Raw genomic sequence first — 140532 nt, 5'->3', positions numbered from 1 at the left:
GGGAATCGGGGGCGTTCGGCCTGTGGCCCCACCCACGTGGCTCGTCTCGAATTTCCTCGTGAGACCGGCCTCATCCTGAGGTGCGCCGGGAAGGCCGGGAACCCCTTCCAGACCACGCAGGGGAATCGCCTCTCCTGTCGCGATCAGGAGGGGAGAGGGGGCTCAGAGGAAGCGGTGCCGGGACCCTCGGTGTTCCCCTCGGGGGAACCCGGCGTGTCGGGGGACTTTTGGGGGTCGCAGGAAGGCTGTCAGGGACCGTCTCGCCCTTCAGGGCGGAACAGGGGACTTCCCTTGAGACGCCGTCGCGGGCAAGGGCCTCATCTTGCCAAGCGGTGGGAACCACGTGGTTTTTCTCGAGTTGCGGCGGCATTCTCGAGTTACGACGGGGATCTCAGCCTTCCCCTTGGGTTGGCCCTGGGAAGCCCAATCTTCCCCTCGGGTTGCGAGGGAAAGCTGGGGGTGGCGCTCGAGTCACTGCAGGGCCTAAGAGACCTCACCTAAGCGTGTGTCCGGGACCTAATTTTCCTCTCCAGGGAAGGCAGGGATCTCGGGGTTGCATTCCAGGCTCCCCCGGGGAGTCAGGCCTCGTCTCGAGGGGAAGCCAAGGACTCCGCTCTCCTCTCGAGTCGCGACGCGGGTCTCTTGGAGCCCCCTGAGCGGCCTCAAGGGAGTCCAGCCTCCTCTTCCGTTTGGAGAGAGGACCCGGGATTGCTCTCCAGGCCATGCAGGAAAAGAAGGCCCTCAGCTCGCGAGGACGGGGGCGTCTCAGGGGTTTCCTCGAGCTGCGGCGCCCGTGGGGGTTTTCTCCCGAGGCACGACGAGGATCTCAGGGAGCCTCTCGTGCGGCGCCAGGGAAGTCAGGTCTCCATGCGCGTGGCGAGGGGGAGCGCGTCCTGGCTCTCGAGTCACGGGAGGGGACTAGGGCCTCGAGACGCGTTGAAGAAGGACTCTCGAGGTCTTTGTCGGGGGGCGGCGGGAAACCCTCGTTTCCCTCGCCTTCTGCCGGGGACCTTAGGGAACTTCCCGGGGTGCCTCTGAGAGGCGAGGGATCCTGTGGAGGCGGCGGGGCCCCTCGGGACTCCGCTGGGTCTGGCGCAACGGAAGAGGGCCTCACCTCGAGGGGAGGCAGGAACCTCAGGCTTCCTCTGCGTTTCGGACTCCGACCGCAGGGTCCCTGCAGAGTTGGGACAGGAGAGTCAGGCCTCGTCTTGTCTGAGGAAGGGAACCCCGCTGGCCTCTCGAGTTGCTCAGGGGCTCTCAGGCCCCTCGTCGAGCTGTGTGTGGAACCCGCGGGTCTTTGCGGACGATGCACGGGGGTGGCAGTGCCCCTTCGTGTTGTGCCTTCACCCACAGGGTTGCCTTCGAAGAGGGGTCCGGGCCTCGGGTCCTTCTCAAGAGCGGACCGGGGAATCGGGGGCGTTCGGCCTGTGGCCCCACCCACGTGGCTCGTCTCGAATTTCCTCGTGAGACCGGCCTCATCCTGAGGTGCGCCGGGAAGGCCGGGAACCCCTTCCAGACCACGCAGGGGAATCGCCTCTCCTGTCGCGATCAGGAGGGGAGAGGGGGCTCAGAGGAAGCGGTGCCGGGACCCTCGGTGTTCCCCTCGGGGGAACCCGGCGTGTCGGGGGACTTTTGGGGGTCGCAGGAAGGCTGTCAGGGACCGTCTCGCCCTTCAGGGCGGAACAGGGGACTTCCCTTGAGATGCCGTCGCGGGCAAGGGCCTCATCTTGCCAAGCGGTGGGAACCACGTGGTTTTTCTCGAGTTGCGGCGGCATTCTGGAGTTACGACGGGGATCTCAGCCTTCCCCTTGGGTTGGCCCTGGGAAGCCCAATCTTCCCCTCGGGTTGCGAGGGAAAGCTGGGGGTGGCGCTCGAGTCACTGCAGGGCCTAAGAGACCTCACCTAAGCGTGTGTCCGGGACCTAATTTTCCTCTCCAGGGAAGGCAGGGATCTCGGGGTTGCATTCCAGGCTCCCCCGGGGAGTCAGGCCTCATCTCGAGGGGAAGCCAAGGACTCCGCTCTCCTCTCGAGTCGCGACGCGGGTCTCTTGGAGCCCCCTGAGCGGCCTCAAGGGAGTCCAGCCTCCTCTTCCGTTTGGAGAGAGGACCCGGGATTGCTCTCCAGGCCATGCAGGAAAAGAAGGCCCTCAGCTCGCGAGGACGGGGGCGTCTCAGGGGTTTCCTCGAGCTGCGGCGCCCGTGGGGGTTTTCTCCCGAGGCACGACGAGGATCTCAGGGAGCCTCTCGTGCGGCGCCAGGGAAGTCAGGTCTCCATGCGCGTGGCGAGGGGGAGCGCGTCCTGGCTCTCGAGTCACGGGAGGGGACTAGGGCCTCGAGACGCGTTGAAGAAGGACTCTCGAGGTCTTTGTCGGGGGGCGGCGGGAAACCCTCGTTTCCCTCGCCTTCTGCCGGGGACCTTAGGGAACTTCCCGGGGTGCCTCTGAGAGGCGAGGGATCCTGTGGAGGCGGCGGGGCCCCTCGGGACTCCGCTGGGTCTGGCGCAACGGAAGAGGGCCTCACCTCGAGGGGAGGCAGGAACCTCAGGCTTCCTCTCCGTTTCGGACTCCGACCGCAGGGTCCCTGCAGAGTTGGGACAGGAGAGTCAGGCCTCGTCTTGTCTGAGGAAGGGAACCCCGCTGGCCTCTCGAGTTGCTCAGGGGCTCTCAGGCCCCTCGTCGAGCTGTGTGTGGAACCCGCGGGTCTTTGCGGACGATGCACGGGGGTGGCAGTGCCCCTTCGTGTTGTGCCTTCACCCACAGGGTTGCCTTCGAAGAGGGGTCCGGGCCTCGGGTCCTTCTCAAGAGCGGACCGGGGAATCGGGGGCGTTCGGCCTGTGGCCCCACCCACGTGGCTCGTCTCGAATTTCCTCGTGAGACCGGCCTCATCCTGAGGTGCGCCGGGAAGGCCGGGAACCCCTTCCAGACCACGCAGGGGAATCGCCTCTCCTGTCGCGATCAGGAGGGGAGAGGGGGCTCAGAGGAAGCGGTGCCGGGACCCTCGGTGTTCCCCTCGGGGGAACCCGGCGTGTCGGGGGACTTTTGGGGGTCGCAGGAAGGCTGTCAGGGACCGTCTCGCCCTTCAGGGCGGAACAGGGGACTTCCCTTGAGACGCCGTCGCGGGCAAGGGCCTCATCTTGCCAAGCGGTGGGAACCACGTGGTTTTTCTCGAGTTGCGGCGGCATTCTCGAGTTACGACGGGGATCTCAGCCTTCCCCTTGGGTTGGCCCTGGGAAGCCCAATCTTCCCCTCGGGTTGCGAGGGAAAGCTGGGGGTGGCGCTCGAGTCACTGCAGGGCCTAAGAGACCTCACCTAAGCGTGTGTCCGGGACCTAATTTTCCTCTCCAGGGAAGGCAGGGATCTCGGGGTTGCATTCCAGGCTCCCCCGGGGAGTCAGGCCTCGTCTCGAGGGGAAGCCAAGGACTCCGCTCTCCTCTCGAGTCGCGACGCGGGTCTCTTGGAGCCCCCTGAGCGGCCTCAAGGGAGTCCAGCCTCCTCTTCCGTTTGGAGAGAGGACCCGGGATTGCTCTCCAGGCCATGCAGGAAAAGAAGGCCCTCAGCTCGCGAGGACGGGGGCGTCTCAGGGGTTTCCTCGAGCTGCGGCGCCCGTGGGGGTTTTCTCCCGAGGCACGACGAGGATCTCAGGGAGCCTCTCGTGCGGCGCCAGGGAAGTCAGGTCTCCATGCGCGTGGCGAGGGGGAGCGCGTCCTGGCTCTCGAGTCACGGGAGGGGACTAGGGCCTCGAGACGCGTTGAAGAAGGACTCTCGAGGTCTTTGTCGGGGGGCGGCGGGAAACCCTCGTTTCCCTCGCCTTCTGCCGGGGACCTTAGGGAACTTCCCGGGGTGCCTCTGAGAGGCGAGGGATCCTGTGGAGGCGGCGGGGCCCCTCGGGACTCCGCTGGGTCTGGCGCAACGGAAGAGGGCCTCACCTCGAGGGGAGGCAGGAACCTCAGGCTTCCTCTCCGTTTCGGACTCCGACCGCAGGGTCCCTGCAGAGTTGGGACAGGAGAGTCAGGCCTCGTCTTGTCTGAGGAAGGGAACCCCGCTGGCCTCTCGAGTTGCTCAGGGGCTCTCAGGCCCCTCGTCGAGCTGTGTGTGGAACCCGCGGGTCTTTGCGGACGATGCACGGGGGTGGCAGTGCCCCTTCGTGTTGTGCCTTCACCCACAGGGTTGCCTTCGAAGAGGGGTCCGGGCCTCGGGTCCTTCTCAAGAGCGGACCGGGGAATCGGGGGCGTTCGGCCTGTGGCCCCACCCACGTGGCTCGTCTCGAATTTCCTCGTGAGACCGGCCTCATCCTGAGGTGCGCCGGGAAGGCCGGGAACCCCTTCCAGACCACGCAGGGGAATCGCCTCTCCTGTCGCGATCAGGAGGGGAGAGGGGGCTCAGAGGAAGCGGTGCCGGGACCCTCGGTGTTCCCCTCGGGGGAACCCGGCGTGTCGGGGGACTTTTGGGGGTCGCAGGAAGGCTGTCAGGGACCGTCTCGCCCTTCAGGGCGGAACAGGGGACTTCCCTTGAGACGCCGTCGCGGGCAAGGGCCTCATCTTGCCAAGCGGTGGGAACCACGTGGTTTTTCTCGAGTTGCGGCGGCATTCTCGAGTTACGACGGGGATCTCAGCCTTCCCCTTGGGTTGGCCCTGGGAAGCCCAATCTTCCCCTCGGGTTGCGAGGGAAAGCTGGGGGTGGCGCTCGAGTCACTGCAGGGCCTAAGAGACCTCACCTAAGCGTGTGTCCGGGACCTAATTTTCCTCTCCAGGGAAGGCAGGGATCTCGGGGTTGCATTCCAGGCTCCCCCGGGGAGTCAGGCCTCGTCTCGAGGGGAAGCCAAGGACTCCGCTCTCCTCTCGAGTCGCGACGCGGGTCTCTTGGAGCCCCCTGAGCGGCCTCAAGGGAGTCCAGCCTCCTCTTCCGTTTGGAGAGAGGACCCGGGATTGCTCTCCAGGCCATGCAGGAAAAGAAGGCCCTCAGCTCGCGAGGACGGGGGCGTCTCAGGGGTTTCCTCGAGCTGCGGCGCCCGTGGGGGTTTTCTCCCGAGGCACGACGAGGATCTCAGGGAGCCTCTCGTGCGGCGCCAGGGAAGTCAGGTCTCCATGCGCGTGGCGAGGGGGAGCGCGTCCTGGCTCTCGAGTCACGGGAGGGGACTAGGGCCTCGAGACGCGTTGAAGAAGGACTCTCGAGGTCTTTGTCGGGGGGCGGCGGGAAACCCTCGTTTCCCTCGCCTTCTGCCGGGGACCTTAGGGAACTTCCCGGGGTGCCTCTGAGAGGCGAGGGATCCTGTGGAGGCGGCGGGGCCCCTCGGGACTCCTCTGGGTCTGGCGCAACGGAAGAGGGCCTCACCTCGAGGGGAGGCAGGAACCTCAGGCTTCCTCTCCGTTTCGGACTCCGACCGCAGGGTCCCTGCAGAGTTGGGACAGGAGAGTCAGGCCTCGTCTTGTCTGAGGAAGGGAACCCCGCTGGCCTCTCGAGTTGCTCAGGGGCTCTCAGGCCCCTCGTCGAGCTGTGTGTGGAACCCGCGGGTCTTTGCGGACGATGCACGGGGGTGGCAGTGCCCCTTCGTGTTGTGCCTTCACCCACAGGGTTGCCTTCGAAGAGGGGTCCGGGCCTCGGGTCCTTCTCAAGAGCGGACCGGGGAATCGGGGGCGTTCGGCCTGTGGCCCCACCCACGTGGCTCGTCTCGAATTTCCTCGTGAGACCGGCCTCATCCTGAGGTGCGCCGGGAAGGCCGGGAACCCCTTCCAGACCACGCAGGGGAATCGCCTCTCCTGTCGCGATCAGGAGGGGAGAGGGGGCTCAGAGGAAGCGGTGCCGGGACCCTCGGTGTTCCCCTCGGGGGAACCCGGCGTGTCGGGGGACTTTTGGGGGTCGCAGGAAGGCTGTCAGGGACCGTCTCGCCCTTCAGGGCGGAACAGGGGACTTCCCTTGAGACGCCGTCGCGGGCAAGGGCCTCATCTTGCCAAGCGGTGGGAACCACGTGGTTTTTCTCGAGTTGCGGCGGCATTCTCGAGTTACGACGGGGATCTCAGCCTTCCCCTTGGGTTGGCCCTGGGAAGCCCAATCTTCCCCTCGGGTTGCGAGGGAAAGCTGGGGGTGGCGCTCGAGTCACTGCAGGGCCTAAGAGACCTCACCTAAGCGTGTGTCCGGGACCTAATTTTCCTCTCCAGGGAAGGCAGGGATCTCGGGGTTGCATTCCAGGCTCCCCCGGGGAGTCAGGCCTCGTCTCGAGGGGAAGCCAAGGACTCCGCTCTCCTCTCGAGTCGCGACGCGGCTCTCTTGGAGCCCCCTGAGCGGCCTCAAGGGAGTCCAGCCTCCTCTTCCGTTTGGAGAGAGGACCCGGGATTGCTCTCCAGGCCATGCAGGAAAAGAAGGCCCTCAGCTCGCGAGGACGGGGGCGTCTCAGGGGTTTCCTCGAGCTGCGGCGCCCGTGGGGGTTTTCTCCCGAGGCACGACGAGGATCTCAGGGAGCCTCTCGTGCGGCGCCAGGGAAGTCAGGTCTCCATGCGCGTGGCGAGGGGGAGCGCGTCCTGGCTCTCGAGTCACGGGAGGGGACTAGGGCCTCGAGACGCGTTGAAGAAGGACTCTCGAGGTCTTTGTCGGGGGGCGGCGGGAAACCCTCGTTTCCCTCGCCTTCTGCCGGGGACCTTAGGGAACTTCCCGGGGTGCCTCTGAGAGGCGAGGGATCCTGTGGAGGCGGCGGGGCCCCTCGGGACTCCTCTGGGTCTGGCGCAACGGAAGAGGGCCTCACCTCGAGGGGAGGCAGGAACCTCAGGCTTCCTCTCCGTTTCGGACTCCGACCGCAGGGTCCCTGCAGAGTTGGGACAGGAGAGTCAGGCCTCGTCTTGTCTGAGGAAGGGAACCCCGCTGGCCTCTCGAGTTGCTCAGGGGCTCTCAGGCCCCTCGTCGAGCTGTGTGTGGAACCCGCGGGTCTTTGCGGACGATGCACGGGGGTGGCAGTGCCCCTTCGTGTTGTGCCTTCACCCACAGGGTTGCCTTCGAAGAGGGGTCCGGGCCTCGGGTCCTTCTCAAGAGCGGACCGGGGAATCGGGGGCGTTCGGCCTGTGGCCCCACCCACGTGGCTCGTCTCGAATTTCCTCGTGAGACCGGCCTCATCCTGAGGTGCGCCGGGAAGGCCGGGAACCCCTTCCAGACCACGCAGGGGAATCGCCTCTCCTGTCGCGATCAGGAGGGGAGAGGGGGCTCAGAGGAAGCGGTGCCGGGACCCTCGGTGTTCCCCTCGGGGGAACCCGGCGTGTCGGGGGACTTTTGGGGGTCGCAGGAAGGCTGTCAGGGACCGTCTCGCCCTTCAGGGCGGAACAGGGGACTTCCCTTGAGACGCCGTCGCGGGCAAGGGCCTCATCTTGCCAAGCGGTGGGAACCACGTGGTTTTTCTCGAGTTGCGGCGGCATTCTCGAGTTACGACGGGGATCTCAGCCTTCCCCTTGGGTTGGCCCTGGGAAGCCCAATCTTCCCCTCGGGTTGCGAGGGAAAGCTGGGGGTGGCGCTCGAGTCACTGCAGGGCCTAAGAGACCTCACCTAAGCGTGTGTCCGGGACCTAATTTTCCTCTCCAGGGAAGGCAGGGATCTCGGGGTTGCATTCCAGGCTCCCCCGGGGAGTCAGGCCTCGTCTCGAGGGGAAGCCAAGGACTCCGCTCTCCTCTCGAGTCGCGACGCGGGTCTCTTGGAGCCCCCTGAGCGGCCTCAAGGGAGTCCAGCCTCCTCTTCCGTTTGGAGAGAGGACCCGGGATTGCTCTCCAGGCCATGCAGGAAAAGAAGGCCCTCAGCTCGCGAGGACGGGGGCGTCTCAGGGGTTTCCTCGAGCTGCGGCGCCCGTGGGGGTTTTCTCCCGAGGCACGACGAGGATCTCAGGGAGCCTCTCGTGCGGCGCCAGGGAAGTCAGGTCTCCATGCGCGTGGCGAGGGGGAGCGCGTCCTGGCTCTCGAGTCACGGGAGGGGACTAGGGCCTCGAGACGCGTTGAAGAAGGACTCTCGAGGTCTTTGTCGGGGGGCGGCGGGAAACCCTCGTTTCCCTCGCCTTCTGCCGGGGACCTTAGGGAACTTCCCGGGGTGCCTCTGAGAGGCGAGGGATCCTGTGGAGGCGGCGGGGCCCCTCGGGACTCCGCTGGGTCTGGCGCAACGGAAGAGGGCCTCACCTCGAGGGGAGGCAGGAACCTCAGGCTTCCTCTCCGTTTCGGACTCCGACCGCAGGGTCCCTGCAGAGTTGGGACAGGAGAGTCAGGCCTCGTCTTGTCTGAGGAAGGGAACCCCGCTGGCCTGTCGAGTTGCTCAGGGGGTCTCAGGCCCCTCGTCGAGCTGTGTGTGGAACCCGCGGGTCTTTGCGGACGATGCACGGGGGTGGCAGTGCCCCTTCGTGTTGTGCCTTCACCCACAGGGTTGCCTTCGAAGAGGGGTCCGGGCCTCGGGTCCTTCTCAAGAGCGGACCGGGGAATCGGGGGCGTTCGGCCTGTGGCCCCACCCACGTGGCTCGTCTCGAATTTCCTCGTGAGACCGGCCTCATCCTGAGGTGCGCCGGGAAGGCCGGGAACCCCTTCCAGACCACGCAGGGGAATCGCCTCTCCTGTCGCGATCAGGAGGGGAGAGGGGGCTCAGAGGAAGCGGTGCCGGGACCCTCGGTGTTCCCCTCGGGGGAACCCGGCGTGTCGGGGGACTTTTGGGGGTCGCAGGAAGGCTGTCAGGGACCGTCTCGCCCTTCAGGGCGGAACAGGGGACTTCCCTTGAGACGCCGTCGCGGGCAAGGGCCTCATCTTGCCAAGCGGTGGGAACCACGTGGTTTTTCTCGAGTTGCGGCGGCATTCTCGAGTTACGACGGGGATCTCAGCCTTCCCCTTGGGTTGGCCCTGGGAAGCCCAATCTTCCCCTCGGGTTGCGAGGGAAAGCTGGGGGTGGCGCTCGAGTCACTGCAGGGCCTAAGAGACCTCACCTAAGCGTGTGTCCGGGACCTAATTTTCCTCTCCAGGGAAGGCAGGGATCTCGGGGTTGCATTCCAGGCTCCCCCGGGGAGTCAGGCCTCGTCTCGAGGGGAAGCCAAGGACTCCGCTCTCCTCTCGAGTCGCGACGCGGCTCTCTTGGAGCCCCCTGAGCGGCCTCAAGGGAGTCCAGCCTCCTCTTCCGTTTGGAGAGAGGACCCGGGATTGCTCTCCAGGCCATGCAGGAAAAGAAGGCCCTCAGCTCGCGAGGACGGGGGCGTCTCAGGGGTTTCCTCGAGCTGCGGCGCCCGTGGGGGTTTTCTCCCGAGGCACGACGAGGATCTCAGGGAGCCTCTCGTGCGGCGCCAGGGAAGTCAGGTCTCCATGCGCGTGGCGAGGGGGAGCGCGTCCTGGCTCTCGAGTCACGGGAGGGGACTAGGGCCTCGAGACGCGTTGAAGAAGGACTCTCGAGGTCTTTGTCGGGGGGCGGCGGGAAACCCTCGTTTCCCTCGCCTTCTGCCGGGGACCTTAGGGAACTTCCCGGGGTGCCTCTGAGAGGCGAGGGATCCTGTGGAGGCGGCGGGGCCCCTCGGGACTCCGCTGGGTCTGGCGCAACGGAAGAGGGCCTCACCTCGAGGGGAGGCAGGAACCTCAGGCTTCCTCTCCGTTTCGGACTCCGACCGCAGGGTCCCTGCAGAGTTGGGACAGGAGAGTCAGGCCTCGTCTTGTCTGAGGAAGGGAACCCCGCTGGCCTGTCGAGTTGCTCAGGGGGTCTCAGGCCCCTCGTCGAGCTGTGTGTGGAACCCGCGGGTCTTTGCGGACGATGCACGGGGGTGGCAGTGCCCCTTCGTGTTGTGCCTTCACCCACAGGGTTGCCTTCGAAGAGGGGTCCGGGCCTCGGGTCCTTCTCAAGAGCGGACCGGGGAATCGGGGGCGTTCGGCCTGTGGCCCCACCCACGTGGCTCGTCTCGAATTTCCTCGTGAGACCGGCCTCATCCTGAGGTGCGCCGGGAAGGCCGGGAACCCCTTCCAGACCACGCAGGGGAATCGCCTCTCCTGTCGCGATCAGGAGGGGAGAGGGGGCTCAGAGGAAGCGGTGCCGGGACCCTCGGTGTTCCCCTCGGGGGAACCCGGCGTGTCGGGGGACTTTTGGGGGTCGCAGGAAGGCTGTCAGGGACCGTCTCGCCCTTCAGGGCGGAACAGGGGACTTCCCTTGAGACGCCGTCGCGGGCAAGGGCCTCATCTTGCCAAGCGGTGGGAACCACGTGGTTTTTCTCGAGTTGCGGCGGCATTCTCGAGTTACGACGGGGATCTCAGCCTTCCCCTTGGGTTGGCCCTGGGAAGCCCAATCTTCCCCTCGGGTTGCGAGGGAAAGCTGGGGGTGGCGCTCGAGTCACTGCAGGGCCTAAGAGACCTCACCTAAGCGTGTGTCCGGGACCTAATTTTCCTCTCCAGGGAAGGCAGGGATCTCGGGGTTGCATTCCAGGCTCCCCCGGGGAGTCAGGCCTCGTCTCGAGGGGAAGCCAAGGACTCCGCTCTCCTCTCGAGTCGCGACGCGGGTCTCTTGGAGCCCCCTGAGCGGCCTCAAGGGAGTCCAGCCTCCTCTTCCGTTTGGAGAGAGGACCCGGGATTGCTCTCCAGGCCATGCAGGAAAAGAAGGCCCTCAGCTCGCGAGGACGGGGGCGTCTCAGGGGTTTCCTCGAGCTGCGGCGCCCGTGGGGGTTTTCTCCCGAGGCACGACGAGGATCTCAGGGAGCCTCTCGTGCGGCGCCAGGGAAGTCAGGTCTCCATGCGCGTGGCGAGGGGGAGCGCGTCCTGGCTCTCGAGTCACGGGAGGGGACTAGGGCCTCGAGACGCGTTGAAGAAGGACTCTCGAGGTCTTTGTCGGGGGGCGGCGGGAAACCCTCGTGTCCCTCGCCTTCTGCCGGGGACCTTAGGGAACTTCCCGGGGTGCCTCTGAGAGGCGAGGGATCCTGTGGAGGCGGCGGGGCCCCTCGGGACTCCGCTGGGTCTGGCGCAACGGAAGAGGGCCTCACCTCGAGGGGAGGCAGGAACCTCAGGCTTCCTCTCCGTTTCGGACTCCGACCGCAGGGTCCCTGCAGAGTTGGGACAGGAGAGTCAGGCCTCGTCTTGTCTGAGGAAGGGAACCCCGCTGGCCTGTCGAGTTGCTCAGGGGCTCTCAGGCCCCTCGTCGAGCTGTGTGTGGAACCCGCGGGTCTTTGCGGACGATGCACGGGGGTGGCAGTGCCCCTTCGTGTTGTGCCTTCACCCACAGGGTTGCCTTCGAAGAGGGGTCCGGGCCTCGGGTCCTTCTCAAGAGCGGACCGGGGAATCGGGGGCGTTCGGCCTGTGGCCCCACCCACGTGGCTCGTCTCGAATTTCCTCGTGAGACCGGCCTCATCCTGAGGTGCGCCGGGAAGGCCGGGAACCCCTTCCAGACCACGCAGGGGAATCGCCTCTCCTGTCGCGATCAGGAGGGGAGAGGGGGCTCAGAGGAAGCGGTGCCGGGACCCTCGGTGTTCCCCTCGGGGGAACCCGGCGTGTCGGGGGACTTTTGGGGGTCGCAGGAAGGCTGTCAGGGACCGTCTCGCCCTTCAGGGCGGAACAGGGGACTTCCCTTGAGACGCCGTCGCGGGCAAGGGCCTCATCTTGCCAAGCGGTGGGAACCACGTGGTTTTTCTCGAGTTGCGGCGGCATTCTCGAGTTACGACGGGGATCTCAGCCTTCCCCTTGGGTTGGCCCTGGGAAGCCCAATCTTCCCCTCGGGTTGCGAGGGAAAGCTGGGGGTGGCGCTCGAGTCACTGCAGGGCCTAAGAGACCTCACCTAAGCGTGTGTCCGGGACCTAATTTTCCTCTCCAGGGAAGGCAGGGATCTCGGGGTTGCATTCCATGCTCCCCCGGGGAGTCAGGCCTCGTCTCGAGGGGAAGCCAAGGACTCCGCTCTCCTCTCGAGTCGCGACGCGGGTCTCTTGGAGCCCCCTGAGCGGCCTCAAGGGAGTCCAGCCTCCTCTTCCGTTTGGAGAGAGGACCCGGGATTGCTCTCCAGGCCATGCAGGAAAAGAAGGCCCTCAGCTCGCGAGGACGGGGGCGTCTCAGGGGTTTCCTCGAGCTGCGGCGCCCGTGGGGGTTTTCTCCCGAGGCACGACGAGGATCTCAGGGAGCCTCTCGTGCGGCGCCAGGGAAGTCAGGTCTCCATGCGCGTGGCGAGGGGGAGCGCGTCCTGGCTCTCGAGTCACGGGAGGGGACTAGGGCCTCGAGACGCGTTGAAGAAGGACTCTCGAGGTCTTTGTCGGGGGGCGGCGGGAAACCCTCGTTTCCCTCGCCTTCTGCCGGGGACCTTAGGGAACTTCCCGGGGTGCCTCTGAGAGGCGAGGGATCCTGTGGAGGCGGCGGGGCCCCTCGGGACTCCGCTGGGTCTGGCGCAACGGAAGAGGGCCTCACCTCGAGGGGAGGCAGGAACCTCAGGCTTCCTCTCCGTTTCGGACTCCGACCGCAGGGTCCCTGCAGAGTTGGGACAGGAGAGTCAGGCCTCGTCTTGTCTGAGGAAGGGAACCCCGCTGGCCTCTCGAGTTGCTCAGGGGCTCTCAGGCCCCTCGTCGAGCTGTGTGTGGAACCCGCGGGTCTTTGCGGACGATGCACGGGGGTGGCAGTGCCCCTTCGTGTTGTGCCTTCACCCACAGGGTTGCCTTCGAAGAGGGGTCCGGGCCTCGGGTCCTTCTCAAGAGCGGACCGGGGAATCGGGGGCGTTCGGCCTGTGGCCCCACCCACGTGGCTCGTCTCGAATTTCCTCGTGAGACCGGCCTCATCCTGAGGTGCGCCGGGAAGGCCGGGAACCCCTTCCAGACCACGCAGGGGAATCGCCTCTCCTGTCGCGATCAGGAGGGGAGAGGGGGCTCAGAGGAAGCGGTGCCGGGACCCTCGGTGTTCCCCTCGGGGGAACCCGGCGTGTCGGGGGACTTTTGGGGGTCGCAGGAAGGCTGTCAGGGACCGTCTCGCCCTTCAGGGCGGAACAGGGGACTTCCCTTGAGACGCCGTCGCGGGCAAGGGCCTCATCTTGCCAAGCGGTGGGAACCACGTGGTTTTTCTCGAGTTGCGGCGGCATTCTCGAGTTACGACGGGGATCTCAGCCTTCCCCTTGGGTTGGCCCTGGGAAGCCCAATCTTCCCCTCGGGTTGCGAGGGAAAGCTGGGGGTGGCGCTCGAGTCACTGCAGGGCCTAAGAGACCTCACCTAAGCGTGTGTCCGGGACCTAATTTTCCTCTCCAGGGAAGGCAGGGATCTCGGGGTTGCATTCCAGGCTCCCCCGGGGAGTCAGGCCTCGTCTCGAGGGGAAGCCAAGGACTCCGCTCTCCTCTCGAGTCGCGACGCGGGTCTCTTGGAGCCCCCTGAGCGGCCTCAAGGGAGTCCAGCCTCCTCTTCCGTTTGGAGAGAGGACCCGGGATTGCTCTCCAGGCCATGCAGGAAAAGAAGGCCCTCAGCTCGCGAGGACGGGGGCGTCTCAGGGGTTTCCTCGAGCTGCGGCGCCCGTGGGGGTTTTCTCCCGAGGCACGACGAGGATCTCAGGGAGCCTCTCGTGCGGCGCCAGGGAAGTCAGGTCTCCATGCGCGTGGCGAGGGGGAGCGCGTCCTGGCTCTCGAGTCACGGGAGGGGACTAGGGCCTCGAGACGCGTTGAAGAAGGACTCTCGAGGTCTTTGTCGGGGGGCGGCGGGAAACCCTCGTTTCCCTCGCCTTCTGCCGGGGACCTTAGGGAACTTCCCGGGGTGCCTCTGAGAGGCGAGGGATCCTGTGGAGGCGGCGGGGCCCCTCGGGACTCCGCTGGGTCTGGCGCAACGGAAGAGGGCCTCACCTCGAGGGGAGGCAGGAACCTCAGGCTTCCTCTCCGTTTCGGACTCCGACCGCAGGGTCCCTGCAGAGTTGGGACAGGAGAGTCAGGCCTCGTCTTGTCTGAGGAAGGGAACCCCGCTGGCCTGTCGAGTTGCTCAGGGGCTCTCAGGCCCCTCGTCGAGCTGTGTGTGGAACCCGCGGGTCTTTGCGGACGATGCACGGGGGTGGCAGTGCCCCTTCGTGTTGTGCCTTCACCCACAGGGTTGCCTTCGAAGAGGGGTCCGGGCCTCGGGTCCTTCTCAAGAGCGGACCGGGGAATCGGGGGCGTTCGGCCTGTGGCCCCACCCACGTGGCTCGTCTCGAATTTCCTCGTGAGACCGGCCTCATCCTGAGGTGCGCCGGGAAGGCCGGGAACCCCTTCCAGACCACGCAGGGGAATCGCCTCTCCTGTCGCGATCAGGAGGGGAGAGGGGGCTCAGAGGAAGCGGTGCCGGGACCCTCGGTGTTCCCCTCGGGGGAACCCGGCGTGTCGGGGGACTTTTGGGGGTCGCAGGAAGGCTGTCAGGGACCGTCTCGCCCTTCAGGGCGGAACAGGGGACTTCCCTTGAGACGCCGTCGCGGGCAAGGGCCTCATCTTGCCAAGCGGTGGGAACCACGTGGTTTTTCTCGAGTTGCGGCGGCATTCTCGAGTTACGACGGGGATCTCAGCCTTCCCCTTGGGTTGGCCCTGGGAAGCCCAATCTTCCCCTCGGGTTGCGAGGGAAAGCTGGGGGTGGCGCTCGAGTCACTGCAGGGCCTAAGAGACCTCACCTAAGCGTGTGTCCGGGACCTAATTTTCCTCTCCAGGGAAGGCAGGGATCTCGGGGTTGCATTCCAGGCTCCCCCGGGGAGTCAGGCCCCATCTCGAGGGGAAGCCAAGGACTCCGCTCTCCTCTCGAGTCGCGACGCGGGTCTCTTGGAGCCCCCTGAGCGGCCTCAAGGGAGTCCAGCCTCCTCTTCCGTTTGGAGAGAGGACCCGGGATTGCTCTCCAGGCCATGCAGGAAAAGAAGGCCCTCAGCTCGCGAGGACGGGGGCGTCTCAGGGGTTTCCTCGAGCTGCGGCGCCCGTGGGGGTTTTCTCCCGAGGCACGACGAGGATCTCAGGGAGCCTCTCGTGCGGCGCCAGGGAAGTCAGGTCTCCATGCGCGTGGCGAGGGGGAGCGCGTCCTGGCTCTCGAGTCACGGGAGGGGACTAGGGCCTCGAGACGCGTTGAAGAAGGACTCTCGAGGTCTTTGTCGGGGGGCGGCGGGAAACCCTCGTTTCCCTCGCCTTCTGCCGGGGACCTTAGGGAACTTCCCGGGGTGCCTCTGAGAGGCGAGGGATCCTGTGGAGGCGGCGGGGCCCCTCGGGACTCCGCTGGGTCTGGCGCAACGGAAGAGGGCCTCACCTCGAGGGGAGGCAGGAACCTCAGGCTTCCTCTCCGTTTCGGACTCCGACCGCAGGGTCCCTGCAGAGTTGGGACAGGAGAGTCAGGCCTCGTCTTGTCTGAGGAAGGGAACCCCGCTGGCCTCTCGAGTTGCTCAGGGGCTCTCAGGCCCCTCGTCGAGCTGTGTGTGGAACCCGCGGGTCTTTGCGGACGATGCACGGGGGTGGCAGTGCCCCTTCGTGTTGTGCCTTCACCCACAGGGTTGCCTTCGAAGAGGGGTCCGGGCCTCGGGTCCTTCTCAAGAGCGGACCGGGGAATCGGGGGCGTTCGGCCTGTGGCCCCACCCACGTGGCTCGTCTCGAATTTCCTCGTGAGACCGGCCTCATCCTGAGGTGCGCCGGGAAGGCCGGGAACCCCTTCCAGACCACGCAGGGGAATCGCCTCTCCTGTCGCGATCAGGAGGGGAGAGGGGGCTCAGAGGAAGCGGTGCCGGGACCCTCGGTGTTCCCCTCGGGGGAACCCGGCGTGTCGGGGGACTTTTGGGGGTCGCAGGAAGGCTGTCAGGGACCGTCTCGCCCTTCAGGGCGGAACAGGGGACTTCCCTTGAGACGCCGTCGCGGGCAAGGGCCTCATCTTGCCAAGCGGTGGGAACCACGTGGTTTTTCTCGAGTTGCGGCGGCATTCTCGAGTTACGACGGGGATCTCAGCCTTCCCCTTGGGTTGGCCCTGGGAAGCCCAATCTTCCCCTCGGGTTGCGAGGGAAAGCTGGGGGTGGCGCTCGAGTCACTGCAGGGCCTAAGAGACCTCACCTAAGCGTGTGTCCGGGACCTAATTTTCCTCTCCAGGGAAGGCAGGGATCTCGGGGTTGCATTCCAGGCTCCCCCGGGGAGTCAGGCCTCGTCTCGAGGGGAAGCCAAGGACTCCGCTCTCCTCTCGAGTCGCGACGCGGGTCTCTTGGAGCCCCCTGAGCGGCCTCAAGGGAGTCCAGCCTCCTCTTCCGTTTGGAGAGAGGACCCGGGATTGCTCTCCAGGCCATGCAGGAAAAGAAGGCCCTCAGCTCGCGAGGACGGGGGCGTCTCAGGGGTTTCCTCGAGCTGCGGCGCCCGTGGGGGTTTTCTCCCGAGGCACGACGAGGATCTCAGGGAGCCTCTCGTGCGGCGCCAGGGAAGTCAGGTCTCCATGCGCGTGGCGAGGGGGAGCGCGTCCTGGCTCTCGAGTCACGGGAGGGGACTAGGGCCTCGAGACGCGTTGAAGAAGGACTCTCGAGGTCTTTGTCGGGGGGCGGCGGGAAACCCTCGTTTCCCTCGCCTTCTGCCGGGGACCTTAGGGAACTTCCCGGGGTGCCTCTGAGAGGCGAGGGATCCTGTGGAGGCGGCGGGGCCCCTCGGGACTCCGCTGGGTCTGGCGCAACGGAAGAGGGCCTCACCTCGAGGGGAGGCAGGAACCTCAGGCTTCCTCTCCGTTTCGGACTCCGACCGCAGGGTCCCTGCAGAGTTGGGACAGGAGAGTCAGGCCTCGTCTTGTCTGAGGAAGGGAACCCCGCTGGCCTGTCGAGTTGCTCAGGGGCTCTCAGGCCCCTCGTCGAGCTGTGTGTGGAACCCGCGGGTCTTTGCGGACGATGCACGGGGGTGGCAGTGCCCCTTCGTGTTGTGCCTTCACCCACAGGGTTGCCTTCGAAGAGGGGTCCGGGCCTCGGGTCCTTCTCAAGAGCGGACCGGGGAATCGGGGGCGTTCGGCCTGTGGCCCCACCCACGTGGCTCGTCTCGAATTTCCTCGTGAGACCGGCCTCATCCTGAGGTGCGCCGGGAAGGCCGGGAACCCCTTCCAGACCACGCAGGGGAATCGCCTCTCCTGTCGCGATCAGGAGGGGAGAGGGGGCTCAGAGGAAGCGGTGCCGGGACCCTCGGTGTTCCCCTCGGGGGAACCCGGCGTGTCGGGGGACTTTTGGGGGTCGCAGGAAGGCTGTCAGGGACCGTCTCGCCCTTCAGGGCGGAACAGGGGACTTCCCTTGAGACGCCGTCGCGGGCAAGGGCCTCATCTTGCCAAGCGGTGGGAACCACGTGGTTTTTCTCGAGTTGCGGCGGCATTCTCGAGTTACGACGGGGATCTCAGCCTTCCCCTTGGGTTGGCCCTGGGAAGCCCAATCTTCCCCTCGGGTTGCGAGGGAAAGCTGGGGGTGGCGCTCGAGTCACTGCAGGGCCTAAGAGACCTCACCTAAGCGTGTGTCCGGGACCTAATTTTCCTCTCCAGGGAAGGCAGGGATCTCGGGGTTGCATTCCAGGCTCCCCCGGGGAGTCAGGCCCCATCTCGAGGGGAAGCCAAGGACTCCGCTCTCCTCTCGAGTCGCGACGCGGGTCTCTTGGAGCCCCCTGAGCGGCCTCAAGGGAGTCCAGCCTCCTCTTCCGTTTGGAGAGAGGACCCGGGATTGCTCTCCAGGCCATGCAGGAAAAGAAGGCCCTCAGCTCGCGAGGACGGGGGCGTCTCAGGGGTTTCCTCGAGCTGCGGCGCCCGTGGGGGTTTTCTCCCGAGGCACGACGAGGATCTCAGGGAGCCTCTCGTGCGGCGCCAGGGAAGTCAGGTCTCCATGCGCGTGGCGAGGGGGAGCGCGTCCTGGCTCTCGAGTCACGGGAGGGGACTAGGGCCTCGAGACGCGTTGAAGAAGGACTCTCGAGGTCTTTGTCGGGGGGCGGCGGGAAACCCTCGTTTCCCTCGCCTTCTGCCGGGGACCTTAGGGAACTTCCCGGGGTGCCTCTGAGAGGCGAGGGATCCTGTGGAGGCGGCGGGGCCCCTCGGGACTCCGCTGGGTCTGGCGCAACGGAAGAGGGCCTCACCTCGAGGGGAGGCAGGAACCTCAGGCTTCCTCTCCGTTTCGGACTCCGACCGCAGGGTCCCTGCAGAGTTGGGACAGGAGAGTCAGGCCTCGTCTTGTCTGAGGAAGGGAACCCCGCTGGCCTCTCGAGTTGCTCAGGGGCTCTCAGGCCCCTCGTCGAGCTGTGTGTGGAACCCGCGGGTCTTTGCGGACGATGCACGGGGGTGGCAGTGCCCCTTCGTGTTGTGCCTTCACCCACAGGGTTGCCTTCGAAGAGGGGTCCGGGCCTCGGGTCCTTCTCAAGAGCGGACCGGGGAATCGGGGGCGTTCGGCCTGTGGCCCCACCCACGTGGCTCGTCTCGAATTTCCTCGTGAGACCGGCCTCATCCTGAGGTGCGCCGGGAAGGCCGGGAACCCCTTCCAGACCACGCAGGGGAATCGCCTCTCCTGTCGCGATCAGGAGGGGAGAGGGGGCTCAGAGGAAGCGGTGCCGGGACCCTCGGTGTTCCCCTCGGGGGAACCCGGCGTGTCGGGGGACTTTTGGGGGTCGCAGGAAGGCTGTCAGGGACCGTCTCGCCCTTCAGGGCGGAACAGGGGACTTCCCTTGAGACGCCGTCGCGGGCAAGGGCCTCATCTTGCCAAGCGGTGGGAACCACGTGGTTTTTCTCGAGTTGCGGCGGCATTCTCGAGTTACGACGGGGATCTCAGCCTTCCCCTTGGGTTGGCCCTGGGAAGCCCAATCTTCCCCTCGGGTTGCGAGGGAAAGCTGGGGGTGGCGCTCGAGTCACTGCAGGGCCTAAGAGACCTCACCTAAGCGTGTGTCCGGGACCTAATTTTCCTCTCCAGGGAAGGCAGGGATCTCGGGGTTGCATTCCAGGCTCCCCCGGGGAGTCAGGCCTCGTCTCGAGGGGAAGCCAAGGACTCCGCTCTCCTCTCGAGTCGCGACGCGGCTCTCTTGGAGCCCCCTGAGCGGCCTCAAGGGAGTCCAGCCTCCTCTTCCGTTTGGAGAGAGGACCCGGGATTGCTCTCCAGGCCATGCAGGAAAAGAAGGCCCTCAGCTCGCGAGGACGGGGGCGTCTCAGGGGTTTCCTCGAGCTGCGGCGCCCGTGGGGGTTTTCTCCCGAGGCACGACGAGGATCTCAGGGAGCCTCTCGTGCGGCGCCAGGGAAGTCAGGTCTCCATGCGCGTGGCGAGGGGGAGCGCGTCCTGGCTCTCGAGTCACGGGAGGGGACTAGGGCCTCGAGACGCGTTGAAGAAGGACTCTCGAGGTCTTTGTCGGGGGGCGGCGGGAAACCCTCGTTTCCCTCGCCTTCTGCCGGGGACCTTAGGGAACTTCCCGGGGTGCCTCTGAGAGGCGAGGGATCCTGTGGAGGCGGCGGGGCCCCTCGGGACTCCGCTGGGTCTGGCGCAACGGAAGAGGGCCTCACCTCGAGGGGAGGCAGGAACCTCAGGCTTCCTCTGCGTTTCGGACTCCGACCGCAGGGTCCCTGCAGAGTTGGGACAGGAGAGTCAGGCCTCGTCCTGTCTGAGGAAGGGAACCCCGCTGGCCTCTCGAGTTGCTCAGGGGCTCTCAGGCCCCTCGTCGAGCTGTGTGTGGAACCCGCGGGTCTTTGCGGACGATGCACGGGGGTGGCAGTGCCCCTTCGTGTTGTGCCTTCACCCACAGGGTTGCCTTCGAAGAGGGGTCCGGGCCTCGGGTCCTTCTCAAGAGCGGACCGGGGAATCGGGGGCGTTCGGCATGTGGCCCCACCCACGTGGCTCGTCTCGAATTTCCTCGTGAGACCGGCCTCATCCTGAGGTGCGCCGGGAAGGCCGGGAACCCCTTCCAGACCACGCAGGGGAATCGCCTCTCCTGTCGCGATCAGGAGGGGAGAGGGGGCTCAGAGGAAGCGGTGCCGGGACCCTCGGTGTTCCCCTCGGGGGAACCCGGCGTGTCGGGGGACTTTTGGGGGTCGCAGGAAGGCTGTCAGGGACCGTCTCGCCCTTCAGGGTGGAACAGGGGACTTCCCTTGAGACGCCGTCGCGGGCAAGGGCCTCATCTTGCCAAGCGGTGGGAACCACGTGGTTTTTCTCGAGTTGCGGCGGCATTCTCGAGTTACGACGGGGATCTCAGCCTTCCCCTTGGGTTGGCCCTGGGAAGCCCAATCTTCCCCTCGGGTTGCGAGGGAAAGCTGGGGGTGGCGCTCGAGTCACTGCAGGGCCTAAGAGACCTCACCTAAGCGTGTGTCCGGGACCTAATTTTCCTCTCCAGGGAAGGCAGGGATCTCGGGGTTGCATTCCAGGCTCCCCCGGGGAGTCAGGCCTCGTCTCGAGGGGAAGCCAAGGACTCCGCTCTCCTCTCGAGTCGCGACGCGGCTCTCTTGGAGCCCCCTGAGCGGCCTCAAGGGAGTCCAGCCTCCTCTTCCGTTTGGAGAGAGGACCCGGGATTGCTCTCCAGGCCATGCAGGAAAAGAAGGCCCTCAGCTCGCGAGGACGGGGGCGTCTCAGGGGTTTCCTCGAGCTGCGGCGCCCGTGGGGGTTTTCTCCCGAGGCACGACGAGGATCTCAGGGAGCCTCTCGTGCGGCGCCAGGGAAGTCAGGTCTCCATGCGCGTGGCGAGGGGGAGCGCGTCCTGGCTCTCGAGTCACGGGAGGGGACTAGGGCCTCGAGACGCGTTGAAGAAGGACTCTCGAGGTCTTTGTCGGGGGGCGGCGGGAAACCCTCGTTTCCCTCGCCTTCTGCCGGGGACCTTAGGGAACTTCCCGGGGTGCCTCTGAGAGGCGAGGGATCCTGTGGAGGCGGCGGGGCCCCTCGGGACTCCGCTGGGTCTGGCGCAACGGAAGAGGGCCTCACCTCGAGGGGAGGCAGGAACCTCAGGCTTCCTCTGCGTTTCGGACTCCGACCGCAGGGTCCCTGCAGAGTTGGGACAGGAGAGTCAGGCCTCGTCCTGTCTGAGGAAGGGAACCCCGCTGGCCTCTCGAGTTGCTCAGGGGCTCTCAGGCCCCTCGTCGAGCTGTGTGTGGAACCCGCGGGTCTTTGCGGACGATGCACGGGGGTGGCAGTGCCCCTTCGTGTTGTGCCTTCACCCACAGGGTTGCCTTCGAAGAGGGGTCCGGGCCTCGGGTCCTTCTCAAGAGCGGACCGGGGAATCGGGGGCGTTCGGCCTGTGGCCCCACCCACGTGGCTCGTCTCGAATTTCCTCGTGAGACCGGCCTCATCCTGAGGTGCGCCGGGAAGGCTGGGAACCCCTTCCAGACCACGCAGGGGAATCGCCTCTCCTGTCGCGATCAGGAGGGGAGAGGGGGCTCAGAGGAAGCGGTGCCGGGACCCTCGGTGTTCCCCTCGGGGGAACCCGGCGTGTCGGGGGACTTTTGGGGGTCGCAGGAAGGCTGTCAGGGACCGTCTCGCCCTTCAGGGCGGAACAGGGGACTTCCCTTGAGACGCCGTCGCGGGCAAGGGCCTCATCTTGCCAAGCGGTGGGAACCACGTGGTTTTTCTCGAGTTGCGGCGGCATTCTCGAGTTACGACGGGGATCTCAGCCTTCCCCTTGGGTTGGCCCTGGGAAGCCCAATCTTCCCCTCGGGTTGCGAGGGAAAGCTGGGGGTGGCGCTCGAGTCACTGCAGGGCCTAAGAGACCTCACCTAAGCGTGTGTCCGGGACCTAATTTTCCTCTCCAGGGAAGGCAGGGATCTCGGGGTTGCATTCCAGGCTCCCCCGGGGAGTCAGGCCTCGTCTCGAGGGGAAGCCAAGGACTCCGCTCTCCTCTCGAGTCGCGACGCGGGTCTCTTGGAGCCCCCTGAGCGGCCTCAAGGGAGTCCAGCCTCCTCTTCCGTTTGGAGAGAGGACCCGGGATTGCTCTCCAGGCCATGCAGGAAAAGAAGGCCCTCAGCTCGCGAGGACGGGGGCGTCTCAGGGGTTTCCTCGAGCTGCGGCGCCCGTGGGGGTTTTCTCCCGAGGCACGACGAGGATCTCAGGGAGCCTCTCGTGCGGCGCCAGGGAAGTCAGGTCTCCATGCGCGTGGCGAGGGGGAGCGCGTCCTGGCTCTCAAGTCACGGGAGGGGACTAGGGCCTCGAGACGCGTTGAAGAAGGACTCTCGAGGTCTTTGTCGGGGGGCGGCGGGAAACCCTCGTTTCCCTCGCCTTCTGCCGGGGACCTTAGGGAACTTCCCGGGGTGCCTCTGAGAGGCGAGGGATCCTGTGGAGGCGGCGGGGCCCCTCGGGACTCCGCTGGGTCTGGCGCAACGGAAGAGGGCCTCACCTCGAGGGGAGGCAGGCACCTCAGGCTTCCTCTGCGTTTCGGACTCCGACCGCAGGGTCCCTGCAGAGTTGGGACAGGAGAGTCAGGCCTCGTCTTGTCTGAGGAAGGGAACCCCGCTGGCCTCTCGAGTTGCTCAGGGGGTCTCAGGCCCCTCGTCGAGCTGTGTGTGGAACCCGCGGGTCTTTGCGGACGATGCACGGGGGTGGCAGTGCCCCTTCGTGTTGTGCCTTCACCCACAGGGTTGCCTTCGAAGAGGGGTCCGGGCCTCGGGTCCTTCTCAAGAGCGGACCGGGGAATCGGGGGCGTTCGGCCTGTGGCCCCACCCACGTGGCTCGTCTCGAATTTCCTCGTGAGACCGGCCTCATCCTGAGGTGCGCCGGGAAGGCCGGGAACCCCTTCCAGACCACGCAGGGGAATCGCCTCTCCTGTCGCGATCAGGAGGGGAGAGGGGGCTCAGAGGAAGCGGTGCCGGGACCCTCGGTATTCCCCTCGGGGGAACCCGGCGTGTCGGGGGACTTTTGGGGGTCGCAGGAAGGCTGTCAGGGACCGTCTCGCCCTTCAGGGCGGAACAGGGGACTTCCCTTGAGACGCCGTCGCGGGCAAGGGCCTCATCTTGCCAAGCGGTGGGAACCACGTGGTTTTTCTCGAGTTGCGGCGGCATTCTCGAGTTACGACGGGGATCTCAGCCTTCCCCTTGGGTTGGCCCTGGGAAGCCCAATCTTCCCCTCGGGTTGCGAGGGAAAGCTGGGGGTGGCGCTCGAGTCACTGCAGGGCCTAAGAGACCTCACCTAAGCGTGTGTCCGGGACCTAATTTTCCTCTCCAGGGAAGGCAGGGATCTCGGGGTTGCATTCCAGGCTCCCCCGGGGAGTCAGGCCTCATCTCGAGGGGAAGCCAAGGACTCCGCTCTCCTCTCGAGTCGCGACGCGGGTCTCTTGGAGCCCCTGAGCGGCCTCAAGGGAGTCCAGCCTCCTCTTCCGTTTGGAGAGAGGACCCGGGATTGCTCTCCAGGCCATGCAGGAAAAGAAGGCCCTCAGCTCGCGAGGACGGGGGCGTCTCAGGGGTTTCCTCGAGCTGCGGCGCCCGTGGGGGTTTTCTCCCGAGGCACGACGAGGATCTCAGGGAGCCTCTCGTGCGGCGCCAGGGAAGTCAGGTCTCCATGCGCGTGGCGAGGGGGAGCGCGTCCTGGCTCTCGAGTCACGGGAGGGGACTAGGGCCTCGAGACGCGTTGAAGAAGGACTCTCGAGGTCTTTGTCGGGGGGCGGCGGGAAACCCTCGTTTCCCTCGCCTTCTGCCGGGGACCTTAGGGAACTTCCCGGGGTGCCTCTGAGAGGCGAGGGATCCTGTGGAGGCGGCGGGGCCCCTCGGGACTCCGCTGGGTCTGGCGCAACGGAAGAGGGCCTCACCTCGAGGGGAGGCAGGCACCTCAGGCTTCCTCTGCGTTTCGGACTCCGACCGCAGGGTCCCTGCAGAGTTGGGACAGGAGAGTCAGGCCTCGTCTTGTCTGAGGAAGGGAACCCCGCTGGCCTCTCGAGTTGCTCAGGGGCTCTCAGGCCCCTCGTCGAGCTGTGTGTGGAACCCGCGGGTCTTTGCGGACGATGCACGGGGGTGGCAGTGCCCCTTCGTGTTGTGCCTTCACCCACAGGGTTGCCTTCGAAGAGGGGTCCGGGCCTCGGGTCCTTCTCAAGAGCGGACCGGGGAATCGGGGGCGTTCGGCCTGTGGCCCCACCCACGTGGCTCGTCTCGAATTTCCTCGTGAGACCGGCCTCATCCTGAGGTGCGCCGGGAAGGCCGGGAACCCCTTCCAGACCACGCAGGGGAATCGCCTCTCCTGTCGCGATCAGGAGGGGAGAGGGGGCTCAGAGGAAGCGGTGCCGGGACCCTCGGTGTTCCCCTCGGGGGAACCCGGCATGTCGGGGGACTTTTGGGGGTCGCAGGAAGGCTGTCAGGGACCGTCTCGCACTTCAGGGCGGAACAGGGGACTTCCCTTGAGACGCCGTCGCGGGCAAGGGCCTCATCTTGCCAAGCGGTGGGAACCACGTGGTTTTTCTCGAGTTGCGGCGGCATTCTCGAGTTACGACGGGGATCTCAGCCTTCCCCTTGGGTTGGCCCTGGGAAGCCCAATCTTCCCCTCGGGTTGCGAGGGAAAGCTGGGGGTGGCGCTCGAGTCACTGCAGGGCCTAAGAGACCTCACCTAAGCGTGTGTCCGGGACCTAATTTTCCTCTCCAGGGAAGGCAGGGATCTCGGGGTTGCATTCCAGGCTCCCCCGGGGAGTCAGGCCTCGTCTCGAGGGGAAGCCAAGGACTCCGCTCTCCTCTCGAGTCGCGACGCGGGTCTCTTGGAGCCCCCTGAGCGGCCTCAAGGGAGTCCAGCCTCCTCTTCCGTTTGGAGAGAGGACCCGGGATTGCTCTCCAGGCCATGCAGGAAAAGAAGGCCCTCAGCTCGCGAGGACGGGGGCGTCTCAGGGGTTTCCTCGAGCTGCGGCGCCCGTGGGGGTTTTCTCCCGAGGCACGACGAGGATCTCAGGGAGCCTCTCGTGCGGCGCCAGGGAAGTCAGGTCTCCATGCGCGTGGCGAGGGGGAGCGCGTCCTGGCTCTCGAGTCACGGGAGGGGACTAGGGCCTCGAGACGCGTTGAGGAAGGACTCTCGAGGTCTTTGTCGGGGGGCGGCGGGAACCCTCGTTTCCCTCGCCTTCTGCCGGGGACCTTAGGGAACTTCCCGGGGTGCCTCTGAGAGGCGAGGGATCCTGTGGAGGCGGCGGGGCCCCTCGGGACTCCGCTGGGTCTGGCGCAACGGAAGAGGGCCTCACCTCGAGGGGAGGCAGGAACCTCAGGCTTCCTCTGCGTTTCGGACTCCGACCGCAGGGTCCCTGCAGAGTTGGGACAGGAGAGTCAGGCCTCGTCTTGTCTGAGGAAGGGAACCCCGCTGGCCTCTCGAGTTGCTCAGGGGGTCTCAGGCCCCTCGTCGAGCTGTGTGTGGAACCCGCGGGTCTTTGCGGACGATGCACGGGGGTGGCAGTGCCCCTTCGTGTTGTGCCTTCACCCACAGGGTTGCCTTCGAAGAGGGGTCCGGGCCTCGGGTCCTTCTCAAGAGCGGACCGGGGAATCGGGGGCGTTCGGCCTGTGGCCCCACCCACGTGGCTCGTCTCGAATTTCCTCGTGAGACCGGCCTCATCCTGAGGTGCGCCGGGAAGGCCGGGAACCCCTTCCAGACCACGCAGGGGAATCGCCTCTCCTGTCGCGATCAGGAGGGGAGAGGGGGCTCAGAGGAAGCGGTGCCGGGACCCTCGGTGTTCCCCTCGGGGGAACCCGGCGTGTCGGGGGACTTTTGGGGGTCGCAGGAAGGCTGTCAGGGACCGTCTCGCCCTTCAGGGCGGAACAGGGGACTTCCCTTGAGACGCCGTCGCGGGCAAGGGCCTCATCTTGCCAAGCGGTGGGAACCACGTGGTTTTTCTCGAGTTGCGGCAGCATTCTCGAGTTACGACGGGGATCTCAGCCTTCCCCTTGGGTTGGCCCTGGGAAGCCCAATCTTCCCCTCGGGTTGCGAGGGAAAGCTGGGGGTGGCGCTCGAGTCACTGCAGGGCCTAAGAGACCTCACCTAAGCGTGTGTCCGGGACCTAATTTTCCTCTCCAGGGAAGGCAGGGATCTCGGGGTTGCATTCCAGGCTCCCCCGGGGAGTCAGGCCTCGTCTCGAGGGGAAGCCAAGGACTCCGCTCTCCTCTCGAGTCGCGACGCGGGTCTCTTGGAGCCCCCTGAGCGGCCTCAAGGGAGTCCAGCCTCCTCTTCCGTTTGGAGAGAGGACCCGGGATTGCTCTCCAGGCCATGCAGGAAAAGAAGGCCCTCAGCTCGCGAGGACGGGGGCGTCTCAGGGGTTTCCTCGAGCTGCGGCGCCCGTGGGGGTTTTCTCCCGAGGCACGACGAGGATCTCAGGGAGCCTCTCGTGCGGCGCCAGGGAAGTCAGGTCTCCATGCGCGTGGCGAGGGGGAGCGCGTCCTGGCTCTCGAGTCACGGGAGGGGACTAGGGCCTCGAGACGCGTTGAAGAAGGACTCTCGAGGTCTTTGTCGGGGGGCGGCGGGAAACCCTCGTTTCCCTCGCCTTCTGCCGGGGACCTTAGGGAACTTCCCGGGGTGCCTCTGAGAGGCGAGGGATCCTGTGGAGGCGGCGGGGCCCCTCGGGACTCCGCTGGGTCTGGCGCAACGGAAGAGGGCCTCACCTCGAGGGGAGGCAGGAACCTCAGGCTTCCTCTCCGTTTCGGACTCCGACCGCAGGGTCCCTGCAGAGTTGGGACAGGAGAGTCAGGCCTCGTCTTGTCTGAGGAAGGGAACCCCGCTGGCCTCTCGAGTTGCTCAGGGGGTCTCAGGCCCCTCGTCGAGCTGTGTGTGGAACCCGCGGGTCTTTGCGGACGATGCACGGGGGTGGCAGTGCCCCTTCGTGTTGTGCCTTCACCCACAGGGTTGCCTTCGAAGAGGGGTCCGGGCCTCGGGTCCTTCTCAAGAGCGGACCGGGGAATCGGGGGCGTTCGGCCTGTGGCCCCACCCACGTGGCTCGTCTCGAATTTCCTCGTGAGACCGGCCTCATCCTGAGGTGCGCCGGGAAGGCCGGGAACCCCTTCCAGACCACGCAGGGGAATCGCCTCTCCTGTCGCGATCAGGAGGGGAGAGGGGGCTCAGAGGAAGCGGTGCCGGGACCCTCGGTGTTCCCCTCGGGGGAACCCGGCGTGTCGGGGGACTTTTGGGGGTCGCAGGAAGGCTGTCAGGGACCGTCTCGCCCTTCAGGGCGGAACAGGGGACTTCCCTTGAGACGCCGTCGCGGGCAAGGGCCTCATCTTGCCAAGCGGTGGGAACCACGTGGTTTTTCTCGAGTTGCGGCGGCATTCTCGAGTTACGACGGGGATCTCAGCCTTCCCCTTGGGTTGGCCCTGGGAAGCCCAATCTTCCCCTCGGGTTGCGAGGGAAAGCTGGGGGTGGCGCTCGAGTCACTGCAGGGCCTAAGAGACCTCACCTAAGCGTGTGTCCGGGACCTAATTTTCCTCTCCAGGGAAGGCAGGGATCTCGGGGTTGCATTCCAGGCTCCCCCGGGGAGTCAGGCCTCGTCTCGAGGGGAAGCCAAGGACTCCGCTCTCCTCTCGAGTCGCGACGCGGGTCTCTTGGAGCCCCCTGAGCGGCCTCAAGGGAGTCCAGCCTCCTCTTCCGTTTGGAGAGAGGACCCGGGATTGCTCTCCAGGCCATGCAGGAAAAGAAGGCCCTCAGCTCGCGAGGACGGGGGCGTCTCAGGGGTTTCCTCGAGCTGCGGCGCCCGTGGGGGTTTTCTCCCGAGGCACGACGAGGATCTCAGGGAGCCTCTCGTGCGGCGCCAGGGAAGTCAGGTCTCCATGCGCGTGGCGAGGGGGAGCGCGTCCTGGCTCTCGAGTCACGGGAGGGGACTAGGGCCTCGAGACGCGTTGAAGAAGGACTCTCGAGGTCTTTGTCGGGGGGCGGCGGGAAACCCTCGTTTCCCTCGCCTTCTGCCGGGGACCTTAGGGAACTTCCCGGGGTGCCTCTGAGAGGCGAGGGATCCTGTGGAGGCGGCGGGGCCCCTCGGGACTCCGCTGGGTCTGGCGCAACGGAAGAGGGCCTCACCTCGAGGGGAGGCAGGAACCTCAGGCTTCCTCTCCGTTTCGGACTCCGACCGCAGGGTCCCTGCAGAGTTGGGACAGGAGAGTCAGGCCTCGTCTTGTCTGAGGAAGGGAACCCCGCTGGCCTCTCGAGGTGCTCAGGGGGTCTCAGGCCCCTCGTCGAGCTGTGTGTGGAACCCGCGGGTCTTTGCGGACGATGCACGGGGGTGGCAGTGCCCCTTCGTGTTGTGCCTTCACCCACAGGGTTGCCTTCGAAGAGGGGTCCGGGCCTCGGGTCCTTCTCAAGAGCGGACCGGGGAATCGGGGGCGTTCGGCCTGTGGCCCCACCCACGTGGCTCGTCTCGAATTTCCTCGCGAGACCGGCCTCATCCTGAGGTGCGCCGGGAAGGCCGGGAACCCCTTCCAGACCACGCAGGGGAATCGCCTCTCCTGTCGCGATCAGGAGGGGAGAGGGGGCTCAGAGGAAGCGGTGCCGGGACCCTCGGTGTTCCCCTCGGGGGAACCCGGCGTGTCGGGGGACTTTTGGGGGTCGCAGGAAGGCTGTCAGGGACCGTCTCGCCCTTCAGGGCGGAACAGGGGACTTCCCTTGAGACGCCGTCGCGGGCAAGGGCCTCATCTTGCCAAGCGGTGGGAACCACGTGGTTTTTCTCGAGTTGCGGCGGCATTCTCGAGTTACGACGGGGATCTCAGCCTTCCCCTTGGGTTGGCCCTGGGAAGCCCAATCTTCCCCTCGGGTTGCGAGGGAAAGCTGGGGGTGGCGCTCGAGTCACTGCAGGGCCTAAGAGACCTCACCTAAGCGTGTGTCCGGGACCTAATTTTCCTCTCCAGGGAAGGCAGGGATCTCGGGGTTGCATTCCAGGCTCCCCCGGGGAGTCAGGCCTCGTCTCGAGGGGAAGCCAAGGACTCCGCTCTCCTCTCGAGTCGCGACGCGGGTCTCTTGGAGCCCCCTGAGCGGCCTCAAGGGAGTCCAGCCTCCTCTTCCGTTTGGAGAGAGGACCCGGGATTGCTCTCCAGGCCATGCAGGAAAAGAAGGCCCTCAGCTCGCGAGGACGGGGGCGTCTCAGGGGTTTCCTCGAGCTGCGGCGCCCGTGGGGGTTTTCTCCCGAGGCACGACGAGGATCTCAGGGAGCCTCTCGTGCGGCGCCAGGGAAGTCAGGTCTCCATGCGCGTGGCGAGGGGGAGCGCGTCCTGGCTCTCGAGTCACGGGAGGGGACTAGGGCCTCGAGACGCGTTGAAGAAGGACTCTCGAGGTCTTTGTCGGGGGGCGGCGGGAAACCCTCGTTTCCCTCGCCTTCTGCCGGGGACCTTAGGGAACTTCCCGGGGTGCCTCTGAGAGGCGAGGGATCCTGTGGAGGCGGCGGGGCCCCTCGGGACTCCGCTGGGTCTGGCGCAACGGAAGAGGGCCTCACCTCGAGGGGAGGCAGGAACCTCAGGCTTCCTCTCCGTTTCGGACTCCGACCGCAGGGTCCCTGCAGAGTTGGGACAGGAGAGTCAGGCCTCGTCTTGTCTGAGGAAGGGAACCCCGCTGGCCTCTCGAGTTGCTCAGGGGGTCTCAGGCCCCTCGTCGAGCTGTGTGTGGAACCCGCGGGTCTTTGCGGACGATGCACGGGGGTGGCAGTGCCCCTTCGTGTTGTGCCTTCACCCACAGGGTTGCCTTCGAAGAGGGGTCCGGGCCTCGGGTCCTTCTCAAGAGCGGACCGGGGAATCGGGGGCGTTCGGCCTGTGGCCCCACCCACGTGGCTCGTCTCGAATTTCCTCGTGAGACCGGCCTCATCCTGAGGTGCGCCGGGAAGGCCGGGAACCCCTTCCAGACCACGCAGGGGAATCGCCTCTCCTGTCGCGATCAGGAGGGGAGAGGGGGCTCAGAGGAAGCGGTGCCGGGACCCTCGGTGTTCCCCTCGGGGGAACCCGGCGTGTCGGGGGACTTTTGGGGGTCGCAGGAAGGCTGTCAGGGACCGTCTCGCCCTTCAGGGCGGAACAGGGGACTTCCCTTGAGACGCCGTCGCGGGCAAGGGCCTCATCTTGCCAAGCGGTGGGAACCACGTGGTTTTTCTCGAGTTGCGGCGGCATTCTCGAGTTACGACGGGGATCTCAGCCTTCCCCTTGGGTTGGCCCTGGGAAGCCCAATCTTCCCCTCGGGTTGCGAGGGAAAGCTGGGGGTGGCGCTCGAGTCACTGCAGGGCCTAAGAGACCTCACCTAAGCGTGTGTCCGGGACCTAATTTTCCTCTCCAGGGAAGGCAGGGATCTCGGGGTTGCATTCCAGGCTCCCCCGGGGAGTCAGGCCTCGTCTCGAGGGGAAGCCAAGGACTCCGCTCTCCTCTCGAGTCGCGACGCGGGTCTCTTGGAGCCCCCTGAGCGGCCTCAAGGGAGTCCAGCCTCCTCTTCCGTTTGGAGAGAGGACCCGGGATTGCTCTCCAGGCCATGCAGGAAAAGAAGGCCCTCAGCTCGCGAGGACGGGGGCGTCTCAGGGGTTTCCTCGAGCTGCGGCGCCCGTGGGGGTTTTCTCCCGAGGCACGACGAGGATCTCAGGGAGCCTCTCGTGCGGCGCCAGGGAAGTCAGGTCTCCATGCGCGTGGCGAGGGGGAGCGCGTCCTGGCTCTCGAGTCACGGGAGGGGACTAGGGCCTCGAGACGCGTTGAAGAAGGACTCTCGAGGTCTTTGTCGGGGGGCGGCGGGAAACCCTCGTTTCCCTCGCCTTCTGCCGGGGACCTTAGGGAACTTCCCGGGGTGCCTCTGAGAGGCGAGGGATCCTGTGGAGGCGGCGGGGCCCCTCGGGACTCCGCTGGGTCTGGCGCAACGGAAGAGGGCCTCACCTCGAGGGGAGGCAGGAACCTCAGGCTTCCTCTCCGTTTCGGACTCCGACCGCAGGGTCCCTGCAGAGTTGGGACAGGAGAGTCAGGCCTCGTCTTGTCTGAGGAAGGGAACCCCGCTGGCCTGTCGAGTTGCTCAGGGGGTCTCAGGCCCCTCGTCGAGCTGTGTGTGGAACCCGCGGGTCTTTGCGGACGATGCACGGGGGTGGCAGTGCCCCTTCGTGTTGTGCCTTCACCCACAGGGTTGCCTTCGAAGAGGGGTCCGGGCCTCGGGTCCTTCTCAAGAGCGGACCGGGGAATCGGGGGCGTTCGGCCTGTGGCCCCACCCACGTGGCTCGTCTCGAATTTCCTCGTGAGACCGGCCTCATCCTGAGGTGCGCCGGGAAGGCCGGGAACCCCTTCCAGACCACGCAGGGGAATCGCCTCTCCTGTCGCGATCAGGAGGGGAGAGGGGGCTCAGAGGAAGCGGTGCCGGGACCCTCGGTGTTCCCCTCGGGGGAACCCGGCGTGTCGGGGGACTTTTGGGGGTCGCAGGAAGGCTGTCAGGGACCGTCTCGCCCTTCAGGGCGGAACAGGGGACTTCCCTTGAGACGCCGTCGCGGGCAAGGGCCTCATCTTGCCAAGCGGTGGGAACCACGTGGTTTTTCTCGAGTTGCGGCGGCATTCTCGAGTTACGACGGGGATCTCAGCCTTCCCCTTGGGTTGGCCCTGGGAAGCCCAATCTTCCCCTCGGGTTGCGAGGGAAAGCTGGGGGTGGCGCTCGAGTCACTGCAGGGCCTAAGAGACCTCACCTAAGCGTGTGTCCGGGACCTAATTTTCCTCTCCAGGGAAGGCAGGGATCTCGGGGTTGCATTCCAGGCTCCCCCGGGGAGTCAGGCCTCGTCTCGAGGGGAAGCCAAGGACTCCGCTCTCCTCTCGAGTCGCGACGCGGGTCTCTTGGAGCCCCCTGAGCGGCCTCAAGGGAGTCCAGCCTCCTCTTCCGTTTGGAGAGAGGACCCGGGATTGCTCTCCAGGCCATGCAGGAAAAGAAGGCCCTCAGCTCGCGAGGACGGGGGCGTCTCAGGGGTTTCCTCGAGCTGCGGCGCCCGTGGGGGTTTTCTCCCGAGGCACGACGAGGATCTCAGGGAGCCTCTCGTGCGGCGCCAGGGAAGTCAGGTCTCCATGCGCGTGGCGAGGGGGAGCGCGTCCTGGCTCTCGAGTCACGGGAGGGGACTAGGGCCTCGAGACGCGTTGAAGAAGGACTCTCGAGGTCTTTGTCGGGGGGCGGCGGGAAACCCTCGTTTCCCTCGCCTTCTGCCGGGGACCTTAGGGAACTTCCCGGGGTGCCTCTGAGAGGCGAGGGATCCTGTGGAGGCGGCGGGGCCCCTCGGGACTCCGCTGGGTCTGGCGCAACGGAAGAGGGCCTCACCTCGAGGGGAGGCAGGAACCTCAGGCTTCCTCTCCGTTTCGGACTCCGACCGCAGGGTCCCTGCAGAGTTGGGACAGGAGAGTCAGGCCTCGTCTTGTCTGAGGAAGGGAACCCCGCTGGCCTCTCGAGGTGCTCAGGGGGTCTCAGGCCCCTCGTCGAGCTGTGTGTGGAACCCGCGGGTCTTTGCGGACGATGCACGGGGGTGGCAGTGCCCCTTCGTGTTGTGCCTTCACCCACAGGGTTGCCTTCGAAGAGGGGTCCGGGCCTCGGGTCCTTCTCAAGAGCGGACCGGGGAATCGGGGGCGTTCGGCCTGTGGCCCCACCCACGTGGCTCGTCTCGAATTTCCTCGCGAGACCGGCCTCATCCTGAGGTGCGCCGGGAAGGCCGGGAACCCCTTCCAGACCACGCAGGGGAATCGCCTCTCCTGTCGCGATCAGGAGGGGAGAGGGGGCTCAGAGGAAGCGGTGCCGGGACCCTCGGTGTTCCCCTCGGGGGAACCCGGCGTGTCGGGGGACTTTTGGGGGTCGCAGGAAGGCTGTCAGGGACCGTCTCGCCCTTCAGGGCGGAACAGGGGACTTCCCTTGAGACGCCGTCGCGGGCAAGGGCCTCATCTTGCCAAGCGGTGGGAACCACGTGGTTTTTCTCGAGTTGCGGCGGCATTCTCGAGTTACGACGGGGATCTCAGCCTTCCCCTTGGGTTGGCCCTGGGAAGCCCAATCTTCCCCTCGGGTTGCGAGGGAAAGCTGGGGGTGGCGCTCGAGTCACTGCAGGGCCCAAGAGACCTCACCTAAGCGTGTGTCCGGGACCTAATTTTCCTCTCCAGGGAAGGCAGGGATCTCGGGGTTGCATTCCAGGCTCCCCCGGGGAGTCAGGCCTCGTCTCGAGGGGAAGCCAAGGACTCCGCTCTCCTCTCGAGTCGCGACGCGGGTCTCTTGGAGCCCCCTGAGCGGCCTCAAGGGAGTCCAGCCTCCTCTTCCGTTTGGAGAGAGGACCCGGGATTGCTCTCCAGGCCATGCAGGAAAAGAAGGCCCTCAGCTCGCGAGGACGGGGGCGTCTCAGGGGTTTCCTCGAGCTGCGGCGCCCGTGGGGGTTTTCTCCCGAGGCACGACGAGGATCTCAGGGAGCCTCTCGTGCGGCGCCAGGGAAGTCAGGTCTCCATGCGCGTGGCGAGGGGGAGCGCGTCCTGGCTCTCGAGTCACGGGAGGGGACTAGGGCCTCGAGACGCGTTGAAGAAGGACTCTCGAGGTCTTTGTCGGGGGGCGGCGGGAAACCCTCGTGTCCCTCGCCTTCTGCCGGGGACCTTAGGGAACTTCCCAGGGTGCCTCTGAGAGGCGAGGGATCCTGTGGAGGTGGCGGGGCCCCTCGGGACTCCGCTGGGTCTGGCGCAACGGAAGAGGGCCTCACCTCGAGGGGAGGCAGGAACCTCAGGCTTCCTCTGCGTTTCGGACTCCGACCGCAGGGTCCCTGCAGAGTTGGGACAGGAGAGTCAGGCCTCGTCTTGTCTGAGGAAGGGAACCCCGCTGGCCTCTCGAGTTGCTCAGGGGGTCTCAGGACCCTCGTCGAGCTGTGTGTGGAACCCGCGGGTCTTTGCGGACGATGCACGGGGGCGGCAGTGCCCCTTTGTGTTGTGCCTTCACCCACAGGGTTGCCTTCGAAGAGGGGTCCGGGCCTCGGGTCCTTCTCAAGAGCGGACCGGGGAATCGGGCGCGTTCGGCCTGTGGCCCCACCCACGTGGCTCGTCTCGAATTTCCTCGTGAGACCGGCCTCATCCTGAGGTGCGCCGGGAAGGCCGGGAACCCCTTCCAGACCACGCAGGGGAATCGCCTCTCCTGTCGCGATCAGGAGGGGAGAAGGGGCTCAGAGGAAGCGGTGCCGGGACCCTCGGTGTTCCCCTCGGGGGAACCCGGCGTGTCGGGGGACTTTTGGGGGTCGCAGGAAGGCTGTCAGGGACCGTCTCGCCCTTCAGGGTGGAACAGGGGACTTCCCTTGAGACGCCGTCGCGGGCAAGGGCCTCATCTTGCCAAGCGGTGGGAACCACGTGGTTTTTCTCGAGTTGCGGCGGCATTCTCGAGTTACGACGGGGATCTCAGCCTTCCCCTTGGATTGGCCATGGGAAGCCCAATCTTCCCCTCGGGTTGCGAGCGAAAGCTGGGGGTGGCCCTCGAGTCACTGCAGGGCCTAAGAGACCTCACCTAAGCGTGTGTCCGGGACCTAATTTTCCTCTCCATGGAAGGCAGGGATCTCGGGGTTGCATTCCAGCCTCCCCCGGGGAGTCAGGCCTCGTCTCGAGGGGAAGCCAAGGACTCCGCTCTCCTCTCGAGTCGCGACGCGGGTCTCTTGGAGCCCCCTGAGCGGCCTCAAGGGAGTCCAGCCTCCTCTTCCGTTTGGAGAGAGGACCCGGGATTGCTCTCCAGGCCATGCAGGAAAAGAAGGCCCTCAGCTCGCGAGGACGGGGGCGTCTCAGGGGTTTCCTCGAGCTGCGGCGCCCGTGGGGGTTTTCTCCCGAGGCACGACGAGGATCTCAGGGAGCCTCTCGTGCGGCGCCAGGGAAGTCAGGTCTCCATGCGCGTGGCGAGGGGGAGCGCGTCCTGGCTCTCGAGTCACGGGAGGGGACTAGGGCCTCGAGACGCGTTGAAGAAGGACTCTCGAGGTCTTTGTCGGGGGGCGGCGGGAAACCCTCGTGTCCCTCGCCTTCTGCCGTGGACCTTTGGGAACTTCCCAGGGTGCCTCTGAGAGGCGAGGGATCCTGTGGAGGTGGCGGGGCCCCTCGGGACTCCGCTGGGTCTGGCGCAACGGAAGAGGGCCTCACCTCGAGGAGAGGCAGGAACCTCAGGCTTCCTCTCCGTTTCGGACTCCGACCGCAGGGTCCCTGCAGAGTTGGGACAGGAGAGTCAGGCCTCGTCTTGTCTGAGGAAGGGAACCCCGCTGGCCTCTCGAGGTGCTCAGGGGGTCTCAGGCCCCTCGTCGAGCTGTGTGTGGAACCCGCGGGTCTTTGCGGACGATGCACGGGGGTGGCAGTGCCCCTTCGTGTTGTGCCTTCACCCACAGGGTTGCCTTCGAAGAGGGGTCCGGGCCTCGGGTCCTTCTCAAGGGCGGACCGGGGAATCGGGGGCGTTCGGCCTGTGGCCCCACCCACGTGGCTCGTCTCGAATTTCCTCGTGAGACCGGCCTCATCCTGAGGTGCGTCGGGAAGGCCGGGATCCCCTTCCAGACCACGCAGGGGAATCGCCTCTCCTGTCGCGATCAGGAGGGGAGAAGGGGCTCAGAGGAAGCGGTGCCGGGACCCTCGGTGTTCCCCTCGGGGGAACCCGGCGTGTCGGGGGGCTTTTGGGGGTCGCAGGAAGGCTGTCAGGGACCGTCTCGCCCTTCAGGGCGGAACAGGGTACTTCCCTTGAGACGCCGTGGCGGGCAAGGGCCTCACCTTGCCAAGAGGTGGGAACCACGTGGTTTTTCTCGAGTTGCGGCGGGATTCTCGAGTTACGACGGGGATCTCAGCCTTCCCCTTGGGTTGGCCCTGGGAAGCCCAATCTTCCCCTCGGGTTGCGAGGGAAAGCTGGGGGTTGCGCTCGAGTCACTGCAGGGCCGAAGAGACCTCACCTAGGCGTGTGTCCGGGACCTAATTTTCCTCTCCAGGGAAGGCAGGGATCTCGGGGTTGCATTCCAGGCGCCCCCGGGGAGTCAGGCCTCGTCTCGAGGGGAAGCCAAGGACTCCGCTCTCCTCTCGAGTCGCGACGCGGGTCTCTTGGAGCCCCCTGAGCGGCCTCAAGGGAGTCCAGCCTCCTCTTCCGTTTGGAGAGAGGACCCGCGATTGCTCTCCAGGCCATGCAGGAAAAGAAGGCCCTCAGCTCGCGAGGACGGGGGCGTCTCAGGGGTTTCCTCGAGCTGCGGCGCCCGTGGGGGTTTTCTCCCGAGGCACGACGAGGATCTCAGGGAGCCTCTCGTGCGGCGCCAGGGAAGTCAGGTCTCCATGCGCGTGGCGAGGGGGAGCGCGTCCTGGCTCTCGAGTCACGGGAGGGGACTAGGGCCTCGCGACGCGTTGAAGAAGGGCTCTCGAGGTCTTTCTCGGGGGGCGGCGGGAAACCCTCGTGTCCCTCGCCTTCTGCCGGGGACCTTAGGGAACTTCCCAGGGTGCCTCTGAGAGGTGAGGGATACTGTGAAGTTGCCGGAGCCTTAGGGACTCCACTGGGTTTGGACCAATGGAAGAGGGCTTCATCTCGAATGGAGGCAGGAACCTCAGGTTTCCTGTCCATTTCTGAGTCCGATCGCAGGGTCTCTGCAGAGTAGGGACAAGAGAGTCACGCCTCGTCTTCTTTGGAGGAATGGATCTCCGCTTGCCTTTCGAGTTTTTCACTAGGTGACAGGCCAGTTGTAGAGCTGTCTGTGGAACCTGCGGGTTTTTCCGGATGATGCACCAGGGTGTCATTGCCCCTTCGTGTTGTGCCTTAATCCACATGGTTTCCTTCAAAGAGGTGTCCGTCCTCGGGCTCTTTTCAAGAGTGGACCGAGAAATCGTGGTCTTTCGGCATGTGGCACCACCCACGTGGCTAGTCTCGAATTTCCCGGTGAGACCGGGCTCATCCTGAGGTGCGCCGGGAAGATCGGGAACCCCTTCCAGACAAAGCAGGGGAATCGACTATCCTGTCACGATCAGGAGCGGAGAAGGTGCTCACGTGAAGTGGTGCAGGGAACTTCGGTGTTCCCCTCGAGTGACACCGGTATGTAGGGGAACTTTTGGGGTCGCATCAAGGGTGCCAAGTACCGTTTTGCACGTCAAGATGGAACGTGGGACTTCTCTTGAGACCCTGTACCGGGTAAGGGCCTCATCTTGCGATGACGAGGGAACCACGTGTTTTTTCTCGAGCTTCAGTGGGATTTCGAGTTACGACGGGGAATTCAGGCTTCCTCTTGTGTTGGCCCAGGAAGTCCAATCTTCCATTCAACTTGTGAAGGAGAGCTGGGGGTTGCTCTCGAGGTACTGCAGGGCAAAGAGACCTCATCTAGGCTTGTGTCCAGGAACTTATGTTCCCCTCCAGGGGCCACAGGGATATCGGGGTCGCATTCCAGTCGAACTCCGTGCATCAGGCCTTGTCTCGAGGAGAAGCAAAGGACTCCGCTGTCCTCATGAGTCACCACATGGACATTTTGGAGCCCACTGAGTGGCCTAAAGGCAGTCAAGCCTCCTTTGTAGCTTGGAGAAAAGACTCGCGCTTGTTGTGCATGCCATGCAGTTAAAGATGGCCCTTAACTCACGATGATGGGGCGACTTCTGGGTTTTCTTGAGCTGTGGCGCCAGTGTGGGGTTTCTCACGAGGTACGACGAGGAGCTCAGGGAGCCTCTTGTGTGGCGCCAGGGAAGTCAGGCCTCCTTGCGCGTGGCGAGGGGGAGCGCGTCATTGCTCTCGAGTCATGGGAGGGGACTAGGGCCTCAAGACATGTTGAAGAAGAACTCTCGAGGTCTTTCTCGGGTTGTGGCGGGAAACCCTCCTTTCCCTCGACTTCTGCCTGTGACCTTAGGGAACTTCCCAGGGTGCCTTTGAGAGGGCAGGGATACTGTGAAGTTGGCGGGGCCTCTCGGGACTCCACTGGGTTTTCCACAATGGAAGAGGGCCTCATCTCGAGGGGAGGCAGGAACCTCAGGCTTCCTCTCCGTTTCTGACTCTGATCGCAGTGTGCCTGCACAGTTGGAACAAGAGAGTCAGGCCTCGTCTTGTCTGAGGAATGGAACTCCGCATGCCTCTTGAGTTGTTCAGGGGGTTTCGGGCCCCTTGTCGAGCTGTGTATGGAACGTTCGGGTTTTCTGGACAATGCTCGGGGGTGTCACCGACCCTTCGTATTGTGCCTTCATCCACAGGGTTGCCTTCGAAGAGGTGTCCGGGCATCGAGTTCTTAACGAGAGTGGACCGGGAAATCGGGGTCGTTTGGTATGTGGAACCACCCACGTGACTGGTCTCGAATTTCCTCGTGAGACCGGCCTCATCCTGAGGTGCGCCGGGAAGATCGGGAACCCCTTCCAGACAAAGCAGGGGCATCGACCCTCCTGTCGCGATCAGGAGGGGAGAAGGAGCTCAGATGAAGTGGTGCCAGGAACCTCGGTGTTCCCCTCGAGTGAGACCAGCGTGTTGGGGAACTTCTGGGCCGCATCAAGGGTGCCAAGTACCGTTTCACACTTCAAGATGGAACGTGGGACTTATCTTCAGACGCTGTAGCGGGCAAGGGCCTCATCTTGCGATGACGAGGGAACTACGTGGTTTTTCTCGAGTTGCAGGGGGATTCTCAAGTTACGACGGGGAATTCAGGCTTCCTCTTGTGTTGGCCCAGGAAGCCCAATCTTCCATTCGACTTGCGAGGGAGAGCTGGGGGTTGCTCTCGAGTCACTGCAGGGCAAAGAGACCTCATGTAGGCTTCTGTCCAGGATGTAATGTTCCTCTCCAGGGGCCACAGGGATATCGGGGTCGCATTCCAGTCTCACCCGGTGGATCAGGCCTTGTCTCGAAGAGAAGCAAAGGACTCTGCTCTCCTCTTGAGTGATGACGCGGATCGCTTGGAGCCCTCTGAGTGGCCTGAAGTGAGTCAAGCCTCCTCTTCAGTTTGGAGAGAGGACTCGGGATTGCTCTCCAGGCCATGCAGGAAAAGAAGGCCCTCATTTCGCGATGACGGGGGCGTCTTCTGTGTTTTCCCGAGCTGCGGCGCCAGTGTGGGTTTCCTCATGAGGTACGACGAGGATCTCAGGGAGCCTCTCGTGTGAAGCCAGGGAAGTCAGGTCTCCATGCACGTGGCGAGGGGGAGCGCATCATTGCTCTCGAGTCATGGTAGGGGAATCGGGCCTCAAGACATGTTTAAGAGGGACTCTCGAGGTCTTTCTCGAGTCGCGGCAGGAAACCCAGGGTTCCCTTGACTTGTGCCTGTGACCTCAGGAAACTTCTCAGGGTGCCTATGAGAAGTGAGGGATACTGTGGAGTTGGGTGAGGCCTCTCGGGACTCCACTGGGTTTTGTGCAATGGAAGAGGGCCTCATCTCTACTGGAGGAGGAACCTCAGGGCTCCTCTCCATTTCTGATTTGCATCGCAGGGTCCGTGCAGAATAGGGACAATAGAGTCACGCCTCGTCTTCTGTGCAGGAATGGATTACGCTTGCCTTTCGAGTTGTTCTCAGGGTGACAGGCCCCTTGTCGAGCTGTACGTTGAACCTGCGGGTTTTTGCAGACGATGCACCGTGGTTTCAGTGCCCCTTCGTGTTGTGCCTTCATACACAGAGTTGTCTTCGAAGAGGTGTCCGGGCATCGGGTTCTATCAAGAAAGGACCGGGAAATCGGGGTCTTTCCTCATGTGGCACCATCCACGAGGCTATGTCTCGAATTTCCTCGTGAGACCGGGCTCATCCTCAGGTGCTCCGGGAAAGTCGGGAAAGCCTTCCTGACAAAGCAGGGGAATCGACCCTCCTGTCAATATCAGGAGGGGAGAAGGGCTCAGATGAAGGGGTGGCGGGAATTTCGGTGTTCCACTCGAGTGAGACCAGTATGTCGGGGAACTTTTGGGGTCGCATCATGGGTGCAAAGTACCGTTTTGCACTTCAAGATGGAAGGTGGGACTTCTCTTGAGATTCTGTAGCAGGCAAGGGCCTCATCTTGCGATGACGAGGGAACGTGTGGTTTTTCTCGAGTTGCGGCGGGATTCTCGAGTTAGGACAGGGAATTCAGGCTTCCTCTTGTGTTGGCCCAGGAAGTCCAATCTTCCATTCGAGTTACGAGGGAGAGCTGGGGGTTGCTCTCGAGTCACTGCAGGGCAAAGAGACCTCACCTAGGCTTGTGTCCAGGAAGTAATGTTCCCCTCCAGGGGCGACAAGGATATCAGGGTCGCATTCCAGTCTCACCCGGTGGGTCAGGCCTTGTCTCGAGGAGAAGCAAAGTTCTCCGCTGTCCTCTCGAGTCACGACAGGGACATCTTCGAGCCCACTGATTGTCCTAAAGGGAGTCAAGCCTCCTGTGTAGCTTTGAGAGAAGACTCGTGCTTGTTGTGCATGCCATGCAGTTAAAGACGGCCCTCATCTCGCGATGATGGGGGCGTCTTCTGGGTTTTCTCGAGCTGCGGCGCCCGTGGGGGTTCTCTCACGAGGCACGACGAGGATCTCAGGGAGCCTCTCGTGCAGCGCCAGGGAAGTCAGGCCTCCTTGGGCGTGGCGAGGGGGAGCGCGTCATTGCTCTCGAGTCCTGGGAGGGGACTAGGGCCTCAAGACATGTTGAAGAAGGGCTCTCGAGGTCTTTCTCGTGTTGCAGCAGGAAACCGTCATTTCCCTCGACTTCTGCCAGTGACTTTAGGGAACTTCCCAGGGTGCCTCTGAGAGGGCAGGGATACTGTGAACTTGGCGGGGCCTCTCGGGACTCCACTGGGTTTGGTGCAACGGAAGAGGGCCTCATCTCGAGGGGAGGCAGGAACCTCAGGCTTCCTCTCCATTTCTGACTCCGATCGCAGGGTCCGTGCAGAGTTGGGACAGGAGAGTCAGGCCTCGTCTTGTCTGAGGAATGGAACTCCTCTTGCCTCTCGAGTTGTTCAGGGAATCTCAGGCCCCTTGTTGAGCTGTGTATGGAACCTGTGGGTTTTCTGGACGATGCACGGGGGTGTCCGTGACCATTCGTGTTGTGCCTTCATCCACAGGGTTGCCTTCAAAGAGGTGTCGGGGCATCGGGTTCTTATGGAGAGCAGACCGGGAAATCGGGGTCGTTTGGCAAGTGGCACCACCCACGTGGCTAGTCTCGAATTTCCTCGTGAGACTGGCCTCACCCTGAGGTGCGCCGGGAAGGCTGTGAACCCCTTCCAGACAAAGCAGGGGCATCGACACTCCTGTCGCGATCAGGAGGGGAGATGGGGCTCAGATGAAGTGGTGCCGGGAACCTCAGTGTTCCCCTCGAGTGAGACTGGTATGTCGCAGAACTTTTGGGGTCGCATCAAGGGTGCCAAGTACCGTTTCGCACTTCAAGATGGAACGTGGGACTTATCTTCAGATGCTGTAGTGGACAAAGGGCCTCATCTTGCGATGACGGGGGAACCACGTGGTTTTTCTCGAGTTGCGGCGTGATTCTCAAGTTACGTCGGGGAATTCAGGCTTCCTCTTGTGTTGGCCCAGGAAGTCCAATCTTCCATTCGAGTTGCCAGGGAGAGTTAGGGATTGGGCTCCATTCACTGAAGGGCAAACTAGACCTCATCTAGGCTTGTGTCCAGGACTGAATGTTCCTCTCCATGGGCGACAGGGATCTCGGGGTTGCATTCCAGACTCACCTGGGGAGTCAGGCCCCATCTCGAGGGGAAGCAAAGGACTCCACTCTCTTCTCGAGTTGCGACAGGTATCTTTTGGAGCCCACTGAGTGGCCTAAAAAGAGTCAAGCCTCCTGTGGATTTGGAGAGAAGTTTCGGGATTGCTCTCTAGGCCATGCAGTTAAAGATGGCCCTCATCTCGAAATGACGGGGGCATCTCTTGGGTTTTCTCGAGCTGCGGCGCCAGTGTGTGTTTTCTTACGAGGTACGACGGGGAGCTCAGGGAGCCTCTCGTGTGGCGCCAAGGAAGTCAAGTCTCCATGCCCATGGTGAGGTGTATCGTGTCATTGCTATTGAGTCATGGTAGGGGAATCGGGCCTCAAGACGCGTTGAAGAAGGACTCTCGAGGTCTTTCTCTGGTTGCGGCAGGAAACCCGTGATTCCCTCGACTAGTGCCGGTGACCTCAGAGAGCTTCTCAGGGTGCCTCTGAGAATTCAGGCGTCCTGTGGAGTGGGGTGGGCCCTCTCCAGAGTCCCTGGGTTTGGTGCAATGGAAGTGGGCCGCATCTCGAGTTGAGGCATTAAATTCAGGATTCCTTTCCATTTCTGACTTCGATCACAGGGTCCCTGCAGAGTTGGGGCAGGAGAGTCGGGCCTTGTCTTGTGTTGAGGAATGGAACTCTGCTTGACTCTCGAGATTTTCACGGGATGACAGGCCACTTGTCGAGTTTTATTATGGACCTGCGGGTTTTTCCGGTCAATGCAATTAGGATGTCAGTGCCCCTTCGTGTTGTGACTTCATCCACTGTGTTACATTCGAAGAAGTGTCCGGGCATCGGGTTCTTATCAAGAGTGGACATGGAAATCGGTGTCTTTTGGAATGTGGCACGACACACGAGACTTCCTCTCGAGTTTCAGTGTTAGACCGGCCTCCCCCTGAGTGTGACAGGAAGGTCGGGATCCCTTTCCAGACAAAGCAGGGGAATCGACCCTCATGTCTAAATCAGGAGGGGAGAAGGGGCTCAGATGAAGTGGTCCCGGGAACCTCGGTGTTCCTCTCAAGTGACACCGGTATGTCGGGGAACTTTGTGTGTTGCATCAAGGGCATCAAGTACCGTTTCGAATTTCAAGAGGGAACGTGGGATTTTTCTTGAGACGCCTCAGTGGGAAGGGGCCTCATCTCAAGATGACTGGGGAACCTCGTGGTTTTTCTAAAGTTGTGGCGGGATTCTCGAGTGATGATGGGAACTCAGGGAGCCTCTCGTATTGCCCCAGGGAACTCCAATCTCCATTCGAGTTGTGAGGGGGAACTGGGAATTGCTCTTGTGTCGCTGCAGGTAAATAGACGTCATCTAGGCCTGTGTCCAGAAAATCCGTGTTCCTCTCCAATGGCAACAGGGATCTTGGTGTTACATTCAGGGTTCACCCGGGGAGTCAGGCCTCGTCTTGAGTGGAAGCAAAGAATTCCGCTCTCCTCTCCAGTTGCGACGGGTATCTCTTGAAGCCCACTGAGTGGCCTAAAGGGAGTCAAGCCTCCTGTGGAGTTTTGAGAGAGGACTCTGGTTTGCTCTCTAGGCCCTGCAGGAAAAGAAGAGCCTCATCTCACAATGATGGGCGAATCTCGTGGTTTTTCTCGAGCTGCAGCGCAACATGAGGGGTTTTCCTCCGGTTACGATGGGGAACTAAGGAAGCCTCTCTTTTGGCCCCAGGGAAGTCCAGTCTCCATTTGAGTTGTGAGGGTGGAGTGCGGCATTGCTCTCGAGTCACTGCAGGGGAATCCGGCCTCAAGATGCGCTGAAGGGGGAATTTTGAGGTCTTTCTCGAGTTCTGGCAGGAAACCCTGTGTTTGCTCGACTTGTGACGGTGACCTCAGGGAGCTTCTCCTTGTGCCTATTGGAAGTTAGGAATACTGTGGACTTGGGAGGGGCCTCTAGGAATCCACTTGTTTTAGTGCAATGGAAGAGCGCCTCACCTCGAGTTGAGGCGGGAACCTCAGGTTTCCTTTCCTGTTTTGATGTGGGTCTCGGGCTGTGTATGCCGTTTCAAACAGGGAGGTAGGTCTCGACATGTGTGAAGGCATGGAACTCTGCTTTCCTCTCGAGTTGTCAAAGGTGTTTCAGGCCTCCAGCCGAGTTGAATTTGGGACCTGGGGCTCTTTTCGGATTAACAACCAGGGCATCAGAACTCCTTCGTGTTGTGAGTGGATTCTTGGCTGACATTCGAATCGGTTGCAAGGAAATCAGGCCTGATCTCGAGTGGATGGGGAAATCAGTGGCTTTCAAATTGTGACAAAGTCCCCGGGCTCCCCTCCAGTGTCAAGTAGATACCAGCCTCCTCTCGAGGTGCGACAGGGACGTTGGCATTCCTTTCCAGGTGAAGCAGGGCAATCGACCCTCATCTCGACTTGAGGTGAGGAAAATGGGGTTCTTCTTGACTTGTGGTGGGAATTTCAGCATTCCTCTCGAGTGGGGACGGGTATCTTGGGAAACTTCTGGAGCTTTGTAAAGCATGTCGAGGACCCTTTCAAGCTCCAAGGGAAATGTGGGCTTTCTTTGGAAACGCTGCAGCATAAAAGGGTCTCCTCAAGCATGCAGGTGAGAATTTCGTCATTTGCGTGGAGTTGTGGCGGGAAGCTTAGGGTTCCTCTCGAGTTGCCTGTCGACCTGGGGGACTGCTCGTGTTTCTTCAGGGAAGTCAGATCTCCTTTGGCGTTGCAAGGGCCACCTTAGGATTCCTCGCGCATTGCTACAGGGATGAATAGGGCCTCACCTCGAGATGAGGAGGGAACCTCAGTGTTCCTCTCCATTTCTGACTTCGATCACAAGGTCTCTGAAGAGTTGGAACAGGAGAGTTAGGCCTCATCTTGTGATGAGGTTGGAACTTCCCTTGCCTCTCCAGTTGTTCACGGGGTGACAGGCCACTTGTCGTGTTGTATTTGAAACCTGCGGCTGTTTTCGGACGATGCAACTGGGTTGTGAGTTCCCCTTCATGATGTGACTTAATCCTCAGGGTTACATTCGACGAGGTGCCAGAGCATCGGACCTTTCTTGAGTGGACGGGGAAATCGGTGTCTTTTGGAATGTGGCACGACACACAAGGCTTCCTCTCAAGTTTCAGTGTGAGACTGGCCTCCTCCTGAAGTGGGACATGAAGGTTGATATCCCCTTCCAGACAAAGCAGGGGAATAGACCCTCATGTTGAGATCAGGAGGGAAGGGGCTCAGATTAAGTTGTGCCAGGAAACTTGGTGTTCCTCTCGAGTCAGACCGGTATGCTGGGGAAATTTTTGGGTTGCATCAAGGGTGTCAAGTACCATTTCGAATTTCAAGAGGGAACGTGGGATTTCTCTTGATATGCTGCAGTGGGAAGAGGCCTCATCTCACGATGATGGGGGAACCTCGTGGTTTTTCTCGAGTTGCGGTGAGATTTTCGAGTTATGACGGGCAACTCAGAGAACCTGTCATGTTTCCCCAGGGAAGTCCAATCTCCATTCGAGTTGCGAGAGGGAGTTAGGGATTCCTCTCGAGTCGCTGCAGGGCAAATAGACCTCATCTAGGCTTGTGTCCAGAAACTACGTGTTCCTTTCCAGTGGCGACAGGGATCTAGGGGTTGCATTCAGGATTCACCTAGGGAGTCAGGCCTCGTCTCGAGTGGAAGCAAATAACTCCACTCTCCTCTTGAGTTGCGATGGGTATCTTTTGGAGCCCATTGAGTGGCCTAAAGGGAGTCAAGCCTCCTGTGGAGTTTTCAGAGAGGACTCGGGATTGCTCTCTAGGCCCTGCAGGAAAAGAAGGGCCTCATCTCGCGATGACGGTGGAATCTCGTGGTTTTTTTCGAGCTGCGGCGGGAGTGTGGTGTTTCTCACGAGTTCACGGGGAACTCAGGGAGAGCCTCTCATGTGGCGCCAGGGAAGTCCAGTCTCCATTCGAGTTTAGAGGAGGAGAGTGGCATTGCTCTCGAGTCACGGTAGGGGAATCGGGCCTCAAGATGCATTGAAGAAGGACTCTCGAGGTCTTTCTCGAGTTGCTGCAGGAAACCCTGGGTTCCCTCGACTTGTGCCAGTGATCTCAGGGAGCTTCTCTGGGTTCCTATGAAAAGTCAGGGATACTGTGGAGTTGGGAGGGGCCTCTCAGGACTCCCCTGGGTTTGGTTCAATGTAAGAGGGCCTCATCTCGAGTTAAGGCGGGAACCTCAGGGTTCCTCTCCATTTCTGACTTCGATTGCAGGGTCTCTGCAGAGTTGGAACAGGAGAGTCAGGCCTCGTCTGTGTTGAGGAATGGAACTCCACTTGCCTCTTGAGTTGTTCAGGGGGTGACAGGCCACTTATCACGGGACTGAGCAGGCTCTGGTCACACCGCTCACCAGGCACTGATCACGTGACTGAGCAGGGTCTGATCACATGACTCAGCAGGCACTGATCATGGGGAGAGAATCCACTCATCACGGGTCTGAGCAGTCTCTGATCACACGGCTGAGCAGGCGCTGATCACGCGACTCAGCAGGCGCTGATCATGCAGCTGAGCTGGCACTTATCACGAGGCTGAGAATCCACTGATCACGGGACTGAACAGGCTCTGATCACGCGGCTGACCAGGCTCTGATGACGTGGCTGACCAGGCGCTGATCAAGTGGCTGAGCAGACACGGATCACGCGGCTGACAGGCACGGATCACGTGGCTGAGCAGGCAATGATCAAGCGGCTGACAGGCACTGATTACGCCGCTGAGAAGGCAATGATCACGCCGCTGAGCAGGCAATGATCACGTGACTGACCAGGCGCTGATATGTGACTTAGAAGGCACATATCGTATGCCTCAGCGGGCACTGATCACAGGCCTCAGGAGGCACTGATCTCACGACTGAGCAGGCACTCATCACGCAGCTGAGCAGGCACTGATCCCAGGGCTCAGCAGGCACAGATCTGGCGGCTGAGCAGGCACTGATCACGCGACAGACCAGGCACTGATCACGTGACTCAGAAGGCACATATCACATTGCTCAGCAGGCACTTATCACAGGGCTGAGCAGGCGCTGATCACGTGGCTGACAGGCACTGATCAGGCGGCTGAGCAGGCACTGATCACATGACTGAGAAGGCACATATCACATTGCTCAGCAGGCACTGATCAGGAGACTGAGCAGGCACTGATCACTGGGCTGAGAAGGCACTGATCACACAGATGAGCAGGCAATGATCACGCAGCTGAGTAGGCACTGATCACAGGGCAAAGCAGGCACTGATCACGTGGCTGAGCAGGCACTGGTCATGCAGCTGAGCATGCACTGATCATGCGACTGAGCAGGCTCTGATCACGCAGCTGAGGAGGCGCTGATCACTGGGCAGAGCAGGCACTGATCACATGGCTGAGCAGGTACAGATCACGTGGCTGAGCAGGCACTGATCACACGGCTGACAGGCACTGATCAAGCAACTGATCAGTACCTGGTCAGTCTCGTGATAAGTTCCTGCTCAGCCGCCTGATCAGCGCCTGTCAACCACGAGATCAGTGCCTGCTCAGCCACCTCCTGATCAGTACCTGCTCTGCCCAGTGATCAGTGCCTGTTCAGCCGTGTGATCAGTGCGTGCTTTGCCCAGTAAGCCAACTTTTTCACTCTCCACTTTTACTTTAATAAAGAGGATTTTAGGTTCCTCTTCACTTTCTGCAATAAGGGTGGTGTCATCTGCATACCTGAGGTGATTGATATTTCTCCTGGCAATCTTGATTCCTGCTTGTGTTTCTTCCAGTCCGGCGTTTCTCATGATGTACTCTGCATATAAGTTAAATAAGCAGGGTGATGATACACAGCCTGGATGTACTCCTTTTCCTATTTGGAACCAGTCTGTTGTTCCATGTCCAGTTCTAACTGTTACTTCCTGACCTGCATAAAGATTTCTCAAGAGGCAGGTCAGGTGGTCTGGTATTCCCATCTCTTTCAGAATTTCCCACAGTTTACTGTGATCCACACAGTCAAAGGCTTTGGCATAGTCAATGAAGCAGAAGTAGATGCTTTTCTGGAACTCTCTTGCTTTTTCCCTGATCCAGTGGATGTTGGCAATTTGATCTCGGGTTCCTCTGCCTTTTCTAAAACCAGCTTGAACATCAGGAAGTTCATGGTTCACGTATTGCTGAAGCCTGGCTTGGAGAATTTTGAGCATGACATTACTAGCATGTGAGATGAGTGCAATTGTGCAGTCGTTTGAGCATTCTTTGGCATTGCCTTCCTTTGGGATTGGAATGAAAACTGCCCTTTTCCAGTCCTGTGGCCACTGCTGACTTTTCCAAATTTGCTGGCATATTGAGTATAGCACTTTCACAGCATTATCTTTCAGGATTTGAAATAGCTCAACTGGAATTCATCACCTCCACTAGCTTTGTTCATAGTGATGCTTTCTAAGGCCCACTTGACTTCACGTTCCAGGATGTCTGGCTCTAGGTCAGTGATCACACCGTCGTGATTATCTGGGTCGTGAAGACTCTTAGACATGTCTAGACTAGAGTAGCGAAAACAACAATACTAGATATTTAATATTGACTATTTTCCAGTTCACAGGACTCTGACATTCATTTGGGTCAATGTTTTATAGTATTTCCAACAGTTTGATATGTAAGGGCTACTCTTTCTGGAGACCATTTAAATAAGAACTCAGAACTTGAGCAATATTATCAAAACCCACAAGGCTCACACTGAGACATACATAAATCCAGACAGACAGCCAAGACATCTTGCAGTTTTCTGCCTGAGATTTAAAATATTTCTTTGAGCCATTTTCCTGGGGGGTGGGGGGTGGCGGCGAGGCAGGCTTTGGTAACAAGCTGATTGTGTGTAATTGCATATGAAAAGAACCAGCTTTCCGGGGTCCACGAAAAAAAGGTTCCTTGGCAACCAATTTTGTCTGGATCTATAGAATATCATGGCCCTCCTAGGTTAGGTCATCTTTCTTTTCTGTAGTCATCGTTTTATCCCTAAATCACAGACAGCTTGGATTGTCTCTGTGGGGTGGATTTACTTGTCCTTGGGTTTCATCTGGCGGCAGTAGGTGAAAGAGGTCCGAGAGCCTCTCCTGGAACCGGGCTTTGGGGTGGGGCTCACTGCGCGCCTATGGTGAAGGAGGGGACGGCACTGGGAGAGCGCCAGGGGCGGGGAAACCCCCGGCGGCAAAGGGCGAGGGTCGTGTCGTGTCGGGGCAGGGATGGGGGTCCCAGTTATACTCTTGGGGGTTACCACTGTGGCTGGTAATGCACCGTGAGCATGACAAGGGCGGGGCAAAAACAGGAGGGGCTGGTCGGGGTTCCAATCGGGGTGGGCTGGGGTTCCCTGTTGTGCTCTAGGTGGTCGCCATTGTGGCTGGGAGCTCACAGAGAGCAAGCCAGGGGCAGGGATCGTGTCATGTCGGGGCTGGTGTGGGGGTCCCAGTTGTGCTCTCGGGGGTTGCCATTGTAGCTGGGAAAGCCCATTTCGTGTGCTCCTGGGTCCCCCTGGATCGGCATCCAGTGGGCGAAGCGGAGGGGTGCGGACCACAGGTAAGGGAACTGGGACTGCGTGGAGCAGGGAACCACGTATTCCATTCTCGGAGCTCCCCAACCTGGCAGTCGCAGAAAGGCCTTGCCTTTGGGGTCAAGGCCTTTACCGTTTCACCCCTTTGTGGAAAGCTCAGAGCTGCGTGATTTTTCCAACAGTGTAGTGTCCGCTGGAAGTCCAAGGGACAGAACCCTGAACTCTGGCCAGCTGGCCCAGCCCTGCTTCTGGCTCTTTGTAGGCCAGGGGACCCTTGACCACCTGCTGGGATGGGAAAGGGAAGGGTCCACGAATTGCACCCTAGAAACTTAGTAGGGTGCATGGACTTAAAAACCCGGTGGCTGCCCAGGCAGAAAAGGGAGGAGGGCACCTTGCTGCACTTTCATGACAGAATCTGTGGTTGTCCTGCTGAGGGGGCCTTTCCATGGGGACCCTGTGCAATAAAAGTTTGGTGTTTTGGAACTGAATAATTACAACGTGTAAAAATTTTAAATTATGTGGTGGTTTAATTAAAAAAAAAACAACCAAGCTCCAAATTTTTTGGAAATTGAAGTCAAAAGGTTCAAGGCCTGTTTTCCTTCCACTGTGGCATTCTATGAAGAAATGTGCGTGTGTTTTTTTTGTTTTTTTTTTTTCTTTTTTCTTTTTTTTTAAGAAAAGTGTCTGAAAAATGAGGGAAACAGGAAACCCAGAGGTGCCCCTGTAGTTTGGCAAAGGCCTTAGGAGGTCACTTGGAAATGCTGCTGGCTGTGGGGAGGCAGATGGGCACAGAGATGTGCAGGCTTGTCCTTTGAATGCATGTTCTTGTGTGTGGAATCCAGCTCAGAGCCATCTCCTGACGTGTAAGAATTTCACAGACAAACCTTGAGCTAAGCAGTGCATTTTTTTTCTAAGGAAATCTTTGTCTTAAGCGATGTTAATATCCTATGTATTTCTGCTAGACTCTGGCTTCAGGTCGGTTCCCCCAAAAGGCTCAGAAGCGACTTGAACAAAACAGTATGTTTTCCTCCTACCTTGTTCTCCTAATCCATGTTAAGGAAACGATGTATTTGCCTGGAAATCTCCCTTTCTTCAAGATCCATGTCAATCAATTTTTGGCCCGGGATGACTCACCTGCTGCCCATGTTATCTCAATGCATGTCGTGGGGGAGGGGCCTGGTGCCATTCTCTGAGACACTGCCTTTCTTTCCTTAGCAGACTGCTAGTGGCTGTATAACATCTGGCTAAAGACCAGCAGGGGGTACTCTTACTCCCCGCCCCACCCCCACCCCGCCGCAAGTCTATGTCAGCAGCTTTCTCTGTGTCTTTCATCCTTTAATAACACTTGATGACACAAAAGCTCTGAGTGATCAAGTCATATCGAATCTTCATTTCAGATTGAAGATGCATTCCATGGTATTGCCATCTTAAGTCTTTCCATTGCTATGGAGTATCTGTCCATGTATTCAGGATATTTTTCAGCCATGGTGTAGAATTTCCAGTGTGCCAGTCTTGTTATCCTCGTTACATCCATGGCAAAGCATTTTATTCATGTTGACATTATTGAAAGGGAATTTTTTTTAATTCCTTTTCAGATTATTATCTGCTAGTGTATACAGATAAAACTGTGTAATCATTCATTTTCATCACTTTGGACAGCTTGATATTTGTCTTTACTTTCTTTCTTTCTCGTACTTTAAGATTATCCTGGCACATATATGTACTCCCTCACCCCTAATCTCAGTCATGTATTCAAAGAACTTCTGTCCTTTTATTTATTTATTTTTTGTAACACTGAATTCGTTTTGACTATGCTGGGTCTTTGTTGCTAGGTGGAAGTTGCTAGGACCTCTGGACTGCAGTCTCCCATCTCTTGTTGACCTCTTGCTGACCTCTCCAGAATCCTGGTTTGTGGGAGCTTGTTAGTTCCTTGTTCCTTACCAGGACCTCCTGTTGTAAGATGACTCCTGCAGGTGTTTTCTCTTCTCTGTTGCCTGGCAAGGGTGGGTGGTCACTGGTCCATTTAACAGAGTGTCTTTTGGTTCTCTGGAAAAAGGTCCTTCTCAGAGTAAATGTATAAAATTGTAAAAGTCAATGTTTGAAATAATGTATATTCCTAATTGGGTAAGTTGGCTTTTTTTGTTGTGTGTTAGAACTCATCACCAGACCAAAGGCCATGTAGATCTTTTGTTGTTTTCTAAAATTGTATAGTTTTTTGCATGGAATTCCGGTGTTAGCTGCAAAGTTTGTGATTCTGTTCATGTCTTTTTTTTTTTAATAAAAGTTATTTATTTCTAGTTGATTGATCACTGCTTTACAATATCGGTTTGATTTGTCATACATCCACACGAATGAACCATAGATGTACGTGTGTCCCCAGCTCTGGAATCTCCCTCCCACATCCCATGCATCCCCACCTCTCTAGGTTATTACAGTGCCCGAGTTTGAGTTCCCTGAGTCCTAACAGCAAATTCCCACTGGTTGTCTATTTACAAATGTTGGTGTACATGCCTCCATGCTGCTCTCTCCATTCATGTCACCCTCTCCCTCTTGTTCCCCACCCTGGTCCGTAAGTCTGTCCACTATGTCTGCGTCTCCAGTGCTGATATGTGAACAGATTCGTCAGACCCATCCTTCTCGATTCCATGTTTTTCTCTTTCTGACTGACTTGCCTGTTTAATATGCTCTCGGTTCATCCCCTTCCTTAGAATGGACTCAAATGTGTTCCATCCAGGCTCTGACTGTTCCTTAGCCGTGTTTGAGGAGGATCATGGAGCCATTGTGCTCCATTTCAGTTTGGGCTTCCAGCCTTAGTGCTCACAGCAGAGCTGCTTGTGGGTGAGCCCTCTGAGGTCTGCGAGCGCGGGGCTGCCCGCTCTTCTCTGGCGGGAGCTCTGTCTCCTCAGGCCCCTCAGGACTCGGGCTCCAGGGTCACGGGGCTGCGTCCCAGTTGAGAGGAGTGGGGTTGCCTCAGTGCCCGCCAGCAGGGAGGCACTGCAAGAGGGGAAAATGAGGACGAAGTAGACGTTTCCTGTGTCCAGCTGAGCGCTGACTGGAGGTCCATCTCCGAGTACTCGGGGGTTGGGTCTGGGGGGGAGAGCTCCATGTGCAAATGGCGGGTTTTCAGTTCGATTTCTTTTCGATGGCCTAGAGGATGACCTTCACGGATGTTCTTCCCAGTAGGTGGCCAGTTTTCCTGTCCCTGTTTCTTCAGAAGACTGTCCTTTCCTCTTGGCTCATTCCTGGTTTGATTTTCATGAACTGACCACATCCATGTGGGTTCATTCCTGGGCTCTCTCTTCTCTCCTGGAGTCCATGTGTCTGTGTTCCTGCCAGTTCCTCACTGTGGTGGTTACTACAGGGCCGTGCTGCAGTTTGAAGTCAGAGAGGAGGATGCCTCCAGCTGTGTTCTTCTTTTTCAGTCTTCTTGGCCCTTTAAGGTCCTGTTCAATATTAGCAGCCTACTAGTAGGAGTATTTCTGTTTCTGTGAAAAAGGGCATTGCATATCATTTTGTGATTTCAGTCAGTGGGACTTATCACCCCCTGCCCAACTACAAATGCCATCTCGCTCTCCTCCTTTTCTGCCTCGGCCCCAACTATACCTTCCAGTAACATCCAGCGTATAATATAACTTGGGGGAGATTCATCCTTCTTTCTGGCAGCACTTCCCATGTAGTTTCACATGCCAAATGAACTCAGGTTGTTTCATATCTCTCTTTGGGAAGTCTCAGGGGCCCTCTGAAGCATCCCGAAGTTCGCTAGAAGGCAATTATTTAGGCAGGCTTATGCATAGATATCCAAAGCATTTCCAACAGTCAGGTAGGATCACATAAATCACCGTGACACAATACTTCTCCACTTAGCCAAAGCTAACAAAAGATTTCAAAGGTCAACCTAGAACAGATTACTTAAGAGGTAAAGACACTTAAAATCCATTAGCAAAGGCAGTTCAACATCTCAAGAAAACTTGTGCTAGGCACAGAACTCTTTTCTGGGCGTCCACTTTCCCTACAACCTCCTTATCTCATTCTGTACCCATTCCTGTGCTTCTCCCATCCTGAAACTGCCGCCTGTAAGAGAGAACTACTTCGGTTTCCTTCATAAAATGCGATTTCATTCCACATACCTTCTTTTCAGAACAAGTCAGACATCTCCCTTCAGCAACCCAGAACTGACTTTTATATTGGCATTCTATAGATTGGTGAACATTCGTATCAATGATAATACCCCGCCCTCGCCCCCCACCCTCCACCCACAAGAACAAAAGAAAACAACACAAAGAAATTGCTTTCTTACACTGAACATGTCAGGATGGTGCCGGACACTATTCATGAACAGTCAAAAATCTCTTGTTTCTGCGTCCTTTCAGGTCTTGAATGTTTCAGAACTTTAATTTATTTGGAAATGACCTAGCTATTCAATACACTGTCGTCACTTAGTTTAGCACAAGGATAGAAACTCAGGTACCCAAAACACCTGGAGAAACGATTGTCAGTTCAGTTCAGTTCAGTTGCTCAGTCGTGTCTGACTCTTTGGGACCCCGTGGCCTGCAGGACGCCAGGCTTCCTTGTCCATCACCAACTCCAGGGGCTTGCTCAAACTCATGTCCATCGAGTCAGTGATGCCATCCAACCATCCTATCCTCTGTCGTCCCCTTCTCCTCTGCCTTCAATCAAGACTATGAGAGGCAGATATTTTAGAGTATAATTATTGTGAATGGTTTCTCTAAAAGCTCATATCACAGTTACATTTTTTAGCTTTGTTGTTGTTTAGAGGTACTTTGTTGTTGACAAGCTTGTGACAGATATAACAATATAGCAGTTTTTAACGTAGAATAAACCTAGGCACTATGAACATTTTGTGCTTAATGTTGATGACTCTTCAGTTCAGTTCAGTTCAGTTCATTTCTATCGCTCAGTCGTGTCCGACTCTTCAGGGCTCCATAAATCGCAGCATGCAAGGCCTCCCTGTCCAGCACCAACTCCCGGAGTTCACTCAGACTCACGTCCATCGAGTCAGTGATGCCATCCAGCCATCTCATCCTCTGTCGTCCCCTTCTCCTTCTGCCCCCAATCCCTCCCAGCATCAGAGTCTTTTCCAATGAGTCAACCCTTGGCATGAGGTGGCCAAAGTGCTGGAGTTTCAGCTTCAGCATCATTCCCTCCAAAGAAATCCCAGGGCTGATCTCCTTCAGAAAGGACTGGTTGGATCTCCTTGCAGTCCAAGGGACTCACAAGAGTCTTCTCCAACACCACAGTTCCAAAGCATCAATTCTTCGGCGCCCAGCCTTCTTCACGGTTCAACTCTCACAGCCATCCATGACCATAGGAAAAACCATAGCCTTGACTAGACAGACCTTTGTTGGCAAAGCAATATCTCTGCTTTTGAATATGCTATCTAGGTTGGTCATAACTTTCCTTCCAAGGAGTAAGCGTCTTTGAACTTCATGGCTGCAGTCACCATCTGCAGTGATTTGGGAGCCCCCCCCCAAATAAAGTCTGACACTGTTTCCACTGTTCCCTCATCTATTACCCATGAAGTAATGGCACCGGATGCCATGATCTTTGTTTTCTGAATGTTGAGCTTTAAGCCAACTTTTTCACTCTACACTGTCACTTTAATCAAGAGGCTTTTAGGTTCCTCTTCATTTTCTGCAATAAGGGTGGTGTCATCTGCATATGTGAGGTGATTGATATTTCTCCCGGCAATCTTGATTCCTGCTTGTGTTTCTTCCAGTCCGGCGTTTCTCATGATGTACTCTGCATATAAGTTAAATAAGCAGGGTGATGATACACAGCCTGGATGTACTCCTTTTCCTATTTGGAACCAGTCTGTTGTTCCATGTCCAGTTCTAACTGTTGCTTCCTGACCTGCATACAGATTTCTCAAGAGGCAGGTCAGGTGGTCTGGTATTCCCATCTCTTTCAGAATTTCCCACAGTTTACTGTGATCCACACAGTCAAAGGCTTTGGCATAGTCAATGAAGCAGAAGTAGATGCTTTTCTGGAACTCTCTTGCTTTTTCCCTGATCCAGTGGATGTTGGCAATTTGATCTCGGGTTCCTCTGCCTTTTCTAAAACCAGCTTGAACATCAGGAAGTTCACGGTTCACGTATTGCTGAAGCCTGGCTTGGAGAATTTTGAGCATGACTTTACTAGCATGTGAGATGAGTGCAATTGTGCGGTCGTTTGAGCATTCTTTGGCATTGCCTTTCTTTGGGATTGGAATGAAAACTGCCCTTTTCCAGTCCTGTGGCCACTGCTGACTTTTCCAAATTTGCTGGCATATTGAGTATAGCACTTTCACAGCATTATCTTTCAGGATTTGAAATAGCTCAACTGGAATTCCATCACCTCCACTAACTTTGTTTATAGTGATGCTTTCTAAGGCCCACTGGACTTCACATTCCAGGATGTCTGGCTCTAGGTCAGTGATCACACCATCATGATTATCTGGGTCATGAAGACTCTTAGATATGTCTAGAGTAGAGTAGCGAAAACAAAAATACTACATATTTAATATTGACTATTTCCCAGTTCACGGGACTCTGACATTCATTTGGGTCAAAGTTTTCTTGTATTTCCAACAGTTTGATATGTAAGGGCTACCCTTTCTGGAGACCATTTAAATAAGAACTCAGAACTTGAGCAATATTATCAAAAACCACAAGGCTCACACTGAGACATACATAAATCCAGACAGACAGCCAAGAGATCTTCCAGGTTTCCACCTGAGATTTAAAATATTTCTTTGAGCCGTTTTCCTGGGGGGTGGGGGGTGGCGGCAAAGCAGGCTTTGGTAACAAGCTCATTGTGTGTAATTGCATATGAAAAGAACCAGCTTTCTGGGTTCCAAGAAAAAAAGGTTCCTTGGTAACCAATTTTGTCTGGATCTGTAGAATATCATGGCCCTCCTAGGTCAGGTCATCTATCCTTTCTGTAGTCATCGTTTTATCCCTAAATCACAGACAGCTTGGATTGTCTCTGTGGGGTGGATTTACTTGTCCTTGGGTTTCATCTGGCGGCAGTAGGTGAAATAGGTCCGAAAGCCTCTCCTGGAACTGGGCGTGGGGGCGGGGCGAACCCCGGGCGGTGAGGGGCGGGGGTCGTGTCGTGTCGGGGCGCGGGTGGGGGTCCCAGTTGTGCTCTCGGTTGTCGCCACTGTGGCTGGGAACGCACCAAGAGCGCGCCAGGGGCGGACAAACCCGGCCGGCGCGAGACTGGGAGGCAGGTCGTGGCAGCAGTGGGTGGGGGTATTCCCCAGTTGTGCTCTCGGGGGTAGCCATTGCGGCAGGGAATGCCCATTTAGTGCATTTTGTATGCCAGTGGGCCCTTCACCACCTGCTGGGATGGGAAAGGGAAGGGTCCACGAATTGCACCCTAGAAACTTAGTAGGTTGCATGGATTTAAAAACGCGGTGGCCGCCCAGGCAGAAAAGAAGGGAGGAGGGCACCTTGCTGCCCTTTCATGGCAGAATCTGTGGCTGTCCAGCTGCGTGGGACTTTTCATGGGGACCCTGTGCAATAAAAGTTTGGTGTTTTGGAACTGAATAATTAGAACTTGTAAAAATTTTAAATTATGTGGTGGTGTAATTAAAAAAAAATAAAGCAAATTGAGGTCTAAATATTGAAGGCCTGTTTTCCTTCCACTGTGGCATTATATGAAGAAATGTGTGTGCTTTTTTATTTGTTTTTTGTTTTTCTTTTTTTTTTTTTTTTTTAAGAAAAGAGTCTGAAAAATGAGGGAAACAGGAAACCCAGAGGTGCCCCTGTAGTTTGGAGAAGGCCTAAGGAGGTCACTTGGAAATGCTGCTGGCTGTGGGGTGGGGCAGATGGGCTGTGCAGGCTTGTCCTTTGCATGGATGTTCTTGTGTGTGGAAATCCAGCTTGGAGCCATTTCCTGATGTTTAACAATTTCCCAGACAAACCTTGAGCTAAGCAATGCATTTTCTCCTAAGGAAATGTTTGTCTTAAGCGATGTTAATATCCTATGTATTTCTGCTAGACTCTGGCTTCAGGTTGGTTTCCCCAAAAGGCTCAGAAGCGACTTGAACAAAACAGTATGTTTTCCTCCTACCTTGTTCTCCTAATCTATGTCAAGGAAATGATATATTTGCCTGGAAATCTGCCTTTCTTCAAGATTCATATCAATCATTTTTTTGCCTGGGATGACTCACCTGCTGCCCATGTTATCTCAATGCATGTAGTGGGTGAGGGGGCCTGGTGCCATGCTCTGAGACATTGCCTTTCTTTCCTTAGCAGAATGCTAGTGGCTGTATAACATCTGGCTAAAGACCAGCAGGGGGTACGCTTACTGCCCCCCCACCCCCACCCCGCTGCAAGTCTATGTCAGCAGCTTTCTCTATGTCTTTCATCCTTTAATAACACTTGATGACACAAAAGCTCTGAACGATCAAGTCATATCGAATCTTCATTTCAGATTGAAGATGCATTCCATGGTATTGCCATCTTAAGTCTTTCCATCATTATGGAATATCAGTCCATGTATTCAGGATATTTTTCAGCCATGGTGTAGAATTTCCAGTGTGCCAGTCTTGTCATCCTCGTTACATCCATGGCAAAGCAATTTATTCATGTTGACATTATTGAAAGGGAATTTTTTAAATCCTTTTCAGATTATTATCTGCTAGTGTATACAGATAAAACTGTGTAATCATTCATTTTCATCACTTTGGACAGCTTGATAGTTGTCTTTACTTTCTTTCCTTTCTCATACTTTAAGATTATCCTGGCACATACATGTACTGCCTCACCCCTAATCTCAGTCATGTGTTCAAAGAGCTTCTGTCCTTTTATTTATTTATTTTTTGTAACATTGAATTCGTTTTGACTATGCTGGGTCTTTGTTGCTAGGTGGAAGTTGCTAGGACCTCTGGACTGCAGTCTCCCATCTCTTGTTGACCTCTTGCTGACCTCTCCAGAATCCTGGTTTGTGGGAGCTTGTTAGTTCCTTGTTCCTTACCAGGACCTCCTGTTGTAAGATGACTCCTGCAGGTGTTTTCTCTTCTCTGTTGCCTGGCAAGGGTGGGTGGTCACTGGTTCATTTAACAGACTGTCCTTTGGTTCTCTGGAAAAAGGTCCTTCTCAGAGTAAATGTATAAAATTGTAAAAGTCAATGTTTGAAATAATGTATATTCCTAATTTGGTAGGTTGGCTTTTTTGTTGTGTGTTAGAACTCATCACCAGACCAAAGGCCATGTAGATCTTTTGTTGTTTTCTAAAATTGTATAGTTTTTTAAATGGAACTCCGTTGTTAGTTGCAATGTTTGTGCTTCTGTTCATTTCATCTCTCTCTCTTTTTAAAACAGTTATTTATTTCTAGTTGATTGATCACTGCTTTACAATATCAGTTTAATTTGTCATACATCCACACGAAAGTCCCCTCTTTCTGGAATCTCCCTCCCACATCCCTTCCATCCCCACCTCTCCAGGTTATTTCAGAGCCCCAGTTTGAGTTCCCTGAGTCCTAACAGCAAATTCCCGCTGGTTGTCTATTTACAAATGTTGGCGTCCATGCTGCTCTCTCCATTCATCTCACCCTCTCCCTCTTTTTCACCACTCTTGTCCCTAAGTCTGTCCTCTATGTCTGCATCTCCGGTGCTGCTATGTGAACAGATTCGTCAGACCCATCCTTCTCAATTCCATGTTTTTCTCGTTCTGACTGACTTGCCTGTTTAATATGCTCTCGGTTCATCCCCTTCCTTAGAATGGACTCAAATGTGTTCCTTTTTATGGCTGCATTCCATCCAGGCTCTGACTCTTCCTTAGCCATGTTTTGAGGAGGGTCATGGAGCCATTGTGCTCCATTTCAGTTTGGGCTTCCAGCCTTAGTGCTCACAGCAGAACTGCTTGTTGGTGAGCCCTCTGAGGTCTGTGAGCACGGGGCTGCCCGCTCTTCTCTGGCGGGAGCTCTGTCTCCTCAGGCCCCTCAGGACTCGGGCTCCAGGGTCACGGGGCTGCGTCCCAGCTGAGAGGAGCGGGGTTGCCTCAGTGCCCGCCAGCAGGGAGGCGCTGCAAGAGGGGAAAATGAGGACGAAGTAGACGTTTCCTGGGTCCAGCTGAGCGCTGACTGGAGGTCCATCTCTGAGACTCGGGGGTTGGGGCTGGGGGGGAGAGCTCCATGTGCAAATGGCGGGTTTTCAGTTCGATTTCTTTTCGATGGCCTAGAGGATGACCTTCACGGATGTTCTTCCGAGTAGGTGGCCAGTTTTCCTGTCCCTGTTTCTTCAGAAGACTGTCCTTTCCTCTTGGCTCATTCGTGGTTTGATTTTCATGAACTTACCACGTCCATATGTGTTCATTCCTGGGCTCTCTCTTCTCTCCTGGAGTCCCTGTGTCTGTGTTCCTGCCAGTTCCTCACTGTGGCGGTTACTACAGGGCCGTGCTGTAGTTTGAAGTCTGAGAGGAGGATGCCTCCAGCTGTGTTCTTCTTTCTCAGTCTTCTTGGCCCTTTAAGGTCCTGTTCAATATTAGCAGCCTACTAGTAGGAGTATTTATGTTTCTGTGAAAAAGGGAATTCAATAACATTTTCTGATTTCAGTCAGTGTATTTGTTGATGGCTTTGTTTGCAATGGACATTTTAATTCCTCATTGTTCCAGTGCCTGAGCGTGGAATAGTTTTCTGGTTATTTGTCTTTTCTTTGGTTTCTTTATCAGTGCTTTCTAGTTTTCTGACTGCTGGTCTTTTATGTCCTTGATTAAGTTTGTTGATAAATGTTTTATTCTTTTGGATGCAATTATAAGTGGGATTTTCTTATTTTTTTTCTGATTGGTATTAGTGTACACAAATGCAAGTGAATTTTGTATATTGATTGGGATTGTAAGTTGTAGTACTTTATATGATTGTCAATTGATCAGAAATTTTTAAACTTTACTGAATGTAGTCTAACAACTTTTTGTGAAGTTATGGGGAAATTTTTATTTATAAAATCTGTTTCTCCCGCAGACCCAAGGCATGGTGGTTACTAATAGACTTCCCACAGTACTTCTTCATTCCATTTGGACTCCTTCAAGGGCAGTGGAGCATCACAGCTTTCCTTGAACTTTGCCTGGGTAAGTCTGAACTCTATAGAAAATTTTCATGCCTGTCTCATCTGACTTGTTTGTTTTGAAACATAATTTCCTTTCCGGGTAAAATGTACAGAAAACTTCTAACAAAGGGAAAAAGTGCTCACATTTGCCACATCATCTAAAACAGTCTATGTGTTTTATCTAAAATGGGTGCATTCTCCTGCAGAACCTGCACATAGTCTCCAAAATCAGGACATCATATGGTTTCTACAGTATAATGTAATCCACAGCCCCACTTCCCTTTCAGTAATTGTTCAATTGTATGAATATAACTTTTCTTCCCATCTTTTTTTTTTTAAGAATGTTACTGAGATTTTCAGTGATTTGGACAAATTTGATAAATTCAAAGCAGACGGTGAATATGGGATCTGTGTGGCCTTTTCTATATGGATATTTTTCACTAAAGATGATTTTAATGTTTATTCATGTTGTAAAATGTGTGAATCCTGCATTCTTTTTTTTTTCTGCACAGTAATTAAAAATAAATAACATGCCATTTACCATTTAGATATTTGTAAGCATACAGTGTTGTAGTATGAACTACCTTTCCTTGTTTTGCAAACCGGTTTAATAATGTGTACCTTGTGCGTGCTTTGAAGAAACTCAAGAAACTGAGTCAGTGACTGAAATGGCCCAAGATATCACCTTAGATACCATCGTCATCTTAAACCAAATCAGGGGCTTCCTGGTGGTCCAGTAGCTAAGATTGGACACTCCCAAAGAAGGAGGCCCAGATTCAATCCCTGATCCGAGAACTAGATTTCCCATGCCACAACGATATCTGGCTGGCCTCAGCGAAGGTCGATCTGGTGCAGCCAAATACAAAAAAAAAAAAAAAAACTATGTTTAATAAAAATAAAACCAAAGAAAATGCAGGGTATGGTTGTTGTACAGATTTACATCTTAGCTTTCCCTATTGATTAAAAAAAAAAAAAGAGAGTTTCACAAGACTGTCATCCTTCTATCTGGTATATACCGAGGATTCCTTTGAAATGAGATTTCTCTTGTAAATGTGACTCACAGAAGAGCCGTCTTGAACTTGGGTGTCAGAGATGAGCATGTGTCCTCTTAAAGAAAAGAAAGTTAATTAGGTACAACTAATTCTCATGCTGAAGTGGTATATTTTGGGGTGGCATTTGCTCCCCTTCACTTTGGATGTATCCCAATTTGCTTACACAGTCATCGCCCGAAGACATCCTGATATTTGAAAGTTTTTAACTGTTAGAAGTAGAGCTGCTGTGTATAATTGTGTGATATTTTTTGCCTGGACACTTTTTCAAAGCTGTTTAGTAAGTGCTAGGCGTGTAGTGTTCAGGTCACAGGTGAGCCTTGTTTAGCTGTGGAAAAATCCAGCTAAATTTCTCTGGCAGGTGGGATCTTCCTGGGTAAGGGATCGAACCTGAGTGTCCTTCACGCAGATTCTTTACCACTGACCCACCAGAGAAGCCCCGTGCCCCCTTCCCCTTTTTGAGCTTACTGGATCTAATAGGTGTGCAGTGCTACTTCACTGCTGTTTTAGATTGTAATTTCCTAATGATATATGATTTTGAGTATTTTTGATATGCTGATTTACTATCTGTATCTTTTCTTTGGCCAGGCATTCAGATTTATACACTTTTAATGAGGTTGTTTGTTCCAGATATTTTGGTATATTTGGAGTACGATCCTTTATCATATATGTATTTTGTCAATACATTTTTCTGTGGCTTGTGTTTAAGTTGTGTGAATGAGGTTTTTCACAGTTTAAATTTATAATTTTTTAAAGTTCATGTTATAATTTTTATGTCCGTTTTTGGATAGACTTTAGTGTTTTGTTTTGTTTTGGTTAAATTTCATAAGCAAAACTAAGGTAGTGTAGATACAGTTTTAAACAAAGCTGAGTTACCATAGATACAATTTTGCCTTTTGTCTGTTGAGACGTTTGAGTGAGGTTGGTGTACATTATAAAATTATGTCTACATTCATTTGACTGGATATGGCTTCCAATTATTTTTGGAGATGTCATGAGAAGTCAGTTTCCCCAAGGGAAACTGGGCGGGTTCTGTGAAACATGAACTGTCTTAGATCCCTGGGAATCACTTTCTGCTTCTTCTGGCTTTGGACTTGACTTGTTTGGATATGTCATACTAGTGGAATCACAGAACGTTTCTCCTATTTTGGTCTGGTTTATTTCACTTAATATAATGACCATAAGGTTCGTCCACATTGTGGCATTGTCAGAATTACCGACTTTGAAGGGCCGAATCAGATTCCATTGTGTGTCTACCACAGTTTGTTTATGGAACTGGCTGTCCATGGACACTTAGATTGCCTCTGTTTGTTGGCCAGTGTGAATCATGCTGTTGTGACTATGACTGGAGCAATATGCATTTTTTCAGCCCCTTTTCCAAACCTTTTGGGTACATAGCATGAATTAGAATTGAAATATCTGTTTGTTCCATGTGTTAGTTTTGGAGTAATTTCTGTAGTGTCTTGTGCAGTGGCAGAACCATTTCAGTTTATCTTTTTGTATGGTAGAATACTGTTCAAGCTTTTGAATATACCCTGTGATGCATATTCATTCACCCACCGATGGACACTTGAATAGGTTCTACCTTTGGGCTATTGTGAATAAGGTCGCTATGAATACTTGTGTACCAGTTTTTGTTTGAAGTATTAACAACTACATAGTACTACGTATGAAAGAAACCACAAGGACCTACTCTATAGTTTCAGAAACTGTATTGAATGTCTTATGATAGCGTATAATGGAACAGAATCTCCAAAGGAATATATGAAAAAGACACAATACCCTGATAATTATTGTGCCAACACTGTGTATTTCTACACACCACTAAAATATTCACATTCGTAAGTATATTTCACTGCTTGGTTGTATAAAAATAGAGAAGTCGAACAGAGAAGAAATAAACTTCCTGTCATTGCTCATCATCATTTATGCACTACTACTACCTGTAACACGCGTTGTATAAATAAGTGCTGGACTAGGAACTTACATTCGTGTAAACCAAGAGATGGTGAAGGGGTAAGGAAGTACAACTTACTGAATTCCTTAACGAAGGATTATGGAACTCTATGCACATGAAGTGAATGAAAGTCAAACGGTTTAGTTTAGCCACATTCTTCCTAGAGTGATGAGCTTCCACCCCACCCAATGTTAGCTCACAATTAAATCCTGCAGTCATCTGGCCTCAGTGTGTGCTTCTTGCCATCCAGAACACAAAAGCGAGGAAGTCCTGACAAAATCGTTGCTATTTTTCTTTTTTGGATTCGTATTTTATCGCAGGGCTTGGGGAAAAGAGGGCCTAGCCTGTTTTCAGAGTTGCATCCCAAGGCTTGCTCTGGCGTGTTACCTATGTTGACAAACTGCTGATCCTGTTCAACAAAGGACAGTGATCTGCACGTCAGTATCTGTTGCTTGAGCTGGAATAGTAGGCATCCCTTCAAGTGCAGTCCTTCATGCTGAAGTAGGTCTACCTGAAGCAGTAGCATAAGATGAACACATTGATCATAGAGACATCGCATCCCATGAATTTGTAAGAATTTTTCAGGTATACCCATCATCATTGGAGGAACTGACTTGTCCCAGTAATAACTGGAGTATCCAGCATAACAACAGTTCCTTGACTAAATAATATGCTTATGGGTACTTCTTCCAGCGTTCTTTCTCCTACTTCGGTCATGAACAGGAGAAGCTGATGGCAGTGGTTCTTGAAATGTGTATCGATTCCTAGGCGGCACGGTCAGTAAATACTCTGCCTACCAGTGCAGGATATGGAAGTGATGTGGGTTTGATCCCTGGGTCGGGAAGATAACAATTCATACACTCGTTTTATGTGAACAAGTTTTATACTCATGAGTGTTTTTCTTCTGTATACAGAATATACAGGTGAACTATAAAGAAAGCTGAGCGCAGAAGAATGGATGCTTTCGAACTGTGGTGTTGGAGAAAACTCTTGAGAGTCCCTTGGGTTTCAAGGAAATCCAACCAGTCCATCCTAAAGGAAATCCGTTCTGGGTGTTCATCGGAAGAACTGATAGTGAAGCTGAAACTCCAGTTTTTGGAGAGCTGACTCATTTGAAAAGACCCTGATGTTGGGAAAGACTGAAGACAGGAGGAGAAGGGGACGACAGCGGATCAGCGACCCAATGGTCATGAGTTTGGGTAAACTCTGGGGATGGACAGGGAGGTCTGGCGTGCTGCGGTTCAATGGGGGTTGCAAAAAGTCGGACACGATCAAGCGACTGAACTGAACTGAACAGAAAAACAAATGCTGTTCAAGGACACTGAAAGAACCCTGATGTTGAAAAGCAGATCTGTATTGTGAGCAATGCTTAGAAATCCATGAGTTGACACATAGTATTACGCCTATCATCCTTGTAGTTCCCTCCATGAAATATGTTGCGAAAAGCTCTTCCTTTGTGGTATAGATTCATGAAGAAGCTAAATAGCATGAATCTTTTACGTTGACAACTGTGAATTTAAATCTCCTGTGAATCCTATGTGACAACCACACTTACCAACATGATTTATTAGTATTCTATCAATATTTTTAGTCCTACTGTATTTCAACTAAAAATGTCACTATACAATGGTGCATGAAGTCAAGACATAAAATCAGGGCAAATACAAAATATTCCATCCTTTGAGAAAGGGAGCGAAAATATAATGTGCTTTGTCTATTGCATTTTTATGTATTAGATCCTTAAGTATTTTATTCACCACACCCAACTGAATGGTTCACAAATGTTTCAAAGAGGAAAGGATTACTTCTCTTTAATAATGAGGAGTTCAACTGCTCTCAAAGCAAATACCGGACAGTAATCACCATGCAGGACAAAGTTGATTATCCATATTTAGATTACTCATTCGTTAGCTTGCCAAAGGTTCTAGATCTGTTACCACATTTTTTTTTACATAATACCCGCATGTGAAAGTGAAAGTGGCTCAGTGGTGCCTGACTCTGTGACCCCATGTACTATACAGCCCATGGCATTCTCTAGGCCAGAATACTGGAGTGGTAGCTTGTGCCTTCTCCAGGGAATCTTCCGGACCCAGGAATGAAACTGGAGTCTCCTGCATTCAGAAAAATCATGTCCCTTGAATTTCTAGTTTACTGTATAGGACCACGGCAATGTGATTCCATAAAATTGTTTAGTTTCCTTTACGTTTCTCTTGTTTGATATAGATAGCAGCCTTTGGTTCTATCACTAGCATTGCAAGTAAAAAGAAAAAAAATAATTAGAGCTCCAATAGTATTTTTACTGTTAACAATAAGTATAGCATAATGTGCGACCTAGCAACAGCTAGTGAGCCTAGGACTGTCTGGAACATTCTTGGATCCTGCGAGAAAACACCCTGTGTGCACCCCTTGATACCGGGCCTAGAGACCAAAATGTACATGAAAGGAAATAGTGGAGCTGACCAGAGTAATGCACCCAAACATGTCTGACAGAGTGCCGCAGCCTGCTCCTTCATGGGCAATGCCACTATAACCTAGGAATGTCATTACATGGTTCACAGATGACACGCGAGATGCTCAGCCCTGACTCTGAGTTTCGGTCCTCTGAGTAGATCTGGACGTCTCCCATTGTAGAAGCTAACCCGTTCCTTCCAAATACATGCTTGCAAACACACACCAGTTGGCTGCCTCTCCTTCCACAAGGGAGGCTTCATTTACATGCATTCTGTGAACTTCGCTTTCCAGCTGATGGACAAAACACTTATTGTAAGTATTTTCTCAGGGGCTGTTTCCCCGGGGCTGGGGCCGAGGTAAGAGACCCAAACTCATAGGGAAAGGCAAAACCACATCCACATGTCTTTGCTCTCTAGGAGAGCTCTAGTGTACATAAGCCTGTACATAAGTGAACACAGACACTCTGTGTGCATGTTGCTGCATACCCAAAATAGGGCCACAAGGAGCCTCATGCTCTCCATGCGGCGCGGAAGCTGTGCAGCCACGCAGCAGCTGAAGAATCCAACCAATTGCTCTTTTCTTACCTCTGACAGAGCTCGCATTGCCGTAGCCCTTGGCAGTTTGAAAACACTGGACCCTAACCCCTCTCAAAGTAGGCCTGGGTTCTAGTTCGAATAGAAAGTCAATAGTGGAGCTGAGGACAGGAACGAGGCAGTCATTTATCACACGCTCCCGCAGCCTGCTACTACAGGGACACTAACGCTAGAAGCTAGGAATGTCTTTGCAAGGAGCCCAAAGGACAGGGGAGAACCTCGACCCTGACTCTAATATTTCAGTCCCCTGAGCAGATCTGAGGTTCTCCCGCTGTAGAAGCTAACCCATTCCTTCCAAATACAGGCTTCCTAACACAGGGCCAGTTGGCTGCTTGCTCTTCCACGAAGCAGGCTTCCTTAACTTGCAAACTGCGAATTCCGCTTAACAGCCTGGAGGAAAATCGCTTCTTGGAAGATTTTTTTTCAGAGGCTGTATCCCCGGAGCTGGGGCCAAGCTAGGGGTCCCATACTGACAAGGGAAGGCAAAACCATATCCAATGTCTTTGCTCTGGAGGACAGCTTTGGTGAGCCTAAGTCTTTCAGGAATATTTCTGGCTCCAACAGAGTCAAATTCTGAGTGTGAAGCTGCACAGCCAAAATAGGGGAACAGAGAGCCTGATTCTCTCTGTGTAGCTTTGAAACTGTCATTCAAACAACAGCTTGAGAATCCATACAATGCTCTCCCTTACCGCTAAGAGAATTCTCATTGCTGTCGTCCTTGACAGTTTGTAGAAATCCGCACCCTAACCCTTCTCCGAGTAGTCCTGGGTCCTAGCTCGGAACAACAGGCAATGGCGGAGCTGAGGCCAGTAAGGCACAAGTGAGGTCTCACACACTCTTGCAGCCTGATCGTCCAGGAGCAGTAAGGCCTCTTTTTCCCTGCAGGAGGCTCACTTGCCTTGCCTCCTGTGAACTGCGTTTCCCAGCCTGGGCGAAAAGCTGTTCCTGGAGATCTTTTCTCAGGGGCTGTTTCCCTGGAGCTGGGTCGGACCTCAGGGGCCCAACTCACAGGGGAAGGCAAAACCACATGGACAGGTCTATGCTCTGTAGGAGAGCTCTAGTGAACCTCATCTCTCAGGAACATTCTTGGCTTCTACAGAGACACCTCTGTGCGTGAAGCTACACACCCAACATAGTGGCAAAGGGAGTCTGATTCTCTCCGTGGGGTGCTGATGCTTTGTGGCAAAGCACCTGCTAAGAATCCATCCGCATAGGCTTCCCTCACCTTGACAGAGGTCTCATTGCTGTAGTCCTTGGCAGTTTGGAAAGAAGCAGACCCTTACCCTTCACCAAGTAGGCCCTTGTCCTTGTTTGAATGGAAAGGCAGTAGCTGAGCTGAGGCCAGTAAGGCGCCAGTCAAGTCTGACATATTCCCGATGCCTGCTCCTTCAAGGAAAATAATGCTAGAATCTGGGAATGTCTTTGCAAGGCTGGCAAAGGGCAGTCAGGAACCTCGACCCTGCCTCTGGAATTTCTATCTTCTCAGCACATCTGGAGGTCTCGGTCAGGAGAAACTAACCCATTCCTTGCAAATATAGGCTTCCAAACACAGGCCGGTTGGCTGTCTCTTCTTGCCAAAGGAAGCTTGCTTATCCCACCTCCTGCGAACTCCGCTTCCCAGCCTGGGGGATAAGAGGTTCTTGGAGATCTTTTCCCAGAGGCTGTTTCCACGGAGCAGGGGCCGATCCCGGAGACCCACACGCACAGGGGAAGGGAAAACCGCATGGACAAGTCTTTGCTCTCTAGGAGTGCTCTAGTGAACCTCAGTCTATGGGGAATGTTCTTGGCTCCAACGGGGACATCTCTGTGTGGGAAGCTGCATAGCCAACATAGAGACACAGAGACCTGATTCTCTCTGTGCAGCTTTGACGCTGTCGTTCAAACAACAAATTGAAAATCCATAGAATGCTCTCCCTTACCACTGAGAGAGTTATCATTGCTGTAGCCCTTGGCAGGTTCTGGAAACCGGCACACAAACACTTCTCCAAGTAGGCCTGGGTTCAAGTTCAGATGAACATGCAATGGCGGAGCTGAGGCCAGTAAGGCACCAGTCAGGTGTCACACACTCTGGCAGCCTGCTCCTCCAGGGACAGTAAGGCCTCTATTTCCCTTCAGGAGGCTCGCTTGCCTTACTTCCTGTGAACAGCATTTCCCAGCCTGGGCGGAAAGCTGATCCTGGAGATGTTTTCTCAGGGGCTGTTTCCCCGGAGTTGGGGCGGACCTCGGGGACCCAACTCACAGGGGAAGGCAAAACCAAATGGACAGGTCTATGCTCTGTAGGAGATCTCTAGCGAACCTCCTCTCTCAGGAACATTCTTGGCTCCTATCGAGACACCTCTGTGTGTGTAGCTACACACCCAACATAGGGGCAAATGGAGCCAGATTCTTTCCTTGGGGTGCTGATGCTTTGTGGCAAAGCACCTGCTTGAGAATCCATCCACTTAGGCTTCCCTCGCCTTCACAGAGGTCTCATTGCTGTGGCCCTTGGCAGTTTGGAAAGAAGAGGACCCTTACCCTTCATAAAGTGGGCCCTTGTCCTAGTTTGAAAGGAAACGCAAGAGCTGAGCTGAGGCCAATAAGGCGCCAGTCAAGTCTGATATATTCCCGAAGCCTGCTCCTTCATGGAAAATAACGCTGGAATCTAGGAATGTCTCTGCAAGGCTGGCAAAGGGCAGTCAGGAGCCTGCACCCTGCCTCTGGAATTACCGATTTCTGAGCAGATCTGGAGGTCTCCTTTAGGAGACTCTAACTCATTCCTTCCATATTGAGACTTCCAAAAACAGGCCGGTAGGCTGCCACTTCGTGCCCGAAGGAGGCTTGCTTTTCCTGCCTCCTATGAACCCAGCTTCCCAGGCTCTGGGAAAAGCGGATCTTGACGATCTTTTCTCAGGGGTTGTTTCCACGGAGCTGGGGCTAAGCCCGGAGACCCAATCGCACAGGGGAAGAAAAACTACATGGACAAGTCTTTGCTCTCTAGGAGAGCTCTAGTGAACCTCAGTCTGTCAGGAACATTCTTGATTCATATGGAGACACCCCTGTGTGCGAAGCTGCGTACCCAACATGGGGGCACAGAGAGCCTGATTCTCTCTGTGTAGCTTTAAAGCTGTCGTTCAAAAAACACCTTGAAAATCCATACAATGCTCTTCCTTACCCGTGACAGAGTTCTCATTCCTGTAGCCCTTGGCAGTTTTTAGAAATCTGCACCCAAACCCTTCTCCTAGTAGTCCTGGGTCCTAGTTCGGAGGAACATGCAATGGCGAAGCTGAGGCCATAAGGCACCAGTCAGGTGTCACACACTCTGGCAGCCTGATCGTCCAGGGACAGTAAGGCCTCTTTTTCCCTGCAGGAGGCTCACTTGACTTGCCTCCTGTGAGCTGCGTTTCCCAACCTGGGGGAAAAGTGGTCCCTGGAGATCTTTTCTCAGGGGCTCCTTCCCCGGAGCTGGGGAGGACCACGAGGACCCAACTCACAGGGGAAGGCAAAACCACATGGACAGGTCTATGCTCTGTAGGAGAGCTCTAGTGAACCTCATCTCTCAGGAACATTCTGGGCTCCTATAGAGACACCTCTGTGTGTAAAGCTACACACCCAACATAGGGGCAAATGGAGCCTGATTCTCTCCCTGAGGTGCTGAGGCTTTGTGGCAAAGCACCTGCTTGAGAATCCGTCCACCTAGGCTTCCCTCGCCTTGACAGAGGTCTCATTGCTGTAGCCCTTGGCAGTTTTCAAAGAAGAAGACCCTTACCCTTCATAAAGTAGGCTTTTGTCCTAGTTTGAATGGAAAGGTAATAGCTGAGCTGAGGCCAATAAGGCGCCTGTCAAGTCTGACATACTCCCGTAGCCTGCACCTTCATGGAAAATAACTCTACAATCTGGGAATGTCTTTGCAAGGCTGGCAAAGGGCAGTCAGGAACCAGCACCCTGCCTCTGGAATTACTGACTTCTGACCAGATCTGGAGGTCTCCTTTAGGAGAAGCTAACCCATTCCTTCCAAATAGAGGCTTCCAAACACAGGCTAGTTGGCTGCCTCTACTTGCCCGAAGGAGGCTTGCTTGTTCCGCTTCCTGTGAACTCTGCTTCCCGCCTGTGGGAAAAGTGGTTCTTGGAGATCTTTTTTCAGGGGCTATTTCAACTGAGTTGGAGCCGAGCCTGGAGACCCACACGCACAGAGGAAGGCAAAACCACATGGACAAGTCTTTGCTCTGTAGGAGAACTCTAGTTAACCTCAGTATGTGAGGAAAGTCTTGGATTCTAAGGGGATACCTCTGTGTGTGAAGCTGCGTACCCAACAAGGGGGCACACAGAGCCTGATTCTCTCTTTGCAGCTTTGAAGCTGTCGTTCAAACAACAGCTTGAGAATCCATACAATGCTCTCCCTTACCTCTGAGAGAGTTCTCATTGCTGTAGCCCTTGGCAGTTTTTACAAATCCGCACCCAAACCCTTCTCCAAGTAGGCCTGGGTCCTGGTTTGGATGGCCATGCAATGGCGGAGCTGAGGCAAATAAGGCACCAGTCAGGTGTCACACACTCTGGCAGCCTGCTCCTCCAGGGACAGTAAGGCCTCTTTTTCCTTGCAGGAGGCTCGCTTGCCTTGCCTCCTGTGAACTGCGTTTCCCAGCCTGGGCGAAAAGCGGTTCCTGGAGATCTTTTCTCGGGGGCTCTATCCCCAGAGCTGGGGTGGACCTCGGGGACCCATCTCACAGGGGAAGGCAAAACCACATGGACAGGTCTATGCTCTGTAGGAGACGTTAGTGAGTCCCATCTCTTAGGAACATTCCTGGCTCGTACAGAGACACCTCTGTGTGTAAAGCTACACACCGAACATAGGGGCACAGGGAGCCTGATTCTCTCCGTGGGGTGCTGATGCTTTGTGGCAAAGCACCTGTTTGAGAAGCCATCCGCTTACGCTTCCCTCGCCTTGACAGAGGTCTCATTGCTGTGTCTCTTGGCAGTTTGGAAAGCAGCAGACCCTTACCCTTTACCAAGTAAGCCCTGATCCTAGTTTGAAAGGAAAGGCAATAGCTGAGCTGAGGCCAGTAAGGCACCCGTCAACTCTGACATATTCCCGATGCCTGCTCCTTCATGGAAAATAACGCTAGAATCTAGGAATGTCTTTGCAAGGCTGGCAAAGGGCAGTCAGGAACCTCGACCCTGCCTCTGGAATATCTATCTTCTGAGCAGATCTGGAGGTCTCGTTCTGGAGAAGCTAACCCATTCCTTGCAAATATAGGCTTCCAAACACAGGCCGGTTGGCTGCCTCTTCTTGCCCGAAGGAGGCTTGCTTTTCCTGCCTCCGATGATCCCTGGTTCCCAGCATGGGGGAAAAGCAGATCTTGGAGATCTTTGCTCAGGGGTTGTTTCCACGGAGCTGGGGCTGTGCCCGGAGACCCACACGTACAGGGGAAGGCAAAACCACATGAACAAGTCTTTGCTCTCTAAGAGAGCTCTAGTGAACCTCAGTCTTTGACGAACGTTCTTGGCTCCTATGGGCACACCTCTGTGTGTGAAACTGCGTACCCAACATGGGGGCAGAGAGCCTGATTCTCTCTGTGAAGGTTTAATGCTGTCGTTCAGAAAACAGCTTGAGAATCCATACAATTCTCGCTCTTACCTCTGAGAGAGTTCTCATTGCAGTAGCCCTTGGCAGTTTGTAGAAATCTGCACCTAAACCCTTCTCCAAGTAGGCCTGAGTCCCAGTTCGGAGGAACAAGCAATGGCGGAGCTGAGACCAGTATGGCACCAGTCAGTTTTCACACACTCTGGCAGCCTGCTCCTCCATGGACAGTAAGGCTTCTTTTTCTCTGCAGGAGGCTCACTTGCCTTACTTCCTGTGAACAGCTTTTCCCAGCCTGGGCGAAAAGCTGTTCCTGGAGATCTTTCCTGAGGGGCTGTTTTCCCGGAGCTGGGGCGGACCTCGGGGACCCAACTCACAGGGGAAGGCGAAACCACATGGATAGGTGAGCACTCTGTAGGAGAGCTCTTGTGAACCTCATCTCTCAGGAACATTCTTGGCTCCTGTAGAGACACCACTGTGTGTGAAGCTACACACCCCCACATAGGGGCAAATGGAGCCTGATTCTCTCCGTGGGGTGCTGATGCTTGGTGGCAAAGAACCTTCTTGAGAATCCATCCGCTTACACTTCCCTCGCATTTACGGAGGTCTCATTGCTGTAGCCCTCGGCAGTTTGGAAAGAAGAAGACCCTTACCCTTCATAAAATAGGGCCTTGTCCTAGTTTGAATGGAAAGGCAATAGCTGAGCTGAGGCCAATAAGGCGCCAGTCAAGTCTGATATATTCCTGAAGCCTGCTTCTTCAGGAAGATAACAGTAGAATCTAGGAATGTCTTTGCAAGGCTGGCAAAGGGCAGTCAGGACCCTGCACACTGCCTCTGGAATTACCGACTTCTGAGCAGATCTGGAGGTCTCCTTTGGGAGAAGCTAACCCATTCTTCCAAATAGGGGCTTCCAAACGCAGGCCGCTTGGCTGCCTCTTGCTGTCTGAAGGAGACCTGCTTTTCCCGCCTCCTATGAACCCCACATCCCAGCCTCTGGGAAAAGCGGATCTTGAAGATCTTTTCTCAGGGTTTGTTTCCACGGAGCTGGGGCCGAGCCTGGAGCCCCAAACGCACAGGGGAAGAAAAACCACATGGACAAGTCTTTGCTCTCTAGGAGAGCTCTAGTGAACCTCACTCTGTCAGGAACCTTCTTGTTTCCTATGGAGACACCCCTGTCTGTGAAGCTGTGTACCGAACATGGAGACACAGAGTCTGATTCTCTCTGTGCAGCTTTGAAGCTGTCGTTCAAACAACAGCTTGAAAATCCATACAATGCCCTTCCTTACCCGTGACACAGTTCTCATTGCTATACCCCTTGGCAGTATTTAGAAATCCATACACAAACCCTTCTCCTAGTAGGCCTGGGTCCTAGTTCGGAGGAACATGCAATGGCGGAGCTGAGGTCAGTAAGGCACCAGTCAGGTCTCACACACTCTTGCAGCCTGATCGTCCAGGGACAGTAAGGCCTGTTGTGCCCTGCAGGAGGCTTGCCAGCCTGGGGGAATAGCGGTCCCAGGAGATCTTTTCTCAGGGGCTCCTTTCCCTGAGCTGGGGCGGACCTCGGGGACCCAACTCACAGGGCAAGGCAAAACCATATGGACAGGTCTATGCTCTGTAGCAAACCTCTAGTGAACCTCATCTCTCAGGAACATTCTTGGCTCCTATAGAGACACCTCTGTGTGTGAAGCTGCGTAACTAACATAGGGGCACAGAGAGCCTCATTCTCTCTCTTCATTTTGACGCTGTCGTTCAGAAAACAGCTTGAGAATCCACATAATGCTCTCCCTTACCGCTGAGAGAATTCTCACTGCTATAGCCCTTGGCACTTTGTAGAAACCCGCACCCAAACGCTTCTCCAAGTAGGCCTGGGTCCTAGCTCGGATGAACAGGCAATGGCGGAGCTGAGGCCAGTAAGGCAGCAGTCAGGTTTCACACACTCTGGCAGCCTGCTCCTCCAGGGACAGTAAGGCCTCTTTTTCTCTGCAGGAGATTCGCTTGCCTTACTTCCTGTGAACAGCGTTTCCCAGCCTCAGCGAAGCGGTTCCTGGAGATCTTTTCTCAGGCACAGTTTCCCCGGATGTGTGGCGGACCTCGGGGACCCAACTCACAGGGGAAGGCAAAACCACATGGACAGGTCTATGCTCTGTAGGAGAGGTTTAGTGAACCTAATCTCTCAGGAAAATTCTTGGCTCCTATAGAGACAACTCTGTGTGTGAAGCTACACTCCCAACATTGGGGCACAGGGAGCTTGATTCTCTCCGTGGGGTGCTGATGCTTTGTAGTAAAGCACCTGCTTGAGAATCCATCCTCTTAGGCTTCCCTCGCCTTGACAGAGGTCTCATTGCTGTAGCCCTTGGCAGTTGGCAAAGAAGAAGACCCTTACCCTTCATAAAGTAGGCCCTTGTCCTAGTTTGAATGGAAAGGAAATAGCTGAGCTGAGGCCAATAAGGAGCCAGTCCCGTCTGACACATTCCCGATGCCTACTCCTTCATGGAATATAACTCTAGAATCTAGGAATGTCTTTGCAAGGCTGGCAAAGGGCAGTCAGGAACCAGCACCCTGCCTCTGGAATTACCGACTTCTGAGCAGATCTGGAGGTCTCCTTTAGGAGAAGCTAACCCATTCCTTCCAAATAGAGGCTTCAAAACACAGGCAGGTTGGCTGCCTTTCGTGCCCGAAGGAGGCTTGCTTTTCTCTCCTCCTATGAACCCCAGTTCCCAGCCTCTGGGAAAAGTGGATCTTGAAGATATTTTCTCAGGGGTTGTTTCCACGGAGCTGGGGCCGAGCCCGGAGACCCAAAGCCACAGGGGAAGGCAAGACCACATGGAGACGTCTATGCTCTGCAGCAGACCTCTAGTGAACCTCATCTCTCAGGAGCATTCTTGGCTCCTATAGAGACACCTGTGTGTGTGAAGCTGCATACCTAACATAGGGGGACAGAGAGCCTGATTCTCTCTGTTCATTTTGATGCTGTCGTTCAGAAAACAGCTTGAGAATCCATACAGTGCTCTCCCTTACCGCTGAGAGAATTCTCACTGCTGTAGCCCTTGGCACTTTGTAGAAATCCGCACCCAAACGCTTCTCCAAGTAGGCCTGGGTCCTAGCTCGGATGAACAGGCAATGGCGGAGCTGAGGCCAGTAAGGCAGCAGTCAGGTTTCACACACTCTGGCAGCCTGCTCCTCCAGGGACAGTAAGGCCTCTTTTTCTCTGCAGGAGATTCGCTTGCCTTACTTCCTGTGAACAGCGTTTCCCAGCCTCAGTGAAGCAGTTCCTGGAGATCTTTTCTCAGGCACAGTTTCCCCGGATGTGTGGCGGACCTCGGGGACCCAACTCACAGGGGAAGGCAAAACCACATGGACAGGTCTATGCTCTGTAGGAGAGGTTTAGTGAACCTAATCTCTCAGGAAAATTCTTGGCTCCTATAGAGACAACTCTGTGTGTGAAGCTACACTCCCAACATTGGGGCACAGGGAGCTTGATTCTCTCCATGGGGTGCTGATGCTTTGTGGCAAAGCACCTGCTTGAGAATCCATCCTCTTAGGCTTCCCTCGCCTTGACAGAGGTCTCATTGCTGTAGCCCTTGGCAGTTGGCAAAGAAGAAGACCCTTACCCTTCATAAAGTAGGCCCTTGTCCTAGTTTGAATGGAAAGGCAATAGCTGAGCTGAGGCCAATAAGGAGCCAGTCCCGTCTGACACATTCCCGAAGCCTGCTCCTTCATGGAAAATAACTCTAGAACCTAGGAATGTCTTTGCAAGGCTAGCAAAGGGCAATCAGGAACCAGCACCCTGCCTCTGGAATTACCGACTTCTGAGCAGATCTGGAGGTCTCCTTTAGGAGAAGCTAACCCATTCCTTCCAAATAGAGGCTTCAAATCACAGGCAGGTTGGCTGCCTTTTCGTTCCCGATGGAGGCGTGCTTTTCTATCCTCCTACGAACCCCAGTTCCCAGACACTGGGAAAAGCAGATCTTGAAGATATTTTCTCAGGGGTTGTTTCCACGGAGCTGGGGGCGAGCCCGGAGACCCAAACGCACAGGAGAAGGCAAGACCACATGGACAAGTCTTTGCTCTTTAGTATAGCTCTAGTGAACCTCACTCTGTCAGGAACTTTCTTGATTCCTACGGAGACACACCTGTGTGTGAAGCTGCATGCCCAACATAGGGGCACAGAGAGCCTGATTCCCCCTGTGCAGCGCTGAGTCTGGGTGGCTAAGCAACAGCTGGGAATGCAGCCTGGGGCGCTTCCCTTCCCTCTGACAGAGCTCTCCTTCGGGACCTAAGCCCTCTGCAAGGAGGCATGGATCATAGGTGCAAAGGGAAGGGAAGAGCGGAGCTGAGGCCAGTAAGGCGCCCGCCAGTCACGTCTCCCCCACTTCCGCAGTCTGTTCCTTCCCCTGCGCGAAAGCTAGAAGCTGGGAAGGGCTTGGCGAGGCTCGCTCAGGCAGAGCAGCATCTCGACAGGGGCTCTGTCCTATCGCGCCTGGGCACAGATCTGCAGCTCCGCCGGTGTGAAGCTCATTCGGTCCTTTCCAATACAGGCTTGCAAGAACCCGCCAACGGCCTAACTCATCTCTCCCGCGTGCTGGGACTGGGCATCCAGGCCTGGGCACAAAGCACTGCCTGGAGCTCTTTGCTAAGGGGCTGGTTCCCCTACGCTGGGGCTGTGCTAGGGAGCCCAAACGCACAAGTCAAGGCCCCAAAACACATCCACACGTCTCTGCTCTGCAACAGAGCTCCAGGGAAGCCCAGTCTGGCAGGCGCTTTCTGGGCACAAACGGAGGAACACTCTGGCTGTGGAGCTCCCTCCCAAAGACTGGGGCACTAGGACCCTGATTCCCTCCGTTTAGCGCTGAGTCTGGGTTGCCTAGCAACAGCTTGGGAACGCAGCCTGGGGCACTTCCCTTCCCTCCGACAGAGCTCTCCTTGCGGTAGGCCTTGGTAGTTTGCATACAATAGGGCAATAAGCCCTCTGCAAGTTGGCCTGGCTCCTAGGTCCAAAGGGCAGGCCAGAGCGGAGCTGAGGCTGTCAGGCTCCAGACACATCTCCCACACTCCTACATCCTGCTCCTATCCGGGCGTGAACGCTAGAAATTGGTAAGGTACCGGGAGCGTGGCAGGGGCGGGGCGAAACAGGGCGGCGCGGGGCGGGTTTCCGGTCGGGAGGGGGTGGGAAGCGGTCCCAGTTGTGCTCTCGGGGGTCCCCACTGCGGCTGGAAATGTACCGCGAGCGAGGCAGGGGCGGGGCGAAACCGGGCGGCGCGGGGCCGTTTTCCGGTCGGGAGGGGGTGGGAAGCAGTCCCAGTAGTGCTCTCGGAAGTGGCCACTGCGGCTGGAAACGCGCTGGGACCTCACCGGGGCGGGGTAAACTCCGGCTGCGCGGGTGGAGATTACGATGGCTGTAGGTGGGGGTCGGTCCCAGTTGTGCTCCCGGGGGTCGCCACTGCGGCTGGGAACGCGCCGGGAGCGCGGCAGGGGCGGGGCGAACCCTGGCGTGAGGGGAGGGGGTCCGGTTGTGGCGGGGTTGGCTCTTGGCGGGGATGGGGAGGGCTTCCCAGTTGTGCTCTCAGGGGTCTCCACTGAGGCTGGGAACACCCATTTCGTCCGCTCCTGGGTCCCCAAGGATCGCCATCCCGTGGGTGCAGCGGAGGGCTGCGGACCACTGGTAAGGGCACTGGGACTGCGTGGAGCAGGGAACCACGTATTCCGCCGTCTGTTGGTACATTCTCGGAGCTCCCCAACCTGGCGGTCGCAGAAAGGCCTCGCCTTTGGGGTCAAGGCCTTTACCGCTCCACCCCTTTGCTGAAAAGTCTCAGAGTCTGCGCGGGTTTCCCAAGCAGCCTAGTGTCCGCTAGAAGTCCAAGGGACAGAACCCTGAACTCTGGCCGGCTGGCCCAGCCCTGCTTCTGGCACTTTGTAGGCCAGCGGGCCCTTGAGCACCTACTGGGATGGGAAAGCGAAGGGTCCACGGATTGCACCCTAGAAACTTAGTAGGGTGCATGGATTTCAAACCCTGGTGGCCGCCCAGGCAGCAAAGAAGGGGGGAGGGTACCTTGCTGCCCTTTCATGTCAGAATCTGTGGCTGTCCTGCTGCGTGGGCCTTTTCATGGGGACCCTGTGGAAGAAAAGTTTGGTGTTTTGGAACTGAATAATTAGAACGTGTAAAAAGTTTAAATTATGTGGTGGTGTAATTAAAACAAAACCAAGCTACAAGTGTTTTTCAAATAGAGTTCCTAATATTGAAGGCCTGTTTCCTTCCACTGTGGCATTTATCAAGAAGTGTGCGGGATATTTTTTTTTTTTTAAGAAAAGTGTTTGACGTGAGGGAAACAGGAAACCCAGAGGTGCCCCTGTAGTTTGGGGAAGGCCTAAGGAGGTCACTTGGAAATGCTGCTTGCTGTGGGGTGGGGCAGATTGGCTGTGCAGGCTTGTCCTTTGCATGCATGTTCTTGTGTGTGGAAACCCAGCTCGAGCCATCTCCTGATGTGTAAGCATTTCGCACACAAACTTTGAGCTAAGCAATGCTTTTTTTTCCTGAGGAAATGTTTGTCTTAAGTGATATAAATATCCTATGTATTTCCGCTAGACTCTGGCTTCAGGTCAGTTCCCCCAAAAGGCTCAGAAGCAACTTGAAAAAAACAGTATGTTTTCCTCCTAGCTTGTTCTCCTTATCTATATTAAGGAAATGATATATTTGCCTTGAATACTGCCTTTCTTCAAGATTCAGGTCTATCAAATTTTGGCCCGGGATGACTCACCTGCTGCCAATGTTATCTCAAGGCATATCGTGGGGGAGGGGCCTGCTGCAATTACCTGAGACAGTGCCTTTCTTTCCTTAGCTGACTGATAGTGCCTGTAGAATACCTGGCTAGAACCCAGCAGGGTGTACATCCAGCCTCAAGACTAAGTCAGCAGCTTTCTCTATCTCTTTTATACTTTAATAACAATTGATGATACAAAAGCTCTGAGCGATCAAACCATATCGAATATTTATTTCAGATTGAAGATGCATTCCATGTGATTGCCATCTTAAGTCTTTCCATCATTATGGAATATCTGTCCATGTATTCAGGATAGTTTTCAGCCAGGGTGTATAATTTCCAGTGTGCCAGTCTTGTCATCATCGTTAATACATGGCAAAGTGTTGTATTCATGTTGACATTATTGAAAGGGAATTTTTTAAAATTCCTTTTCAGATTATTATCTGCTAATGTATACAGAGAAAACTGTGTAATCATTCGTTTTTATCAGTTTGGACAGCTTGAGAGTTTCTTTAATTTCTTTCCTTTCTCATATTTAAGATTTTCCAGGCACATACATGTACTACCTCACCCCTAAACTCAGTCATGTGCTCAAAGAACTTCTGTCCTTATTTTTTGCAACATGAATTCGTTTTGATTATTCTGGGTCTCTGCTGCAAGATGGAAGTCGCTAGGACCTCTGGACTGCAGTCTGCCATCTCTTACTGACCTCTTGTTGACCTCTGCAGAATCCTGGTTGGTGGGAGCTTGTTAGTTCCTTGTTCCTTTACCAGGACCTCCTGTGGTAAGTGGTTTCTCTTCTCTGTTGCCTGGTAAGGGTGGATGGTCATTGGCATCCCAAAGCTAGCTAGAAGTCAATTATTTAGGCAGGCTTCTGCATAGATATGGGAGAAGGCAATGGTACCCCACTCCAGGACTCTTGCGTGGAAAATCCCACGGACAGAGGAGCCTGGTAGGCTGCAGTCCATGGGGTCGCTAAGAGTCGGACACCACTGAGCGACTTCACGTTCATTTTCACTTTCATTCATGGGAGGAGGAAATGGCAACCCACTCCAGTGTTCTTGCCTAGAGAAACCCAGGGACTGCGGGACCTGGTAGGCTGCCATGTATGGGGTCGCACAGAGTCGGACACGACTGAAACGACTTAGCAGCAGCAGCAGAAGCAGTGCATTGAAATCAAAAGGGTTGAGAACAGTCAGGTAGGATCACATATGTCACCGTGAAACACTACTTCTCCACGTAGCCAAAGCTAACCAAAGATTTCTGTTCTAGGTCAACCTAGAAGACATCACTTAAGAGGTAAAGAAACTGAAACTCCATTAGCAAAGGCAGTTCAACATCTCAAGAAAACTTCTGCTAGGCACACAACCCTTTTCTGGAGGTCCACTTTCGCTACAACCTCCTTATCCCATTCTGTACCCATTCCTTTGCTTCTCCCATCCTGAAACTTCCACCTGTAAGACAGAACTACTTCGTTTTCCTTCCTCAAGTGTCAATGCATTCCACATACCTTCTTATAAAAACAAGTCATACATTTCACTTCAGCAACCAAGAACTGACTTTTATATTGGCGTTCAATATAGCGCACTCCCTTCCCCCACCCCCAAGAATAGAACAAAACAAAACAAAACAATTGCTTTCTTACATTTAACATGTCACGATGGTGCCAGACAAGATTCATGGAGAGTCAAAAATCTCTTTTGTTTCTGTGTAAAAGGGAGGTCCTTTCAGAACTTTCATTACTTTGGAAATGACCTAGCTATGAAATACACTGTCGTCACTTAGTTTAGCACAAGGATAGAAACTCGGGGAACCAAAACACCTGGAGAAACGTTTTTCAGTTCAGTTCAGTTCAGTTGCTCAGACGTGTCTGACTCTTTGGGACCCGGTGGCCTGCAGGATGCCAGGCTTCCGTGTCCGTCACCAACTCCAGGGGCTTGCTCAAACTCATCTCCATCAGGTCAGTGATGCCATCCAACCATTGTATCCTCTGTCGTCCCCTTCTCCTCTGCCTTCAGTCAAGACTATGAGAGGCAGATATTTTAGAGTATAATCATTGTTAAGAGTTTGTCTAAAAGCTCATATCACATTTACATTTTTCACTTTTGATGTTGTCGTTTCTAGGTACTTTCTTGCTGACAGGCTTGTGACAGATATAACAATAGAGCAATTTTTACCTCAAAGGAAACCTAGGCACTATGAACATGTTGTGCTCAATGTTGTTGACTCTTAGACATGTCTATAGTGGAGGAGCAAAACCAAAAATACTAGATATTTCATATTGACTAGTTCCCAGTTCACGGGACTCTGACGTTCATTTAGGTCAATGTTTTCTTGTATTTCCAGCAGTTTGATTTGGAAGGGCTGCCTTGTCTTGAGACCATTGAAATCAGAACTCAGAACTTGAGCAATATTATCAAAAACCACAAGGCTCACACTGACACATACCTAAATCCAGAGAGAGAGACAAGACATCTTCCAGTTTTCCACCTGAGATTTAAAATATTTCTTTGAGCCAGTCTCCTGGGGAGTGGGGGATGGGGGTGGGGGTGGGGGTGGCAGCGAGGCAGGCTTGGGTAACAAGCTAATTGTTGGTCATTGCATATGCAAAGAACCAGCTTTCCCGGTTCCAAGGAAAAAAGTTTCCTTGGTAACCAACTTTGTCTGGTTCTATAGACTCTCATGGCCCTCCTAGGTCAGGTCACCTTGCCTTGCTGTAGTCCTCCTTTGATCCCTAAATCATAGACAGCTTGGATTGTCCCTGTGGGGTGGATGTATTGTCCTCCTGTTTGAACTGGCGGCAGTAGCCAGAGCCTCTCCTGGAACCGGGCGTGGGGGCGGGGCTCACCGGGAGCCCCCGGTGAAGGTGAGCAGCGCGCCGCGCCAGGAGTGGGGCGAACCCTGGCGGCGTGGGTCGCGGTTCCGGTCCGGAGGGGGTGGGGGGCGGTCTCAGTTGTGTTCTCCGGGGTCCCCACTGTGGCTGGGAAGGCTACAGGAGCGCGGCAGGGGCGGGGCGAACCCGGGCTGCGCGTGTCAGGAATCGAGTCGTGGCGGGGGTGGGGGGCGGTCCCCGTTGTGCTCTCGGGAGTCCGCACTGGGCTGGGAAGGCACCGGGACCGCGGAAGGGGCGGGGCGAACCCGGGAGGCGCGGGGCGGGGTCCGGTCTCGGCTGGGGTCGGCTCCTGGCGGGGGTGGGGGAGGGCTTCCCAGTTGTGCTCTCGGGGGTCGCCATTGCGGCTGGGCACGCCCATTTCGTGCGCTCCTGGGTCCCCAAGGATCGGCATCCAGTGGGCGCAGCGGAGGGGTGCGGACCACGGGTCAGGGCACTGGGACTGCGTGGAGCAGGGAACCACGTATTCCGCCCTCTGTTGGCACATTCTCGGAGCTCCCCAACCTGGCGGTCGCAGAAAGGCCTCGCCTTTGGGGTCAAGGCCTTTACCGCTCCACCCCTCTGCTGAAAAATCTCCGAGTCTGCGCGGGTTTCCCAAGCAGCCTAGTGTCCGCTGGAAGTCCAAGGGACAGAACCCTGAATCTTGGCTGGCTGGCCCAGCTCTGCTTCTGGCACTTTGTAGGCCAGCGGGCCCTGGAGCACCTGCTGGGAGGGGAAAGGGAAGGGTCCACGAATTGCACCCTAGAAACTTAGTAGGGTGCATGGATTTCAAACCCTGGTGGCCGCCCAGGCAGCAAAGAAGGGGGGAGGGCATCTTGCTGCCCTTTCATGGCCGAATCTGTGGCTGTCCTGCTGCGTGGGCCTTTTCAAGGGGACCTTGTGCAATAAAAGTTTGGTATTTTGGAACTGAATGATTAGAACTTGTAAAAAGTTTAAATTATGTGGTGGTGTAATTCAACACAAAACCAAACCAAACCAAGCTCCAAGTGTTTGGCACAGGGAGGTTTAAATATTGAAGGCCTGTTTTCCTTCCACTGTGGCATTCTATCAAGAAGTGTGCGGGATTTTTTTTTTTTTTTAAAGAAAAGTGTTCGAAGTGAGGGAAACAGGAAACCCAGAGGTGCCCCTGTAGTTTGGGGAAGGCCTTAGGAGGTCACTTGGAAATGCTGCTGGCTGTGGGGAAAGGGGGAAGATGGGCTGTGCAGGCTTGTCCTTTGCATGCATGTTCTTGTGTGTGGAAACCCAACTCGGAGCCATCTCCTGATGCGTAAGCATTTCGCAGACAAACCTTGAGCTAAGCAATGCCTTTGTTCCTAAGGAAATGTTTGTCTTAAGCGATGTACATATCCTATGGATTTCCGCTGGACTCTGGCTTCAGGTCGGTTCCCCCAATAGGCTCAGAAACGACTTGAACAAAACAGTATGTTTTCCTCCTACCTTGTTCTCCTCATCTATGTTAAAGAAATGATATAGTTGCCTGGAATACTGCCTTTCTTCAAGATTCATGTCAATCAGTTTTTGGCCCCGGAGGACTCACCTGCTGCCAATGTGACCTCAAGGCATGTCGTGAGGGAGGGGCCTGGTGGCATTCCCTGAGACAGTGCCTTTCTTTCCTGAGCTGACTGCTAGTGCCTGTAGAATATCTGGCTAGAGCCCAGCAGGGCGTACACCCCGCCTCAAGTCTAAGTCAGCAGCTTTCTCTATCTCTTTTATACTTTAATAACAGTTGATGGCACAAAAGCTCTGAGCGATCAACTCATATCGAATCTTCATTTCAGATTGAAGATGCATTCCATGGGATTGCCATCTTAAGTCTTTCCATCGTTATGGAATATCTGTCCATGTATTCAGGATAGTTTTCAGCCAGGGTGTATAAGTTCCAGCGTGCCGGTCTTGTCATCGTCATTACATCCATGGCAAAGTGTGGTATTCATGTTGACATTATTGAAAGGGAATTTTTTTAATTTCCTTTTCAGATTATTATCTGCTAATGTATACAGAGAAAACTGTGTAATCATTCGTTTTTATCAGTTTGGACAGCTTGATAGTTGTCTTTAATTTCTTTCCTTTCTTATACTTTAGGATTTTCCGGGCACATACATGTACTGCCTCACCCCTAATCTCAGTCATGTGTGCAAAGAACTTCTGTCCTTTTATTTGTTTATTTATTTGTTGCAATATTGAATTCGTTTGGACTATGCTGGGTCTCTGCTGCAAGATGGAAGTCGCTAGGACCTCTGGACTGCAGTCTGCCATCTCTTACTGACCTCTTGTTGACCTCTGCAGAATCCTGGTTGGTGGGAGCTTGTTAGTTCCTTGTTCCTTACCAGGACCTCCTGTGGTAAGTGTTTTCTCTTCTCTGTTGCCTGGTAAGGGTGGATGGTCATTGGCATCCCAAAGCTAGCTAGAAGTCAGTGATTTAGGCAGGCTTGCGCATAGATATGGGAGAAGGCAATGGCACCCCACTCCAGGACTCTTGCGTGGAAAATCCCATGGACGGAGGAGCCTGGTAGGCTGCAGTCCATGGGGTCGCTAAGAGTCGGACACCACTGAGCGACTTCACGTTCACTTTTCACTTTCATGCATGGGAGGAGGAAATGGCAACCCCCTCCAGTGTTCTTGCCTAGAGAACCCCAGGAACTGCGGGGCCTGGTGGGCTGCCGTCTACGGGGTCGCACAGAGCCGGACACGACTGAAGCGACTTAGCAGCGGCGGCGGCGGCGGCGGCGGCGGCGGCAGCAGCAGCAGAAGCAGTGCATCGATATCAAAAGGGTTGAGAACAGTCAGGTAGGATCACATATGTCACCGTGAAACACTACTTCTCCACGTAGCCAAAGCTAACCAAAGATTTCTGTTCTAGGTCCACCTAGAAGAGATCACTTAAGAGGTAAAGAAACTGAAACTCCATTAGCAAAGGCAGTTCCACATCTCAAGAAAACTTGTGCTAGGCACAGAACTCTTTTCTGGGGGTCCACTTTCCCTACCACCTCCTTATCCCATTCTGTACCCATTCCTTTGCTTCTCCCATCCTGAAACTGCCGCCTGTAAGACAGAACTACTTCGTTTTCCTTCCTCAAGTGCCATTGCATTCCACATACCTTCTTGTAATAACAAGTCATACATTTCCCTTCAGCAACCAAGAACTGACTTTTATACTGGCATTCGATATAGCGCGCCACCCCCCACCAACAAGAACAGAAGAGAACAAAACAAAACAATTGCTTTCTTACATTTAACATGTCAGGATGGTGCCAGACACTATTCATGGAGAGTCAAAAATCTCTTTTGTTTCTGTGTAAAAGGGAGGTCCGTTCAAGTCGTGAGTGTTTCAGAACTTTCATTTCTTTGGAAATGACCTAGCTATGAAATACACTGTCGTCACTTAGTTTAGCACAAGGATAGAAACTCGGGGAACCAAAACACCTGGAGAAACGTTTTTCAGTTCAGTTCAGTTCAGTTGCTCAGTCGTGTCTGACTCTTTGGGACCCGGTGGCCTGCAGGATGCCAGGCTTCCGTGTCCGTCACCAAGTCCAGGGGCTTGCTCAAACTCATCTCCATCAGGTCAGTGATGCCATCCAACCATTGTATCCTCTGTCGTCCCCTTCTCCTCTGCCTTCAATCAAGACTATGAGAGGCAGATATTTTAGAGTATAATCATTGTTAAGAGTTTGTCTAAAAGCTCATATCACATTTACGTTTTTTTCTTTTGATGTTGTCGTTTCCAGGTACTTTCTTGCTGACAGGCTTGTGACAGATATAACAATAGAGCAATTTTTACCTCAAAGGAAACCTAGGCACTATGAACATGTTGTGCTTAATGTTGTTGACTCTTAGACATGTCTATAGTGGAGGAGCAAAACCAAAAATACTAGATATTTCATATTGACTAGTTCCCAGTTCACGGGACTCTGACGTTCATTTAGGTCAATGTTTTCTTGTATTTCCAGCGGTTTGATTTGGAAGCGCTGCCTTGTCTTGAGACCATTGAAATCAGAACTCAGAACTTGAGCAATATTATCAAAAACCACAAGGCTCACACTGACACATACCTAAATCCAGAGAGAGAGACAAGACATCTTCCAGTTTTCCGCCTGAGATTTAAAATATTTCTTTGAGCCGGTCTCCTGGGGAGTGGGGGATGGGGGTGGGGGTGGGGGTGGCAGCGAGGCAGGCTTGGGTAACAAGCTAATTGTTGGTCATTGCATATGCAAAGAACCAGCTTTCCCGGTTCCAAGGAAAAAAGTTTCCTTGGTAACCAACTTTGTCTGGTTCTATAGACTCTCATGGCCCTCCTAGGTCAGGTCACCTTGCCTTGCTGTAGTCCTCGTTTGATCCCTAAATCATAGACAGCTTGGATTGTCCCTGTGGGGTGGATGTATTGTCCTCCTGTTTGAACTGGCGGCAGTAGCCAGAGCCTCTCCTGGAACCGGGCGTGGGGGCGGGGCTCACCGGGAGCCCCCGGTGAAGGTGAGCAGCGCGCCGCGCCAGGAGTGGGGCGAACCCTGGCGGCGTGGGTCGGGGTTCCGGTGGGGAGGGGGTGGGGGGCGGTCTCAGTTGTGTTCTCCGGGGTCCCCACTGCGGCTGGGAAGGCAACGGGAGCGCGGCAGGGGCGGGGCGAACCCGGGCGGCGCGGGGCGGGGTCCGGTCTCGGCTGGGGTCGGCTCCTGGCGGGGGTGGGGGAGGGCTTCCCAGTTGTGCTCTCGGGGGTCGCCATTGCGGCTGGGCACGCCCATTTCGTGCGCTCCTGGGTCCCCAAGGATCGGCATCCAGTGGGCGCAGCGGAGGGGTGCGGACCACGGGTCAGGGCACTGGGACTGCGTGGAGCAGGGAACCACGTATTCCGCCCTCTGTTGGCACATTCTCGGAGCTCCCCAACCTGGCGGTCGCAGAAAGGCCTCGCCTTTGGGGTCAAGGCCTTTACCGCTCCACCCCTCTGCTGAAAAATCTCCGAGTCTGCGCGGGTTTCCCAAGCAGCCTAGTGTCCGCTGGAAGTCCAAGGGACAGAACCCTGAATCTTGGCTGGCTGGCCCAGCCCTGCTTCTGGCACTTTGTAGGCCAGCGGGCCCTGGAGCACCTGCTGGGAGGGGAAAGGGAAGGGTCCACGAATTGCACCCTAGAAACTTAGTAGGGTGCATGGATTTCAAACCCTGGTGGCCGCCCAGGCAGCAAAGAAGGGGGGAGGGCATCTTGCTGCCCTTTCATGGCCGAATCTGTGCCTGTCCTGCTGCGTGGGCCTTTTCAAGGGGACCTTGTGCAATAAAAGTTTGGTATTTTGGAACTGAATGATTAGAACTTGTAAAAAGTTTAAATTATGTGGTGGTGTAATTCAACACAAAACCAAACCAAACCAAGCTCCAAGTGTTTGGCACAGGGAGGTTTCAATATTGAAGGCCTGTTTTCCTTCCACTGTGGCATTCTATCAAGAAGTGTGCGGGATTTTTTTTTTTTTTTTTAAAGAAAAGTGTTCGAAGTGAGGGAAACAGGAAACCCAGAGGTGCCCCTGTAGTTTGGGGAAGGCCTTAGGAGGTCACTTGGAAATGCTGCTGGCTGTGGGGAAAGGGGGAAGATGGGCTGTGCAGGCTTGTCCTTTGCATGCATGTTCTTGTGTGTGGAAACCCAACTCGGAGCCATCTCCTGATGCGTAAGCATTTCGCAGACAAACCTTGAGCTAAGCAATGCCTTTGTTCCTAAGGAAATGTTTGTCTTAAGCGATGTACATATCCTATGGATTTCCGCTGGACTCTGGCTTCAGGTCGGTTCCCCCAATAGGCTCAGAAACGACTTGAACAAAACAGTATGTTTTCCTCCTACCTTGTTCTCCTCATCTATGTTAAGGAAATGCTATAGTTGCCTGGAATACTGCCTTTCTTCAAGATTCATGTCAATCAGTTTTTGGCCCCGGAGGACTCACCTGCTGCCAATGTGACCTCAAGGCATGTCGTGGGGGAGGGGCCTGGTGCCATTCCCGGAGACAGTGCCTTTCTTTCCTGAGCTGACTGCTAGTGCCTGTAGAATATCTGGCTAGAGCCCAGCAGGGCGTACACCCCGCCTCAAGTCTAAGTCAGCAGCTTTCTCTATCTCTTTTATACTTTAATAACAGTTGATGGCACAAAAGCTCTGAGCGATCAACTCATATCGAATCTTCATTTCAGATTGAAGATGCATTCCATGGGATTGCCATCTTAAGTCTTTCCATCGTTATGGAATATCTGTCCATGTATTCAGGATAGTTTTCAGCCAGGGTGTATAAGTTCCAGCGTGCCGGTCTTGTCATCGTCATTACATCCATGGCAAAGTGTGGTATTCATGTTGACATTATTGAAAGGGAATTTTTTTAATTTCCTTTTCAGATTATTATCTGCTAATGTATACAGAGAAAACTGTGTAATCATTCGTTTTTATCAGTTTGGACAGCTTGAGAGTTGTCTTTAATTTCTTTCCTTTCTTATACTTTAGGATTTTCCGGGCACATACATGTACTGCCTCACCCCTAATCTCAGTCATGTGTGCAAAGAACTTCTGTCCTTTTATTTGTTTATTTATTTGTTGCAACATTGAATTCGTTTGGACTATGCTGGGTCTCTGCTGCAAGATGCAAGTCGCTAGGACCTCTGGACTGCAGTCTGCCATCTCTTACTGACCTCTTGTTGACCTCTGCAGAATCCTGGTTGGTGGGAGCTTGTTAGTTCCTTGGTCCTTACCAGGACCTCCTGTGGTAAGTGTTTTCTCTTCTCTGTTGCCTGGTAAGGGTGGATGGTCATTGGCATCCCAAAGCTAGCTAGAAGTCAGTGATTTAGGCAGGCTTGCGCATAGATATGGGAGAAGGCAATGGCACCCCACTCCAGGACTCTTGCGTGGAAAATCCCATGGACGGAGGAGCCTGGTAGGCTGCAGTCCATGGGGTCGCTAAGAGTCGGACAGCACTGAGCGACTTCACGTTCACTTTTCACTTTCATGCATGGGAGGAGGAAATGGCAACCCCCTCCAGTGTTCTTGCCTAGAGAACCCCAGGAACTGCGGGGCCTGGTGGGCTGCCGTCTACGGGGTCGCACAGAGCCGGACACGACTGAAGCGACTTAGCAGCGGCGGCGGCGGCGGCGGCGGCGGCAGCAGCAGCAGAAGCAGTGCATCGATATCAAAAGGGTTGAGAACAGTCAGGTAGGATCACATATGTCACCGTGAAACACTACTTCTCCACGTAGCCAAAGCTAACCAAAGATTTCTGTTCTAGGTCCACCTAGAAGAGATCACTTAAGAGGTAAAGAAACTGAAACTCCATTAGCAAAGGCAGTTCCACATCTCAAGAAAACTTGTGCTAGGCACAGAACTCTTTTCTGGGGGTCCACTTTCCCTACCACCTCCTTATCCCATTCTGTACCCATTCCTTTGCTTCTCCCATCCTGAAACTGCCGCCTGTAAGACAGAACTACTTCGTTTTCCTTCCTCAAGTGCCATTGCATTCCACATACCTTCTTGTAATAACAAGTCATACATTTCCCTTCAGCAACCAAGAACTGACTTTTATACTGGCATTCGATATAGCGCGCCACCCCCCACCAACAAGAACAGAAGAGAACAAAACAAAACAATTGCTTTCTTACATTTAACATGTCAGGATGGTGCCAGACACTATTCATGGAGAGTCAAAAATCTCTTTTGTTTCTGTGTAAAAGGGAGGTCCGTTCAAGTCGTGAGTGTTTCAGAACTTTCATTTCTTTGGAAATGACCTAGCTATGAAATACACTGTCGTCACTTAGTTTAGCACAAGGATAGAAACTCGGGGAACCAAAACACCTGGAGAAACGTTTTTCAGTTCAGTTCAGTTCAGTTGCTCAGTCGTGTCTGACTCTTTGGGACCCGGTGGCCTGCAGGATGCCAGGCTTCCGTGTCCGTCACCAAGTCCAGGGGCTTGCTCAAACTCATCTCCATCAGGTCAGTGATGCCATCCAACCATTGTATCCTCTGTCGTCCCCTTCTCCTCTGCCTTCAATCAAGACTATGAGAGGCAGATATTTTAGAGTATAATCATTGTTAAGAGTTTGTCTAAAAGCTCATATCACATTTACGTTTTTTTCTTTTGATGTTGTCGTTTCCAGGTACTTTCTTGCTGACAGGCTTGTGACAGATATAACAATAGAGCAATTTTTACCTCAAAGGAAACCTAGGCACTATGAACATGTTGTGCTTAATGTTGTTGACTCTTAGACATGTCTATAGTGGAGGAGCAAAACCAAAAATACTAGATATTTCATATTGACTAGTTCCCAGTTCACGGGACTCTGACGTTCATTTAGGTCAATGTTTTCTTGTATTTCCAGCGGTTTGATTTGGAAGCGCTGCCTTGTCTTGAGACCATTGAAATCAGAACTCAGAACTTGAGCAATATTATCAAAAACCACAAGGCTCACACTGACACATACCTAAATCCAGAGAGAGAGACAAGACATCTTCCAGTTTTCCGCCTGAGATTTAAAATATTTCTTTGAGCCGGTCTCCTGGGGAGTGGGGGATGGGGGTGGGGGTGGGGGTGGCAGCGAGGCAGGCTTGGGTAACAAGCTAATTGTTGGTCATTGCATATGCAAAGAACCAGCTTTCCCGGTTCCAAGGAAAAAAGTTTCCTTGGTAACCAACTTTGTCTGGTTCTATAGACTCTCATGGCCCTCCTAGGTCAGGTCACCTTGCCTTGCTGTAGTCCTCGTTTGATCCCTAAATCATAGACAGCTTGGATTGTCCCTGTGGGGTGGATGTATTGTCCTCCTGTTTGAACTGGCGGCAGTAGCCAGAGCCTCTCCTGGAACCGGGCGTGGGGGCGGGGCTCACCGGGAGCCCCCGGTGAAGGTGAGCAGCGCGCCGCGCCAGGAGTGGGGCGAACCCTGGCGGCGTGGGTCGGGGTTCCGGTGGGGAGGGGGTGGGGGGCGGTCTCAGTTGTGTTCTCCGGGGTCCCCACTGCGGCTGGGAAGGCAACGGGAGCGCGGCAGGGGCGGGGCGAACCCGGGCGGCGCGGGGCGGGGTCCGGTCTCGGCTGGGGTCGGCTCCTGGCGGGGGTGGGGGAGGGCTTCCCAGTTGTGCTCTCGGGGGTCGCCATTGCGGCTGGGCACGCCCATTTCGTGCGCTCCTGGGTCCCCAAGGATCGGCATCCAGTGGGCGCAGCGGAGGGGTGCGGACCACGGGTCAGGGCACTGGGACTGCGTGGAGCAGGGAACCACGTATTCCGCCCTCTGTTGGCACATTCTCGGAGCTCCCCAACCTGGCGGTCGCAGAAAGGCCTCGCCTTTGGGGTCAAGGCCTTTACCGCTCCACCCCTCTGCTGAAAAATCTCCGAGTCTGCGCGGGTTTCCCAAGCAGCCTAGTGTCCGCTGGAAGTCCAAGGGACAGAACCCTGAATCTTGGCTGGCTGGCCCAGCCCTGCTTCTGGCACTTTGTAGGCCAGCGGGCCCTGGAGCACCTGCTGGGAGGGGAAAGGGAAGGGTCCACGAATTGCACCCTAGAAACTTAGTAGGATGCATGGATTTCAAACCCTGGTGGCCGCCCAGGCAGCAAAGAAGGGGGGAGGGCATCTTGCTGCCCTTTCATGGCCGAATCTGTGCCTGTCCTGCTGCGTGGGCCTTTTCAAGGGGACCTTGTGCAATAAAAGTTTGGTATTTTGGAACTGAATGATTAGAACTTGTAAAAAGTTTAAATTATGTGGTGGTGTAATTCAACACAAAACCAAACCAAACCAAGCTCCAAGTGTTTGGCACAGGGAGGTTTCAATATTGAAGGCCTGTTTTCCTTCCACTGTGGCATTCTATCAAGAAGTGTGCGGGATTTTTTTTTTTTTTTTTAAAGAAAAGTGTTCGAAGTGAGGGAAACAGGAAACCCAGAGGTGCCCCTGTAGTTTGGGGAAGGCCTTAGGAGGTCACTTGGAAATGCTGCTGGCTGTGGGGAAAGGGGGAAGATGGGCTGTGCAGGCTTGTCCTTTGCATGCATGTTCTTGTGTGTGGAAACCCAACTCGGAGCCATCTCCTGATGCGTAAGCATTTCGCAGACAAACCTTGAGCTAAGCAATGCCTTTGTTCCTAAGGAAATGTTTGTCTTAAGCGATGTACATATCCTATGGATTTCCGCTGGACTCTGGCTTCAGGTCGGTTCCCCCAATAGGCTCAGAAACGACTTGAACAAAACAGTATGTTTTCCTCCTACCTTGTTCTCCTCATCTATGTTAAGGAAATGCTATAGTTGCCTGGAATACTGCCTTTCTTCAAGATTCATGTCAATCAGTTTTTGGCCCCGGAGGACTCACCTGCTGCCAATGTGACCTCAAGGCATGTCGTGGGGGAGGGGCCTGGTGCCATTCCCGGAGACAGTGCCTTTCTTTCCTGAGCTGACTGCTAGTGCCTGTAGAATATCTGGCTAGAGCCCAGCAGGGCGTACACCCCGCCTCAAGTCTAAGTCAGCAGCTTTCTCTATCTCTTTTATACTTTAATAACAGTTGATGGCACAAAAGCTCTGAGCGATCAACTCATATCGAATCTTCATTTCAGATTGAAGATGCATTCCATGGGATTGCCATCTTAAGTCTTTCCATCGTTATGGAATATCTGTCCATGTATTCAGGATAGTTTTCAGCCAGGGTGTATAAGTTCCAGCGTGCCGGTCTTGTCATCGTCATTACATCCATGGCAAAGTGTGGTATTCATGTTGACATTATTGAAAGGGAATTTTTTTAATTTCCTTTTCAGATTATTATCTGCTAATGTATACAGAGAAAACTGTGTAATCATTCGTTTTTATCAGTTTGGACAGCTTGAGAGTTGTCTTTAATTTCTTTCCTTTCTTATACTTTAGGATTTTCCGGGCACATACATGTACTGCCTCACCCCTAATCTCAGTCATGTGTGCAAAGAACTTCTGTCCTTTTATTTGTTTATTTATTTGTTGCAACATTGAATTCGTTTGGACTATGCTGGGTCTCTGCTGCAAGATGCAAGTCGCTAGGACCTCTGGACTGCAGTCTGCCATCTCTTACTGACCTCTTGTTGACCTCTGCAGAATCCTGGTTGGTGGGAGCTTGTTAGTTCCTTGTTCCTTACCAGGACCTCCTGTGGTAAGTGTTTTCTCTTCTCTGTTGCCTGGTAAGGGTGGATGGTCATTGGCATCCCAAAGCTAGCTAGAAGTCAGTGATTTAGGCAGGCTTGCGCATAGATATGGGAGAAGGCAATGGCACCCCACTCCAGGACTCTTGCGTGGAAAATCCCATGGACGGAGGAGCCTGGTAGGCTGCAGTCCATGGGGTCGCTAAGAGTCGGACAGCACTGAGCGACTTCACGTTCACTTTTCACTTTCATGCATGGGAGGAGGAAATGGCAACCCCCTCCAGTGTTCTTGCCTAGAGAACCCCAGGAACTGCGGGGCCTGGTGGGCTGCCGTCTACGGGGTCGCACAGAGCCGGACACGACTGAAGCGACTTAGCAGCGGCGGCGGCGGCGGCGGCGGCGGCAGCAGCAGCAGAAGCAGTGCATCGATATCAAAAGGGTTGAGAACAGTCAGGTAGGATCACATATGTCACCGTGAAACACTACTTCTCCACGTAGCCAAAGCTAACCAAAGATTTCTGTTCTAGGTCCACCTAGAAGAGATCACTTAAGAGGTAAAGAAACTGAAACTCCATTAGCAAAGGCAGTTCCACATCTCAAGAAAACTTGTGCTAGGCACAGAACTCTTTTCTGGGGGTCCACTTTCCCTACCACCTCCTTATCCCATTCTGTACCCATTCCTTTGCTTCTCCCATCCTGAAACTGCCGCCTGTAAGACAGAACTACTTCGTTTTCCTTCCTCAAGTGCCATTGCATTCCACATACCTTCTTGTAATAACAAGTCATACATTTCCCTTCAGCAACCAAGAACTGACTTTTATACTGGCATTCGATATAGCGCGCCACCCCCCACCAACAAGAACAGAAGAGAACAAAACAAAACAATTGCTTTCTTACATTTAACATGTCAGGATGGTGCCAGACACTATTCATGGAGAGTCAAAAATCTCTTTTGTTTCTGTGTAAAAGGGAGGTCCGTTCAAGTCGTGAGTGTTTCAGAACTTTCATTTCTTTGGAAATGACCTAGCTATGAAATACACTGTCGTCACTTAGTTTAGCACAAGGATAGAAACTCGGGGAACCAAAACACCTGGAGAAACGTTTTTCAGTTCAGTTCAGTTCAGTTGCTCAGTCGTGTCTGACTCTTTGGGACCCGGTGGCCTGCAGGATGCCAGGCTTCCGTGTCCGTCACCAAGTCCAGGGGCTTGCTCAAACTCATCTCCATCAGGTCAGTGATGCCATCCAACCATTGTATCCTCTGTCGTCCCCTTCTCCTCTGCCTTCAATCAAGACTATGAGAGGCAGATATTTTAGAGTATAATCATTGTTAAGAGTTTGTCTAAAAGCTCATATCACATTTACGTTTTTTTCTTTTGATGTTGTCGTTTCCAGGTACTTTCTTGCTGACAGGCTTGTGACAGATATAACAATAGAGCAATTTTTACCTCAAAGGAAACCTAGGCACTATGAACATGTTGTGCTTAATGTTGTTGACTCTTAGACATGTCTATAGTGGAGGAGCAAAACCAAAAATACTAGATATTTCATATTGACTAGTTCCCAGTTCACGGGACTCTGACGTTCATTTAGGTCAATGTTTTCTTGTATTTCCAGCGGTTTGATTTGGAAGCGCTGCCTTGTCTTGAGACCATTGAAATCAGAACTCAGAACTTGAGCAATATTATCAAAAACCACAAGGCTCACACTGACACATACCTAAATCCAGAGAGAGAGACAAGACATCTTCCAGTTTTCCGCCTGAGATTTAAAATATTTCTTTGAGCCGGTCTCCTGGGGAGTGGGGGATGGGGGTGGGGGTGGGGGTGGCAGCGAGGCAGGCTTGGGTAACAAGCTAATTGTTGGTCATTGCATATGCAAAGAACCAGCTTTCCTGGTTCCAAGGAAAAAAGTTTCCTTGGTAACCAACTTTGTCTGGTTCTATAGACTCTCATGGCCCTCCTAGGTCAGGTCACCTTGCCTTGCTGTAGTCCTCGTTTGATCCCTAAATCATAGACAGCTTGGATTGTCCCTGTGGGGTGGATGTATTGTCCTCCTGTCTGAACTGGCGGCAGTAGCCAGAGCCTCTCCTGGAACCGGGCGTGGGGGCGGGGCTCACCGGGAGCCCCCGGTGAAGGTGAGCAGCGCGCCGCGCCAGGAGTGGGGCGAACCCTGGCGGCGTGGGTCGGGGTTCCGGTGGGGAGGGGGTGGGGGGCGGTCTCAGTTGTGTTCTCCGGGGTCCCCACTGCGGCTGGGAAGGCAACGGGAGCGCGGCAGGGGCGGGGCGAACCCGGGCGGCGCGGGGCGGGGTCCGGTCTCGGCTGGGGTCGGCTCCTGGCGGGGGTGGGGGAGGGCTTCCCAGTTGTGCTCTCGGGGGTCGCCATTGCGGCTGGGCACGCCCATTTCGTGCGCTCCTGGGTCCCCAAGGATCGGCATCCAGTGGGCGCAGCGGAGGGGTGCGGACCACGGGTCAGGGCACTGGGACTGCGTGGAGCAGGGAACCACGTATTCCGCCCTCTGTTGGCACATTCTCGGAGCTCCCCCACCTGGCGGTCGCAGAAAGGCCTCGCCTTTGGGGTCAAGGCCTTTACCGCTCCACCCCTCTGCTGAAAAATCTCCGAGTCTGCGCGGGTTTCCCAAGCAGCCTAGTGTCCGCTGGAAGTCCAAGGGACAGAACCCTGAATCTTGGCTGGCTGGCCCAGCCCTGCTTCTGGCACTTTGTAGGCCAGCGGGCCCTGGAGCACCTGCTGGGAGGGGAAAGGGAAGGGTCCACGAATTGCACCCTAGAAACTTAGTAGGGTGCATGGATTTCAAACCCTGGTGGCCGCCCAGGCAGCAAAGAAGGGGGGAGGGCATCTTGCTGCCCTTTCATGGCCGAATCTGTGCCTGTCCTGCTGCGTGGGCCTTTTCAAGGGGACCTTGTGCAATAAAAGTTTGGTATTTTGGAACTGAATGATTAGAACTTGTAAAAAGTTTAAATTATGTCGTGGTGTAATTCAACACAAAACCAAACCAAACCAAGCTCCAAGTGTTTGGCACAGGGAGGTTTCAATATTGAAGGCCTGTTTTCCTTCCACTGTGGCATTCTATCAAGAAGTGTGCGGGATTTTTTTTTTTTTTTTTTAAAGAAAAGTGTTCGAAGTGAGGGAAACAGGAAACCCAGAGGTGCCCCTGTAGTTTGGGGAAGGCCTTAGGAGGTCACTTGGAAATGCTGCTGGCTGTGGGGAAAGGGGGAAGATGGGCTGTGCAGGCTTGTCCTTTGCATGCATGTTCTTGTGTGTGGAAACCCAACTCGGAGCCATCTCCTGATGCGTAAGCATTTCGCAGACAAACCTTGAGCTAAGCAATGCCTTTGTTCCTAAGGAAATGTTTGTCTTAAGCGATGTACATATCCTATGGATTTCCGCTGGACTCTGGCTTCAGGTCGGTTCCCCCAATAGGCTCAGAAACGACTTGAACAAAACAGTATGTTTTCCTCCTACCTTGTTCTCCTCATCTATGTTAAGGAAATGCTATAGTTGCCTGGAATACTGCCTTTCTTCAAGATTCATGTCAATCAGTTTTTGGCCCCGGAGGACTCACCTGCTGCCAATGTGACCTCAAGGCATGTCGTGGGGGAGGGGCCTGGTGCCATTCCCGGAGACAGTGCCTTTCTTTCCTGAGCTGACTGCTAGTGCCTGTAGAATATCTGGCTAGAGCCCAGCAGGGCGTACACCCCGCCTCAAGTCTAAGTCAGCAGCTTTCTCTATCTCTTTTATACTTTAATAACAGTTGATGGCACAAAAGCTCTGAGCGATCAACTCATATCGAATCTTCATTTCAGATTGAAGATGCATTCCATGGGATTGCCATCTTAAGTCTTTCCATCGTTATGGAATATCTGTCCATGTATTCAGGATAGTTTTCAGCCAGGGTGTATAAGTTCCAGCGTGCCGGTCTTGTCATCGTCATTACATCCATGGCAAAGTGTGGTATTCATGTTGACATTATTGAAAGGGAATTTTTTTAATTTCCTTTTCAGATTATTATCTGCTAATGTATACAGAGAAAACTGTGTAATCATTCGTTTTTATCAGTTTGGACAGCTTGAGAGTTGTCTTTAATTTCTTTCCTTTCTTATACTTTAGGATTTTCCGGGCACATACATGTACTGCCTCACCCCTAATCTCAGTCATGTGTGCAAAGAACTTCTGTCCTTTTATTTGTTTATTTATTTGTTGCAACATTGAATTCGTTTGGACTATGCTGGGTCTCTGCTGCAAGATGCAAGTCGCTAGGACCTCTGGACTGCAGTCTGCCATCTCTTACTGACCTCTTGTTGACCTCTGCAGAATCCTGGTTGGTGGGAGCTTGTTAGTTCCTTGTTCCTTACCAGGACCTCCTGTGGTAAGTGTTTTCTCTTCTCTGTTGCCTGGTAAGGGTGGATGGTCATTGGCATCCCAAAGCTAGCTAGAAGTCAGTGATTTAGGCAGGCTTGCGCATAGATATGGGAGAAGGCAATGGCACCCCACTCCAGGACTCTTGCGTGGAAAATCCCATGGACGGAGGAGCCTGGTAGGCTGCAGTCCATGGGGTCGCTAAGAGTCGGACACCACTGAGCGACTTCACGTTCACTTTTCACTTTCATGCATGGGAGGAGGAAATGGCAACCCCCTCCAGTGTTCTTGCCTAGAGAACCCCAGGAACTGCGGGGCCTGGTGGGCTGCCGTCTACGGGGTCGCACAGAGCCGGACACGACTGAAGCGACTTAGCAGCGGCGGCGGCGGCGGCGGCGGCGGCGGCAGCAGCAGCAGAAGCAGTGCATCGATATCAAAAGGGTTGAGAACAGTCAGGTAGGATCACATATGTCACCGTGAAACACTACTTCTCCACGTAGCCAAAGCTAACCAAAGATTTCTGTTCTAGGTCCACCTAGAAGAGATCACTTAAGAGGTTAAGAAACTGAAACTCCATTAGCAAAGGCAGTTCCACATCTCAAGAAAACTTGTGCTAGGCACAGAACTCTTTTCTGGGGGTCCACTTTCCCTACCACCTCCTTATCCCATTCTGTACCCATTCCTTTGCTTCTCCCATCCTGAAACTGCCGCCTGTAAGACAGAACTACTTCGTTTTCCTTCCTCAAGTGCCATTGCATTCCACATACCTTCTTGTAATAACAAGTCATACATTTCCCTTCAGCAACCAAGAACTGACTTTTATACTGGCATTCGATATAGCGCGCCACCCCCCACCAACAAGAACAGAAGAGAACAAAACAAAACAATTGCTTTCTTACATTTAACATGTCAGGATGGTGCCAGACACTATTCATGGAGAGTCAAAAATCTCTTTTGTTTCTGTGTAAAAGGGAGGTCCGTTCAAGTCGTGAGTGTTTCAGAACTTTCATTTCTTTGGAAATGACCTAGCTATGAAATACACTGTCGTCACTTAGTTTAGCACAAGGATAGAAACTCGGGGAACCAAAACACCTGGAGAAACGTTTTTCAGTTCAGTTCAGTTCAGTTGCTCAGTCGTGTCTGACTCTTTGGGACCCGGTGGCCTGCAGGATGCCAGGCTTCCGTGTCCGTCACCAAGTCCAGGGGCTTGCTCAAACTCATCTCCATCAGGTCAGTGATGCCATCCAACCATTGTATCCTCTGTCGTCCCCTTCTCCTCTGCCTTCAATCAAGACTATGAGAGGCAGATATTTTAGAGTATAATCATTGTTAAGAGTTTGTCTAAAAGCTCATATCACATTTACGTTTTTTTCTTTTGATGTTGTCGTTTCCAGGTACTTTCTTGCTGACAGGCTTGTGACAGATATAACAATAGAGCAATTTTTACCTCAAAGGAAACCTAGGCACTATGAACATGTTGTGCTTAATGTTGTTGACTCTTAGACATGTCTATAGTGGAGGAGCAAAACCAAAAATACTAGATATTTCATATTGACTAGTTCCCAGTTCACGGGACTCTGACGTTCATTTAGGTCAATGTTTTCTTGTATTTCCAGCGGTTTGATTTGGAAGCGCTGCCTTGTCTTGAGACCATTGAAATCAGAACTCAGAACTTGAGCAATATTATCAAAAACCACAAGGCTCACACTGACACATACCTAAATCCAGAGAGAGAGACAAGACATCTTCCAGTTTTCCGCCTGAGATTTAAAATATTTCTTTGAGCCGGTCTCCTGGGGAGTGGGGGATGGGGGTGGGGGTGGGGGTGGCAGCGAGGCAGGCTTGGGTAACAAGCTAATTGTTGGTCATTGCATATGCAAAGAACCAGCTTTCCCGGTTCCAAGGAAAAAAGTTTCCTTGGTAACCAACTTTGTCTGGTTCTATAGACTCTCATGGCCCTCCTAGGTCAGGTCACCTTGCCTTGCTGTAGTCCTCGTTTGATCCCTAAATCATAGACAGCTTGGATTGTCCCTGTGGGGTGGATGTATTGTCCTCCTGTTTGAACTGGCGGCAGTAGCCAGAGCCTCTCCTGGAACCGGGCGTGGGGGCGGGGCTCACCGGGAGCCCCCGGTGAAGGTGAGCAGCGCGCCGCGCCAGGAGTGGGGCGAACCCTGGCGGCGTGGGTCGGGGTTCCGGTGGGGAGGGGGTGGGGGGCGGTCTCAGTTGTGTTCTCCGGGGTCCCCACTGCGGCTGGGAAGGCAACGGGAGCGCGGCAGGGGCGGGGCGAACCCGGGCGGCGCGGGGCGGGGTCCGGTCTCGGCTGGGGTCGGCTCCTGGCGGGGGTGGGGGAGGGCTTCCCAGTTGTGCTCTCGGGGGTCGCCATTGCGGCTGGGCACGCCCATTTCGTGCGCTCCTGGGTCCCCAAGGATCGGCATCCAGTGGGCGCAGCGGAGGGGTGCGGACCACGGGTCAGGGCACTGGGACTGCGTGGAGCAGGGAACCACGTATTCCGCCCTCTGTTGGCACATTCTCGGAGCTCCCCAACCTGGCGGTCGCAGAAAGGCCTCGCCTTTGGGGTCAAGGCCTTTACCGCTCCACCCCTCTGCTGAAAAATCTCCGAGTCTGCGCGGGTTTCCCAAGCAGCCTAGTGTCCGCTGGAAGTCCAAGGGACAGAACCCTGAATCTTGGCTGGCTGGCCCAGCCCTGCTTCTGGCACTTTGTAGGCCAGCGGGCCCTGGAGCACCTGCTGGGAGGGGAAAGGGAAGGGTCCACGAATTGCACCCTAGAAACTTAGTAGGGTGCATGGATTTCAAACCCTGGTGGCCGCCCAGGCAGCAAAGAAGGGGGGAGGGCATCTTGCTGCCCTTTCATGGCCGAATCTGTGCCTGTCCTGCTGCGTGGGCCTTTTCAAGGGGACCTTGTGCAATAAAAGTTTGGTATTTTGGAACTGAATGATTAGAACTTGTAAAAAGTTTAAATTATGTGGTGGTGTAATTCAACACAAAACCAAACCAAACCAAGCTCCAAGTGTTTGGCACAGGGAGGTTTCAATATTGAAGGCCTGTTTTCCTTCCACTGTGGCATTCTATCAAGAAGTGTGCGGGATTTTTTTTTTTTTTTAAAGAAAAGTGTTCGAAGTGAGGGAAACAGGAAACCCAGAGGTGCCCCTGTAGTTTGGGGAAGGCCTTAGGAGGTCACTTGGAAATGCTGCTGGCTGTGGGGAAAGGGGGAAGATGGGCTGTGCAGGCTTGTCCTTTGCATGCATGTTCTTGTGTGTGGAAACCCAACTCGGAGCCATCTCCTGATGCGTAAGCATTTCGCAGACAAACCTTGAGCTAAGCAATGCCTTTGTTCCTAAGGAAATGTTTGTCTTAAGCGATGTACATATCCTATGGATTTCCGCTGGACTCTGGCTTCAGGTCGGTTCCCCCAATAGGCTCAGAAACGACTTGAACAAAACAGTATGTTTTCCTCCTACCTTGTTCTCCTCATCTATGTTAAGGAAATGCTATAGTTGCCTGGAATACTGCCTTTCTTCAAGATTCATGTCAATCAGTTTTTGGCCCCGGAGGACTCACCTGCTGCCAATGTGACCTCAAGGCATGTTGTGGGGGAGGGGCCTGGTGCCATTCCCTGAGACAGTGCCTTTCTTTCCTGAGCTGACTGCTAGTGCCTGTAGAATATCTGGCTAGAGCCCAGCAGGGCGTACACCCCGCCTCAAGTCTAAGTCAGCAGCTTTCTCTATCTCTTTTATACTTTAATAACAGTTGATGGCACAAAAGCTCTGAGCGATCAACTCATATCGAATCTTCATTTCAGATTGAAGATGCATTCCATGGGATTGCCATCTTAAGTCTTTCCATCGTTATGGAATATCTGTCCATGTATTCAGGATAGTTTTCAGCCAGGGTGTATAAGTTCCAGCGTGCCGGTCTTGTCATCGTCATTACATCCATGGCAAAGTGTGGTATTCATGTTGACATTATTGAAAGGGAATTTTTTTAATTTCCTTTTCAGATTATTATCTGCTAATGTATACAGAGAAAACTGTGTAATCATTCGTTTTTATCAGTTTGGACAGCTTGAGAGTTGTCTTTAATTTCTTTCCTTTCTTATACTTTAGGATTTTCCGGGCACATACATGTACTGCCTCACCCCTAATCTCAGTCATGTGTGCAAAGAACTTCTGTCCTTTTATTTGTTTATTTATTTGTTGCAATATTGAATTCGTTTGGACTATGCTGGGTCTCTGCTGCAAGATGGAAGTCGCTAGGACCTCTGGACTGCAGTCTGCCATCTCTTACTGACCTCTTGTTGACCTCTGCAGAATCCTGGTTGGTGGGAGCTTGTTAGTTCCTTGTTCCTTACCAGGACCTCCTGTGGTAAGTGTTTTCTCTTCTCTGTTGCCTGGTAAGGGTGGATGGTCATTGGCATCCCAAAGCTAGCTAGAAGTCAGTGATTTAGGCAGGCTTGCGCATAGATATGGGAGAAGGCAATGGCACCCCACTCCAGGACTCTTGCGTGGAAAATCCCATGGACGGAGGAGCCTGGTAGGCTGCAGTCCATGGGGTCGCTAAGAGTCGGACACCACTGAGCGACTTCACGTTCACTTTTCACTTTCATGCATGGGAGGAGGAAATGGCAACCCCCTCCAGTGTTCTTGCCTAGAGAACCCCAGGAACTGCGGGGCCTGGTGGGCTGCCGTCTACGGGGTCGCACAGAGCCGGACACGACTGAAGCGACTTAGCAGCGGCGGCGGCGGCGGCGGCGGCGGCGGCAGCAGCAGCAGAAGCAGTGCATCGATATCAAAAGGGTTGAGAACAGCCAGGTAGGATCACATATGTCACCGTGAAACACTACTTCTCCACGTAGCCAAAGCTAACCAAAGATTTCTCTTCTAGGTCCACCTAGAAGAGATCACTTAAGAGGTAAAGAAACTGAAACTCCATTAGCAAAGGCAGTTCCACATCTCAAGAAAACTTGTGCTAGGCACAGAACTCTTTTCTGGGGGTCCACTTTCCCTACCACCTCCTTATCCCATTCTGTACCCATTCCTTTGCTTCTCCCATCCTGAAACTGCCGCCTGTAAGACAGAACTACTTCGTTTTCCTTCCTCAAGTGCCATTGCATTCCACATACCTTCTTGTAATAACAAGTCATACATTTCCCTTCAGCAACCAAGAACTGACTTTTATACTGGCATTCGATATAGCGCGCCACCCCCCACCAACAAGAACAGAAGAGAACAAAACAAAACAATTGCTTTCTTACATTTAACATGTCAGGATGGTGCCAGACACTATTCATGGAGAGTCAAAAATCTCTTTTGTTTCTGTGTAAAAGGGAGGTCCGTTCAAGTCGTGAGTGTTTCAGAACTTTCATTTCTTTGGAAATGACCTAGCTATGAAATACACTGTCGTCACTTAGTTTAGCACAAGGATAGAAACTCGGGGAACCAAAACACCTGGAGAAACGTTTTTCAGTTCAGTTCAGTTCAGTTGCTCAGTCGTGTCTGACTCTTTGGGACCCGGTGGCCTGCAGGATGCCAGGCTTCCGTGTCCGTCACCAAGTCCAGGGGCTTGCTCAAACTCATCTCCATCAGGTCAGTGATGCCATCCAACCATTTTATCCTCTGTCGTCCCCTTCTCCTCTGCCTTCAATCAAGACTATGAGAGGCAGATATTTTAGAGTATAATCATTGTTAAGAGTTTGTCTAAAAGCTCATATCACATTTACGTTTTTTTCTTTTGATGTTGTCGTTTCCAGGTACTTTCTTGCTGACAGGCTTGTGACAGATATAACAATAGAGCAATTTTTACCTCAAAGGAAACCTAGGCACTATGAACATGTTGTGCTTAATGTTGTTGACTCTTAGACATGTCTATAGTGGAGGAGCAAAACCAAAAATACTAGATATTTCATATTGACTAGTTCCCAGTTCACGGGACTCTGACGTTCATTTAGGTCAATGTTTTCTTGTATTTCCAGCGGTTTGATTTGGAAGCGCTGCCTTGTCTTGAGACCATTGAAATCAGAACTCAGAACTTGAGCAATATTATCAAAAACCACAAGGCTCACACTGACACATACCTAAATCCAGAGAGAGAGACAAGACATCTTCCAGTTTTCCGCCTGAGATTTAAAATATTTCTTTGAGCCGGTCTCCTGGGGAGTGGGGGATGGGGGTGGGGGTGGGGGTGGCAGCGAGGCAGGCTTGGGTAACAAGCTAATTGTTGGTCATTGCATATGCAAAGAACCAGCTTTCCTGGTTCCAAGGAAAAAAGTTTCCTTGGTAACCAACTTTGTCTGGTTCTATAGACTCTCATGGCCCTCCTAGGTCAGGTCACCTTGCCTTGCTGTAGTCCTCGTTTGATCCCTAAATCATAGACAGCTTGGATTGTCCCTGTGGGGTGGATGTATTGTCCTCCTGTCTGAACTGGCGGCAGTAGCCAGAGCCTCTCCTGGAACCGGGCGTGGGGGCGGGGCTCACCGGGAGCCCCCGGTGAAGGTGAGCAGCGCGCCGCGCCAGGAGTGGGGCGAACCCTGGCGGCGTGGGTCGGGGTTCCGGTGGGGAGGGGGTGGGGGGCGGTCTCAGTTGTGTTCTCCGGGGTCCCCACTGCGGCTGGGAAGGCAACGGGAGCGCGGCAGGGGCGGGGCGAACCCGGGCGGCGCGGGGCGGGGTCCGGTCTCGGCTGGGGTCGGCTCCTGGCGGGGGTGGGGGAGGGCTTCCCAGTTGTGCTCTCGGGGGTCGCCATTGCGGCTGGGCACGCCCATTTCGTGCGCTCCTGGGTCCCCAAGGATCGGCATCCAGTGGGCGCAGCGGAGGGGTGCGGACCACGGGTCAGGGCACTGGGACTGCGTGGAGCAGGGAACCACGTATTCCGCCCTCTGTTGGCACATTCTCGGAGCTCCCCCACCTGGCGGTCGCAGAAAGGCCTCGCCTTTGGGGTCAAGGCCTTTACCGCTCCACCCCTCTGCTGAAAAATCTCCGAGTCTGCGCGGGTTTCCCAAGCAGCCTAGTGTCCGCTGGAAGTCCAAGGGACAGAACCCTGAATCTTGGCTGGCTGGCCCAGCCCTGCTTCTGGCACTTTGTAGGCCAGCGGGCCCTGGAGCACCTGCTGGGAGGGGAAAGGGAAGGGTCCACGAATTGCACCCTAGAAACTTAGTAGGGTGCATGGATTTCAAACCCTGGTGGCCGCCCAGGCAGCAAAGAAGGGGGGAGGGCATCTTGCTGCCCTTTCATGGCCGAATCTGTGCCTGTCCTGCTGCGTGGGCCTTTTCAAGGGGACCTTGTGCAATAAAAGTTTGGTATTTTGGAACTGAATGATTAGAACTTGTAAAAAGTTTAAATTATGTGGTGGTGTAATTCAACACAAAACCAAACCAAACCAAGCTCCAAGTGTTTGGCACAGGGAGGTTTCAATATTGAAGGCCTGTTTTCCTTCCACTGTGGCATTCTATCAAGAAGTGTGCGGGATTTTTTTTTTTTTTTTAAAGAAAAGTGTTCGAAGTGAGGGAAACAGGAAACCCAGAGGTGCCCCTGTAGTTTGGGGAAGGCCTTAGGAGGTCACTTGGAAATGCTGCTGGCTGTGGGGAAAGGGGGAAGATGGGCTGTGCAGGCTTGTCCTTTGCATGCATGTTCTTGTGTGTGGAAACCCAACTCGGAGCCATCTCCTGATGCGTAAGCATTTCGCAGACAAACCTTGAGCTAAGCAATGCCTTTGTTCCTAAGGAAATGTTTGTCTTAAGCGATGTACATATCCTATGGATTTCCGCTGGACTCTGGCTTCAGGTCGGTTCCCCCAATAGGCTCAGAAACGACTTGAACAAAACAGTATGTTTTCCTCCTACCTTGTTCTCCTCATCTATGTTAAGGAAATGCTATAGTTGCCTGGAATACTGCCTTTCTTCAAGATTCATGTCAATCAGTTTTTGGCCCCGGAGGACTCACCTGCTGCCAATGTGACCTCAAGGCATGTCGTGGGGGAGGGGCCTGGTGCCATTCCCGGAGACAGTGCCTTTCTTTCCTGAGCTGACTGCTAGTGCCTGTAGAATATCTGGCTAGAGCCCAGCAGGGCGTACACCCCGCCTCAAGTCTAAGTCAGCAGCTTTCTCTATCTCTTTTATACTTTAATAACAGTTGATGGCACAAAAGCTCTGAGCGATCAACTCATATCGAATCTTCATTTCAGATTGAAGATGCATTCCATGGGATTGCCATCTTAAGTCTTTCCATCGTTATGGAATATCTGTCCATGTATTCAGGATAGTTTTCAGCCAGGGTGTATAAGTTCCAGCGTGCCGGTCTTGTCATCGTCATTACATCCATGGCAAAGTGTGGTATTCATGTTGACATTATTGAAAGGGAATTTTTTTAATTTCCTTTTCAGATTATTATCTGCTAATGTATACAGAGAAAACTGTGTAATCATTCGTTTTTATCAGTTTGGACAGCTTGAGAGTTGTCTTTAATTTCTTTCCTTTCTTATACTTTAGGATTTTCCGGGCACATACATGTACTGCCTCACCCCTAATCTCAGTCATGTGTGCAAAGAACTTCTGTCCTTTTATTTGTTTATTTATTTGTTGCAACATTGAATTCGTTTGGACTATGCTGGGTCTCTGCTGCAAGATGCAAGTCGCTAGGACCTCTGGACTGCAGTCTGCCATCTCTTACTGACCTCTTGTTGACCTCTGCAGAATCCTGGTTGGTGGGAGCTTGTTAGTTCCTTGTTCCTTACCAGGACCTCCTGTGGTAAGTGTTTTCTCTTCTCTGTTGCCTGGTAAGGGTGGATGGTCATTGGCATCCCAAAGCTAGCTAGAAGTCAGTGATTTAGGCAGGCTTGCGCATAGATATGGGAGAAGGCAATGGCACCCCACTCCAGGACTCTTGCGTGGAAAATCCCATGGACGGAGGAGCCTGGTAGGCTGCAGTCCATGGGGTCGCTAAGAGTCGGACACCACTGAGCGACTTCACGTTCACTTTTCACTTTCATGCATGGGAGGAGGAAATGGCAACCCCCTCCAGTGTTCTTGCCTAGAGAACCCCAGGAACTGCGGGGCCTGGTGGGCTGCCGTCTACGGGGTCGCACAGAGCCGGACACGACTGAAGCGACTTAGCAGCGGCGGCGGCGGCGGCGGCGGCGGCGGCAGCAGCAGCAGAAGCAGTGCATCGATATCAAAAGGGTTGAGAACAGCCAGGTAGGATCACATATGTCACCGTGAAACACTACTTCTCCACGTAGCCAAAGCTAACCAAAGATTTCTGTTCTAGGTCCACCTAGAAGAGATCACTTAAGAGGTAAAGAAACTGAAACTCCATTAGCAAAGGCAGTTCCACATCTCAAGAAAACTTGTGCTAGGCACAGAACTCTTTTCTGGGGGTCCACTTTCCCTACCACCTCCTTATCCCATTCTGTACCCATTCCTTTGCTTCTCCCATCCTGAAACTGCCGCCTGTAAGACAGAACTACTTCGTTTTCCTTCCTCAAGTGCCATTGCATTCCACATACCTTCTTGTAATAACAAGTCATACATTTCCCTTCAGCAACCAAGAACTGACTTTTATACTGGCATTCGATATAGCGCGCCACCCCCCACCAACAAGAACAGAAGAGAACAAAACAAAACAATTGCTTTCTTACATTTAACATGTCAGGATGGTGCCAGACACTATTCATGGAGAGTCAAAAATCTCTTTTGTTTCTGTGTAAAAGGGAGGTCCGTTCAAGTCGTGAGTGTTTCAGAACTTTCATTTCTTTGGAAATGACCTAGCTATGAAATACACTGTCGTCACTTGGTTTAGCACAAGGATAGAAACTCGGCGAACCAAAACACCTGGAGAAACGTTTTTCAGTTCAGTTCAGTTCAGTTGCTCAGTCGTGTCTGACTCTTTGGGACCCGGTGGCCTGCAGGATGCCAGGCTTCCGTGTCCGTCACCAAGTCCAGGGGCTTGCTCAAACTCATCTCCATCAGGTCAGTGATGCCATCCAACCATTTTATCCTCTGTCGTCCCCTTCTCCTCTGCCTTCAATCAAGACTATGAGAGGCAGATATTTTAGAGTATAATCATTGTTAAGAGTTTGTCTAAAAGCTCATATCACATTTACGTTTTTTTCTTTTGATGTTGTCGTTTCCAGGTACTTTCTTGCTGACAGGCTTGTGACAGATATAACAATAGAGCAATTTTTACCTCAAAGGAAACCTAGGCACTATGAACATGTTGTGCTTAATGTTGTTGACTCTTAGACATGTCTATAGTGGAGGAGCAAAACCAAAAATACTAGATATTTCATATTGACTAGTTCCCAGTTCACGGGACTCTGACGTTCATTTAGGTCAATGTTTTCTTGTATTTCCAGCGGTTTGATTTGGAAGCGCTGCCTTGTCTTGAGACCATTGAAATCAGAACTCAGAACTTGAGCAATATTATCAAAAACCACAAGGCTCACACTGACACATACCTAAATCCAGAGAGAGAGACAAGACATCTTCCAGTTTTCCGCCTGAGATTTAAAATATTTCTTTGAGCCGGTCTCCTGGGGAGTGGGGGATGGGGGTGGGGGTGGGGGTGGCAGCGAGGCAGGCTTGGGTAACAAGCTAATTGTTGGTCATTGCATATGCAAAGAACCAGCTTTCCCGGTTCCAAGGAAAAAAGTTTCCTTGGTAACCAACTTTGTCTGGTTCTATAGACTCTCATGGCCCTCCTAGGTCAGGTCACCTTGCCTTGCTGTAGTCCTCGTTTGATCCCTAAATCATAGACAGCTTGGATTGTCCCTGTGGGGTGGATGTATTGTCCTCCTGTCTGAACTGGCGGCAGTAGCCAGAGCCTCTCCTGGAACCGGGCGTGGGGGCGGGGCTCACCGGGAGCCCCCGGTGAAGGTGAGCAGCGCGCCGCGCCAGGAGTGGGGCGAACCCTGGCGGCGTGGGTCGGGGTTCCGGTGGGGAGGGGGTGGGGGGCGGTCTCAGTTGTGTTCTCCGGGGTCCCCACTGCGGCTGGGAAGGCAACGGGAGCGCGGCAGGGGCGGGGCGAACCCGGGCGGCGCGGGGCGGGGTCCGGTCTCGGCTGGGGTCGGCTCCTGGCGGGGGTGGGGGAGGGCTTCCCAGTTGTGCTCTCGGGGGTCGCCATTGCGGCTGGGCACGCCCATTTCGTGCGCTCCTGGGTCCCCAAGGATCGGCATCCAGTGGGCGCAGCGGAGGGGTGCGGACCACGGGTCAGGGCACTGGGACTGCGTGGAGCAGGGAACCACGTATTCCGCCCTCTGTTGGCACATTCTCGGAGCTCCCCCACCTGGCGGTCGCAGAAAGGCCTCGCCTTTGGGGTCAAGGCCTTTACCGCTCCACCCCTCTGCTGAAAAATCTCCGAGTCTGCGCGGGTTTCCCAAGCAGCCTAGTGTCCGCTGGAAGTCCAAGGGACAGAACCCTGAATCTTGGCTGGCTGGCCCAGCCCTGCTTCTGGCACTTTGTAGGCCAGCGGGCCCTGGAGCACCTGCTGGGAGGGGAAAGGGAAGGGTCCACGAATTGCACCCTAGAAACTTAGTAGGGTGCATGGATTTCAAACCCTGGTGGCCGCCCAGGCAGCAAAGAAGGGGGGAGGGCATCTTGCTGCCCTTTCATGGCCGAATCTGTGCCTGTCCTGCTGCGTGGGCCTTTTCAAGGGGACCTTGTGCAATAAAAGTTTGGTATTTTGGAACTGAATGATTAGAACTTGTAAAAAGTTTAAATTATGTGGTGGTGTAATTCAACACAAAACCAAACCAAACCAAGCTCCAAGTGTTTGGCACAGGGAGGTTTCAATATTGAAGGCCTGTTTTCCTTCCACTGTGGCATTCTATCAAGAAGTGTGCGGGATTTTTTTTTTTTTTTTTAAAGAAAAGTGTTCGAAGTGAGGGAAACAGGAAACCCAGAGGTGCCCCTGTAGTTTGGGGAAGGCCTTAGGAGGTCACTTGGAAATGCTGCTGGCTGTGGGGAAAGGGGGAAGATGGGCTGTGCAGGCTTGTCCTTTGCATGCATGTTCTTGTGTGTGGAAACCCAACTCGGAGCCATCTCCTGATGCGTAAGCATTTCGCAGACAAACCTTGAGCTAAGCAATGCCTTTGTTCCTAAGGAAATGTTTGTCTTAAGCGATGTACATATCCTATGGATTTCCGCTGGACTCTGGCTTCAGGTCGGTTCCCCCAATAGGCTCAGAAACGACTTGAACAAAACAGTATGTTTTCCTCCTACCTTGTTCTCCTCATCTATGTTAAGGAAATGCTATAGTTGCCTGGAATACTGCCTTTCTTCAAGATTCATGTCAATCAGTTTTTGGCCCCGGAGGACTCACCTGCTGCCAATGTGACCTCAAGGCATGTCGTGGGGGAGGGGCCTGGTGCCATTCCCGGAGACAGTGCCTTTCTTTCCTGAGCTGACTGCTAGTGCCTGTAGAATATCTGGCTAGAGCCCAGCAGGGCGTACACCCCGCCTCAAGTCTAAGTCAGCAGCTTTCTCTATCTCTTTTATACTTTAATAACAGTTGATGGCACAAAAGCTCTGAGCGATCAACTCATATCGAATCTTCATTTCAGATTGAAGATGCATTCCATGGGATTGCCATCTTAAGTCTTTCCATCGTTATGGAATATCTGTCCATGTATTCAGGATAGTTTTCAGCCAGGGTGTATAAGTTCCAGCGTGCCGGTCTTGTCATCGTCATTACATCCATGGCAAAGTGTGGTATTCATGTTGACATTATTGAAAGGGAATTTTTTTAATTTCCTTTTCAGATTATTATCTGCTAATGTATACAGAGAAAACTGTGTAATCATTCGTTTTTATCAGTTTGGACAGCTTGAGAGTTGTCTTTAATTTCTTTCCTTTCTTATACTTTAGGATTTTCCGGGCACATACATGTACTGCCTCACCCCTAATCTCAGTCATGTGTGCAAAGAACTTCTGTCCTTTTATTTGTTTATTTATTTGTTGCAACATTGAATTCGTTTGGACTATGCTGGGTCTCTGCTGCAAGATGCAAGTCGCTAGGACCTCTGGACTGCAGTCTGCCATCTCTTACTGACCTCTTGTTGACCTCTGCAGAATCCTGGTTGGTGGGAGCTTGTTAGTTCCTTGTTCCTTACCAGGACCTCCTGTGGTAAGTGTTTTCTCTTCTCTGTTGCCTGGTAAGGGTGGATGGTCATTGGCATCCCAAAGCTAGCTAGAAGTCAATTATTTAGGCAGGCTTGTGCATAGATATGGGAGAAGGCAATGGCACCCCACTCCAGTACTCTTGCGTGGAAAATCCCATGGATGCAGGAGCCTGGTAGGCTGCAGTCCATGGGGTCGCTAAGAGTCAGACACCACTGAGCGACTTCACGTTCACTTTTCACTTTCATGCATGGGAGGAGGAAATGGCAACCCACTCCAGTGTTCTTGCCTAGAGAACCCCAGGAACTGCGGGGCCTGGTGGGCTGCCGTCTATGGGGTCGCACAGAGCCGGACACGACTGAAACAACTTAGCAGCAGCGGCGGCGGCGGCGGCAGCAGCAGCAGAAGCAGTGCATCGATATCAAAAGGGTTGAGAACAGTCAGGTAGGATCACATATGTCACCGTGAAACACTACTTCTCCACGTAGCCAAAGCTAACCAAAGATTTCTGTTCTAGGTCCACCTAGAAGAGATCACTTAAGAGGTTAAGAAACTGAAACTCCATTAGCAAAGGCAGTTCCACATCTCAAGAAAACTTGTGCTAGGCACAGAACTCTTTTCTGGGGGTCCACTTTCCCTACCACCTCCTTATCCCATTCTGTACCCATTCCTTTGCTTCTCCCATCCTGAAACTGCCGCCTGTAAGACAGAACTACTTCGTTTTCCTTCCTCAAGTGCCATTGCATTCCACATACCTTCTTGTAATAACAAGTCATACATTTCCCTTCAGCAACCAAGAACTGACTTTTATACTGGCATTCGATATAGCGCGCCACCCCCCACCAACAAGAACAGAAGAGAACAAAACAAAACAATTGCTTTCTTACATTTAACATGTCAGGATGGTGCCAGACACTATTCATGGAGAGTCAAAAATCTCTTTTGTTTCTGTGTAAAAGGGAGGTCCGTTCAAGTCGTGAGTGTTTCAGAACTTTCATTTCTTTGGAAATGACCTAGCTATGAAATACACTGTCGTCACTTAGTTTAGCACAAGGATAGAAACTCGGGGAACCAAAACACCTGGAGAAACGTTTTTCAGTTCAGTTCAGTTCAGTTGCTCAGTCGTGTCTGACTCTTTGGGACCCGGTGGCCTGCAGGATGCCAGGCTTCCGTGTCCGTCACCAAGTCCAGGGGCTTGCTCAAACTCATCTCCATCAGGTCAGTGATGCCATCCAACCATTTTATCCTCTGTCGTCCCCTTCTCCTCTGCCTTCAATCAAGACTATGAGAGGCAGATATTTTAGAGTATAATCATTGTTAAGAGTTTGTCTAAAAGCTCATATCACATTTACGTTTTTTTCTTTTGATGTTGTCGTTTCCAGGTACTTTCTTGCTGACAGGCTTGTGACAGATATAACAATAGAGCAATTTTTACCTCAAAGGAAGCCTAGGCACTATGAACATGTTGTGCTTAATGTTGTTGACTCTTAGACATGTCTATAGTGGAGGAGCAAAACCAAAAATACTAGATATTTCATATTGACTAGTTCCCAGTTCACGGGACTCTGACGTTCATTTAGGTCAATGTTTTCTTGTATTTCCAGCAGTTTGATTTGGAAGCGCTGCCTTGTCTTGAGACCATTGAAATCAGAACTCAGAACTTGAGCAATATTATCAAAAACCACAAGGCTACACTGACACATACCTAAATCCAGAGAGACAGACAAGACATCTTCCAGTTTTCCACCTGAGATTTAAAATATTTCTTTGAGCAGGTCTTCTGGGGAGTGGGGTTGGAGGGGGTGGGGGTGGCAGCGAGGCAGGCTTGGGTAACAAGCTAATTGTTGGTCATTGCATATGCAAAGAACCAGCTTTCCGGGTTCCAAGGAAAAAAGTTTCCTTGGTAACCAACTTTGTCTGCTTTTATAGAATATCATGGCCCTCCTAGGTCAGGTCATCTTGCCTTTCTGTAGTCCTCGTTTGATCCCTAAATCAGAGACAGCTTGGATTGTCTCTGTGGGGTGGATATATTGTCCTCGTGTTTGACCTGGCGGCAGTAGCGAGGTCCGAGAGCCTCTCTTGGCACCGGGCGTGGGGGCGGGGCTCACCTGGAGCCCCTGGTGAAGGTGGGCAGTGCGCCAGGGGCGGGGCGAACCCGGGCGGCGCGGGTTGGGAATTGGGTTGTGGCGGGGATGGGGAGCGGTCCCAGTTGTGCTCTCAGGGGTCCCCACTGCGGCTGGGAAAGCACCGGGAGCGCGGGGCGGGGGTCGGCTCCTTGCGGGGGTGGCGGAGGGCTTCCCAGTTGTGCTCTCGGAGGTGGCTACTGCGGCTGGAAAAGCGCCGGGAGCGCACCCGGGGCTGGTTAAACCCGGGCTGCGCGGGTCGAGATTCTGATCGCTGTGACTTGGGGGTCGGTCTCAATTGTGCTCCCTGGGGTCGCCACTGCGGCTGGGAACCCGCTGGGAGCGCGGCAGGGGCGGGGCATACCCTGGCGGCATGGGGCGGTGGGTCCGGTCGCGGCGGGGGTCGGCTCCTGGCGGGGTGGTGGAGGGCTTCCCAGTTGTGCTCTCTGGGGTCGCCATTGCGGCTGGGCACGCCCATTTCGTGAGCTCCTGGGTCCCCAAGGATCTGCATCCAGTGGGCGCAGCGGAGGGGTGCGGACCACAGGTCAGGGCACTGGGACTGCGTGGAGCAGGGAACCACGTATTCCGCCCTCTGTTGGCACATTCTCGGAGCTCCCCAACCTGGCGGTCGCAGAAAGGCCTCGCCTTTGGGGTCAAGGCCTTTACCGCTCCACCCCTCTGCTGAAAAATCTCCGAGTCTGCACGGTTTTCCCAAGCAGCCTAGTGTCCGCTTGGAGTCCAAGGGACAGAACCATGAACCCTGGCCGGCTGGCCCAGACCTGCTTCTGGCACTTTGTAGGCCAGCGGGCCCTGGAGCACCTGCTGGGATGGGAAAGGGAAGGGTCCGCGAATTGCACCGTAGAAACTTAGTAGGGTGCATGGATTTCAAACCCTGGTGGCCACTCAGGAAGCAAAGAAGGGGGGAGGGCACCTTGCTGCTCTTTCATGGCAGAATCTGTGGCTGTCCTGCTGCGTGAGCCTTTTCATAGGGACGTTGTGCAATAAAAATTTGGTGTTTTGGAACTGAATAATTAGAATGTGTAAACAATTTAAATTATGTGGTGGTGTAATTCAAAACAAAACAAAACAAAAGCAAGCTCCAATTGTTTGGCACAGGGAGGTTTAAATATTGAAGGCCTGTTTTCCTTCCACTGTGGCATTCTATCAAGAAGTGTGAGAGTTTTGTTTTGTTTTATTTTTTTAAGAAATGTGTTCGAAGTGAGGGAAACAGGAAACCCAGAAGTGCCCCTGTAGTTTGGGGAAGGCCTTAGGAGGTCACTTGGAAATGCTGCTGGCTGTGGGGGAGGGGGGCAGATGGGCTGTGCAGGCTTGTCCTTTGCATGCATGTTATTGTGTGTGGAAACCCAGCTTGGCGTCATCTTCTGATGTGTAAGAATTTTGCAGACAAACCTTGAAGTAAGCAATGCATTTGTTCCTAAGTAAATGTTTGTCTCAAGCGATGTAAATATCCTATTTTTTGTGCTAGACTCTGCTTCAGGTCGGTTCCCCCAAAAGGCTCAGAAGCGACTTGAACAAAACAGTATGTTTTTCTCCTACCTTGTTCTCCTCATCTATGTTAAGGAAATGATAAATTTGCCTGGAATACTGCCTTTCTTCAAGATTCATGTCAATCAGTTTTTGGCCCCGGAGGACTCACCTGCTGCCAATGTGACCTCAAGGCATGTCGTGGGGGAGGGGCCTGGTGCCATTCCCTGAGACAGTGCCTTTCTTTCCTGAGCTGACTGCTAGTGCCTGTAGAATATCTGGCTAGAGCCCAGCAGGGCGAACACCCCGCCTCATGTCTAAGTCAGCAGCTTTCTTTTATACTTTAATAACAATTGATGAGACAAAAGCTCTGAGCCATCAAATCATATCGAATCTTCATTTCAGATTGAAGATTCATTCCATGGTGTTGCCATCTTGTCTTTCCGTCATTATGGAATATCTGTCCATGTATTCAGGATAGTTTTCAGCCAGGGTGTATAATTTCCAGTGTGCCAGTCTTGTCATCCTCGTTACATCCATGGCAATGTATTTTATTCGTGTTGACATTATTGAAAGAGAATTTTTTTTAATTCCTTTTCAGAGCATTATCGGCTAATGTATACAGATAAAACTCTGTAATCATTCATTTTTATCAGTTTGGATAGCTTGAGAGTTGTCTTTAATTTCTTTACTTTCTCATACTTTAAGATTTTCCCGGCACATACATGTACTGCCTCACCCCTAACCTCAGTCATGTGTTCAAAGAACTTCTGTCCTTTTATTTATTTATTTATTTATTTATTTATTTTTGTAACATTGAAATAATTTTAACTATGCTGTGTTTTGTTGCTAGATGGAAGTTGCTAGACCTCTGGTCTGCAGTCTCTCCCATCTCTTACTGACCTCTTGCTGATCTGTGCAGAATCCTGGTTGGTGGGAGCTTTTTAGTTCCTTGTTCCTTACCAGGACCTCCTGTGGTAAGATGACTCATGCAGGTCTTTTCTCTTCTATTTTGTCTGGAAGGTTGGGTGGTCACTGGTTCAGTTAACAGAGTGTCTTTTGGTTCTCTGGAATAAGGTCCTTCACACGGTCAATGTATAAAATTGTAAAAGTCAATATTTGAAATAATGTATATTCCTATTTGGTAATTTGGCTTTTTTGTTGTGTGTTAGAACTCATCACCAGACCAAAAGTCATGGAGAGCTTTTGTTGTTTTCTCAAATTGTATAGTTTTTTAAATGGAATTCTGGTGTTAGTTGCAAAGTTTGTGCTTCTGTTCATTTCATTTTTTTTAATAAACAGTTATTTATTTCTAGTTGATTGATCACTGCTTTACAATATCGGTTTGATTTGTCATACATCCACGCGAACGAACCATAGACGTACTTGTGTCCCCTCGCTCTGGAAACTCCCTCCCACATCCCATCCATCCCCACCTCTCTAGGTTATTACAGAGCCCCAGTTTGAGTTCCCTGAGTCCTAACAGCAAATCCCACTGGTTGTCTACTTACAAATGTTGGTGTACATGCATCCATGTTGCTCTCTCCATTCCCCACCCTGGTCCGTAAGTCTGTCCTCTATGTCTGCATCTCCGGTGCTGCTATGTGAACAGATTCGTCAGACCCATCCTTCTCGATTCCATGTTTTCCTCTTTCTGACTGACTTGCCTGTTTAATACGCTCTCGGTTCATCCCCTTCCTTAGAGCGGACTCAAATATGTTCCTTTTTATGGCTGCATTCCATCCAGGCTCTGACTGTTCCTTAGCCGTGTTTTGAGGAGGGTCATGGAGCCATTGTGCTCCATTTCAGTTTGGGCTTCCAGTCTGAGTGCTCACAGCAGAGCTGCTTGTGGATGAGCCCTCTGAGGTCTGTGAGCATGGGGCTGCCCGCTCTTCCCTGGTGGGAGCTCTGTCTCCTCAGGACCCTCAGGACTCGGGCTCTGGGGTTATGGGGCTGCATCCCAGCTGAGAGGAGAGGGGTTGCCTCAGTGCCCGCCAGCAGGGAGACGCTGCAAGAGGGGAAAATGAGGACGAAGTAGATGTTTCCTGTGTCCAGCTGAGCGCTGACCGGAGGTCCATCTCAGAGCACTCGGGGGGTGGGGGTGGGGGTGGGGAGAGCTCCATGTACAAATGGCAGGTTTTCAGTTTGATTTCTGTTCGATGGCCTAGAGGATGACCTTCGCAGATGTTCTTCTGAGTAGTTGGCCAGTTTTCCTGTCCCTGTTTCTTCAGAAGAGTGTCCTTTCCTCTTGGCTCATTCGTTTGATTTTCATGAACTGACCATGTCCATGTGGGTTCACTCCTGGGCTCTCTCTTCTTTCCTGGAGTCCCTGTGTCTGTGTTCCTGCCAGTTCTTCACTGTGGTGGTTACTACAGGGCCGTGCTGTAGTTTGAAGTCGGAGAGGAAGATATCTCCAGCAGTGATCTTCTTTCTCAGAGTCTTCTTGGCCCTTTAAGGTCCTGTTCAATATTAGCAGCCTACTAGTAGGAGTATTTCTGTTTCTGTGAAAAGGCCATTGAATATCATTTTGTGATGGCAGTCAGTGTATTTGTTGATGGCTTTGTTTGAAATGGGCATTTGAATTCCTCTTGTTCCAGTGTTTGAGCGTGGTGTCGTTTTCTGTTTATTTGTGTTTTCTTTGGTTTCTTTATCAGTGCTTTCTAGTTTTCTGACTACTGGTCTTTTATGTCCTTGATTAAGTTTGTTGCTAGATGTTTTATTCTTTTGGGTGCAATTATAAGTGAGATTTTCTTAATGTTTGTTTCTGTTTGTTATTAGTTTATAGAAACGCAAGTGATTTTTATATATTGATTGGGATTGTAAGTTGTAGTAGTTTCTATGATTGTAAATTGATCGAAAATTATTCAACTTTACTGAATGTAGTCTAACAACTTTTTGTGAAGTTATGGGGAACATTTTATTTGCAAAATCTGTTTGTTCTGCAGACCCAAGGCACAGTGGTTACTAATAGACTTCCCACAGTACTTCTTCATTCCATGTGGACTCCTACAAGGACAGTGGAGCATCACAGCTTCCCTTGAACTTCGCCTGGGTAAGTCTGAACTCTATAGAAAATTTTCTGCCTGTCTAATTCGATTTTCTTTTATGGTATCGACTTGTTTGTTTTGAAACATAATTTCCTTTCTGGGTAAAATGTACAGAAAACTCCTAGCAAAGGGAAAAAGTGCTCGCATTTGCCACATCATCTAAATCACTCTATGTGTTTTATTCAAAGTGGGTGCATTCTCCTGCAGAACCTCCACATAATCTCCAAAATCAGGACATCATTTGGTTTCTGCACTATAATGTAATCCACAGCCCCACTTCCCTTTCAGCAGTTGTTCAATTGTATGAATATATCTTTTCTTCCCACCCCCCCCCTTTTTTTTTAGGAATGCTATGGAGATGTACGTTGATTTGGACAAACTTGATGGACTTAGAGCAGACGGTGAATATGGGATCTGTGTGGCCTTTTCTATATGGATATTTTTCGCTAAAGATGGTTTTAATGTTTATTCATGTTATAAAATGTGTGAATCCTGCATTCTTTTTTTTTCTCCATAGTAATTAAAAATAAATAACATGCCATTTACCATTTAGCTATTTGTAAGCATACAGTGTTGTAGTATGAACTCCCTTTCCTTGTTTTGCACACCGGTTTATTATGTGTACCTCATGCGTGCTTTGAAGAAACTCAGGAAACTGAGTCAGTGACTGAAATGGCCCAAGATATCACGTTAGATACCATCTTCATCTAAAACCAAACCAGGGGCTTCCTGGTGGTCCAGTAGCTAAGACTGGACACTCCCAAAGAAGGTGACCCAGGTTCAACCCCTTTTCCGAGAACTAGATCTCCCATGCCACAACGCAGAGTTGCATCCTTTACCTAAATATCTGGCTGGCTTCAATGAAGGTCGATCTGGTGCAGCCAAATACAAAAAAAAAAAAAAAATCAATATTAATAAAAATAAAACCAAAGGAAAGGAAGGATATGGTCGTTCTACAGATTTACATCTTAGGTTTTCCTATTGATTTAAAAAAAAAAGAGTTTCACAAGACTGTCATCCTTCTATCTGGTCGAGGATTCCTTTGAAATGAGATTTCTCTTGTAAATGTGACTCACAGAAGAGCCGTCTTGAACTTGGGTGTGAGAGATGAGCATGTGTCCTCTTAAAAAAAAGAAAGTTAATTAGGTCCAACTAATTTTCATGCTGAAGTGGTATATTTTGGGGTAGCATTTGCTTCCCTTCACTTTGGATGTATCCCAATTTGCTTACACAGTCATCGCCCGAAGACATCCTGATATTTGAAAGTCTTTAGCTGTTAGAAGTAGAGCTGTGTGTAATTGTGTGATACTTTTTGTCTGGACACTTTTTCAAAGCTGTTTAGTAAGTGCTAGGCGTGTAGTGTTCAGGTCACAGGTGAGCCTTGTTTAGCTGTGGAAAAATCCAGCTAAGTTTCTCTGGCACGTGGGATCTTCCTGGGTAAGGGATCGAACTTGAGTGTCTTGCATCATCACACAGATTCTTTACCACTGAGCCACCAGAGAAGCCCCGCGCCCCCTCCCCCATTTTTGAGCTTACTGGATCTAATAGGTGTGCAGTGCTACTTCACTGCTGTTTTACCTTGTAATTTCCTAATGACATATGATTTTGAGTATTTTTGATATGCTGATTTACTATCTGTATCTTTCATTTGACCAGGAGTTCAGATTTACACACTTTTAATGATGTTGTTTGTTCCAGATATTTTGGTATATTTGGAGTACGATCCTTTATCATATATGTATTTTGTCAATACATTTTTCTGTGGCTTGCATTTAAGTTGTGTGAAAAAGGTTTTTCACAGTTTAAATTTATAATTTTTTAAAGTTCATGTTATAATTTTTATGTCCGTTTTTGGATAGACTTTAGTGTGTTTTTTTTTTATTATTAAATTTCATAAGCAGAACTAAGGTACTGTAGATACAGTTTTAAGCAAAGCTGAGGTACCATAGATACAATTTTGCCTTTTGTCTGTTGAGACGTTTGAGTGAGGTTGGTATACATTGTAAAATTATATCTACATTCATTTGACTGGATATGACTTCCAATTATTTGTATAATCGGTTTTGGAGATGTCATGAGAAGTCAGTTTCCCCAAGGGAAACTGGGCGGGTTCTGTGAAACATGAACTGTCTTCGATCCCTGGGAATCCCTTTCTGTTTTTCTGGCTTTGGACTTGACTTGTTTGGATATTTCATACTAGTGGAATCACGGAACGTTTCTCCTATTTTGGTTTATTTCACTTAATATAATGACCATAAGGTTTGTCCACATTGTGGCATTGTCAGAATTACCGACTTTGAAGGGCTGAATCAGATTCCATTGTGTGTCTACCACAGTTTGTTTATGGAACTGGCTGTCCATGGACACTTAGATTGCCTCTGTTTGTTGGCCAGTGTGAATCACGCTGTTGTGACTATGACTGCAGAAATATGCATTTTTTTTCAGCCCCCTTTTCCAAACCTTTTGGGTACATAGCATGAATTAGAATTGAAATATCTGTTTGTTCCATGTGTTAGTTTTGGAGTAATTTCTGTAGTGTCTTGCGCAGTGGCAGAACCATTTCAGTTTATCTTTTTGTATGGTAGAATACTGTTCAAGCTTTTGAATATACCCTGTGATGCATATTCATTCACCCACCGATGGACACTTGAATGGGTTCTACCTTTGGGCTATTGTGAATAAGGTCGCTATGAATATTTGTGTACCAGTTTTTGTTTGAAGTATTAACAACTACATAGTACTACGTATGAAAGAAACCACAAGGACCTACTCTATAGTTTCAGAAACTGTATTGAATATCCTATGATACATATAATGGAACAGAATCTCCAAAGGAATATATGAAAAAGACACAATACCCTGATAATTATTGTGCCAACACTGTGTATTTCTACACACCACTAAAATAGTCACATTCGTAAGTATATTTCACTGCTTGGTTGTATAAAAATAGAGAAGTCGAACAGAGAAGAAATAAACTTCCTGTCATTGCTCATCATCATTTATGCACTACTACTACCTGTAACACGCGTTGTATAAATAAGTGCTGGACTAGGAACTTACATTCGTGTAAACCAAGAGATGGTGAAGGGGTAAGGAAGTACAACTTACTGAATTCCTTAACGAAGGATTATGGAACTCTATGCACATGAAGTGAATGAAAGTCAAACGGTTTAGTTTAGCCACATTCTTCCTAGAGTGATGAGCTTCCACCCCACCCAGTGTTAGCTCACAATTAAATCCTGCAGTCATCTGGCCTCAGTGTGTGCTTCCTGCCATCCAGAACGCAAAAGCGAGGAAGTCCTGACAAAATCGTTGCTATTTTTCTTTTTTGGATTCGTATTTTATCGCAGGGCTTGGGAAAAAGAGGGCCTAGCCTGTTTTCAGAGTTGCATCCCAAGGCTTGCTCTGGCGTGTTACCTATGTTGACAAACTGCTGATCCTGTTCAACAAAGGACAGTGATCTGCACGTCAGTATCTGTTGCTTGAGCTGGAATAGTAGGCATCCCTTCAAGTGCAGTCCTTCATGCTGAAGCAGGTCTACCTGAAGCAGTAGGATAAGATGAACACATTGATCATAGAGACATCGCATCCCATGAATTTGTAAGAATTTTTCAGGTATACCGATCATCATTGGAGGAACTGACTTGTCCCAGTAATAACTGGAGTATCCAGCATAACAACAGTTCCTTGACTAAATAATATGCTTATGGGTACTTCTTCCAGCGTTCTTTCTCCTACTTCGGTCATGAACAGGAGAAGCTGATGGCAGTGGTTCTTGAAATGTGTATCGATTCCTAGGCGGCACGGTCAGTAAATACTCTGCCTACCAGTGCAGGATATGGAAGTGATGTGGGTTTGATCCCTGGGTCGGGAAGATAACAATTCATACACTCGTATTATGTGAACAAGTTTTATACTCATGAGTGTTTTTCTTCTGTATACAGAATATATAGGTGAACTATAAAGAAAGCTGAGCGCAGAAGAATGGATGCTTTCGAACTGTGGTGTTGGAGAAAACTCTTGAGAGTCCCTTGGGTTTCAAGGAAATCCAACCAGTCCATCCTAAAGGAAATCCGTTCTGGGTGTTCATCGGAAGGACTGATAGTGAAGCTGAAACTCCAGTTTTTGGAGAGCTGACTCATTTGAAAAGACCCTGATGTTGGGAAAGATTGAAGACAGGAGGAGAAGGGGACGACAGCGGATCAGCGACCCAATGGTCATGAGTTTGGGTAAACTCTGGGGATGAACAGGGAGGTCTGGCGTGCTGCGGTTCAATGGGGGTTGCAAAAAGTCGGACACGATCAAGCGACTGAACTGAACTGAACAGAAAAACAAATGCTGTTCAAGGACACTGAAAGAACCCTGATGTTGAAAAGCAGATCTGTATTGTGAGCAATGCTTAGAAATCCATGAGTTGACACATAGTATTATGCCTATCATCCTTGTAGTTCCCTCCATGAAATATGTTGCGAAAAGCTCTTCCTTTGTGGTATAGATTCATGAAGAAGCTAAATAGCATGAATCCTTTACGTTGACAACTGTGAATTTAAATCTCCTGTGAATCCTATGTGACAACCACACATACCAACATGGTTTATTAGTATTCTATCAATATTTTTAGTCCTACTGTATTTCAACTAAAAATGTCACTATACAATGGTGCATGAAGTCAAGACATAAAATCAGGGCAAATACAAAATATTCCATCCTTTGAGAAAGGGAGCGAAAATATAATGTGCTTTGTCTATTGCATTTTTATGTATTAGATCCTTAAGTATTTTATTCACCACACCCAACTGAATGGTTCACAAATGTTTCAAAGAGGAAAGGATTACTTCTCTTTAATAATGAGGAGTTCAACTGCTCTCAAAGCAAATACCGGACAGTAATCACCATGCAGGACAAAGTTGATTATCCATATTTAGATTACTCATTCGTTAGCTTGCCAAAGGTTCTAGATCTGTTACCACATTTTTTTATATAATATCCGCATGTGAAAGTGAAAGTGGCTCAGTGGTGCCTGACTCTGTGACCCCATGGACTATACAGCCCATGGCATTCTCTAGGCCAGAATACTGGAGTGGTAGCTTGTGCCTTCTCCAGGGAATCTTCCGGACCCAGGAATGAAACTGGAGTCTCCTGCATTCAGAAAAATCATGTCCCTTGAATTTCTAGTTTACTGTATAGGACCATGGCAATGTGATTCCATAAAATTGTTTAGTTTCCTTTACGTTTCTCTTGTTTGATATAGATAGCAGCCTTTGGTTCTATCACTAGCATTGCAAGTAAAAAGAAAAAAAATAATTAGAGCTCCAATAGTATTTTTACTGTTAACAATAAGTATAGCATAATGTGCGACCTAGCAACAGCTAGTGAGCCTAGGACTGTCTGGAACATTCTTGGATCCTGCGAGAAAACACCCTGTGTGCACCCCTTGATACCGGGCCTAGAGACCAAAATGTACATGAAAGGAAATAGTGGAGCTGACCAGAGTAATGCGCCCAAACATGTCTGACACAGTGCCGCAGCCTGCTCCTTCATGGGCAATGCCACTATAACCTAGGAATGTCATTACATGGTTCACAGATGACATGCGAGATGCTCAGCCCTGACTCTGAGTTTCGGTCCTCTGAGTAGATCTGGACGTCTCCCATTGTAGAAGCTAACCCGTTCCTTCCAAATACATGCTTGCAAACACACACCAGTTGGCTGCCTCTCCTTCCACAAGGGAGGCTTCATTTACACGCATTCTGTGAACTTCGCTTTCCAGCTGATGGACAAAACACTTATTGTAAGTATTTTCTCAGGGGCTGTTTCCCCGGGGCTGGGGCCGAGGTAAGAGACCCAAACTCATAGGGAAAGGCAAAACCACATCCACATGTCTTTGCTCTGTAGGTGAGCTCTAGTGTACATAAGCCTGTACATAAGCGAACACAGACACTCTGTGTGCGTGTTGCTGCATACCCAAAATAGGGCCACAAGGAGCCTCATGCTCTCCATGCAGCGCAGAAGCTGTGCAGCCACGCAGCAGCTGAAGAATCCAACCAATTGCTCTTTTCTTACCTCTGACAGAGCTCGCATTGCCGTAGCCCTTGGCAGTTTGGAAACACTGGACCCTAACCCCTCTCAAAGTAGGCCTGGGTTCTAGTTCGAATAGAAAGTCAATAGCGGAGCTGAGGACAGGAACGAGGCAGTCATTTATCACACGCTCCCGCAGCCTGCTACTACAGGGACACTAACGCTAGAAGCTAGGAATGTCTTTGCAAGGAGCCCAAAGGACAGGGGAGAACCTCGACCCTGACTCTAGTATTTCAGTCCCCTGAGCAGATCTGAGGTTCTCCCGCTGTAGAAGCTAACCCATTCCTTCCAAATACAGGCTTCCTAACACAGGGCCAGTTGGCTGCTTGCTCTTCCACGAAGCAGGCTTCCTTAACTTGCAAACTGCGAATTCCGCTTAACAGCCTGGAGGAAAATCGCTTCTTGGAAGATTTTTTTTCAGAGGCTGTATCCCCGGAGCTGGGGCCAAGCTAGGGGTCCCATACTGACAAGGGAAGGCAAAACCACATCCAATGTCTTTGCTCTGGAGGACAGCTTTGGTGAGCCTAAGTCTTTCAGGAATATTTCTGGCTCCAACAGAGTCAAATTCTGAGTGTGAAGCTGCACAGCCAAAATAGGGGAACAGAGAGCCTGATTCTCTCTGTGTAGCTTTGAAACTGTCATTCAAACAACAGCTTGAGAATCCATACAATGCTCTCCCTTACCGCTAAGAGAATTCTCATTGCTGTCGTCCTTGACAGTTTGTAGAAATCCGCACCCTAACCCTTCTCCGAGTAGTCCTGGGTCCTAGCTCGGAACAACAGGCAATGGCGGAGCTGAGGCCAGTAAGGCACAAGTGAGGTCTCACACACTCTTGCAGCCTGATCGTCCAGGAGCAGTAAGGCCTCTTTTTCCCTGCAGGAGGCTCGCTTGCCTTGCCTCCTGTGAACTGCGTTTCCCAGCCTGGGCGAAAAGCTGTTCCTGGAGATCTTTTCTCAGGGGCTGTTTCCCTGGAGCTGGGTCGGACCTCAGGGGCCCAACTCACAGGGGAAGGCAAAACCACATGGACAGGTCTATGCTCTGTAGGAGAGCTCTAGTGAACCTCATCTCTCAGGAACATTCTTGGCTTCTACAGAGACACCTCTGTGCATGAAGCTACACACCCAACATAGTGGCAAAGGGAGTCTGATTCTCTCCGTGGGGTGCTGATGCTTTGTGGCAAAGCACCTGCTAAGAATCCATCCGCATAGGCTTCCCTCACCTTGACAGAGGTCTCATTGCTGTAGTCCTTGGCAGTTTGGAAAGAAGCAGACCCTTACCCTTCACCAAGTAGGCCCTTGTCCTTGTTTGAATGGAAAGGCAGTAGCTGAGCTGAGGCCAGAAAGGCGCCAGTCAAGTCTGACATATTCCCGATGCCTGCTCCTTCAAGGAAAATAATGCTAGAATCTGGGAATGTCTTTGCAAGGCTGGCAAAGGGCAGTCAGGAACCTCGACCCTGCCTCTGGAATTTCTATCTTCTCAGCACATCTGGAGGTCTCGGTCAGGAGAAACTAACCCATTCCTTGCAAATATAGGCTTCCAAACACAGGCCGGTTGGCTGTCTCTTCTTGCCAAAGGAAGCTTGCTTATCCCACCTCCTGCGAACTCCGCTTCCCAGCCTGGGGGATAAGAGGTTCTTGGAGATCTTTTCCCAGAGGCTGTTTCCACGGAGCAGGGGCCGATCCCGGAGACCCACACGCACAGGGGAAGGGAAAACCGCATGGACAAGTCTTTGCTCTCTAGGAGTGCTCTAGTGAACCTCAGTCTATGGGGAATGTTCTTGGCTCCAACGGGGACATCTCTGTGTGGGAAGCTGCATAGCCAACATAGAGACACAGAGACCTGATTCTCTCTGTGCAGCTTTGACGCTGTCGTTCAAACAACAAATTGAAAATCCATAGAATGCTCTCCCTTACCACTGAGAGAGTTATCATTGCTGTAGCCCTTGGCAGGTTCTGGAAATCGGCACACAAACACTTCTCCAAGTAGGCCTGGGTTCAAGTTCAGATGAACATGCAATGGCGGAGCTGAGGCCAGTAAGGCACCAGTCAGGTGTCACACACTCTGGCAGCCTGCTCCTCCAGGGACAGTAAGGCCTCTATTTCCCTTCAGGAGGCTCGCTTGCCTTACTTCCTGTGAACAGCATTTCCCAGCCTGGGCGGAAAGCTGATCCTGGAGATGTTTTCTCAGGGGCTGTTTCCCCGGAGTTGGGGCGGACCTCGGGGACCCAACTCACAGGGGAAGGCAAAACCAAATGGACAGGTCTATGCTCTGTAGGAGATCTCTAGCGAACCTCCTCTCTCAGGAACATTCTTGGCTCCTATCAAGACACCTCTGTGTGTGTAGCTACACACCCAACATAGGGGCAAATGGAGCCAGATTCTTTCCTTGGGGTGCTGATGCTTTGTGGCAAAGCACCTGCTTGAGAATCCATCCACTTAGGCTTCCCTTGCCTTCACAGAGGTCTCATTGCTGTGGCCCTTGGCAGTTTGGAAAGAAGAGGACCCTTACCCTTCATAAAGTGAGCCCTTGTCCTAGTTTGAAAGGAAACGGAAGAGCTGAGCTGAGGCCAATAAGGCGCCAGTCAAGTCTGATATATTCCCGAAGCCTGCTCCTTCATGGAAAATAACGCTGGAATCTAGGAATGTCTCTGCAAGGCTGGCAAAGGGCAGTCAGGAGCCTGCACCCTGCCTCTGGAATTACCGATTTCTGAGCAGATCTGGAGGTCTCCTTTAGGAGAATCTAACTCATTCCTTCCATATTGAGACTTCCAAAAACAGGCCGGTAGGCTGCCACTTCGTGCCCGAAGGAGGCTTGCTTTTCCTGCCTCCTATGAACCCAGCTTCCCAGGCTCTGGGAAAAGCGGATCTTGAAGATCTTTTCTCAGGGGTTGTTTCCACGGAGCTGGGGCTAAGCCCAGAGACCCAATCGCACAGGGGAAGAAAAACTACATGGACAAGTCTTTGCTCTCTAGGAGAGCTCTAGTGAACCTCAGTCTGTCAGGAACATTCTTGATTCATATGGAGACACCCCTGTGTGCGAAGCTGCGTACACAACATGGGGGCACAGAGAGCCTGATTCTCTCTGTGTAGCTTTAAAGCTGTCGTTCAAAAAACACCTTGAAAATCCATACAATGCTCTTCCTTACCCGTGACAGAGTTCTCATTCCTGTAGCCCTTGGCAGTTTTTAGAAATCTGCACCCAAACCCTTCTCCTAGTAGTCCTGGGTCCTAGTTCGGAGGAACATGCAATGGCGAAGCTGAGGCCATAAGGCACCAGTCAGGTGTCACACACTCTGGCAGCCTGATCGTCCAGGGACAGTAAGGCCTCTTTTTCCCTGCAGGAGGCTCACTTGACTTGCCTCCTGTGAGCTGCGTTTCCCAGCCTGGGGGAAAAGTGGTCCCTGGAGATCTTTTCTCAGGGGCTCCTTCCCCGGAGCTGGGGAGGACCATGAGGACCCAACTCACAGGGGAAGGCAAAACCACATGGACAGGTCTATGCTCTGTAGGAGAGCTCTAGTGAACCTCATCTCTCAGGAACATTCTGGGCTCCTATAGAGACACCTCTGTGTGTAAAGCTACACACCCAACATAGGGGCAAATGGAGCCTGATTCTCTCCCTGAGGTGCTGAGGCTTTGTGGCAAAGCACCTGCTTGAGAATCCATCCACCTAGGCTTCCCTCGCCTTGACAGAGGTCTCATTGCTGTAGCCCTTGGCAGTTTTCAAAGAAGAAGACCCTTACCCTTCATAAAGTAGGCCTTTGTCCTAGTTTGAATGGAAAGGTAATAGCTGAGCTGAGGCCAATAAGGCGCCTGTCAAGTCTGACATACTCCCGTAGCCTGCACCTTCATGGAAAATAACTCTACAATCTGGGAATGTCTTTGCAAGGCTGGCAAAGGGCAGTCAGGAACCAGCACCCTGCCTCTGGAATTACTGACTTCTGAGCAGATCTGGAGGTCTCCTTTAGGAGAAGCTAACCCATTCCTTCCAAAGAGAGGCTTCCAAACACAGGCTAGTTGGCTGCCTCTACTTGCCCGAAGGAGGCTTGCTTGTTCCGCTTCCTGTGAACTCTGCTTCCCGCCTGTGGGAAAAGTGGTTCTTGGAGATCTTTTTTCAGGGGCTATTTCAACTGAGTTGGAGCCGAGCCTGGAGACCCACATGCACAGAGGAAGGCAAAACCACATGGACAAGTCTTTGCTCTGTAGGAGAACTCTAGTTAACCTCAGTATGTGAGGAAAGTCTTGGATTCTAAGGGGATACCTCTGTGTGTGAAGCTGCGTACCCAACAAGGGGGCACACAGAGCCTGATTCTCTCTTTGCAGCTTTGAAGCTGTCGTTCAAACAACAGCTTGAGAATCCATACAATGCTCTCCCTTACCTCTGAGAGAGTTCTCATTGCTGTAGCCCTTGGCAGTTTTTACAAATCCGCACCCAAACCCTTCTCCAAGTAGGCCTGGGTCCTGGTTTGGATGGCCATGCAATGGCGGAGCTGAGGCAAATAAGGCACCAGTCAGGTGTCACACACTCTGGCAGCCTGCTCCTCCAGGGACAGTAAGGCCTCTTTTTCCCTGCAGGAGGCTCGCTTGCCTTGCCTCCTGTGAACTGCGTTTCCCAGCCTGGGCGAAAAGCGGTTCCTGGAGATCTTTTCTCGGGGGCTCTATCCCCAGAGCTGGGGTGGACCTCGGGGACCCATCTCACAGGGGAAGGCAAAACCACATGGACAGGTCTATGCTCTGTAGGAGACGTTAGTGAGTCCCATCTCTTAGGAACATTCCTGGCTCGTACAGAGACACCTCTGTGTGTAAAGCTACACACCGAACATAGGGGCACAGGGAGCCTGATTCTCTCCGTGGGGTGCTGATGCTTTGTGGCAAAGCACCTGTTTGAGAAGCCATCCGCTTTCGCTTCCCTCACCTTGACAGAGGTCTCATTGCTGTGTCTCTTGGCAGTTTGGAAAGCAGCAGACCCTTACCCTTTACCAAGTAAGCCCTGATCCTAGTTTGAAAGGAAAGGCAATAGCTGAGCTGAGGCCAGTAAGGCACCTGTCAACTCTGACATATTCCCGATGCCTGCTCCTTCATGGAAAATAACGCTAGAATCTAGGAATGTCTTTGCAAGGCTGGCAAAGGGCAGTCAGGAACCTCGACCCTGCCTCTGGAATATCTATCTTCTGAGCAGATCTGGAGGTCTCGTTCTGGAGAAGCTAACCCATTCCTTGCAAATAGAGGCTTCCAAACACAGGCCGGTTGGCTGCCTCTTCTTGCCCGAAGGAGGCTTGCTTTTCCTGCCTCCGATGATCCCTGGTTCCCAGCATGGGGGAAAAGCAGATCTTGGAGATCTTTGCTCAGGGGTTGTTTCCACGGAGCTGGGGCTGTGCCCGGAGACCCACACGTACAGGGGAAGGCAAAACCACATGAACAAGTCTTTGCTCTCTAAGAGAGCTCTAGTGAACCTCAGTCTTTGACGAACGTTCTTGGCTCCTATGGGCACACCTCTGTGTGTGAAACTGCGTACCCAACATGGGGGCAGAGAGCCTGATTCTCTCTGTGAAGGTTTAATGCTGTCGTTCAGAAAACAGCTTGAGAATCCATACAATTCTCGCTCTTACCTCTGAGAGAGTTCTCATTGCAGTAGCCCTTGGCAGTTTGTAGAAATCTGCACCTAAACCCTTCTCCAAGTAGGCCTGAGTCCCAGTTCGGAGGAACAAGCAATGGCGGAGCTGAGACCAGTATGGCACCAGTCAGTTTTCACACACTCTGGCAGCCTGCTCCTCCATGGACAGTAAGGCTTCTTTTTCTCTGCAGGAGGCTCACTTGCCTTACTTCCTGTGAACAGCTTTTCCCAGCCTGGGCGAAAAGCTGTTCCTGGAGATCTTTCCTGAGGGGCTGTTTTCCCGGAGCTGGGGCGGACCTCGGGGACCCAACTCACAGGGGAAGGCGAAACCACATGGATAGGTGAGCACTCTGTAGGAGAGCTCTTGTGAACCTCATCTCTCAGGAACATTCTTGGCTCCTGTAGAGACACCACTGTGTGTGAAGCTACACACCCCCACATAGGGGCAAATGGAGCCTGATTCTCTCCGTGGGGTGCTGATGCTTGGTGGCAAAGAACCTTCTTGAGAATCCATCCGCTTACACTTCCCTCGCATTTACGGAGGTCTCATTGCTGTAGCCCTCGGCAGTTTGGAAAGAAGAAGACCCTTACCCTTCATAAAATAGGGCCTTGTCCTAGTTTGAATGGAAAGGCAATAGCTGAGCTGAGGCCAATAAGGCGCCAGTCAAGTCTGATATATTCCTGAAGCCTGCTTCTTCAGGAAGATAACAGTAGAATCTAGGAATGTCTTTGCAAGGCTGGCAAAGGGCAGTCAGGACCCTGCACACTGCCTCTGGAATTACCGACTTCTGAGCAGATCTGGAGGTCTCCTTTGGGAGAAGCTAACCCATTCTTCCAAATAGGGGCTTCCAAACGCAGGCCGCTTGGCTGCCTCTTGCTGTCTGAAGGAGACCTGCTTTTCCCGCCTCCTATGAACCCCACATCCCAGCCTCTGGGAAAAGCGGATCTTGAAGATCTTTTCTCAGGGTTTGTTTCCACGGAGCTGGGGCCGAGCCTGGAGCCCCAAACGCACAGGGGAAGAAAAACCACATGGACAAGTCTTTGCTCTCTAGGAGAGCTCTAGTGAACCTCACTCTGTCAGGAACGTTCTTGTTTCCTATGGAGACACCCCTGTCTGTGAAGCTGTGTACCGAACATGGAGACACAGAGTCTGATTCTCTCTGTGCAGCTTTGAAGCTGTCGTTCAAACAACAGCTTGAAAATCCATACAATGCCCTTCCTTACCCGTGACACAGTTCTCATTGCTATACCCCTTGGCAGTATTTAGAAATCCATACACAAACCCTTCTCCTAGTAGGCCTGGGTCCTAGTTCGGAGGAACATGCAATGGCGGAGCTGAGGTCAGTAAGGCACCAGTCAGGTCTCACACACTCTTGCAGCCTGATCATCCAGGGACAGTAAGGCCTGTTGTGCCCTGCAGGAGGCTTGCCAGCCTGGGGGAATAGCGGTCCCAGGAGATCTTTTCTCAGGGGCTCCTTTCCCTGAGCTGGGGCGGACCTCGGGGACCCAACTCACAGGGCAAGGCAAAACCATATGGACAGGTCTATGCTCTGTAGCAAACCTCTAGTGAACCTCATCTCTCAGGAACATTCTTGGCTCCTATAGAGACACCTCTGTGTGTGAAGCTGCGTAACTAACATAGGGGCACAGAGAGCCTCATTCTCTCTCTTCATTTTGACGCTGTCGTTCAGAAAACAGCTTGAGAATCCACATAATGCTCTCCCTTACCGCTGAGAGAATTCTCACTGCTATAGCCCTTGGCACTTTGTAGAAACCCGCACCCAAACGCTTCTCCAAGTAGGCCTGGGTCCTAGCTCGGATGAACAGGCAATGGCGGAGCTGAGGCCAGTAAGGCAACAGTCAGGTTTCACACACTCTGGCAGCCTGCTCCTCCAGGGACAGTAAGGCCTCTTTTTCTCTGCAGGAGATTCGCTTGCCTTACTTCCTGTGAACAGCGTTTCCCAGCCTCAGCGAAGCGGTTCCTGGAGATCTTTTCTCAGGCACAGTTTCCCCGGATGTGTGGCGGACCTCGGGGACCCAACTCACAGGGGAAGGCAAAACCACATGGACAGGTCTATGCTCTGTAGGAGAGGTTTAGTGAACCTAATCTCTCAGGAACATTCTTGGCTCCTATAGAGACAACTCTGTGTGTGAAGCTACACTCCCAACATTGGGGCACAGGGAGCTTGATTCTCTCCGTGGGGTGCTGATGCTTTGTAGTAAAGCACCTGCTTGAGAATCCATCCTCTTAGGCTTCCCTCGCCTTGACAGAGGTCTCATTGCTGTAGCCCTTGGCAGTTGGCAAAGAAGAAGACCCTTACCCTTCATAAAGTAGGCCCTTGTCCTAGTTTGAATGGAAAGGAAATAGCTGAGCTGAGGCCAATAAGGAGCCAGTCCCGTCTGACACATTCCCGATGCCTGCTCCTTCATGGAATATAACTCTAGAATCTAGGAATGTCTTTGCAAGGCTGGCAAAGGGCAGTCAGGAACCAGCACCCTGCCTCTGGAATTACCGACTTCTGAGCAGATCTGGAGGTCTCCTTTAGGAGAAGCTAACCCATTCCTTCCAAATAGAGGCTTCAAAACACAGGCAGGTTGGCTGCCTTTCGTGCCCGAAGGAGGCTTGCTTTTCTCTCCTCCTATGAACCCCAGTTCCCAGCCTCTGGGAAAAGTGGATCTTGAAGATATTTTCTCAGGGGTTGTTTCCACGGAGCTGGGGCCGAGCCCGGAGACCCAAAGCCACAGGGGAAGGCAAGACCACATGGAGACGTCTATGCTCTGCAGCAGACCTCTAGTGAACCTCATCTCTCAGGAGCATTCTTGGCTCCTATAGAGACACCTGTGTGTGTGAAGCTGCATACCTAACATAGGGGGACAGAGAGCCTGATTCTCTCTGTTCATTTTGATGCTGTCGTTCAGAAAACAGCTTGAGAATCCATACAGTGCTCTCCCTTACCGCTGAGAGAATTCTCACTGCTGTAGCCCTTGGCACTTTGTAGAAATCCGCACCCAAACGCTTCTCCAAGTAGGCCTGGGTCCTAGCTCGGATGAACAGGCAATGGCGGAGCTGAGGCCAGTAAGGCAGCAGTCAGGTTTCACACACTCTGGCAGCCTGCTCCTCCAGGGACAGTAAGGCCTCTTTTTCTCTGCAGGAGATTCGCTTGCCTTACTTCCTGTGAACAGCGTTTCCCAGCCTCAGTGAAGCAGTTCCTGGAGATCTTTTCTCAGGCACAGTTTCCCCGGATGTGTGGCGGACCTCGGGGACCCAACTCACAGGGGAAGGCAAAACCACATGGACAGGTCTATGCTCTGTAGGAGAGGTTTAGTGAACCTAATGTCTCAGGAAAATTCTTGGCTCCTATAGAGACAACTCTGTGTGTGAAGCTACACTCCCAACATTGGGGCACAGGGAGCTTGATTCTCTCCATGGGGTGCTGATGCTTTGTGGCAAAGCACCTGCTTGAGAATCCATCCTCTTAGGCTTCCCTCGCCTTGACAGAGGTCTCATTGCTGTAGCCCTTGGCAGTTGGCAAAGAAGAAGACCCTTACCCTTCATAAAGTAGGCCCTTGTCCTAGTTTGAATGGAAAGGCAATAGCTGAGCTGAGGCCAATAAGGAGCCAGTCCCGTCTGACACATTCCCGAAGCCTGCTCCTTCATGGAAAATAACTCTAGAACCTAGGAATGTCTTTGCAAGGCTAGCAAAGGGCAATCAGGAACCAGCACCCTGCCTCTGGAATTACCGACTTCTGAGCAGATCTGGAGGTCTCCTTTAGGAGAAGCTAACCCATTCCTTCCAAATAGAGGCTTCAAATCACAGGCAGGTTGGCTGCCTTTTCGTTCCCGATGGAGGCGTGCTTTTCTATCCTCCTACGAACCCCAGTTCCCAGACACTGGGAAAAGCAGATCTTGAAGATATTTTCTCAGGGGTTGTTTCCACGGAGCTGGGGGCGAGCCCGGAGACCCAAACGCACAGGAGAAGGCAAGACCACATGGACAAGTCTTTGCTCTTTAGTATAGCTCTAGTGAACCTCACTCTGTCAGGAACTTTCTTGATTCCTACGGAGACACACCTGTGTGTGAAGCTGCATGCCCAACATAGGGGCACAGAGAGCCTGATTCCCCCTGTGCAGCGCTGAGTCTGGGCGGCTAAGCAACAGCTGGGAATGCAGCCTGGGGCGCTTCCCTTCCCTCTGACAGAGCTCTCCTTCGGGACCTAAGCCCTCTGCAAGGAGGCATGGATCATAGGTGCAAAGGGAAGGGAAGAGCGGAGCTGAGGCCAGTAAGGCGCCCGCCAGTCACGTCTCCCCCACTTCCGCAGTCTGTTCCTTCCCCTGCGCGAAAGCTAGAAGCTGGGAAGGGCTTGGCGAGGCTCGCTCAGGCAGAGCAGCATCTCGACAGGGGCTCTGTCCTATCGCGCCTGGGCACAGATCTGCAGCTCCGCCGGTGTGAAGCTCATTCGGTCCTTTCCAATACAGGCTTGCAAGAACCCGCCAATGGCCTAACTCATCTCTCCCGCGTGCTGGGACTGGGCATCCAGGCCTGGGCACAAAGCACTGCCTGGAGCTCTTTGCTAAGGGGCTGGTTCCCCTACGCTGGGGCTGTGCTAGGGAGCCCAAACGCACAAGTCAAGGCCCCAAAACACATCCACACGTCTCTGCTCTGCAACAGAGCTCCAGGGAAGCCCAGTCTGGCAGGCGCTTTCTGGGCACAAACGGAGGAACACTCTGGCTGTGGAGCTCCCTCCCAAAGACTGGGGCACTAGGACCCTGATTCCCTCCGTTTAGCGCTGAGTCTGGGTTGCCTAGCAACAGCTTGGGAACGCAGCCTGGGGCACTTCCCTTCCCTCCGACAGAGCTCTCCTTGCGGTAGGCCTTGGTAGTTTGCATACAATAGGGCAATAAGCCCTCTGCAAGTTGGCCTGGCTCCTAGGTCCAAAGGGCAGGCCAGAGCGGAGCTGAGGCTGTCAGGCTCCAGACACATCTCCCACACTCCTACATCCTGCTCCTATCCGGGCGTGAACGCTAGAAATTGGTAAGGTACCGGGAGCGTGGCAGGGGCGGGGCGAAACAGGGCGGCGCGGGGCGGGTTTCCGGTCGGGAGGGGGTGGGAAGCGGTCCCAGTTGTGCTCTCGGGGGTCCCCACTGCGGCTGGAAATGTACCGGGAGCGAGGCAGGGGCGGGGCGAAACCGGGCGGCGCGGGGCCGTTTTCCGGTCGGGAGGGGGTGGGAAGCAGTCCCAGTAGTGCTCTCGGAAGTGGCCACTGCGGCTGGAAACGCGCCGGGACCGCACCGGGGCGGGGTAAACTCCGGCTGCGCGGGTGGAGATTACGATGGCTGTAGGTGGGGGTCGGTCCCAGTTGTGCTCCCGGGGGTCGCCACTGCGGCTGGGAACGCGCCGGGAGCGCGGCAGGGGCGGGGCGAACCCTGGCGTGAGGGGAGGGGGTCCGGTTGTGGCGGGGTTGGCTCTTGGCGGGGATGGGGAGGGCTTCCCAGTTGTGCTCTCAGGGGTCTCCACTGAGGCTGGGAACACCCATTTCGTCCGCTCCTGGGTCCCCAAGGATCGCCATCCCGTGGGTGCAGCGGAGGGCTGCGGACCACTGGTAAGGGCACTGGGACTGCGTGGAGCAGGGAACCACGTATTCCGCCGTCTGTTGGTACATTCTCGGAGCTCCCCAACCTGGCGGTCGCAGAAAGGCCTCGCCTTTGGGGTCAAGGCCTTTACCGCTCCACCCCTTTGCTGAAAAGTCTCAGAGTCTGCGCGGGTTTCCCAAGCAGCCTAGTGTCCGCTAGAAGTCCAAGGGACAGAACCCTGAACTCTGGCCGGCTGGCCCAGCCCTGCTTCTGGCACGTTGTAGGCCAGCGGGCCCTTGAGCACCTACTGGGATGGGAAAGCGAAGGGTCCACGGATTGCACCCTAGAAACTTAGTAGGGTGCATGGATTTCAAACCCTGGTGGCCGCCCAGGCAGCAAAGAAGGGGGGAGGGTACCTTGCTGCCCTTTCATGTCAGAATCTGTGGCTGTCCTGCTGCGTGGGCCTTTTCATGGGGACCCTGTGGAAGAAAAGTTTGGTGTTTTGGAACTGAATAATTAGAACGTGTAAAAAGTTTAAATTATGTGGTGGTGTAATTAAAACAAAACCAAGCTACAAGTGTTTTTCAAATAGAGTTCCTAATATTGAAGGCCTGTTTCCTTCCACTGTGGCATTTATCAAGAAGTGTGCGGGATATTTTTTTTTTTTTAAGAAAAGTGTTTGACGTGAGGGAAACAGGAAACCCAGAGGTGCCCCTGTAGTTTGGGGAAGGCCTAAGGAGGTCACTTGGAAATGCTGCTTGCTGTGGGGTGGGGCAGATTGGCTGTGCAGGCTTGTCCTTTGCATGCATGTTCTTGTGTGTGGAAACCCAGCTCGAGCCATCTCCTGATGTGTAAGCATTTCGCACACAAACTTTGAGCTAAGCAATGCTTTTTTTTCCTGAGGAAATGTTTGTCTTAAGTGATATAAATATCCTATGTATTTCCGCTAGACTCTGGCTTCAGGTCGGTTCCCCCAAAAGGCTCAGAAGCAACTTGAAAAAAACAGTATGTTTTCCTCCTAGCTTGTTCTCCTTATCTATATTAAGGAAATGATATATTTGCCTTGAATACTGCCTTTCTTCAAGATTCAGGTCTATCAAATTTTGGCCCGGGATGACTCACCTGCTGCCAATGTTATCTCAAGGCATATCGTGGGGGAGGGGCCTGCTGCAATTACCTGAGACAGTGCCTTTCTTTCCTTAGCTGACTGATAGTGCCTGTAGAATACCTGGCTAGAACCCAGCAGGGTGTACATCCAGCCTCAAGACTAAGTCAGCAGCTTTCTCTATCTCTTTTATACTTTAATAACAATTGATGATACAAAAGCTCTGAGCGATCAAACCATATCGAATATTTATTTCAGATTGAAGATGCATTCCATGTGATTGCCATCTTAAGTCTTTCCATCATTATGGAATATCTGTCCATGTATTCAGGATAGTTTTCAGCCAGGGTGTATAATTTCCAGTGTGCCAGTCTTGTCATCATCGTTAATACATGGCAAAGTGTTGTATTCATGTTGACATTATTGAAAGGGAATTTTTTAAAATTCCTTTTCAGATTATTATCTACTAATGTATACAGAGAAAACTGTGTAATCATTCGTTTTTATCAGTTTGGACAGCTTGAGAGTTTCTTTAATTTCTTTCCTTTCTCATATTTAAGATTTTCCAGGCACATACATGTACTACCTCACCCCTAAACTCAGTCATGTGCTCAAAGAACTTCTGTCCTTATTTTTTGCAACATGAATTCGTTTTGATTATTCTGGGTCTCTGCTGCAAGATGGAAGTCGCTAGGACCTCTGGACTGCAGTCTGCCATCTCTTACTGACCTCTTGTTGACCTCTGCAGAATCCTGGTTGGTGGGAGCTTGTTAGTTCCTTGTTCTTTTACCAGGACCTCCTGTGGTAAGTGGTTTCTCTTCTCTGTTGCCTGGTAAGGGTGGATGGTCATTGGCATCCCAAAGCTAGCTAGAAGTCAATTATTTAGGCAGGCTTCTGCATAGATATGGGAGAAGGCAATGGTACCCCACTCCAGGACTCTTGCGTGGAAAATCCCACGGACAGAGGAGCCTGGTAGGCTGCAGTCCATGGGGTCGCTAAGAGTCGGACACCACTGAGCGACTTCACGTTCATTTTCACTTTCATGCATGGGAGGAGGAAATGGCAACCCACTCCAGTGTTCTTGCCTAGAGAAACCCAGGGACTGCGGGACCTGGTGGGCTGCCATGTATGGGGTCGCACAGAGTCGGACACGACTGAAACGACTTAGCAGCAGCAGCAGAAGCAGTGCATTGAAATCAAAAGGGTTGAGAACAGTCAGGTAGGATCACATATGTCACCGTGAAACACTACTTCTCCACGTAGCCAAAGCTAACCAAAGATTTCTGTTCTAGGTCAACCTAGAAGACATCACTTAAGAGGTAAAGAAACTGAAACTCCATTAGCAAAGGCAGTTCAACATCTCAAGAAAACTTCTGCTAGGCACAGAACCCTTTTCTGGAGGTCCACTTTCGCTACAACCTCCTTATCCCATTCTGTACCCATTCCTTTGCTTCTCCCATCCTGAAACTTCCACCTGTAAGACAGAACTACTTCGTTTTCCTTCCTCAAGTGTCAATGCATTCCACATACCTTCTTATAAAAACAAGTCATACATTTCACTTCAGCAACCAAGAACTGACTTTTATATTGGCGTTCGATATAGCGCACTCCCTTCCCCCACCCCCAAGAATAGAACAAAACAAAACAAAACAATTGCTTTCTTACATTTAACATGTCAGGATGGTGCCAGACAAGATTCATGGAGAGTCAAAAATCTCTTTTGTTTCTGTGTAAAAGGGAGGTCCTTTCAGAACTTTCATTACTTTGGAAATGACCTAGCTATGAAATACACTGTCGTCACTTAGTTTAGCACAAGGATAGAAACTCGGGGAACCAAAACACCTGGAGAAACGTTTTTCAGTTCAGTTCAGTTCAGTTGCTCAGACGTGTCTGACTCTTTGGGACCCGGTGGCCTGCAGGATGCCAGGCTTCCGAGTCCCTCAGCAACTCCAGGGGCTTGCTCAAACTCATGTCCATCGAGTCAGTGAAGCCATCCAAACATCTTATCCTATGTCGTCCCCTTCTCCTCTGCCTTCAATCAAGACTATGAGAGGCAGATATTTTGGAGTATAATTATTGTTAAGGGTTTGTCTAAAAGCTCATATCACATTTACATTTTTTACTTTTGTTGTTGTCGTTTCCAGGTACTTTCTTGCTGACAGGCTTGTGAGAGATATGACAATAGAGCAATTTTTACCTCAAAGGAAACCTAGGCACTATGAACATGTTGTGCTTAATGTTGTTGACTCTTAGACATATCTATAGTGGAGGAGCAAAACCAAAAACACTAGATATTTCATATTGACTAGTTCCCAGTTCACGGGACTCGGACGTTCATTTAGGTCAATGTTTTCTTGTATTTCCAGCAGTTTGATTTGGAAGGGCTGCCTTGTCTTGAGACCATTGAAATCAGAACTCAGAACTTGAGCAATATTATCAAAAACCACAAGGCTCACACTGACACATACCTAAATCCAGAGAGACAGACAAGACATCTTCCAGTTTTCTGCCTGAGATTTAAAATATTTCTTTGAGCCGGTCTCCTGGGGAGTGGGGGATGGGGGTGGCGGTGGGGGTGGCAGCGAGGCAGGCTTGGGTAACAAGCTAATTGTTGGTCATTGCATATGCAAAGAACCAGGTTTCCCGGTTCCAAGGAAAAAAGTTTCCTTGGTAACCAACTTTGTCTGGTTCTATAGACTCTCATGGCCCTCCTAGGTCAGGTCACCTTGCCTTTCTGTAGTCCTCGTTTGATCCCTAAATCATAGACAGCTTGGATTGTCCCTGTGGGGTGGATGTATTGTCCTCGTGTTTGAACTGGCGGCAGTAGCCAGAGCCTCTCCTGGAACCTGGAGTGGGCGCGGGGCTCACCGGGAGCCCCCGGTGAAGGTGGGCAGCGTGCCGGGACAGGTGTGGGTCGAACCCTGGCGGCGCGGGTCGGGGTTCCGGTCGGGAGGGGGTGGGGGGCGGTCTCAGTTGTGCGCTCGGGGATCCTCACTGCGGCTGGGAAGGCACCGGGAGCGCGGCAGGGGCGGGGCGAACCCGGGCGGCGCGGGGCAGGGGTCGGCTCCTGGCGGGGGTGGGGCAGGGCTTCCCAGTTGTGCTCTCGGAGGTGGCCACTGCGGCTGGAAATGCCCCGGGAGCGCACCCTGGGCGGGGTAAACCCGGGCTTCGCGGGTCGAGATTCCGATGGCTGTGGGTGGGGGTTTGGTCCCAGTTGTGCTCCCAGGGGTCTCCACTGCGGCTAGGAAGCCTCAGGGAGAGCGGCAGGGGCGGGGCGAACCCGGGCGGCGCGGGGCGGGGTCCGGTCTCGGCTGGGGTCGGCTCCTGGCGGGGGTGGGGGAGGGCTTCCCAGTTGTGCTCTCGGGGGTCGCCATTGCGGCTGGGCACGCCCATTTCGTGCGCTCCTGGGTCCCCAAGGATCGGCATCCAGTGGGCGCAGCGGAGGGGTGCGGACCACGGGTCAGGGCACTGGGACTGCGTGGAGCAGGGAACCACGTATTCCGCCCTCTGTTGGCACGTTCTCGGAGCTCCCCCACCTGGCGGTCGCAGAAAGGCCTCGCCTTTGGGGTCAAGGCCTTTACCGCTCCACCCCTCTGCTGAAAAATCTCCGAGTCTGCGCGGGTTTCCCAAGCAGCCTAGGGTCCGCTGGAAGTCCAAGGGACAGAACCCTGAATCTTGGCTGGCTGGCCCAGCCCTGCTTCTGGCACTTTGTAGGCCAGCGGGCCCTGGAGCACCTGCTGGGATGGGAAAGGGAAGGGTCCACGAATTGCACCCTAGAAACTTAGTAGGGTGCATGGATTTCAAACCCTGGTGGCCGCCCAGGCAGCAAAGAAGGGGGGAGGGTACCTTGCTGCACTTTCATGTCAGAATCTGTGGCTGTCCTGCTGCGTGGGCCTTTTCATGGGGACCCTGTGGAAGAAAAGTTTGGTGTTTTGGAACTGAATAATTAGAACGTGTAAAAAGTTTAAATTATGTGGTGGTGTAATTAAAACAAAACCAAGCTACAAGTGTTTTTCAAATGGAGTTCCTAATATTGAAGGCCTTTTTCCTTCCACTGTGGCATTTATCAAGAAGTGTGCGGGATATTTTTTTTTTTTTTTAAGAAAAGTGTTTGAAGTGAGGGAAACAGGAAACCCAGAGGTGCCCCTGTAGTTTGGGGAAGGCCTAAGGAGGTCACTTGGAAATGCTGCTTGCTGTGGGGTGGGGCAGATTGGCTGTGCAGGCTTGTCCTTTGCATGCATGTTCTTGTGTGTGGAAACCCAGCTCGAGCCATCTCCTGATGTGTAAGCATTTCGCAGACAAACCTTGAGCTAAGCAATGCTTTTTTTTTCCTGAGGAAATGTTTGTCTTAAGTGATATAAATATCCTATGTATTTCCGCTAGACTCTGGCTTCAGGTCGGTCCCCCCAAAAGGCTCAGAAGCAACTTGAAAAAAACAGTATGTTTTCCTCCTAGCTTGTTCTCCTTATCTATATTAAGGAAATGATATATTTGCCTTGAATACTGCCTTTCTTCAAGATTCAGGTCTATCAAATTTTGGCCCGGGATGACTCACCTGCTGCCAATGTTATCTCAAGGCATATCGTGGGGGAGGGGCCTGCTGCAATTACCTGAGACAGTGCCTTTCTTTCCTTAGCTGACTGCTAGTGCCTGTAGAATACCTGGCTAGAACCCAGCAGGGTGTACATCCAGCCTCAAGACTAAGTCAGCAGCTTTCTCTATCTCTTTTATACTTTAATAACAATTGATGACACAAAAGCTCTGAGCGATCAAACCATATCGAATATTTATTTCAGATTGAAGATGCATTCCATGTGATTGCCATCTTAAGTCTTTCCATCATTATGGAATATCTGTCCATGTATTCAGGATAGTTTTCAGCCAGGGTGTATAATTTCCAGTGTGCCAGTCTTGTCATCATCGTTAATACATGGCAAAGTGTTGTATTCATGTTGACATTATTGAAAGGGAATTTTTTAAAATTCCTTTTCAGATTATTATCTGCTAATGTATACAGAGAAAACTGTGTAATCATTCGCTTTTATCAGTTTGGACAGCTTGATAGTTTCTTTAATTTCTTTCCTTTCTCATAGTTAAGATTTTCCAGGCACATACATGTACTACCTCACCCCTAAACTCAGTCATGTGCTCAAAGACTTCTGTCCTTATTTTTTGCAACATTGAATTCGTTTGGACTATGCTGGGTCTCTGCTGCAAGATGGAAGTCGCTAGGACCTCTGGACTGCAGTCTGCCATCTCTTACTGACCTCTTGTTGACCTCTGCAGAATCCTGCTTGGAGGGAGCTTGTTAGTTCCTTGTTGCTTACCAGGACCTCCTGTGGTAAGTGTTTTCTCTTCTCTGTTGCCTGGTAAGGGTGGATGGTCATTGGCATCCCAAAGCTAGCTAGAAGTCAATTATTTAGGCAGGCTTGTGCATAGATATGGGAGAAGGCAATGGCACCCCACTCCAGTACTCTTGCGTGGAAAATCCCACGGACAGAGGAGCCTGGTAGGCTGCAGTCCATGGGGTCGCTAAGAGTCGGACACCACTGAGCGACTTCACGTTCATTTTCACTTTCATGCATGGGAGGAGGAAATGGCAACCCACTCCAGTGTTCTTGCCTAGAGAAACCCAGGGACTGCGGGACCTGGTGGGCTGCCGTCTACGAGGTCGCACAGAGTCGGACACGCCTGAAACGAATTAGCAGCGGCTGCGGCGGCGGCAGCAGCAGCAGCAGCAGAAGCAGTGCATCGATATCAAAAGGGTTGCGAACAGTCAGGTAGGATCACATATGTCACCGTGAAACACTACTTCTCCACTTAGCCAAAGCTAACCAAAGATTTCTGTTCTAGGTCAACCTAGAAGACATC

The 140532-nt window shown here is 53.5% G+C and overlaps 1 long non-coding RNA gene across 9 annotated transcripts; it reads left to right on the top strand.

Moving 5' to 3' along the window:
- The first annotated feature begins 76335 nt into the window (after positions 1–76335).
- Positions 76336–116842, top strand: LOC129641165 (uncharacterized). Of its 9 annotated transcripts, XR_008709139.1 has the most exons (5): positions 76336–76515; positions 83356–83410; positions 114101–114224; positions 116193–116299; positions 116640–116842. It is a non-coding gene; the product is annotated as an uncharacterized LOC129641165 (long non-coding RNA). The 9 variants fall into 9 exon arrangements; XR_008709137.1 differs by lacking the exon at positions 83356–83410; XR_008709141.1 differs by lacking the exons at positions 76336–76515; positions 83356–83410 and adding an exon at positions 76801–76819.
- The last annotated feature ends 23690 nt before the right edge of the window (positions 116843–140532 follow it).

Source organism: Bubalus kerabau, unplaced genomic scaffold (assembly GCF_029407905.1).
Source record: "Bubalus kerabau isolate K-KA32 ecotype Philippines breed swamp buffalo unplaced genomic scaffold, PCC_UOA_SB_1v2 scaffold_90, whole genome shotgun sequence".
NCBI lineage: Eukaryota > Metazoa > Chordata > Mammalia > Artiodactyla > Bovidae > Bubalus > Bubalus kerabau.
The sequence above is the reverse complement of the archived record's forward strand: the minus strand, read 5'-3'. Positions and strand labels throughout refer to the sequence as shown.